Source organism: Diabrotica virgifera, chromosome 5 (genome assembly GCF_917563875.1).
Source record: "Diabrotica virgifera virgifera chromosome 5, PGI_DIABVI_V3a".
NCBI lineage: Eukaryota > Metazoa > Arthropoda > Insecta > Coleoptera > Chrysomelidae > Diabrotica > Diabrotica virgifera.
Window position 1 is genome coordinate 46518108 of NC_065447.1, and position 122867 is coordinate 46640974.

Here is a 122867-nt window from a genome sequence, read left to right on the forward strand (position 1 = left end):
TATTAACTTTAGCAAAAAATGAAGGAAACTAAAATTGTGTAGAATTCAATTCTCTCTATTTTTTTATAGGAACATTTTTGTCGTAAAATTAACAATAAACGAGATAATTCAATAATTATGCTCTATTTATATAGAACTGTCATTATTTTCCGCTATAACTCGGAAAATATCCATGGCACGAAAAACTTGTAAAAATAGAAATGATAGAAAATTCCGTTTCCAACAATTTTGGTTGTTATACTTTTTGTCGAAAAGTTGAAAATGGCGGAGATATTGAGCAAAAACGGTTCTCATTTAAAATCAAGATGGCGGCTAACGCAATGGCGGAATTCAGTCGAGATTTTAAATTTACACTACTATTGACCCCTGCTAAAGATTCAAAAAATAAAATTTGGGGCAGCTCCTAATGTAACGTTAGTCCTGTTAGTTGAACGGGTTTGATCGGTTACTGAATTCCTTTGAATCGTGTCATTTTACCGACAATTCACGGAAAATAACACGCCGCTCAACAGGGACCATAAATATAGGGTCCTATATTAGCTTAAGGATCATAAATCACAAATTTTGAGAAAAAATTCGCTATTTCACATTGCGTTAATTCCCGGCTTCAGTTTTTATCTTTTTATGGTACATTTTACTATTTCGCAGAACACGTCTCAACATGCTTCGTTGGAGTCCTTTTATATATATTTTTTGTGCTTTTATACGCAACTCAACTTGCGTGAAATTTTCATGAGTTTAATTTGCAGAATTGATGTTTTGTTTCAGAAAAACGTTGCAAGACACTATAGAAATTTTTCCTGAAGATACAGATCTACAAAAACAATTGGAGACTGTTCATAGTTATACTGTAGCTAACACGGGAACATCACCAGTTAGATCTGATATATACATATTAATTCCAACAATAACAATTAAAGATAAGAAATTATTTGAAGTTGTGGAATCTACGGTAAGTCGTTATTTAATCGTATAATATTCAATGAGCATGTAATGATGGCTATTTCTCACGATGATGCAGTTAGCCTTTGCAAGTATTGATGAGTCTTTGTCGCATCCACCATAGCCATCGATTGTCTAAGAGCTTGTGTTTTTATTTCCCATTGTTATACCCCAATCCTAGCTAAATCAGCTTCAATATTATCCCTCCCAATTTTCCTTTGACGGACGGTCTACTGATTCTACCGTCTGATTTCTCAAAAAACACTGTTTTTAACATTAACCCTCTGATCTTTCCACATGACGGGCCCATCTTATCCGGTTAGTTCTTATATGTTTGACGATGTTTTTAGCATCAAACAGAGTCACCAGTTTAGCGTTGCGGCTCCTTCTCAACTCTCCTGTCAATTCATCCTTTGAGAGGCAAATATCATTCTAAGAATATTCCTTTCATATATCAGCAGCTATTTATATCCCGCTTATGTAGAGTCCATGTTTCACCTGCATATATGTAACAACTGTGTACAGTAAGGAAAATACCCTTACTCTATAATATAATATGCTTTTAAAAAAATGTATATAATTTAACCATAATTAGGTCGTTGCAGAAGATGTTGTTTCTACAATCACAAACAAAGCGAAGGTTGATTGACGGAGCTTGTTTGGGTAATTTCGCGTACCGCTTGGATACTCACGTACCGTTTACTTTCAAAGTCCAAATTATAGGAAGATATAAAAAGCCCGCAGAGAGGTAAAATAGAGGCATTAATATTTATATTAAGATTAAGATCGTTACTATGCTAGTTAGCAGCAGTGGCGGCTCGTACCACTTTAAGAAGGTAGTGCCACAACTCGGACAGCCGCCAAAATTTTTAGTGACGGATTCACGATATTGTCAAAAAAAGGTATACTGACAACAAAAACTAAAAAAAATATGCGCGGATACTTTTATCTTATGTACATATCTTAAGTTTATTGATCTGAGGTGCCAAGCAATTGTCCAACATTGATCAAAACAGTTCCGTAAATTAATTAATAATAAAAACCTCTTAACCTACCACCAGCATTTACTGCTGATAGTGCTTGAAAATTGTTATTACGATTTAGTCTCTATTTACCAATTTATAAAAATAATACTATTTCATTATTCACACACATGCACAAATTTTTGTAATGTCACTTTTAAAGTTTACGATATATGAAGTTCATTCTTCTATTTTTTGGTTGCAAAGTTTTCAATGACTTTATAATTAAAATTATCAATACAATTTACAAAATGCTTTTCTGCAGATAGCATACCTAAAGCACTAGGTTTCGATGTAAACATCGAAAAACAGCGTTCTGCTTCAGATGTTGATATAGGAATGGTTTTCTTCAAATGTGCTTTTTGAACCTTCCCTCTACAATAAAACCGATAGCGAAACAGCCCCAGAGGTAGTACTTAATTCGTCTCGCTAATACAGTACCTACTTCTAATTCAGTTTTAAACAGAGTTTTGCTTAAAAATTAAAATTGTCTCCAGTCTCCATGGTTCATTAAGAAATGATTCGGAGAACTGATGCTTATAAGCAGAAAACTTCTCCGACATAAATAAATTAGAAGCAACTAAATGTCCGGAGAAGGTAGACCTTTGAAAGATCTGGTACTTTGAATAATATGAACCTTTAAGTCGTTGTCTAATTCGGCGCTAAAATTGACCAGCTCCTTAAATATGCCTCTATTTTCTGAATTTTCTTTTTCGTCGTGACCTCTTAAAGCTAACTCGAAAGCTCCACAACACCTTATAACATTTGTAGTTTTTTTTTCTAGCGAAAAACGACCAAAAAAATTTTTAAAATACTAATCTTTATTGTCAATTAATAAATTAAACTTAAGAAATAATCAAAATATTATCAAAATACCCACGATCATGATGCACCAAAAGTTTAATTATAAATACAAAAACTTTTTCACAGAAAATATACACAATAAAAGCGACAAACCAGCACGTAAAGAAACTCAAAATAAATAGACCTGGCTTCATACCCTCGTGCCTGGCACAGAGATTCTAATGTTAAGGTATACTAATAGTCCAATATAGCCCTTTCTCTGTCACTTACATATAATGCTCGTAAAATCTTTCTCTCTTTACTCGTGCCAGTACTGACTTCGGCGCGAAGGAGATTCTCCTGTCGAATACTCTCCGCTGTCGGCAGGGATGGTATTGCGCCCATAGTTGCCATATTTTATATAATTTATGAAGATCAAAAGAAATACACACAAAAAAATTAATAGGAATTAAAAAGTTTTGAAGATAAAAAATATGTTTATGGATAGTTAGCAAGGTAGTGCCATAGCTCTATGGCACTACCTCACGGGCCGCCAATGGTTAGCAGTCGTGCGAGATGGATGTCTGAAAGACTACCCCGCGAAACAACATCTTCGTAACTTTACGAATATGGAGGTTGTAAACTTTAAATAAAGTTATAAGTTAGAACTCTTTGCAGATGATAGACAACAATCTGAAATAAGTAGCATACAAGGAGACGAAGGTCCAGAAATAACGGAAGAGGAAGTAATGTACGCACTAAAAAGAATGAAAAACGGTAAAGCCCCAGGTCCAGATGAAATACCAACGGAAATCCTTAAACTGATAGAAGAAGACTCGATCCACATTTTAGTTGAACTTTTCAATAGCATTTATACATCAGGAAAAATATCACAAGAATGGCTTTTATCCACCTTTGTTATTATACTAAAAAAGATGAATGCCAAACAATGTAGTGATTACCGTACAATCAGATTGATGAGCCATGTACTGAAAATATTCCTGAAAATTATACACACTAGAGTACACAAAAAACTGGAAATGGATATCAATGATACCCAGTTTGGATTCCGAAATGGACTCGGAACAAGAGAGGCGTTGTTTGCACTGAACGTTATGTCTCAAAGATGTCCTGACATAAATTAAGATGTATTCATGTGTTTCATAGATTATAACAAGGCCTTTGATAAAGTGCGGCATGATCATCTAATCAGACTCCTGGCAGAAAAGAATTTAGATAAACGAGACATCCGACTAATAGCAAATATGTACTACAATCAGAAAGCAGTAGTGAGAGTAGAGAATAATACTACTGAAGAAATTGAAATAAAGCGAGGTGTGAGACAAGAATGTATACTGTCACCAACCCTGTTTAATCTCTATTCCGAAGACGTAATGAATAGAACACTCTCTGAGCAATCCATAGGTATTAAAATAAATGGTGTTACATTAAACAATCTGAGATTTGCCGACGACACCGTTCTGATCGCAGAAACACTTGAAGAGCTACAGACATTGGTGAATAAGATAGCAGACTGCAGAAAAGAATATGGACTATCTTTGAACATAAAGAAAACTAAATTTATGGTAATATCGAAATCAACACGAAATGTCCAAAATCTATATTTACACAATGAAATTATAGATCGAGTTAGCAAATACAAATATTTAGACACTTTTGTAAATGACGACAACGATAGCTCAGCATAAATCAAAATAAGAATAGAAAAAGCCAGATCCATATTCACTAAAATGAAGCGAGTGTTCTGTGGAAGAGATTTGAGCCTTCAAATGAAACTTCGCCTGATGAGATCTTACGTACTTTCTGTGCTGTTCTACTGAATGGAGTCACGGACGCTGAAAAAGATTGATATCAAAAAATTGGAGGCATTTGAACTGTGGATGTATCGCAGAATCTTGAGAATATCATGGACGGAGAGAGTCACAAACGTCGAGGTCTTGAGAAGAATGAATAAAGAAAAGGAAGTCATATTTACGATCAAAAAACGAAAACTGAAATATTTGGGAAACATTACAAGAGGCGAAAGATATGAACTGCTTCGAATAATTATGCAGGGGAAGATAGCAGAAAAAAGGTCCATAGGAAGAAGACGAGACTCCTGGCTAAAGAATCTACTGGAATGGTATAGCTGTAGCAACAACGAATTGTTTCGGTCAGCAGTTTCGAAAATACGTATAGCCCTGATGATCGCCAACCTTCGGAACGAAGATGGCACTTGAAGAAGAAGATAAGTTAGAGTCAGTGTTTTCCTAAGTTCCGATAGTTGGCTACCCTTCCGTTCCATTGAGGATCCAACACGACAACTCGACATGACAACCCTGCAACGCGACATGGGGATCCTGCCAAGATACCCAGGTACCAATAATTGGTACGGTCCCAATTTCGATTGTCTTAGCAGCTTAGGTCTTAATAATGATCATAGGGACTATAACGCTCTATAACCGCAGCTATACTTGTTAAGACCTATTTTTCTATGTGGTTCTATGTGGCTTATGGAAAATTTTTCGGCATTTGAAGATACATTGTTTAGCGTTCTTTTTCGGGGGGATTCTAATGTCAGTAGAACTCAGCCACTCATTCGGTATTTCCCCTGTTTTATGGACTGTATTAAAAGTTTATTAAGTACATAAATATTGTCTTCATTTAATAATTTTCATGGTTCAAGAGGAATCCCGTGCGGACTCTTTCCACATTTCATATTCTTGAGCGCTTATAGTACCTCTTTATTTATTATCATTGGTAGGCTGTCTGGACCCCGATTTTTGACCCTTCGCTTCGTTATCGATCATTCGCTATCTGTACACTGTACAAATACGAAGCGAATACGTTCGATAACGAAGCAAATGGTCAAAAATCGAGATCCTGGTTCTTCTGATATTATTAGACCGATTATTTCATCCTGAAAGAGGGGCATCTACATGTCCATTTTTGTTTTTTTCGTTGTCTGCTGCTATCTATGCGTTGCCGTCAATTAGTTTATTTCCATGCTTGCGTCTGATGCTTCTGGTGATGTCTGTAATCTAGTTTCAATAATAGACCGACCCAGGAACTTTTCCGGTACGCTCTATCTTGGTAGTGGTGTTGCTGTTGCCTGACATCAGAGTGGGATATGGGAAGGGACACTTTTGTAATTAGGTAGGAGAATGGGTCTAGAGCATAATTTTTCCCAGGTCCCAGGAATTTCGGAGGTAATTATGTATCACGTGGACATGGTCGCATTTCTGAGGTAGATCTATTTTCTACCGGAAACGTAAAAGATGCCGCTATCTTCTTCCGGCTACCACGATTTGTATATCAGATTCTACAGTACGTTCTTTAAAGGTAACATTTTGCAACACCTCTAAATTTTAAAGAACCGCTTTGATTGACATAAAATTTGGCATACACATAGCTAAGAAGTCAAAGAAAAAAAGTGATATTGTGCCGATGTGTGCTTTTGACCTAGTGGTGAGTTTCACCCCCTATTGGGGGTGAAAAATATATGTTCGAAATAAGTCCGGAAATGGATAAAATGATTAATCCTAATCAACTTTTGTCCCATAAAGTTTTTTCACCAAGTTAATACTTTTCGAGTTATTTGCGAGTGAATATGTTAATTTTTCTACAAAATAACCACGTTTTCAGACGGTTTTTCGCAAATAACTCAAAAATTAAGTATTTGGTCAAAAAAAATTCTTATCAAAAACATACAGCACGTAAAAAAGTGGAAAACATAGTTTATACATTAGTTCATTATACCTAGTAGAAGCAGAGTTATAGATATAGCTAATGAAAAGTAGCTTCATATTAGTCAAATTCCAAATCGAATATTTTAACGTGCCATAACCAAAAAACGAAGCACTTTTTGGGGAAAACTCATTTTAACTTTTTCAAAGTCTTAAAAAAATCCTTATTTTTGTTTTAAAAAAAAATTTTGGCACCAAAAGTAAACAAGTTACGCTCAAAATAAAGTTGGTCCTTTTTCTTGGTAAGAAATCGGGAAGATCATCCCCTAATTAGCATTTTAAATGAACTTAATTGTTACTACATACTTCACAAGTTTTTTAATCGCGTATGTATTGATCATATGATCTGTAAGTTTCATCGGTTCAAAGTCCTTATTTTTGAAAGAGCTGTAGTTAAAAGGGCTTGAACGAGTCACTTATCACGAGTGTATGCAAATTTAGAGACACCGAATCTTAACCAATTTTTGTCTTACAGCAAAACAAAAAAATACAAAATATTCAGAAAAGTGAAGTCGACTTTTTTTATTGTTTAAGATTTTTGGTATCTCTAACAATATTTAAAACTTTACTTTAAAACAAATTTTTTTCGAAAATAAGCACTTTGAATCGATGAAACTTACAGATCATATAAACACAACATAAGTAAAATAACTTGTGAAGCGGTAACGATTAATTTCATTTAAGTTGCTAATTGGGGGGTGATCTTCCTGATTTTTTTTTGCCAAAACAAAAGGGATTAACTTTATTTTGAGCGAAACTTGCTTACATTTGATGCTAGAAATTTTTTTTATAAAAACGGAAAAAGAGATTTTTTTAAACATTTTAAAAAAGTTATATTGTGTTTTCCCCAAGAATGCTTCATTATTTGAATAGTTCACATTGAATTAATCTATTTGAAATTTTCCGAATATGAACCTATTTTTCATTAGCTATAACTCTGCTTTTGCTAGGTATAGAGATCTAATAGGCACCTAATAGGATCTCCTAATAGGATCTCCCTATATGCATCCTTCTTTCACTTTTTTATAGGCTGTAGTTTTGCCAGGAATATTTTTTTCGACAAAATGGTTACGTTTTGAGTCATTTATGAAAAACCGTCTAAAAACTCGGTAATTTTGTTGAAAAATGAACAAATTCACTTGCAAGTAACTTGAAAGAGTATTGATTTGGTGAAAAAACTCTAGTTAGCAAAAGTTGCTTAAAATTAGTCAGTTTATCTATTTCGGGACTTACCTTGGATACATATTTTTTCACCCCCGAGATGGGGTGTAACTCACCCCCAGGACAAAAGCATACATCGGCACCATATCAGTTTTTTTCTTCGACATGTTAGCTATGCGTATGCCGAATTTCATCGGTTGTTTCAAATTTACAGCAAAAGCCGTGAAAGAATGTACTACTAAGAAATGTTTAATTCTCCGTGTTTGTAGGTAAAATTAGTAGTTGTATGTATTTTTGTAAGTATTACAATGTATCCATTAGGTGGCTAAAATTTTATAACTAAATACGAAAAAGAGAAAAAATTCTTCATATGTTATAATGAAGAACTTTACTAAATTTGTTATATAATTCTTGTATTACTATTTATATTTTAGAAAGACAGGGATGTCAACAAAATGCACTGTTCCCCAACAAATAATCCAGAAATATCCAACGTTAAATATAATGTATCATCCCTCATAAAAACACCTGAGAATGAAACGGAGATCGTCGATTGTTTCAACAAATGGAAATGTGAAATATTGTTTTGCCAAGGATCAATTTTGAGAGACGACACCGAGACAACGGTTTTCAATGTAAAACTTAAAACTAATAGTGGACTTCTAGGTAAATAACAGAACGAATATAAAGGCACGTATCCATTACGTTGGTGCTCCGTGTATGCTCCACATTGTGGATACGTTGGCCGTTGGTGCTCCCGGAGCGGCGCTCACCCTCGTCGCTCCAATCGGTGGCGGTTTATATGTAGAGGAACACATGCCATATTTATACTCTGGGCTAATTAGCAAAACACAAGGAAAAGTTATTTACCAGCAATTTTATTGCTGGAATCGAATCCTATGATTGTATATATTAATAATATAGGTATGCAAAGTCCGCAGATAGTGTGCTACTTTTTTTATAAACAAAATGGCTCCAGAAAATCGTGTATTTTTTAGTTTTTGGTCTATAACTTTAAAGATTTTAAATTTACACCAAAAATACTCAAATAAAAATTCACCGTAATTAAATTCTGCATAGAAACGTGTTTTTCCCGATTTGTTTTGATGAAAATTTTTCCCGCAAAATGCGGGTTTTTTCAACAAAATATTTAATTTTCAACTAAAATTTTAGATAAGTAATTGTTTAACAATAAATAAATAACTTGGTAATATAAAAGCCACTTTAGCATAGATTATAATTCCAGAAGCCGATAGAAATTGAATGAACAATTTAGCAACAATTGAATTGTTAATTAAAAATTTACGGTCGCTATAACCACCAAAATAATTATGATACATAAGAATAAATATGATTTTTTTATAAAAAGCTACCGCACCTATCTAATGTAATTTACAGTATTGAAATTGGACTATTTAAACGGCCTCAGGAATATTTTAAAATTATAAATAATTTTATGGCTTATAACAAATGGAATATCTCGGGAAATGTTAAATTAAATTAAATTATCAAAACGGTATTAGAAATAAAGGGACAGGACTCTTCTTTTAAAAGAAGAAACGTTTAATTGTCATGAGTGATTCCTGAGCTACAACCGGTCAAAGTTGACCGGTATTTACGGCAAAGATATAAAAAATACGATCATAATTTTTGAACCATCACCTTTTTATTTTTGTCCTCTTTCCCCACACAATTTTTCATATCTTTAAAGTACTCATAACATATATTATTATAATAAAAACTATCGATATTACTTGTGAAAATTGCCAAAAATAGCAAAATTTCAATCAAAAATTAGGTTGGAGAAAATGTAATCTCAAAGTTTAAAATCGGCATGGAGCAATTTTCTTCATTCTTTTTTGTTTCCAAATAACTCGAGTAGAGCCATCTAACTCACGCATTATTAAATGTCAATCTTGCTTTTGTTTTGTTATAATAGATTTATTTATTTATAAGAAAAGAAAACTACATATTTTTTCCAGTTGTAGACTTTTTTTAGATAAATTTACTACAAATGTACCTTTTTCGTTAAAAATACAAATATTCTCATTTGAAAGTTGTATAATTATTTAAACAATATTTATTTAAACAAATTAAAATTTTTTGTTATAATAAATAAATTAATTTATTCTAACAAAACAAAAGCAACTTTGACATTTAATAATGCGTTAATTAGATGGCTCTACTCGAGTTACTTGGGAACAAAAAAGGAATGAAGCAAATTGCTCCGAAGCCGAGAATGTGAAGCCGAGAAAATTCATTTTTTTAACGTATACCGATTTAGAACTTTGAGATTACATTTTCTCCAACCTAATTATTATTGGAGTCTTGCTATTTTTGGCAATTTTCCCTCGTAATATCGATAGTTTTTATTATAATAATATATGTTATAAGTATTTTAAAGATATGAAAATTGGTGTGGAGAAAGAGGACAAAAATAAAAAGGTGATGGTCCGAAAATTATGTTCCTATTGTTTATATCTTTGCCATAAATTCCGGTCAAATTTGGCCGGTTGTATCTCAGGAACCACTCATCATTATTAAACGTTTTTTTCCTTTAAAAGAAGGGTTCTGCCACGTTCTTTCCAGTACCGTTTTCATAATTTATTTTAATGCAATAGGTGCCGAGATATTCTATTTGTTTATAAGCCAAAAATTTGTTTATAATTTTAAAATATTTCTGAGGCCGCTTAAATAGTCCAATTTCAATTTCTGTAAAGAATATTACAGTGTATTTTTATACAAAAAACATAGTTATTCCTATGTATCATAATTATTGTGGTTATTATAGCGACCGTAAATTTTTAATTAACAATTCCATTTTTGCGAAACTTTTCATTCAATTACCATCGGCTTCTGTAATTATAATCTATACGAAAAGGGTTTTTGTATTACCAAGGTTTTTAATTATTGATAAAAAATTACCTAATTATCTAAAATTTTAGTTAAAAATTAAAGATTTTGTTGGAAAAACAGGCAATTTCCAAGGGAAATTTTTGTCAAGAAGTAAATTGGGAAAACACGTGCTTTTGGTGTAAACTTAAAATCTTTGGAGTTATAGAGCAAACATTGAAAAAAAACACGATCTTCGGGCGCCATTTTGTTTATAAAAAGAGTAGCACACTATCTGTGGACTTTGCATACCTATATTATTAATATATACAATAATAAGATTCGATTCCAGCAATAAAATTGCTGGTAAATAACTTTTCCCAAAAATGACCTATTTTCCGATAATCTGCAGACTAATAGCCATTGGAGCAGTTACACAAAGCACTTAGCACCAACGTAATGGATACGTGCCTGCAGTGGCGGCTCGTACCACTTTAAGAAGGTAGTGCCACAACTCGGGCAACCGCCAAAATTTTTAGTTACGGATTCACGATATTGTCAAAAAAAGGTATACTGACAACAAAAACTAAAAAAAATATGCGCGGATACTTTTATCTTATGTACATATCTTAAGTTTATTGATCTGAGGTGCCAAGCAATTGTCCAACATTGATCAAAACAGTTCCGTAAATTAATTAATAATAAGAACCTCTTAACCTACCACCAGCATTTACTGCTGATAGTGCTTGAAAATTGTTATTACGATTTAGTCTCTATTTACCAATTTATAAAAATAATACTATTTCATTATTCACACACATGCACAAATTTTTGTAATGTCACTTTTAAAGTTTACGATATATGAAGTTCATTCTTCTATTTTTTGGTTGCAAAGTTTTCAATGACTTTATAATTCAAATTATCAATACAATTTACAAAATGCTTTTCTGCAGATAGCATACCTAAAGCACTAGGTTTCGATGTAAACATCGAAAAACAGCGTTCTGCTTCAGATGTTGATATAGGAATGGTAACTAAAATACTTAAAAGTTTAATAGTTTCTTCAAATGTGCTTTTTGAACCTTCCCTCTACAATAAAACCGATAGCGAAACAGCCCCAGAGGTAGTACTTAATTCGTCTCGCTAATACAGTACCTACTTCTAATTCAGTTTTAAACCGAGTTTTGCTTAAAAATTAAAATTGTCTCCAGTCTCCATGGTTCATTAAGAAATGATTCGGAGAACTGATGCTTATAAGCAGAAAACTTCTCCGACATAAATAAATTAGAAGCAACTAAATGTCCGGAGAAGGTAGACCTTTGAAAGATCTGGTACTTTGAATAATATGAACCTTTAAGTCGTTGTCTAATTCGGCGCTAAAATTGACCAGCTCCTTAAATATGCCTCTATTTTCTGAATTTTCTTTTTCGTCGTGACCTCTTAAAGCTAACTCGAAAGCTCCACAACACCTTATAACATTTGTAGTTTTTTTTTCTAGCGAAAAACCACCAAAAAAAATTTTAAAATACTAATCTTTATTGTCAATTAATAAATTAAACTTAAGAAATAATCAAAATATTATCAAAATACCCACGATCATGATGCACCAAAAGTTTAATTATAAATACAAAAACTTTTTAACAGAAAATATACATAATAAAAGCGACAAACCAGCACGTAAAGAAACGCAAAATAAATAGACCTGGCTTCATACCCTCGTGCCTGGCACAGAGATTCTAATGTTAAGGTATACTAATAGTCCAATATAGCTCTTTCTCTGTCACTTACATATAATGCTCGTAAAATCTTTCTCTCTTTACTCGTGCCAGTACTGACTTCGGCGCGAAGGAGATTCTCCTGTCGAATACTCTCCGCTGTCGGCAGGGATTGTATTGCGCCCATAGTTGCCATATTTTATATAATTTATGAAGATCAAAAGAAATACACACAAAAAAATTAATAGGAATTAAAAAGTTTTGAATATAAAAAATATGTTTATGGATAGTTAGCAAGGTAGTGCCATGGCTCTATGGCACTACCTCACGGGCCGCCACTGCGTGCCTGTAGATATTTAGAATTTAAAAATTATGAATAACAAAATAAAGGCTGTTTTTATTTTTTATTTTGTAGGTCAGTTTTTTAAGAAACAAACTCGTGGAAAATTTATTGCAGCTTTCGTCACTTCAGCAATACATACGTCTAACACCACGTAAGTTTTACTTGAGTCTCTATCTGAATAAATCGATTCTTAAATGCAGCACCTATCGAATTACAGAACCATATCGAATTTTAATAAAACGTATTAAAAACAGTACATCAAGGGCCATATTTTGTTACTCGACGGAATAACACTGCTTAGCAGTACTCTCAAAGCATTCACAAAAACTGTACTGGAAGAAATCGCCAAAACTATAACAACGCTATAACCATACGGGAAGAACAACAAGGTTTCCGGAAAAATAGATCTATCATTGATGCAATATTTTTTATAAGAGAGCTAGCGGAAAATTTCGTAAAATTTAATAAACCGGCATATACGTATTTCGTCGATATGACTAAGGCTTTTGACAAGGTGCGATTATAAGACATGTTAGAAATATTGGGAGAAAAAGGACTAAACCACAGGCTAATTAACCTAGCACACGACATTAACAAACAATGTAAAACAAAAATAGCAGTAGGATATTTGACAACAGAATACATAGTTATAAACACAGGAATCCGTCTAGGCGATTCACTGAGCCCTTTAATATTTAATTTAATAATGGACAAAATAATAGAAAACCATCCCAGCTGGATTGCAGATGGGTAATACATTATTTAGAGTCGTTTGCTGTTCTGACGATGCTGTACTTATCGCCTATTCTGAAGACAATTTCTAAAAGCTACTGCATGCATTAAATAGTAAGGCTAAAGGACTCAATGTGCTCATAAACACCGAGGAGACCAAGTGCCTAGTAATTTAAAAAAAAAACGATAAGATGCAAATTGGAAATTGAAAGCGAAACTGTGGAACAGGTGAATCACTTCATATATCTTGGTGCGGAAATAATCTTGGTGCTATGGAAATCATTCAAAAGAGGTCAGAGAACAAACAATGAAAGCAGCTAGAATCTCGGGATGACTGAAAGAAATCATACGAAAGAACAAAAATATCTAAATGCTGAAATCAAAGTCAAAATATATAAAACAACAATAAGACCTATTATAACATATGCGGCAGAAAAAAGATATTTATAACAGCAAATCCAATCAGATGCAAATTGGAGGTGGAGGGTCAGATAATAGAAAAAGTGATGGAGTTATGTCTAGGCATCGCACTATCTAGCTACGGAAAGCTCGAAACAGAAGTGGAAGATTAAGTTAATAGAGCAAACAGAGCCTAAGTTTGACTGACTTACACAATATGGAGAAATAAAAATATCGGGAAAGAAATGAAAGGCAGAATTTACAACACAGTTATCAAACCAATGATGAAATACGTGGCAGAAACACGACCTGACACAGAGATGAAATATTGCTCGAAACAGCGGAGATGAAAACCTTTTGAAAAATCGATGGTAAGACACTATGGTACAGAGCTAGAAGTACAGATATACCGACGACGGAGATGCAAGGTGGAGAACGTTAATAACTTGATAAGGAACAGAAGAGTAGAATGGAATGACCACATAAGCTGAATGACAACAGATAGAGTAGTAAGGACGATGAGAAACATTTCCTCAATAGAAAGACGATTAGTGGGAAGACCACGAAAACGATGAAACGACAACCTAGTGGAGGCACATTGAAAAAACAGAGAGACACGTCTATACAAAAAGAAGAAAAAGAAGAAGAAAATATTTTCATTATGTAATTTTTATATCAGACTTAAATAAAACATTTTTTTAGGGTTACTGGACATGCTTCCACTACATTGCTGCTTTCCAATGTTGTCAAAGCCGTTCCGAATTGGGTTTACGTGGTGGCAACAATTGTGGGTTGCCTATTACTTGTAGTATTAATTTTGGTTCTATTTAAAGTAAGTACTTATTTAAGTCATATTAATCATTCCTTTATTCTAAACTCTAAATATTTTTGTATTAATATATTTTTTCATGTTTAAAATTGCCTCTCTCGTGCCAAGTTCATTTTAAAACCAAATTTACCAAGTGTAGGGACTATTTAACGCTCTCAATGCAAATAATATTTTCATTGAAAAACTGTTAGTCCAGAAAGCCACTGCGCATCCGCTAGGAAAAATATTCCGATTCGGATTTTTTGCACAATCTTACTCAAAAAGGACCCCTTTTATGGGCCATTCCACGAACATACGCCTGTTTTGGATTACTTCGACAACGAATATTTTACTGTGCAACATGAGAAGTACGAAAGTAAATGGCGCTAATAATTATTCCAATAAACAACAATGTAATTTGCAATTTACTTTCGTTCTTCTTATTTTGCACAGTAAAATATTCGTTGTCGAAATAATCCAAAACAGGCGTATGTTCGTGGAATAGAGTATAACAAATTTGCATGTTGCCAGGACCAAAAGTGGGTCAAACATTTTTTAAAGTTTTTTTTTTGTTTTTCCTAAAATTATTATTTTTTGCATGGAACAAAGTTTTTTTAAGTTTTTTGGATCATTCCAAACAGAAAAGGTCTTTGGTGACTTTTCTCTAAAGTTGATAGTTTTTGACATATAAGCGATTAAAAATTGAAAAATTGCGAAATCGGCCATTTTTAACCTTCAAAAACTATGTGAAACACTTAAAATTTGAATGTTGCCAAGGTAGGTAGATATTCTTTAAACATCGATTGATGAAATCCCGAAAAGTTTTTTTTGCAATACAATATTCAAAACAAATTGAAAAATTGAAAAATCGGCCATTTTTAACCTTCAAAAACTATGTGGAGCACTTAAAATTTGAATGTTGCCAAGGTAGGTAGATATTCTTTAAACATCGGTTGATTAAAACTCTGAAAAGTTTTTTGCAATACAGTATTCAAAACTCCTTTGTTTTTTAATTTCTAATCACGCGTGCGCGACACTATTTTCCACCGTTGCATATGTTTACAGTATGGTGCAAATGAAAGCAATAAATTCGTTATTTCGTAAACCGGCGACTTTAAGGAAAAAACCCGAAACTGGTCGATTTCTATTTTTAAGTTATGATATTGTGGTATATATGGTATACTAGTGACGTCATCCGTCTGGGCGGTGATGCCGTAATCGATGATTTTTTTACATAAGAATAGGGGGTCGTGTGGTAGCTCATTTGAAAGGTACTTCAATTCTCTATTTACTAATCTAAACATTTAGATAATTATTTATACAGGGTGTCCAAAATTTTTTTATTAAATTAAATTATTTGACAAAAAAAGAAGTAGAAGGACACCCTGTATAAATAATTATATAAATGTTTATATTACTGAATAGAGAATTGAAGAACCTTTCAAATGAGCTAGCACACGACCCCTATTCTTATTTAAAAAATCATCGATTACGTCATCACGCCCAGATGGATGACGTCAATAGTATACCATATATGATACAATATCATAACTTAAAAATAAAAATCGAACTGTTTCGGGATTTTTCCTTAAGGCCGGCCGTTGTATGAAAGAGAGGTCCCCAAATGCCGGCGCAACAGAGAGAAAAGATTCTTTCCCGAGAGATGCTGCCTCTATCGGAGAAATAACGCAATAGATATCTAAGCGAGGCCGCAAACGGCAGAATTTTTAGTGAGTCGATAGTTTAGTTAAGTACAGAGAGTATGCAGGTGCGGCCTCGCTAAGATGACTCGAAATCGTTTTATATATCAGGTGCGAACTTTTAATTTTTTAGTAGGCGGTTTAAGGACGGGGTCTCGCTGAAAATTTTACTTGGATAAATACTGCGCTCGTATCTCGTGGTAAAATCTAAACCAAAAGTATTGGAGAAATCTATTTTAGTCCATGTGGTGAGACCGCTCCCGTCTGGGAAAATTTCTGATTCGGTTTCTTTGTGGATTCCTATTCAAACATGTCCCCTCTAAACAAATCTGAAGGGTGCCGGGCGGAATTTTTGGGCAGAAACTGTTTAAACAATTTTTATAAACAAATAGAAAAGATCACGTTTTTTTGCCCCGGAACATATATTTTTAAGTTTAGTGGGTCATTCTAAACAAGAAAGGTATCTTGTAATTTTTTTCAAAAATTGATAGTTTTCGAGTTATAGGCGATTTAAAATCTGAAAAGTGCGAAAATGCTCATTTACGAGGCCTAAAAACTCATATTTAAATTAGAACTTTTGAGGTTGCCAGATTCTTAAATTGAAGTTTAAACATTCAGCTTGAAGATTCTAAAGAGTGATTGTGTCTAACCCTAATTTAAACCGTCGTGTTTTAATTGTTAAATATACATGTCCATCCGATTTTTTTGTCGGTGCGGCGCGCTCTATTTCAAAAATCTCCAGTTTTCCTCCAAAAAATATTTTTTCTAGATTTTTTGGGACATTTTAAATAAAATAAGTTTCTTGACATTTTTCTCAAAAGTTAACAGTTTTAAAGTTATAAGCGATTTAAAATCCAAAAATGCGTTTTGGCATTTTTCGGATTTAAATCGCTTATAACTTTAAAACCATTAACTTTGGAGAAAAATGTCAAGAAACTTATTTTATTTAGAATATCACAAAAAATCTAGAAAAAATATTATTTGGAGGAAACTAGAAGATTTTTGAAATAGAGCTCGCCGTACCGGCAAAAAAATCGGATAAACATGCATATAACAACTAAAAAAAAAACGGTATAAATTAAGGTTAGACGCGATCACTCATATGTGGACCATATAGAACAATTTGGTGTTGCAGGAAAACTTTTACTTCGGATGTCTGGGTTAGGCCTTTTTTGGACCAATTATAACATACTACCTCCGTAACTTTGGAACCGTTCATTTTAGAAGGGTTATGCATAGGACCTTTTTTGTTTCAAATTTAATGTAGAACAATTTTGTATAGAAGGTTGTTCATGCTAAATCGCATAGTTTTAGAAATATTGACGAAAAACGTAAAAAACTACGAATTTACCGATTTCTCCCCCCTCTCCCCCCCAAACCCGACGCTCAAAATGGTGTGACTTTTTTCTGAACATTATGTGGACCATATAGAACAATTTGGTGTTGGAGGATAACTTTCACTTTGGATGTCTGGGTATGGGTCTAACTATACCATACTATATTCCCTAAAATAAAATGTTTCATCATAACGGCTGACCTGAGTAAAAATCACTTATTTATAAGTTAAATTTGAATTATAGGCTTGGATCTCGCGTACAAAAAAGAAGTTGATTAATAACAAGCTGAAAATTTTTAACTTAACTGTGTCTAGTCGGACAAACTTTGATGTACGGGAACACTGAAACAGGCGAAGCTTTAATTGTGGAACAGGTTAAAAATTTGGAACATCAGACTACGAAAACGTTCCATGTATTTTGTCTGACAGAACTTCCAACTGATTTGTTACGATTTCATTAAACTCTTATGAAAAAATCAGACTGGTATTATCACCAACTGGGCATTTTAATAAGTTTAACACGAAGAACATGTCAAATGGCAGGAATTATATTTTTGATAAATAGCAATATGATTTTTGCATGAGAGTTTAATGAAACAGTAACAAATCAATTGGAAGTTCTGTTCGAAAAAATACATGGAGCGTTTTCGTAATCTGACGTTCCAAATTTTTAAACTGTTCTACAATTAAAACTTCTCCTATTCTTCTCCTGAAAAAACTTCTCCTGAAAACTTAGTGAAAACAGAGAAAATTTAGTGAATTGCAAATATTTAATTCAAAAGAAACTTTTTATTTATTCTAAGGGACTGTCGGCCCTCGGCAATAACGTTTTCTTTCATTCTGCGTTTAATGTTTTTAAAAATACTTATTAGTTTTCTCAGTATTCGAAAAAAATGAACACATTTAAAACACAGGAAAATTTTGAGAGGCGACATTTTGCGTCTTTCCCCTTAAATTTTTTTGCAACATGAATGAAGCACCCTGTGTATTAAATTAAAAATATACATTCAAGTAAATAAACAATAATATTTTGTTATATCAAAGTTTTCAAACAAATTTTATATAGGGTGTCTGCATAACTAGCAACCATATGGTTTCATATTAATTTTATTAATTATTAATTTTAATTATTATTAATACATTATTAATTTTACGGGAAAAGGTAATACCCAAGTTAAATACATAATCATAATTCATAGAGTATGTGTTTACTTAAGGGTAATTATCATTAGAGTAAAAGATTCACTTTATAGGAGTAAAACTGCTAAGTTGCGTTATGGGTACTAATTTATGTTTCTAGTCGTCAAGGAGTGTGATTTGATGTTTGATTTTCATATGGCAAGCGTAATTCAATCTATCTACATACTTCAAAGAAAAAAATTAGGAAGGGACAATAAAATGTAATATATTTTAGACGGAGTACGTTCAACATTTCAGGACGGGAATAATAATCATTTTTTCAGTAATAACACAATATTTGATTTTTGAGATTTCTCTAGCTGTTCATGAAATAAATAAAATTGTATATAAAAAATGATTATCTCATTTAAAATAAATATTTCTTATTTACCAATCCTTCGGTTTGGCGCCCCATTGGGGTTACGCACGCGTGCACCGCACGCGTTGCACGCCCGGTTACGGGGCCCTGATATTATTCCAAGTACGCAATAATGAACCACCCGCATCCCTCAAAACGGTATTACTCTCTATACAGTACCGAAATTTCCAAAGGAAAGTTTCAAACGGGCCATACCGCTCCTGAATTTTGCACATGTATATAATATTTTTCGTAGCGCCATCTTATACATAATGGCTACATTAACAGAGCTTAGATTCTTACAGATTCCTATACTGTATTCGTATTATATGTCGAATATTTACGTTTCACATGCCAATTTCTATTAATTTCAGAAATTTATTTTAAAAGTACACCACGCAAAAAGTACTTTATTAATTCACATTTTTTTAACGTTATATCCTTCCATTACTTCTACTGTAGTGCTAAACGGAATTTTATCATGAAATTCATTTAAATACTTAAGTAATTTAGATATAAACGCTCTTATATTTATTGAGAAAAAAGCAAAACTTTCACATTTTTTTATAAACAATACACAACAGGTAGGATAACAAAAATATGGCTGGAACTAGCGACATATATTGTTAGTAGGTTAAGCATTTTTCGGTATACATATATGCTCTAGATTATGAGTGGTGTACTTTATAAAGGTGATGGGATCGGCTATACTTATAACATTACCAATGGCCGGCCTTAAAGTCGCCGGTTTACGAAATAACGAATTTATTTCTTTCATTTGCACCATACTGTCGGTGGAAAATAGTGTCGCGCACGCTTGATTAGCAATTAAAAAACAAAGGAGTTTTGAATAATGCATTGCAAAAAACTCTTCGGTATTTAATCAATCGATGTTGAAAGAATATCTACCTACCTTGGCATCATTAAAATTTTCAGTTTTTAACATAGTTTTTGAGGGGAAAATGGCCGATTTCGCAATTTTTCAATTTTTAATCGCTTATATGTCAAAAACTATCAACTTTAGAGAAATCTCACTAAAGACCTTTTCTGTTTGGAATGATCCAAAAAACCTAAAAAAACTTTGTTCCAAGCCACAAAAATAATTTAAGGAAAAAAACAAAAAAAAAGTTTAACAAATTTTTGACCCTTTTTTAGTCCCGGCAACATCCAAATTTGTTAAAAAGGGTCCTTTTTGAGTAAGATTGTGCAAAAAATCCGAATCGGAATATTTTTCCTAGCGGATGCGCAGTGGCTTTCTGGACTATGTGTAATTATTTAAATCTTTGTTTAAAATTAAATAGTCTTTAATGGATTTAATTATTTCGTCAAGTTATTACCTAAATATTTCTATCAAATTCCGAATGCTGCGTCTCACATTCATCTCAAAACAGATCCCACATAACAATTTCATGTTCTTAGTAGATTCATAGAACATACTTTTCAGAAAAAGTATATACTTAGAATATGCGTAATTACCATTGCGAATGTGCAGAGCATATACTGAGTATATACTACATTACAGTACTTAAACGTTCTATGTATATACTTAGAATGTACTACCGCACTTCTTTTCAGTATATACCAAGAACATACTTTTTAGAAGATTCTAAGGATGTGCTATAAACCTTCTATTTATATACTTAGAATGTACTATGCACATATTTTTAGTATATGGGAAGAATATTCCAAGGAAGTGCTATATACCTTCTAGTTATATACTTAGAATGTACTATCGCACATATTTTTAGTATATGGGAAGAATATTCCAAGGAAGTGCTATATACCTTCTATGTATATACTTAGAATGTACTATCGCACATATTTTTAGTATATGGGAAGAATATTCCAAGGATGTGCTGTATTTCTCAGAAGTATGTTTTCAACATCACCCAATCTCATCCTATAGGTTCTACCAAAGAATACTAACACACCCACTGGGTGTGTTAGTATTCTTTGGTTCTACTAATATATTATATTTACATATTCTAATTGCATATGAGAATGTAGTTATTACATTCTACAATATTACGTAAAAAGTAAGTATAAAATATATAAACTTTAGTTAGTTATATAGGTACCTATGTATAATAAATATTATATGGGTAAGTAGCCTATATATAAAATATAAGTAATATATTTAGTTATTATGTGCACATCAAAATAAAAATGCTGCTTATATAATTATATAATAGCCAAATATATATAATATGTATGTAAATTACTAAAATTTATAGGTATCTATATACATTATACATACTTTTACTTACTAGGTATTTAGGAAATATTGAAGTACCAATATGAATTTATTATTTTCAAACTGCTTTTTATGTTCTTAAAAATGTTTTAGTCCTTGTAGCTAGAAATACTTGGTCCTACCTAACAGCGTAGACATAAATGCATAACTGTACTGGAAACTATTTTCATATTTTGCACTTTTGTTACCTACCCCCTTCCCTTGTGCAGGTATAACCCGTGTTCGTGCTGCATGCCCCGAGTATGCCCAGAGGGAGAACGCCTGCGCATTACGTTTTCGGAGGGCAATATTCGACCTTATTGAACGTCCAATTTTGTAATGCGCAGGCGTTCTCCCTCTGGGCATACTCGGAGCATGCAGCGCGAACACGGCTATATAAAATGCAATGCAAGGGTCAGAATGACAATGAATGGCCGTTTCCGGATTCCCGAAAATTATAGGTAAAAATACTTATGGTATAAACTCAAATCAAAATGGTATATTCATTTCAACTGAAAACGAAACGAGAATTTCTCATTTTTCTTCAATAGAATTAAGTTTTAAACTTTTTACCATACAATTAAAACGGTTTAAAAAAATGAATTAGATAGTTCACTAGTACCTACCAAAATACATAAATTTGATTAATTATTCTTAACGCGAAGTTGATAATCTATAGGCTAACATTATTCTTCTTCCTATAGGTACATACAGTATATTCTTTTTAAGATATTTTAAAAGTATATACAAGTATGTGTGAAGCATATACTTTTGCATATACTTACGCATATACTAAGAATATTCGATTAAGGTATATTCTAAGAATAAACTTTTACGAACATTCCGAGATACTACGTACCCGAATGTGCTCAGTATATTCGGTGCAAGAATATTCTTTGAGGCACATGCAAAGAACATGAAATTTAGAATGTTTTTTATGGTACATGCTATGCTTGTACTACGCATATACTAAAAAGGATATACTTCGACGAATGTTGGTAGGATATGCTTAGAACATGATGCGAACATCATTGTTATGTGGGATTCGCCCTGGTCTTCATTGTTGCTTTTACCACTTCTTACTAATTATATTGTAGTTGATATTTTTTATAGATCACGGCATTTAGCACAAAATAAATCGATTTTTAAATACAGCACCTAGAGACTTGCAGTTTTTTTGCATTATGTCCAGGATCACGTCAGGAAAAAAGTCTACTGTGCAGAAATGGGTGTAAAGTTATAGTTGCATTATGCAGCGCATAAAATACATCAACAATTGCATAAACATGACAAATAAGTGTATTAAGAGAAAAATTTTATTGCTCGGGAGTTTTTAGGCGCTGAAGACAAATACGCCATCAAAACCGACCATCGGAGCACCTGGTGCCTAAGTTCACTGCTAAGGTACGTCATCTGAAGTTCCGAGTATTTTCGGCACTAAATTGATGCAAACAGATTACTCAGTGGTTTTTAGGGCCACTGAACAAGAATACTCCATCAGAATTGAGCACCGATGCAGCTGGTGTCCAAAAATCTTTCAAACTCTAACAGATAACGTGCCTTAATAGTGGCTATGTGCATCAGGTGGTCTAGGGATCGGTACTGATCGCGTATTCGTATTCAGCGACCCCAAAAACAGCCTAGTAATTTAATTGCATACATTTATGGCCGAAAAACTTCGAAACTCCAGAAGATGACGTGCCTTAGCAGTGACCGTGGGTGCCAGGTGGTCCTGGGATCGGCTCTAATCGCATATTCGTATTAAGCGACCCCAAAATGCCTAGTAATCCATTTGAATGTATTTAAGGCCGAAAACCTTCGAAACTCCTGAAGATGACGCTCCCACATAATCTGTTTGCATTAATTTAGTGACATTCTTGCTCGCAACTCCAGAAAATGACGTGACTCTAGACACCAAGTACTCCGAGTGTCGGTTCTGATGGCGTATTCGTATTCAGCGACTTCAAAAATCTCCAAGTATTCTGTTTGTATCAATTTAGTGCCGATTACCCTCGAACCTCCAGATGACGTCCCACAGCAGTGGTCTTGAGTACCAGTTCCTCCGAGGGGTCGGTTCTGATGGTGTAATCGTTTTCAGCGACCCCAAAAGTCCCCCGAGTAAGAAAGTCTGCCCTTATTTTAATTATTTTGACATAATTATGTACCTTTGGATGCATTTTATGCAGTTTCAAAGGCAATTATGCACTTCCAGCTTGACGTCATCCTGAGCATAATGCAAAAAGTTGCAAGTGTCTAGGTGCTCTATCTAAAAATCGATTTATTGCGATGTCTTTAGTGCTAAATGGCCTGATCTATTATATCTTTTCTGCTGCCAATATTTTATATCTTTAAAAAGTTTTCGTTGTTTAATTTGTAGTGTAACTTCTTTGAACGAGAATACAGAGATAAACTGATAGAAGAAAGGGAGTTGGTGAGTAATTTTATAATTTTATATAATTTTTTAGTAGTAGTAATTGTTTCACCATGCGGTAATTCATGTTCTTATGAAGGTTTTTACGATTTTTGTCTGCAAAATTGGGGAAACAATTTTTCAAATAAGACTTACTAAAATTTTACCCTTAATTTGCACATTTGCAATGAAAAACACATTTGCAAAAAAATATTACTTGCTTTATAAATAAGCACTATAAAACATAATAGCCAGGGAGGTAGTGTCAAATTTGACCGGAGCATTTTAGCATGGCTGGTTTCTTATTATTTAGGTAGGTGCTCCAAAGCTTATTAACAAATGATGTGTCAGCTGGCCCAAAACCGGGGATTTTAGTCAAGAAAAGGTAAAACATGAAAGTTGATGGACCAACGCTATAGCTTAAATGTCAAATATTTATATACGTTACTCAGAACATTTAATGGACTTGCTTACTTGGCGCCTATCTTTCACTCAGGAGATCGGGGTTCAAATCCTGGCGCGGAAAATTCTTTTTGTTTTTTAAATTGACATTTTATTTTGAAAAATATTTATTTTTATAATACCACGTTTTTATTATTTATACGAGACAATATAAAAAAATCTGTATGTATTTTATAGAATTATGCATAGATCTTATGAAATAGCATAATATATACATTTGATCATAAATATTATGATTCACCTTAATAAGCAAAATTACTGTACATGAACTCCTGAAGCTTCCTGAGTTAGTACGACCAATCTAAGTGAAAAAGGGAGTTGGCGTCCCCACCCCACCCCCCTCCTGAAATTTTTTTATTTTTTTAGACAAACTGTTTTTTGCATAATTTTATGTGATGTAAAACCAAAAAATACATACAACCCTAATTTTTCACTTTTCTATCACCAACCCCCATTTTTAATAGCAATCTAATTATTTCCCTGTTCTCTATAATATATAAAAATGAATTTTTGTCTGTATGTCCCTTATAGAATCGTAAACTATGCATTTAATCATATAATATAAATAACAGAACAGAATGGCGGAAAATCTTAGAACAAGCCAGGAGCCAAAAAGGGTTGTCGAGCTACTGGATGATGAAGAAGAAAAAATCGTCAGCTGCATTATGTAGGTACATGGCAAAAAATGTTAGCTGGCCAAGTGAACGTGACAGAAAAATACGGAAATCCCGTATCATTTTTTCTTCATCATCATCATCAGTAGCTCGACAACCCTTTTTGGCTCCTGGCTTGTTCTAAGATTTTCCGCCATTCTGTTCTGTTCCTTGCTTTGTTCCTCCAATTGGTAATCTCAAGTGTTTTCAGACCTTCTTCCACTTGTTCCATGTGGACGCTTTTTTCTTACAGTCTAAAATTCATAAATTAATGATTTATACTTTTTAGTCTTTGCCAAACTAGTCCAAGAATATTTTTTTTAGTATTACCTAGCTGACCAGGCAAACTTCGTACCGCCTTAGAACCAAATAATGTTTAAAAGTTAAATACCTAAAAATTACCAGAAAGCCGCCATTCTGTTCTGTTATTTATATTATATGATTAAATGCATAGTTTATAATTCTATAAGGGACATACAAACAAAAATTCATTTTTATATATTATAGAGAACAGGGAAATAATTAGATTGCTATTAAAAATGGGGGTTGGTGATAGAAAAGTAAAAAATTAGGGTTGTATGTATTTTTTGGTTTTACATCACATAAAATTATGCAAAAAACAGTTTGTCTAAAAAGATAAAAAAAATGTCAGGAGGGGGGTGGGGTGGGGAGGCCAACCCCCTTTTTCATTTAGATTGGTCGTACTAACTCAGGAAGCTTCAGGGGTTTATGTACAGTAATTTTGCTTATTAAGGTGAATCATAATATTTATGATCAAATGTATATATTATGCTATTTCATAAGTTCTATGCATAATTCTATAAAAGACATACAGATTTTTTTATATTGTCTCGTATAAATAATAAAACGTGGTATTATAAAAATAAATATTTTTCAAAATAAAATGTCAATTTAAAAAACAAAAAGAATTTTCCGCGTCAGGATTTGAACCCCGATCTCCTGAGTGAAAGGTAGGCGCCAAGAAAGCAAGTCCATTAAATGTTCTGAGTAACGTATATAAATATTTGACATTTAAGCTGCAGCGTTAGTCCATCAACTTTCATGTTTTACCTTTTCTTGACTAAAATCCCCGGTTTTGGGCCAGCTGACACATCATTTGTTAATAAGCTTTGGAGCACCTACCTAAATAATAAGAAACCAGCCATGCTAAAATGCTCCGGTCAAATTTGACACTACCTCCCTGGCTATAATATTTTTACAGGAGAAGTTGCGCTATGTCATCAGTAAAAGCAAGAAATTTGGTTCAAAAATATTCAATAGCTTATGAGATATTTAATTAGTTTACCAATATTACCATTTTTTCAATAATTGCAAAAACTCGAGTTTTAGGCGATAGAGTATTAGGCACTTTTGTAAGGTCTCATTTTTCGATTCTATGTATATTTTCAATGGATGCATTGAGAAATCAAATTTTCAATTAAACTTAATAAAGGACATGAAGAACGTTTCCATCACGACATCTTAACACTAGAAGCACCAATATTTTTGCATACCTAGAAGCACCGGAGCGGTCAAGATGACGGGTATTAGAATTTCTTATCGCCAGTTTTTTTCGTATCGTTTTTTAATTGAAAAAACCTATATTGAGTTAATACCAACTAACAAAAGACATTTAGTTAATTTACATAAATTATTTAATTATTTAAGCACAATTTACATAGCAACAAAATTTTTTAATTTTGCTTGTACAAGACCTACACACAAATTTTTTACATAGGTATATGACTTTCATATGTTTTATTTTAGTTTTAGTTCCCAGTTTTCCACTTCTTCTTTTTCAGGTGCTAACTCTGCTACGGAGGTTGGCAATCATCATAGCTATTTTAATTTTTGAGTCAGTAGATCTAAATAGTTGTTTTGAGCTGCATCCAAACCTCAGCCATGAAATTCGTCTTCTTCCGATGCTTCATCTGCTATCTACCCCTCCTTGCATTTTGAGACATAGGATGTCATACTTCTCGCTCCGCATCATATGTCCGAGATATTGTAGCTTTTGTCACTGCCTACTTTTATTATTTGATTGAGGTGTTGTATCTCTGATTTGTTTCCGTTGATATTGTCCTGCCCTTAAACAGATGATATGGTCGCAATTCTTCTGCTAACTGAACTAGGAAAGTTTGCCCAATTATTTGACAACCAGTAACTTCCTTATACAGAATCCAAGCATTTATTCCTACCATATCTAAGATAATAAAAAAAAAAATAAAATCAATGGAAAAATCCCAATAGTTGGCTGTATACCATAGTTTAAAAAACCTATACAGAAGTAAAAACTTCAAATTGTATTTTGGTATAAAATAGTTTATTTAAAACTTCTAAAAGTCATCCACATGGATTGCAAAACGTTTTCGTTCTGAACAGAACATCTTCAGTGCCTGGAATGAAGTATTTCCACGTTAGATTAAGGATCTTAATCTAACTTATTCCAGGCACTGAACATCTTATAACATTCCAGGCACTGAAGATGTTCTGTTCAGAACGAAAACGTTTTGCAATCCATGTGGAAGACTTTTAGAAGTTTTAAATAAACTATTTTATACCAAAATACAATTTGAAGTTTTTACTTCTGTATAGGTTTTTTATAATAAAAAAAGCCTGCAACGGCCATCTTCTTGAAGCTGATTGGGTTGAGCACTGTGTGACCATCTGATCTATAACGTCTACTCCGTATTTTGTATGGTTGTAGTAGGTAATGGTTTTAGGTTTCTCCTTTTTGTCCATGCTATTTCAATATTGTTTGAGTATAGAGAATTCAGCGCTAGAACATTTTTGATCATTTTTCTCTGGTACACCTGGTTTCCCTGGTTAGCTCAAGTCTTCGTGTATGAAAATTTTTGATTTGTATAATTACTTTTTTTCGTTTTTTATCGACGGAGGAATATATCCTTTCTTGCTCGGTTTATTGTTCCAGTACTGCTGGTAGCCTTCTTTCGTAATACTTTTTATGTATCGTGACATTTCTTCCCTTATTCATAAATGGGCCCATTAGACGGCTAATTACATGTTCCCCTAGAAGTTGATTGCCTGGTCGTTGTTCATCTTTCCGTAGGTGACGAAATCCGTGCAATAAATATTTGGACTAGACATTAGCTGTAAGCCAGAATTTGATTCCAAACTTATCGGGTTTATACGCCATGTACTGGGTGAAGTGACATCTTGCCTTTGTGGGAAAAAGCTGTTCGTCGATAGATATATTTTAGCCAGTTGTAGGTGTAGCAAAATATACAATTCTCTAATAAGTTCCATATTGCCGACGCAAGTACAAATTTTTCTGTTGATCATCGCTCAGATCTGGTACTTCTCCTCCATAATAAGGACACTATTTTTTCTAGGTAGACATCAACATATTCAACAAGTAATTACACTAAGAACCTACCTGCACAAGAGAACTTGTAATCCTTAAATAGGTGTAGCAAAGTCCTAAATTTTTAAGTTTCTAGAATAACTACGATTAAGTAGTTATACAGAGGGTCAAAAATAGAAAGCAGTCAAAATGACCGCTCTGGTGCTTCTAGTGTTAAATATGAAAAAAAAAAATAGATCAAGGAAAATGTACACTTAAAAGAGATGTGCTAGAAGAAAAATACTAAGGACAATCGATTTTAAGATTATGCAGAACAAAGAAAAAAATTTGTTTTTTATTATTATTTCATCATTATTTATCATTATTATTCAATAACCTCGTGTCATGGCAACAAAGCAACTACTGATTGTTTTACCGGTAAAATTCCGGTGAATCTGCATAGATCTGCTACTAGTAAAATATCGTCCGATTTATATCGTGTGCCAATAGCATAATATAGCGTAATGTCTTTAGAGGTCATTTGGGCCTCTCATCGTTTAACTAAATTACACATACAGCCCCTTATTTATGTAGCATATATTCGTTAACTATTTTTATACAACACTATTTTTTTACAGATTGAGGATAATAATGAGCGACTACCTGAACCTATACAACTTGACCTTATGGAAATCCAGGAAGGGAATGAAGGTGATGCAAATGATGACGAGATAACCGAATCTAAATAATAATTATTTATATTAATTGATTGTACATTTTATAGTAAATTATGTGTCATTTTCATTATAAATAGTTATAGTAAAGTTATTAACAATATACTAACCTTTTTGTTCAGTTTCAACAACATTATGGTCATACAACAAAATAAAAACATAATATTAAATTCAAGAAATTCCAAAAATACAAAAATTGTGGAGTTGTAACGTTGCCATCATATTGTAAGAATTCATCCCGTTATTTAAAAATTCCTGGCTTATAACACTTCCGCGAACTCCCTTAATTGTGGAAATTTTATTTCGTTAATTTCTTATAATACAAAGCAATACGTAATATTTTCAGTTATTTCATCATAGCTAAGACTCGGTGCACATGAGCGTATGGATGGAACGGCCGCCACACGGAGGCCGTTCCGCCCAACAACTACTACGGACGTACTGCGGAACGGAAGAAAGGACAGCAGTGAATTAGTGAGGTTGATTATAGTTACTTTCGAGTATTCGTTACAAATGGTTACTTTTGTATAAAGTAATAATTTACAGTATTCGTTACTTTGACTACTATGATTACTTCTGTTACTTTTGTATTTGAGCAGCGGTAATCAAATCGAAAATCGTATTTCTCAGTAGGTAGGTATTTTGTATAAAGTAATCATTTACAGTATTCGTTACTTTGATTACTATGGTTACTTTTGTATAGTACCGGTAATCATATCGAAAATCGTATTTCTCAGTAGGTAGGTATTTTGTATAGGTATTCCGGTAGAACAACGACCTTCACCAATCTGTTTCAGGGATAAAAATGATTTGATTACTATGATGACTTTTGCTACTTTTTTATTTGAGTACCGGTAATCATATCGAAAATCGTATTTCTTAGTAAGTAGGTATTGTGTATTGGCATTCCGATATAACAACGACCTTCACCGATCTGTTTAAGGGATAAAAATGATGTGATTACTATGACTACTTTGTTACTTTTGTATTTGAGTACCGGTAATCATATCGAGAATCGTATTTCTCAGTAGGTAGATATTTCGTATAGGTATTCCGTAGGTATACCTTTGATATATATATATATATTTTTGTATAGGTATTTTGTATAGGAATAACAACGAAATCCACCGATCTGTTTCAATGATAAAAATGATTTGATTACTATGATGACTTTTGTTACTTTTTTATTTGAGTACCGGTAATCATATCGAGAATCGTATTTCTCAGTAAGTAGGTATTTTGTATTGGCATTCCGATATAACAACGACCTTCACCGATCTGTTTAAGGCATAAAAATGATTTGATTACTATGATCAAGTTTGTTACTTTTGTAGTTGAGTACCGGTAATCATATCGAGAATCGTATTTCTCAGTAGGTAGATCTGTATAGGTATTCCGATATAACAACGACCTTCACCAATATGTTTAAGAGATAAAAATGATTTGATTACTATGATTACTTTTGTATTTGAGTACCGGTAATCATATCGAGAATCGTATTTCTCAGTAGGTAGGTATTTTGTATAGGTATTCCGATATAATAACGACCTTCACGAAGTACGAAGTAATCAGAGTAATCAAAGTAATAAAAGTAGATAGTAGATACAATAGTCGTTACTCGCTCTTATACGATTGGTACGAAGTAATCAGAGTAATCAAAGTAATCAAAGTAGATACAATAGTCGTTACTCGCTCTTATACGATTGGTACGAAGTAATCAGAGTAATCAAAGTAATCAAAGTAGATACAATAGTCGTTACTCGCTCTGATACGGTTGGTACGAATTATCGAAGTAATCAGAGTAATCAAAGTAATCAAAGTAATCAAAATAGATACTATAGTCGTTACTCGCTCTAATACGATTGGTATGAAGTAACGAAGTCATCAGAGTAATCAAAGTAATCAAAGTAGATACAATAGTCGTTACTCGCTCTGATACAATTGGTACGAAGTAACGAAGTAATCAGAGTAATCAAAGTAACGATTTGCCTCTCTGTACAGTAATCGTTACTTTCGGTATTCGTAAGTAACGAGTACTTGGTAACAAATAGTTACTTTTTCAACATCACTACGGTGAATTATAATGGACGCTCGATACTGTGCAGTGGTCGCGTACTAGTAATGTCGAATACCATTTTTTGCGAATAACGCCATAACGACATTCGCGAATGCGGATGCGAATGCAAATATTCAGTTGTTTTAAATATTCTTCTATTTTTGTAATGTTTTTTCTTTGTTTCTTTCTCCCCTTCCTTTTACCCTATTCAGGTGGCGGATTTGGGCTGACTACTTATTTTTTATTTTCTTTCATTATTTTCAATTCCTCGAGTGATTTGTCTTTAACTTTTCCCGCCTCTACTACGTGCTCTATCCATTTTTTGTTGGTCTACCCCTTTTTCTTTTTACGATATTCTTGGCTTCGTTGACTTTTCTTGTAACTCTGTTGGGTTGAGTCCTCATTAAATGCCCATACCAGTTCATTTGTCTCTTTGCTAGTTTATTCATTGTTGGTTATTTTTTGTTGGCCATTCACCAAATAGTCTCGTTCATTTATCCTTCTTAATGTTTTTGTAATGTTTTCTAAATTTGTAAAGTTAGTTAATATTTAGTGTAAATCAATCTGAATCTTAAGCTTTATTACATAATACCAAATAATAAAATAAAGTGAAGGCTGATAGTGTGATTATACGAGGTTAAGTTACCTTTCCATAATAAAAAATAAAAAGGGAATATATTATGATTTCACTAATCTAATATTATCTAATAATAATCTAATATTATCTAATAATAATCTAAAATACTCTAATAATTATCTAATAATCTAATATTATCTTAAAATAATTTTTTTTCTGATATTAATATTCGCAAAACATTCGCACAAATTTCGCAATGCGAATATGCAAAAATATTCGAATATTCGCGAATGCGAATACAAATATTCGTTACATCACTATCGCTTACTTCAGTCTTCAACTATTTAAATATTTAAAAAGAAAACGATCGTAAATAAATGATAAATTAAAATGAAGAAAACGTTAATAATGGGTATATCCTACAGTTAGTAGCCGTTTATAAATTAAGAGCCGGTATAAATGAGATTTGCTAATCATCTTAGGCACAAATAACTTAAATAGTAGAACCTAAAAGAAAACGTATGAACACTGTGTCGTCACTTTTAGTGGCACATGTGGATCGGTCATTTAGTTTTTGTGTTACAACCCAGGCAACCAAACGACGTTTTTATAACGTAGATAATACGTCATAAAAATGACCAATTGACGTGTTTATATGACGTAGTACTGACGTTGAAAATCACGTGTATTTGTCTCATCGATTTGACGTCATAATTGTGACGATTTTAAAACGTAATCGTATCTACGTTTTTTTCACGTAGGTAAAATCACGTTTTTAATACTTTCAAAAAGTGACCTCTTTTAGATGTTTCCAAATAGTATAAAAAAATAGGTACATAACCCTACGCCCCATGTGTCGAAGATATAAGTGTGACCACTTGTGACTTGCTCATAATTATGACGATTTTAAAACGTAATCGTATCTACGTTTTTTTCACGTAGGTAAAATCACGTTTTTAATACTTTCAAAAAGTGACCTCTTTTAGATGTTTCCAAATAGTATAAAAAAAATAGGTACATAACCCTACGCCCCATGTGTCGAAGATATAAGTGCTACCACTTGTTTAAGATCGCTTGTGCGCTAGGCTAGAAGCAACATTGAGTCTGCATGATTGTACCTCACATTATAGAATTTTCACTAGTCATATATACCTACCCAAGTAGCAATTTTACGACCTGCAACCAATTTTGTCTTAATGGGACGTTAAATTTAAGGACAAAATTGGTTCACAATAAGCCTTAACCAAGGACAACGTCTGTTTTTCCTATGGACCAACGTTGCTGCTAATAAGTCATATAATCTGATGACCAACCGACATCGGGAATAACGACGTCAATTATTAGGATGAGGTTTGACGTTAAGCTGACGTCGCTCTTAACCTATCTGTACTATAAGTGCAATTAAGTGGCATACATCAACGACTATTCAACGTCGGGAATTACAACGTATTTTTTAGGATAGATGCCAACGTTCACAGGACGTTGGTGTTTTATCGAGTATGGTAGACGTATTTTTCGGGAAGACGACAACGACAATCCAACGTTGAGAATACCAACGTTAATTATTAGGTTAAGGTTTAACGTTAAGCTGACGTCGGGTATAACCTCTATACTACAATGTAATTTACTGGAAGACATTTAACGACTGCTCAACGTCGGGGATTACAGAGTATTTATTAGTATCGAACCCAACGTTCAGAAGACGTCGGGTGTTTTCTCAGTAGGTATATGGTAGATTGCTGCGTGTACTTGCGGGAAGGTGAGAACGACAGTACAACGTAGGTAATAACAACGTAATATTTAAGTAAAGTTGTATACGTTAACCTGACGTCAAAGTTTTTTTTATAAGATACCTGTAGTTTGCTAAAAAACGTCGACGACTATCCAACGTCGTAAAGTAAATTTTCGACAATTGGTTGTTTAGTTTCCAACTACAAAACAACGTAAAAATTTGCTGATTAGGGCCTATCTGACTTGACTTGTATGACTATAATATGACAGATATTACATTGCAAACATAACCTTACTTGTTTACACTTGGTTTTTCTAGATTTTCTATAAACAGTATATTAACAATAACAATTTATTGAATGAAAAATCTATATACATAGTTAAAAAATATATAGTTGTTATTTGAGAAAAAGAATGTCTCAAAATGAAGGGTAAATGCATGGAAAAAAAATCAAAAGCTTTTAGACATTCAACATCCTTTTACAGACAAAAAGCTAAACTTTTGAAAATGGCACATACAGAACCTGAACAGCTAATTACTCAAAATGGAACTAAACATTTTCATGAGGTAAACATATGCAACAAATAAAAATAACCAACTATAAGTAGATTAATAAATGCATTCATAAAACCCTTTGGTTTAAGCTGCCTGATGTACATACACAAGCATCTACCACCAGATTAAGGCGTGTTCACGACGACGACCGGTCGTCGGGAGTCTGTCGTCAAGACCAGGTTGTTTGCACTTACTTTAGGACGTATTAGGTATACCAATAGGTAAATTCGAGGTGTGCAACGTAAAAATAGGTTATACTAAAGGTCGGCAGGGGGTGTCCTTGTCCAAATCAGTTAAAATGTAGTTCAATTTAGGTCGCGAGTCAAATCCGCCATTAATGAAAGATCGCCATGGTTCAGCCATTTTTTGAAACATAATGTTTGGCAATTTTTTTGCTAGATTTTAATGAATATTTGATTTTAATTAACAAATTTTGTTTATATATAAATCAAGGATAATTTTGTATGGGTCTAGACATAATAATATGTTTTTTTAATTACGATGGTTATTTCTATTTTTACCGTTTTGTTCGAGTTAACCTGTAAATTTCTGAGGCGCTTTCAGTTTTTAGCAATTTTTATACCTAGTTTAACAGTACACTTCCTTGCGTTTGTAAATTTTCGACTGCATTATGCAATGAGGCAGATGATTAATAAAATAATTATACAAGTCACTTAGGTTATATTCTGAATAGAGTAGGAACCTACTTAAATAAGTATCAACAGGCCGTCATGAATCTTAGTTTCTGATGATTTAATATCCTCCAAGATTATTAACCTATTTGTTAGAAATTAAGTGTGTCGGCCGTACTTCTGTGGTAGAGAATATTATACTATTACTTTACAAGACCAAAGTCCTAAAAAACCAACGTAATTTGACGATAAAATATCTCGAGCTGAGAAGTCGAGAGGGGGACGTCGAGGCAACCCGTATTTCTATTCCCCACTTAGGTGCAAATAGCGGTTTTCTGACCGTCGTCGCAACGTCGCGTATTAACGTTGGGGCATTTAATCCAACGTTAAGACGTCGTAATATTACGTCCAATTGCTTCTTGGGTACTTATTGTGTCAAAACTGAAACAACTAAAATATGAAGCAAAAATGTAGAAAAAAAAACAAAAAAATATGAAACTAATAATAAATAATTTATTAACAAATTATCCAGCATACTTAATATCTTAATTTAACTCTGTCTTAATATCTTCATTTAATTTATTTTATCACACAAGACACAAACCGCGTAAACAATAAATGAGAAATGTCTTATGAACATTTAGCGTTACCTATACCTAAACGAAATTGTTTGGAGTCAATACAAACAAGCAAGCTCCTCCCAATTTTGTGACGTCAGACTTAGGCTGTCTGAAATTAAAACGTTTTTTAAACGTAATTTTAACGTCATTAATCTTACGTATTTAACATCACTTACAAAAGACGTCTATATGACGTAATGTTCAAACACGTGTTATATTCAACCAAAAACTGACGTTTCCTGAACGTTATATGACGTCACTTGGTTGCCTGGGAATGTCCACTGCCTTTGAAAAAAGTAGTTTTGAGAAAAACGCGTTTAAAGTTTTGTCAACTTTTCTTTTTAATTTCTTTTTTGACTGTTTAAATCATAAAGATCTGCAAACCGGAATATGTTTTTGAATCGCAGAGTTACAAACAACGTTAACTAAACAAAGTTAATCAACATTTTTTTTTTAATTAAACAAAGTTAATCAACATTTTTTTTTAATTAACCCGGGAACAGTCGCGCTCTATTCTGTCACGTAATCGGTCGCGCGTTAGATATTGTCTAACAATACGAGTTTAGACGCGAATTTACAACAAATCTTGATGTTATAGTATTTTTATTTACTTGTAATGTTAGAAATATTATTTCTAACAATTATTAAAGCTGATATTTTTCACCAAAGCCATAAATTCCAGAAAAAAAAGAAGAAGATGAAAAAAAAAAAAGAAAAAAATAAACCTACGCATTACTACACTCTTCCTCGAGGCACTTACGAGTGGAAAGTTATGTTGCAAAATTTTTCATCAAGTTATCAGGAAAAAGGATAAAATGTTAGATCTTTTCTAACGGCGCGAATGCTCGCGGGTAAAAGGGGGGGTTGAATTTGAAAATTTAAAAATTTTCTATGTTTTTCATTATTTCAAATGAAAGTACATGACTTGTAGAATACGGAATATAGATTGGAGCAAAATTACCGAAAATGCAGCATATTGAATATCTCCGACTCGCTTTGCAGCAGTTTCTCTTCAGCGCGCTTGAGCGTAGTGAGAAACGTTCAATATATGTTCCCCTTTTTTTTGTAAATTACTCCGAAATTCGACAACACATTCTGGTGTGTATCACTTTACGATTTGACGAACAAAAAATAACTTGAAACTAAAAGTTAACAAAACTTTAAACGGGTTTTCCTCAAAATTGATTTTTTCAAAGGCGGTGGACATTGTAACTCAGAAATTACTTGACCAATCTTTGTTTGGTTTTATGCTTATTCTTTGTTTAACAATAATAAATATGTTGGTGTTCACCTTTTTTTTGCCAAAATGTCGATATTTTGACTTTAGCCCAGTAAATGAACGGGAAATTCGGCGATACCTTGTAATTTTCAGGGCAAATCCGAATTGCATGAAAATTTGGATTTAGGTTCTACTTACCTTCAACTCCAAAGTTAAAATTGTGCCGTTGGTTGCTTTTACTTGGGGGGTGACAGTCACCCCTTCTTGGGGGTGACAAAACATAGGTTCAAGATAAGACCGGAAATGGATAAATTGACTGATTTTAAGCAACTTTTTTTCTATAGAGTTTTTTACGTAAGTCAATACTTTTCGAGTTATTTGCCATTGAAAATGTTGATTTTTCGACAAAAAAAACTACGTTTTCAGACAGTTTTTCGCAAATAACTCAAAAAGTAAATATTTTATCGAAAAAAATATCCTTAGCAATAGTGTAGCTTAAAAAACCCCAAAAAACCCCAAAAATGGTGTATCAGTAAAGTCTATCAATCAAATAAAAACAAAGTTGTAGCTCATAAAAATTACGTTCTTATTCGTCTAAGAAAAATTAAGCACTTTTCGGGAAAAAACCCATTTAAACTGTTTTGAAATGTTTATAAAAAGCTTTGTTTTAATTATTAACAAAAGTTTTAGCATTAAAAATAAGCGAGTTACGCTCAAAATAAAGTTGGCCCACTTTTTTTTGTAAAAAGTCATTTTATTCTTTAGGATTTTTATTATCACTAATACTTTTTAGATTATTTTGAAAAAATGAAATTTTTCAAAAATTTTTTGAATTTTTTTTTTACTATAAATCCAAATGTTTTTAAAAATAAGCACTTCAATCCAATCAAACTTACAGATAATATAAACAATACACATACAGTTAAAATAGATGGTAAAGCCAAACGATTAATTTCATTTAGGGTGCTAAATAGAGGGAGGTTTTCATGATTCTTTTTACCAAAAAAAAAGGTGCCAACTTTTTTTCCAGTGTAACTCGTTTATTTTTGATGCTGTAAACTTTTGCAAAAAAAAAACAAATAATAAGCTTTTTTTCGATACTTTAAAAATGTTAATAAGGTTTTCCCGAAAAACGCTTCTTTATTCGGTGATTTCGCGTTGAATTATTCGATTTGGAATTAGACGAATAAGAACGTATTTTTAATGAGCTACAACTTTGCTTCTACTCAATTTGTAGACTTTACTGGTACACCATTTTTTTCGTTTTTTATAGGCTACACTTTTGCTAAAAATATTTTTTTTCGATGAAATATTTACTTTTTGAGTTATTTGGGAAAAACGGTCTGAAACGTAGTTTTTTTATCGAGAAATCAACATTTTAAATCGCGAATAACTCGAAAAGTATTGCCTTACGTAAAAAAAATTTATAGAACAAAAGTTGCTTAAAATAAGTCACTTTGTCCATTTCTGGCCTTATTTTAAACACGCGTTTTTCACCCCCCGAGAAGGGGTAAATGTCTCCCCCCCAAGTAAAAGCAACCAACGGCACAAATTCAACTTTGAAGTGGAGGGTAAGTAGAACCTAAATCCAAATTTTCATGCAATTCGGAGTTGCTCCTGGAAATTACACTTCAAAACAGTCATTTATTGGCCTACTTCTGAATGATACCAAAAAGTTAAAATCGCCAAAACAAAAAAAGTAGACTTTGGAAATGTGTGTAGTTTAATAAAAAAATGTTGCATCCGGTAAATAGATGTGTGAAGATCGATCTAGATTCGGATTTTAGACTATTATGTACTAATAAAACAAATAAATATTTTCAAGCAATTTATTTGCAAAGTACAGGTAAATTTAAGCAATCATTTTATCACGATGTAAATTAATTTATAAATTATATCTATAAATCATATCTCTAGCAACTTATGGAGACTCATCAGGGGTACTTAAGATAATATCTATAAAACTAAGGACTGCTACTCTTTGTACAGATGCTAAAGCAATTACTATTTTATCCAAGAGATCCACCAGTGGTTCGTTGTGATGAACAAAGAGACGTATAACTTTCTTTAGAACCTCAACTTCGACCTGTAATAAAATATAAATATAACAACTTAAATACACTCATTTTATACAGTCTATCTAAAGTAACTATCTACGTCAGTAGTATATATGAATTACAACAGGCAACGTGAAGGGTTCATTTAGTTAATGAGGAATACGACCGGAGCATAAAAGTCAAGAAGAAAAAATGGATGCTGATAAACCAAAAGCAACAACCTGCTCGATAGTTACGGATAAACAAGAAATTACAGGCTACAGAAATTGAGACGAGAATAGAACGAGCCAGAGCAGCATTTAACAATATGAAAATGCTCCTCATAAGCAAAGATTGGTCACTTTCCCTAAAAGTATGTCTAGTTCGATCTTACTATATTATGTGGAGGCCTGTATGGCAGAGACGCTCTTGAAAAAACTACAAGCATTCGAAATGTGGGTTTACCGAAGCATTTTTTTGTATATCCTCGATCAAACATGTCACCAACATAGAGGTAATCCAAAGAATCGAAAAAAAAAAAAGAAATCGTGAGCACAATTGAGAAGCACAAGAAACCAGGCAACCAAATAACGTTTACAAAACGTTGAAAAGATGTCATGATTATCACCAAAACACGTCAGTTTATCACATTTTTTCGACGTCGAAAGTCACGTGAATTTGTCCCACCATAACTGACGTCATTTTTATAACGTTTTAAATACGTGGTATCAAAAACGTAGTTTTTAGGTCTTTTTTAGATCTATTTTTCATTTTATAGTTTTAAAAATGCACAATATTTATTCGTATGGGCATTGTTGATATTGCAATTTTGCCATTTAACTGTTTTAAATTTAGCCCATAGGCTAAAAGTAAAATCAAATGGAAGATTCTCTAAAATCCATAGAATTACAATACCCTCAATGCAATATTTCACTTTTTATATATATACTAACTGTATCAAAGCTGAAACAGCATATTAAGTAATAAATAATTTATTAACAAATTATCCAGCATAATAGTTAGCTTAATTTAACGCTGTACATCAAATCAAAAAGAATCATGAACAACTCATTATGTTGGGAATATCTGTATACAATAGTACACGAGCATCATTTTTCTTCACCAACTCATAGCTAAATATTGTAGACTACTAAAAAAATCTTAGAAGGCTAAAAATTAATTTAATTAGACTTGATAACACATACTTAGTTCATTAACAGAAAATAAACACCAAAAAATTACCTAAAAAGGTTTGCAAGAAGAATTACGGCATTAAACTAACTCACCTGAGCAAAACGAATGAAAATCTCTTTATTAACACGTTTCTTCAACCAAATATTCTACTTCAACTAAATTTCATATGATCATTTAACGTTATAAACATGAAGATAGGTACATATAAACGAAATCGTTTGGAGTCAAAGTCAATAAGCTCCTCCCACTTTTGTGACGTCAGACTAAGGCTGTCTGAAATAAAAACGTTTTTAAACGTATTTTAACGTCATTAATCTTACGTATTTAAAATCACCTACTAAAGACGTCTATATGTCGTAATGTTCAAACACGTGTATATATTCAACCAAAAACTGACGTTTCCTCGACGTTATTGACGTCACTTGGTTGCCTGGAAAGACTTAAATATCTAAGCCACATATAGAGACACGATAAGTACCGTCTACTGCAATTGATTGTCCAGGGGAAAATTAACAGTAGGCGAGGGCCAGGCAGGAGAAGACACTCGTGTCTCCAAAATCTGCGGAAGTGGTTCGGGCTTACATCGGTCGAACTATTCAGAAGTGCCGTAAGCAACATTAAAATTAATATGTTATTAGCCTCTTTACCCTACCTATTTAGAATTTTAAACTAGGAAAAATATGATATTCTACTAACTCTGGGTTTTAATATCCACGTATGAAACAAATACTAAGATACAGTGGAGCGATTCGGAGAAGACGAAGTTAGAAACGACAATGGAAGTGGGCTAATTGAGATATACATGGAAGGAACCCAGTAGGAACCAAAGATCAATAATTATTATTGATTTAATAATAGTAAGGAAAGCCAGCAAAACAATAATACAGTAAGAGTATACAGACAAGCAGAATGTGCAAGTAACCACCGACTAGTACCAGGAAAATTCATATACACAGGAAAACGATACAAAGACAATATCCAAAGAGGCAAGGAAATGCAAAAAAAATCGTAAATATCAGGTATAAAGTAGAACTTCTACAGCAATTTAGGATTCGAACACTATATTATCAGAATAGGCTACAGAATATAACAGAGATCAATGAAGAATGGACCCGAAAAAAATGTACCATAACTTAAAAGGAAAAATAAATACGTATGAATCGGTTTTAGAACGTCTTTCAAAGTTGTCCGATGCCTAATTTCCACGTCCTTCTATCATCCCATTGGCCAGCTCTAAGATCCCTTGTACTCATTGCTTTGGTTACCCCTTCTTTACATGTCTTTTTGGGTCTTTCTCGTTTTTTGCGGTTTGGTGGTATCCAATGCCTAATCTTTTTGGGTAATCTTCATTCTTTAAGCATGACCATACCAAATCAACTGTTTCCTCATAGATTTTTTTCATAGATGCTGCATTTTCGCTGTATTCCTATTTTGGAGCTCCAAAGTATTCCATTTAGGCAGCCAATTTTTCTTCTAGCTTGTGTTACCCTTTTCTTTATTTCCTCATCGTCTTTTCTCGTTCTATCGAAGATTACTCCCAGGTACGTGTATTTACTACAGGATGTGACTTCTTCATTATCCTCTAGTTCGATATTGGATAACTCAGCTCCTATGGATAGGTATTTAGTTTTTTCCACATTAATTTCCAAGCCCCACTGTTCATATTCCTCCTTTAGTTTTCTTGCCATATACTGTAGATAGTCTTTATCATTAGCTATGATGACTTGGTCTTCAGCAAATTGTAAGGTATATAAACAAACCTCTCCGAGGTCTATATCCATATCGTGGCATTTACGTTTTCACTGGTCTAGTGCTTTTGCAACATATATCTTGAACAAAGTTGGTGAAATACACCAGCCCTGGAACTTTTCCAGGTGAACTTTTTAGATAGTGTGTTGCCAATTTTTACTTGTGATGTAGACTTTTCATATAGATTTTTTAAGGCTTTGATTAGAGTGTAGCTGATGTTAGTTTCTTGTAGTGATTTCCACAATTTAGTCACAGGAACGCTGTCGTATGCTTTACGGAGGTCAACAAACATGAGATGGGTCTCTTAATTGTTTGCTGATTTTTTTCAATTAATTATTTTAGACAGGAGACAGTATCTGTGCAAGTCCTTTCAGCGCGGAAACCAGCCTGTTCTTCTTCTTCTTGTTCCCTATACTCCTATACTGAAAAATTCCTGTTTACCTATACTAAAAAATAAATAAAGAGGCAAATAATGTGCTATGTTTTCAGCAACACAAGAATAACACCAAACACCAAAAATAGTTGGAGAATAAATATAGTGAAGAACTAGAAGAGATGATTAAAAGGAAAGAAGTTTCATAAATAGCTAACCGACCTAACCCCAGGAACACGAGAAGAATATATTTACCCTCAAATAACAAGTCGAGCAAAGAATAAGGCTCGAGAAGAACGAATACTGGGAGAGAGAATGTGCATGAACATAGACAACACAATAGTGTCTACAGATCAACGGAAGCATGAGACAAAGATAAAAAATAACAGAAATAATAAACAAAGTAAAAATATCATACAGATTATTTCATTCGTAGGAGATTCTGACCAATAGAAAGCTACAGAAATAAAAACTACAGCGATTATTTCATTCATAGCAGATCCTGACCAATAGAAAGCTACAGAAATAGAAATTAAACTGATTATTTTTTAATGATTTTAACATATCGTATAGTAAGATATTTGATCACGTGTTTAATTCTGTCCAATCAGATTAAAATTATACTGAGAATTATCTACTGTAGAAAATTACCGATAGAATTTTTTTAAGTAGATTGTTTCTGTTTAATGGCAACCAGTTTCCTAGTTTTGACAACTGTTAGATTTAAGAAAATATCGATAATATACGTATTAAAAAAATAATCTTACGAATATCACACGACAGTAAGAATAAATAAGGAAATAATGCTTAATTTTTACTCAAATTTGTTGTCATTGGGCAATAGCCAATCGAGCCCTGCGGGCTCTCGTGTCTATTGCCAGACAACAAATTTTCGAAAAATTATTTCCAATTTATTCTCACTCTCTTGTGATAATAGGAGATTCTGACCAACAGAAATGAAAATGAAGGTGATAATTTTTGATAATATCCCGTCGTCAAGTATATAACGTCAGATGCCCTTCGTTGCTACGAAAAAATACATTCAGTGACATTAATGACAATTGTTGTTTTAAAAGTTATAAAAGTGATGACTTTCAACCGTCAAATATTTATACCAACTGTGTGTTTAATTGTACTAATTTGTACTTCTTCTTCTTCTTCTTAGCCTTCTATCGTCCACCTTTGGACATAGGCCTCTCCCAACTCCTTCCATCGGTCTCTATCCTGAGCAACATATTTCCAATTCATTCCGGCTACTCTTTTAATATCATCAACCCATCTCATCTGTGGTCTTCCTCTCGGTCGTTTACTTTGGTAAGGTCTCCAATGTTGTATCGTGGCATTCCAACGTTGGTCTTTTTGTCTAACAGTGTGGCCTGCAAAGCTCCATTTAAGTTTGGCAACTTTTGTTGTTATGTCCTCGACTTTTGTTTTTGATCTTACCCAGTCGCTCCTCTTTTTATCTGACAGTCGTATACCTAACATTGCTCTTTCCATAGCTCTTTCTGTTGTAGCTAGTTTATTCATATTTGCCTTGGTTAGGGTCCAGGTTTGACACCCATATGTCATGATAGGAAGGATGCACTGGTTGAACACTTTGGTCCTCAAATATTGAGGTATTTTGCGGTTCTTAAGTATCCAACCAAGTTTTCCAAATCCTGCCCATGCTAGTCTTGCTCTCCTATTAATTTCCGCACTTTGGTTTTCTTTGTCAAGTTTCAGGATTTGGCCTAGGTAGATATATTCCTGGACTTTTTCTATCTCACTGCCATTTATAGTTATGCGTCTGGGGTCATCTGTGTTTGTCATTATTTTTGTTTTCTTCATGTTCATTTTTAGACCGACGTATTGGGAGCTGCCTGCGAGTTCCTCTATCATAATTTGCAGTTCCTCGAATGAGCTCGCTATAGTCACAATGTCGTCAGCGAATCTGAGGTGATTTAGCTTCTTGCCATTAACGTTAATGCCATAGGTTGACCAATTTGTCGTTTTGAAGACGTCTTCTAGTGCTAGGTTGAAAAGCTTTGGCGATATTACGTCTCCTTGTCTCACGCCTCTCTTAATAGGGATGGGATTTGTATTTTCGTCTAGTTGTACTATCATAGTTGCATTTTCATATATATTATGTATTAGTTGTCTATATCTCGAATCTATTCTACAATTAATAGCTTGTTCTATGGCCCACATCTCGATACTATCAAACGCCTTTTCATAGTCTACGAAGGCAAGAAATACGGGTAGTTGGTATTCATTTGCCTTCTCTATCAATGTTCTCATTGTCAGCAGATGGTCTGATGTACTATATCCTTTGCGGAAGCCAGCCTGTTCCACTGGTTGGTAATTGTCCATTTTGTAGGTCAACCGGTTGTTAATAATTCTCATGAATAGTTTGTATACTTGACTGAGCAACGATATCGGTCTATAATTCTGTAGGTCACATTTGTCCCCTTTCTTGTGTAAAAGTATTACTAGACTTTCGTTCCAGTCTTTAGGGATTTTGCTATTATGGAGACATTTATTAAATAGCTCTGTTAGTATAGGGATTGTTACTGTCTTGCTTGTTTTCAAGAGCTCGGCAATTATACCGTCCTGTCCTGGAGCTTTATTATTTTTTAGTTCTTTTAAAGCTCTTTCTATTTCGAATCCCTTTATATTTGGTAGTACTTCTGATCCCACGTTTTTTATTTTTCTTTTGACGTTCTCCTTTGTTGATTCATTAGGCTGGTTTTGCGAGCTGTACAAGCTTTTGTAGAAGTCTTCGACTATTTTTGTTATTTTATATTTGTCCTTCTCTTCCTTACTATTGGCGTCTTTAATTTTAATGATTTTTTGAACACCCAATGCGGGTCTTAGACATTTTAAGCCTCTGTTTTTTTCAATGACTCGCTCTATTAAGTTCTCGTTCCATTTTTGTAAGTCGCGTTTTAGTTCTTTTCTAATTGTTTTATTAAGTTCTATGTATTCTTGAGTATGGCGTTTGTTTTGCGTTAGTAGTTGTCGTCTTTCCGTCATTAGTTGTTTAGTTTCGTTGCTTATTTTGTCTTCTTTAGTACTTGTTTTCTTTGCGACCTGTAGTCCGGCTTCGAGAAGGTTCTTATTGATGTTTTTGTTAATTTCGTCAATTTCATCTTGATTATGTGAAGGATCATATTTGAACTTATCCGCTAAGACTTCTCGGAATTGCTCTTCATTTGTTTTTACTTTAAAGGCATCTATTCGCGTTGTTTTTTTAAATAATCTTTTCCTCTCTTCTTTCATGTTAATATTTATTTTTGCTCTAACTATACGATGGTCACTACCCGTTGTTACGTTGTTTATTGTTGTTACGTCTTCGAATATTCTTTTGTTGTTTGAGAGAAAATAGTATATTTCATTTTTGGTGGTTCCGTTAGGTGCAACCCATGTCCACTTTCTGTTAGGTTTCTTTTTGTAGAAGGTATTCATAATATACATGTTTTCTTGTTCCAGAAATTCCATAAGTTTTTCTCCCCTTGTTTTTCTTGTGCCGAATCCAAAATTTCCAATCTTGCTTTCAGAGTCTTCAATCTTACTTCCAATTTTGGCGTTAAAATCTCCCATTATTATTATTTTGGATTCTCTGTTGGTGTCTATAGCTTTTTTAAGATCTTCGTAAAAAGTATTTATTTCTTCATCAGTTGCCTTTTCAGTTGGAGCATAAACTTGCACAATCTTTAATTTGGTTTTTGGATTTAGTTTTAAAATCATGTATGTAACCCTGTCTGAGATGCTGTCAATTATTTGAATGTGTGATTTTCTCTTCTTGTTGATTAAGAAACCTACTCCACCGTATGTATAGTCTTCATTGCCTTTATAATAGAGCCTGTTGCCTGAATGTAAGTCCACATACCCTTCACCTCTTCTTTTAACTTCTGATAGTCCCATTATATCCCAATTCATATTCCCTAATTCCTCTTCTAGTTCGTAGAGTTTTTCGTCTTTTGCCATGGAACGGATGTTGTAAGTTGCTATATGGAGTTGTTTGTTGTTCTTCTTTTTCAATGTCGACTTGCCTCCCCCAGAATCCTCGAGGCAGACCGTTATTTCGGTGTGGGACTGTGGAATAAACTTCCTACCCACCTGGGGTGTCTTTCGTATATCTGTTGAAACCGACATTTTTGATTTGTGGAGGTTTTGGCCATAACCCACCACGCTGGCCAGACGGGTTGGTGGGTGGGAGGGGATATTAGGGAAGGAATTTGGGGTTTGGATAGGATAATACGGAGGTTGGGGCCTGGTTACCTCTAAATAGGAAATGGAGGAAAAAACCAGGAGCTCGCGTGGGCAGGGGCGCTAAATCCCTGAAGTAAGTCTGCTCTCTATCGGGATCATAGAGGGGTACCTACCCGCTACCACAAATTTGTACTTACATAAATAAATTGCAATAAAATTTTTATTTTGTACAGTTTTATTCATGAAATAATCGCAATAAGTTGCACTCGATCTCTAAAATTATTATCGAATTTTTGCCCTCGTGACATTTTGACATAATTTCACTCCCCTTCGGGTCGTGAAATTAAAACTGTCAAAGTGTCACTCGGGAAAAATTCGATAATTTTAGAGCTCTTGTGCAATTACTACTGATAATTTTTGATAATATTCCGTCGTCAAGTATATTACGTCAGATGCTCTTCGTTGCTACGAAAAAATACATTCGGTGACATTAATGACAATTAATGTTTTAAAAATTATAAAACTGATGACTTTCAACCGTTAAATATTTATAACAACTGTCAAAGTGTCACTCGGGAAAAATTCGATAATTTTAGAGCTCTTGTGCAATTACTACTGATAGTGCAGTCACTGAAGGTTTTCACCTCCGATTTTGTTGAACCTCCATCGATTTTCATGAAAATTGGTGAGTAAGTAGAGGATACGTCAAGGAACAAAGGTGACATAATGCCAACTTGTGCTTTTACCCTGGGGGTGGATGCCACCCCTTCTCGGGGGTGAATATTATTTTATTAATTATAATAGCATAAGTCGGTAGAGGGACAAATTATAAGCAAAATTTGTTATATAAAATTAATAAAATAAATCAACACTTTTTGAGTTATTAAAGACCAAAGATTTTATTTTTTCGGTAAAGAATGCATGTTTTAAATCGGTTTTTCACGTATAAATAAAAAACTATAAGCTTTTACAAAAAAGTTTTGCTGAAATTGAAGATAATATAAAATTCAATATATTCCTCACATAAAGAACTAAACTTATGTTAGTTCAAAGTGAGTTATTGACAATTGAATGTGTATTTTTTTCGACGAGTACTTAAATCTAAGTATTCAAGCTTAAATAACGGATAAACGATGCAATGTATAAAATATTCCTGCTAAACATTTGCCAAAGTACTTCGGAATACCTATCAAATGAGCTTCAGAACAAGGTAATTGCGTCAAAATTAAGCAAGTTATAATGAAAATAAAAGAACCGTTTCGAATTTTTTAGGAAAAATTGAAAAATAAAACATACGCCATTTCCACAAAAATTAAAACTTATTGTAACCCTTACAAGAACTTCTTTATATTAGCATAAGTAATGTTTTCGATAATTTTGACCGGTTAAAAATGCATATTTTTGAAAAGAAGATATAATTTAAGAAAAATCATAATTTTTAAAATTATTGTAATTCTCATATTCTTTTGATAATAACTCCAAAAATACTCAATATACTTAAAAAATAATATATAACCAAATTTTATTTTTTTCTGTGCCAAATATTTTACCTGTTTTGCTGTTTCTATAGGGTAAAAAATAACCGAGATAAGTCTTAAATTTTGCTGTGGCATTTAACCTTTTATTTTTAAAAAAATATGGTGTTTAAAAGATTAGGTTCAAAGTGCTGAAATAGGACTTTTAATTAACTTTCAAACAGTTTTTAGATGAACCTGATATCGTAAACACGAACGGAGTTATTAAAAAAACTAACATTTTTGGAAATATTTTGGAGCATAAATTTTAATGCTATCAACATGTTCGGGGGCTTATTTAATAGATATTTTTAAGTACTTTGACAACTAAATAATAAGTTTATGTTACAAAATGCATCAATTTCCCGTTATTTCACTTTGAATATTTGGAGTTTTTTACTCGCCGAGAAAAATATACATTCAATTACCTTTAACTCACTTTTATTTAACATTAAAAGGCTTTTGTAGAAGGGGGTTTATTTAAATTATTATTAGCTTCAATTTTGATAATAATAACTTATTTGTAAAAACTTACACTTTTTGAGTTATTGATGAAAAATTGGTTAAAAACATGCATTTTTCTCAAGAAAAATTAAAATCTTTGATCTTTAATAACTCAAAAAGTTTGGATTTATTTAAATATCTTTATATAACAAATTTTGCTTGAAATTTGTTCCTCTGTAGAAATATGGGGTTATTTTTAATAAAATAATTTTCACCCACGAGAAGGGGTGGCATCCACCCCCAGGGTAAAAGCTCAGGTTGGCACCATGTCACCTTTGTTTCTTGAGGTATCCTCTAATTACTCACCAATTTTCATGAAAATCGATGGAGGTTCAACGAAATCGGAGGTAATAGCTCATATCCACTTTCAGTGACTCCGTCAGATGTCCTTTGTTACTACGCAAAAATGAACATTCAGTGACATTAATGACAATAATAATTAATGTTCTGCAACTTGTCACAGAGGACACCAAAAAACAAGTTAAAATTATTTACGATTTGTTGCCCTCGTGCCACTTTGACATAATTTCCCTCCCCTTCGTGTCATGAAATTAAAACTGTCGAAGTGTCACTCGGGAAACAAATCGATAATTTCAGAGCTCCTGTGCAATTACTACAGATTATTTCATTCATAGGGGATTCTGACCAATAGAAAGCTACATAAATCTAAATTTGATAATTTTTGATAATTTCCCGTCGTCAAGTATATTACGTCAGATGCCCTTCGTTGCTATGAAAAAATACATTCAGTGACATTAATGACAATTAATGTTTTAAAAATTATAAAAGTGATGACTTCCAACCGTAAAATATTTATAGCAACTGTGTGTTTAATTGTACTAATTTGTACTTACATAATAGACCAGTAAGGATCTGCGAAAAAACGTCTATTTTTGGATGTGAGAAGTGGCATTCGGATTTTTTCAGATAAAGTTAGGTGACACCTTCAATAATAATAATTGATTTATGCTCCTTCTCAAATATGCCCGGAACATTAATAAAAAAATTAAAATATTTAAAAATTTCGAAAAACATCGATTTTTTTCTGCTTTCTTTGCTTATAACTTTAAAACGATTCGTTTTGAAACAAAATCGTACAGAAATAAAATAAAGATAACTGAATTTTGTATCATATACGACTGGTAAAAAATGTCTTAAGGTATTACCTTTTCTGCAATATAGCAATAAATACAAAATAAGGGGGCAAAATAAGTCTGTTGTTATTCAATATTTTTTAACTACTTTGGTGGCACTTAGAACCTTAGTAATTCGCTTAGGAAATTCTTTGTAACATACTTAAATCGTGTACCAAATTTCATTAAAATCGACTAAATAAATTTTGCATAATAAATTTGCAATCTAAATGTTTTTAAAAAAGTTCAAATTTTTAAAAATCTTTCTGAACAAAAAGTAGACCATTTATAAGTTGGCTAATTTTTTTACATATAAAGAGGTGCTCTACCTATCTAATACACTTTACAGAATTAAAATCGGATTATTTAAGGGGCTTCAGCAATGTTTTAAATTTATAAACAATTTTTTGGCTTATAAACAAATAGTTTTGTTTAATAATAGAAAAATAATTTTTAGCAATGCAAATAATTAAAACCGGCATACTTTTACTTAAACTTTCAAATTCTGTCAGCAGAATTGCTATTTTATTTTTTAATCAAACGTTATTCGCGTTCAAAAATTGCAATTTCTCGATTTTTTGAAAGTTCCACCGCGTTTATCTCGAAAACTATGCATCCTACGAAAAAACTTGTAGGAACATTTTTTTCTTAGAATTACCTAAGAAATACAAAAAAATGTTTTATTTTGCGAAAAATCGATATTATGTAATTCCTCAAGTTCTTTGATTATAAAAATCTTATCGACATCCGGATCAACTGTTACCCAAAAAATCGTGTTCTACGGGTCAAAATACATAAGAAAACTTGGATAAGTCCATCTAAATAAAGGAGCCCGTAGCACCCCCTCCTGGCCACAGCACTAATTTGTTTATAAGCCAAAAAATTATTTATAACTTTAAAACATTGCTGAGGCTGCTTAAATAATCCGATTTCAATTATGTAAAGTGAATTAGATAGGTAGAGTACTTTTTTATATGTAAAAAAATTGAAAAATCTTTGTTGTATGTTCTAGTTTTTGTTGTGCAAGATTTTAAAAAATTTTAATTTTTTAAAAAAAAGTTTAGATTGCAAAATTATTATGCAAAATCTATTAACTCAATTTTAATGAAATTTGGTGTACGGTTTTAGCACATTACAAAAATTTTCTAAGCGAATTAGGAAGGTTCCAAGTTTAACCCAAGTGATGGAAAATCATTGATTAAGGACAGGCTTCTTTTGCCCCCTTGTTTTATATTCATTGCTACTTTGAAGCAAGGGTGATAAATTATGACATTTTTAACCAATCGCATCTGATAGAAAATTTAATTGTCTTTGTGTTATTCCTATACGACTTTGTTCTAAAATGAAGAGTTTTTAAGTTATAAGCAAAAAAATAGAAAAAAAATGAAATTTTTTGAAATTTTTAAATATTTTATTTTTTTATTAATGTTCCGGGCATATTTGAGAAGGAGAATAAATAAATTATTATTAACGAAGTTATCACCTAACTTTATCCGTAAAAATCTGAATGCCACCTCTCACATCCACCTAAAAACAGATCCTTACTGGTCTATAAATAAATTACAATAAAATTTTGGTTATGAACAGTTTTATTCATGAAATAATCGCAACAAATTGCACTCGATCTCTAAAATTAATATAGAATTTTTGCCCTCGTGACACTTTGACATAATTTCCCTCGCCTTCGGCTCGTGAAATTAAAACTGTCAAAGTGTCACTCGGGAAAAATTCAATAATTTTAGAGCTCTTGTGCAATTACTACTGATAATTACATCAAAAGGGTGGACAAATTATAACACACCATTATTGCAAAAGAATAGATTGGAGTAACTCTCACAAGACCCTGTGACAATAATGAAGGAAGAAGCCGAAATTACACAGGAATATATAATAGGTCTGGATCCCGCGTACAAAAAAAGTTGATTAATTGCAAGCTGAAAATTTGTTAATAGCTTAAGGGTGTCTAGTCGGACAAACTTTGATATATGGGAACACTGGAACAGAGTAAGTTTTATTTGTGGAACAGGTTAAAAATTTGGAACGTCAGACTACGAAAACGTCATATTTATTTTGTCGGACAGAATTTCTAATTGGCTGCTATTAAATAGCATAAAACATCAGACTGCTATTAAATAGCATAAATTTAGCATAAATAGGATAAATAAAATTTGTATCCCCAACTGGGCATTCTAATAAGTCCGACACGTAGAATATGTTAAATAACAGGTATTATATTGGTGGTAAATATTAGTCTGATGTTTGCATGAGAGATTAATGAAAGGGCAACACATCAATTGAAAGTTCTGCCCGACAAAATACATGGGACGTTTTCGTAATCTGACGATCCAAATTTCTTCCTGTTCCACAATTAAAATTTACCTGTTCCAGTCTTCCCATACATCAAAGTTTTTCCGACTAGACACCATGAATCGATTAACAAATTTTCACCTTGCCGTTAATCAACTTTTTTTGGTACGCGGGATCCAGACCTATAATTAAAGCACTAAAGAAAGCTAAAAAATAAAAAAGCACCAGGACCACAGAATACACAAATAATATAACTGCTCAAATATGGAGGCGCAAGCATCGTATTCTTTATACAAGTATTGTTCAATAACATTTTAGCGCGGAAGGAGGCTCCAGAAGACTGGAATCTATCATATTATAATGTCCTCCATTTTTTAAAAAGGTGACAAATGGCCAACCAATAACTAGAGAGGGATCAGTGTAATGGGTACCTGTATTTTCTAATTCTGTGGTAAATAACTCTTTGTATGCATTAATACAATTAGAATGGGAGAGACACATCAGTGACCTTTTTGACGATGCTTCTCGAGAAAATGCTCCAAATACTACCTGTGACAACCAATTAGACAGAGGTCCCAGTATACTGAAGTCAGAAGTCATAAAAGCAATACAACAAGCCAAAAACAATAAAGCACCTGGACCAGATCAAATCCCTGTTGAGCTACTTAAACTTTTGGACGAGGAAAACATTACCTACTTGACTACTTTCTTTAACAAAATTTACAACGAAGGAAAAGTACCAGATGATTGGTTGGAGTCACTATTTATAACATTACCAAAGAAAAGCAGGCCCACCAAATGCAGCGATTTTAGACTAATCAGTTTGATGAGTCACACACTTAAGATACTTTTACCTATTATACAAAACCGAGTATTCCTTCTGTGCGAAACTAGAATGGGTAATAAGCAATTTGGATTTAGAAATGGTCTAGGAACTAGAGAAGCACTATTTTGTATGCGCGTTCTATTACAAAAAAGTTGTGAATTCCGAAAGAACGTTTATGTTTGTTTCATCGACTTCGAGAAGGCATTCGACCGAGTACAACATGATACACTTTTCGATTGCCTGCAGGCAGCAGGACTTGACCACTACGATATAAGACTGCTGAAATACTTATATTACAATCAAGTAGCCTCTATCCAAATTGGAGACAGTCGTACTGAAAAACTGCCGATAAAACGTGGAGTACGACAAGGTTGTGTTTTATCACCCACCCTTTGTAATCTGTACTCTGAAGAAATCTTTAGGGATGCTTTGGATGACAGACAAGAGGGAGTAAGGCTAGGCGGAGAAGTAATCAACAATATTAGATACGCTGACGATACAGCCATTCTTGCTGAAAATTTACAAGATCTCAGACACTACTAAATCTAGTCAGTTAAGCAAGCTATCGGAGAGGCCTTAAAATCAACATTTCAAAAACAAAGTGGATGGCAGTTGGAAAGATTAATATAGATCAAGGTCAGCTTTCTCTTGTTGGAGAGGAGTTAGAACGGGTAAATCATTTCAAGTACCTTGGCAGCTGGTTAAATGTAAATTGTGACTCTGATGAAGAGATAATAACTAGGATCGAAATATCACGGAAGGCTTTTATGACCTGGAAACCAGTTTTATGTAATAGAAACCTGTCGATGAATATTCGAAAGAAGGTGCTGAAATGTTATGTGTGGTCTGTCCTATTGTATGGTTGTGAGACATGGACGTTAAAAACCACAATGCTAAACAAAATAGAAGCATTCGAATTGTGGTGCTATCGACGAATCCTAAAGATATCGTGGGTTTTGCACACTTTCAATGAAGGTGTTCTTCAAATGATGAATTCGGAACGTCTGCTCATAAGCATCATAAAGAGGAGAAAAACAGAATACTTCGGCCATATAATTAGAGGACCTAAATACCATCTGCTTCGCCTTATAATACAAGGAAAAGTGGAGGGAAAGAGATGGATTATTCGAAAGAAACTTTCATGGCTGCGTAATATTAGACAATGGTGTGGCTGCACAGTAGAAGAATTATTTCGCGCAGCAGCCGATAGAGAGAGATTTCAGGAAATTGTAAACATGATGACGGCCAACGTCTGAGTACAGACACGGCACGTAAAGAAGAAGAAGATGCATTAATTTCGTCTTCTTCATGTGCCTTATCTGTTGCGGACGTTGGCTATCATCATAGCAATTTTAACCCTGGAAGATCACACCTATTTTTTTTTACATAAACCTCACACATATGTGTCAGATACCCAATGATTTTTTGTGAAGAAATAAAAAAAAAGTAAATATTTTATGATTTCCAGAGACTCTCTAATCACTATTGAATACATAGGAATAATTAAATCAATAATTTTATTTTCTCTCTCTTAATTGCAGTAACACAAAGAACAAAATATTAAAAATACCTAAAAATAATTAAAAAACATTTTCTAAAAAACCGGAAACATAATTCAATATATTTTAATTTAATTTAACAACAAAATGGTCTTTCTAACTAAAATATAACACCTGATTATAGAACTCATATTCATTCTTAGCCAGGTATTTCAGTTTCACTCATTTTAGTATGTAACTACAATCATAAGACAGTGTGGCTCTATGCTCCATGCATTATGCTTTTATAGCAAGCCGAGCATGCACGCTTAACCAGGGCCGTCTCAACCATACACGGCGCCGGGGTGCAAGACTCATCTTTGCGCCCCCTTTTGTCAGAAGATTGTATTATAGGTTATAGGTACGCTAAAATTAAAACTAATATTATGTTTTCTTTCTTTGTTTATACAGGGTGGGCCAAAGAAAACAGTCCACCTCGATATTTGACAGTAGTTATTAGATTTTAAGGAAATGCCGAAATTTATATTTTTAAATTACAATTTTTTGATATACATTTCATACTAGTGACGTCATCCATCTCGGCGTGATGACGTACCTAATCGATGATTTTTTTAAATCGGAATAGGGGTCATGTGTGGTAGCTCATTTGAAAGGATGTTCAATTCTCTATTCAGCAATATAAACATTAATATCTTTATTTATACAGGGTTGGACAAAAAAATAATTTTTGAATTAAATTAATTGGCAGAAAAAGAAGAATGTATGTAATTTATTTAACTTAAAATACATTCTATTGCTGTCAGAAAATAGAAAATCATGTTTATTTGGCAAAATAAACATTGCTTTTTGCATAAATTAAATGTTTAAACTGCCAAAAGGTATGTGGGAAGCTGTTTGTGATTTCATTTAAGCGAAAAGTAATGTTTCTTTGTGAAATAAACATTTTTTTCTATTTTCTGACAGCAGTACAATGTATTTTGAGTTAAACAAATTCCATATATTCTTCTTTTTGCGTTAATTAATTTAATTCAAAAATTATTTTTTTGGCCACCCTGTATAAATAATGATATTAATGTTTATATTACTGAATAGGGAATTGAACACTCTTTCAAATGAGCTACGCACAACCTCTATTCCCATTTAAAAAAATGATCGATTACTCATCACGCTCAGATGGATGAAGTCACCAGTATGAAGTAAATGCCAAAAAATTGTAATATAAAAATAAAAATCGAAATGTTTCCGCATTTCCTTAAAATTTAATAACTACTGCCAAATATCGAGGTGGACTGTTTTCTTTGCCCCACCTTGTATATTAAAAAACATGGTTTCAGCGTTTCAGTATTCAAAAAAGATCAATCTTATATTATACCATATTTTTTCAAAGTATACCAAAGTCAACTTTTCTAGCTTTTAAGTTGGCAAAAGTTTTTATTGCTTTGGTGATATCTATTTTTACTTGCTTTTTTATAGGGACTTATTAAAGCCAATTATTTTTGATCAATTTAAGTTTAGAAAAAGATCTTTCTCCTTCAGCTATTTATCTGGAATTGTTAAATATATTCTTAGAATGTAGAAATATTTGGGAAAACGGAAAGTAAATAATGAGTTAAAATATTGGTAACAATTATAACTCACGGAATAGATTTTCACCATCTATATCAGATCTACTTCCAAGCTCTAGTTTTTTTTTTGTAAATTTAAACATTGTGTTGTTTTTTAGGTTTTCTTCGGAGTTTCTCCAAAACAATATACTTTCCATGAAAGAAAAATTATAATTATGTTCCCTCAACATTTCAAATCTTACAAGACGGTGATTCATTGTCACTCTACATTCAATATTGGTCAAAATAGTGTACGCGTCACCTTTTTGAAATTATTGTCGGAATAATCTAAATGGGTTTCATATTTCATTCCCATATCGTAGGTGTAGTAACCATTAATAGCCTTTGTAAAAAATATCGAAGGTGCACTTGTATGTTTTTGTTATTTGTAGTTTTTTTAAGGACAAAAAGCGCAAGTTTGAGCCTAGCAAGTTTTCAGCTTGCGCCCCTTGGACTTGGCGCCCGGGTGCCTCGCACCCCTTGCACCCACGGGTTAAGACGGCCCTGCGCTTAGCTTTTCCATCTTTGCCTTTGCAGAAATAACACCTAGTTTTCTTTATTAAATTTGTGGGATGTTGTGTTGTTAGGTCATTAACTTGAACGCACACTTGATCGCAAACTTTACACATGGGTGCTACATACCCTAGCCTGTATTCAATAAATTCTCGTGATTGGAAATATTGCTCAAATGAGACCGCAACTACACACCCGTCCTTGGCAGACTAGAGACTGAATTTACATAAAGCAGCATTACCATTGAAATGCAGCTGCGCAAGCTACATGCAGTTAAGTGTGGCGATGGGTATCTCACACCCAAGTGTGAGCTTCCAGGGTTAATTTTGTTTGAGGCGTTCCCGAATAACTCGATCGATGTTAGTCCAAACCATTGGCGTAAGTTTTAAAGCCATGAATGTCTTCTTCTTCCGGGTACGCGTTTGCACTTTATTTTACCCTGTATATTTATCATGTTTTATAATAAATATGACCGAGGTATTCAAGTTTCCGTTTCTTAATTGTCAGACAGATTTCTTTTTGTTTTGCCTTTCGGCGAAATACCTTTACGTTGGTAATGTGGGTCGTCTAGGATATTTTGAGGATCTGTCGGTGCACCCACATTTCGAATGCCTCTATAAGGCGTCTCGAAATTATAAGTTTAACAGTTATTTTGACCAGGACCTATATTAGTATATATATATATATATATATATATATATATATATATATATATATATATATATATATATATATATATAAAGAACTCTCCAATAAAACGATATTCATCAGACATTGAAATCAATAGTAAATTATAAAAAAAATACTTACATCGAAGAGATCTGTATAAAGAGGCAATACCAGATCAATTACGCCCTTTAATCCAAAGTAGATAGTTTTAAACAATTTCTTAAAGTCTCCAATGAGGCTACGTGTTTCGGTAGTTACTGTAAATTTATCTGTCACAGAATGAATACTAAAAAAATGGATGAATATATTGAATATGCTTCATATTTGTTGGAGTTATGTATACAGGGTGTCACTAAAAGGCAGGTAATGGATTAAATCATATATTCTGGGAACAAAAATTGTTAGATTAAACCTAACTTACCTTAGTACAAATGTGCACATAAAAGAAGTTAAAGCCCTTTAAATCTACAAAAGAAAATCGATTTTTTCCAATAGAAAACTGTTAAAAATTTTATATTAAAAATGGATATTTGGCTTTTATTGACAGCAATATAAAAAAAATAACAATTAAATTTCTGCACAAATTTTGTGTACGTTTCAATTATACATTTGTTAAATCCACCACATATTTATAAATGATTATCGAGAACAGGTAATAATATGAAAATTTATTTAAAATTGATAATTTTTGACGTTTTTTAGGAATCTTTTGGAACATATTAAAAAAGGAGCCACCTCTCTATAAAAAATGACTTTTTTGTGATTTTGATTCTGACCACCCTATTAGTCGTAAGGACTTCTCAATCATTGGTCATGCAAGTTCTCCAACGGAACTAAGCATCAAGGAGGCATTATCCATATTTATTTTGAAGCCACCCTTAAACACGCAACAAGACATGGCGTGTTTGAAATTATTGACTTAACCCAATTATTGTCAATGTCATTTTTACGTTTTCATTAATTATTGTTTGTTCCTTTAAAATTATTTTAAAGCATCCGCTCAAGAAATTTATTATTGTGACGATGATTAAAATAATAATTGAAACGTCACCATGAATGTTAATTTAGTTATGGGTTTTATCTTTAAGTTTATTATTTTTATCAAGTTTAATGGTGTGTCCTTATCTACATAAAAAAATGACTTGTCGAAAAAATACTAATGGGCAACAAATTTTAAAAGTTTTGTATTTAACTAATGGTACCACAATTAAGTATATTTTAATTGGAACGTACGCAAACATTTAAGGGGTTTAAGGGAACAAAAACCCCATAAAATCTTTATGCAACCCCCCCTCCAAATTTGTATCGGATGGAGAAACTTTACTGTTATTTGTTTTAGATGTTCTTGCCATAAGAATGCCACTTGTCAATTTTCAATAACAAATCTCTAATAGTTGTCGATATATTAGAAGATATATTAGAAAAAATCGATATTCATTTCGTAAATTCAATGGGCTGTAACTTTTTTTATCTACTCTATCTTATTATGTATAAGTTTTTATAACATATAAGTGAAGGGTTTAAAGTGTGCGTGAAGGAACAATGTATTTTAAATGGGATTTACTTTTTTGCACTGTTTTTTGGTACACTTTTATATTGTTCGTCCACTCTAACTTTTCCCATGAGTCACGATTCATTTTCAAACAAATTAACACAAAACATAAAGTGAAACGAACGTCGATCTGTATATACATTTTGTATACTGTATTCTATATACTACAGACATCGGCGTACGTTTCACTATATGTTTTGATTTAATTTATTTGAAAATGAATCGTGCCCCATTAGCAAAGATAAAATGGAACTACTATATAATCAAATATCCTTAACCTTCGCGTTGTCATGGCGATGATATGTGAGCAATAAATTACAACCGTTTTGACAGTTTTGTGGTTTGAAAGATGTTTGAATTTTTAAAGGTCTTTTTTTTTGAAAAATGGCTTTGGCAGAGCCAATTAGCCAGACTTGTTTGTGATTGATTGCAGATTCATAGTCATAAATTTCTTATAAACATAAGTACATTCTACAATATTATTTTTATAGATACAATGGTACATTGTGTAGCTTTTGTTTTATTTTGTTTTTTTTTTAATTATTTTACTGTTTTTTTAATATATATTTTAAAGGTCAAAGTTCTAAAAATTGTAGAGTAGAAATCTATTTTAGTGACGAAGAATTGCAGTTTTTTTTATTTGTTTATCGTATATCAAATATTGTATGAAAATGTGTGTGAAGTACTTTTTGCGCACTTACGCGATGTATAGCACTCGCACCTCTCGTGCTCTAAATATTGCGTGCGTGCGCAAAAAAGCATACTTCACGAACTGTTCCATAAACAAGTATTATGTGCTCATTTGTACTTAAGTAAGTTAGGTTGAATCGAACCATTTTTGGTCCCAGGCTATGTGATTTAATTTATGACGTCCCTTTATTGTTACACCCTGTATTTGGATTATAGTTCGAATTAGTTAAGTAATGTTTTTATTTCCAAGCAAAACTGTCAATTTTAGGTAAGTTCACGAATCTTGAACACTTTTCTGTAATTGGCATAATAACATACACAAAATGTGTTCAAGAGTGTTCAAAGGGGGATACAAATTTTTCTATAAGGCAGGTGGCTTTTAAAATGTTATTTTGTATATATCGCACCTTCAGTAATATAGAGGCACAATTCAAAAAAGTAGATTTTTGTGAACTTGCGTTTAAGGATTCTGGTTTCCAACATTACAGATATTTTTTCAAATAACGTGCTTATTATTTAAGGTGATACAGTAGCGATCAACAGGTAGCAAAAACGCGTTCCAAGATTGCGGCTGTAATTTTGAATATTTTTTCGAGATATTTGGCACACGTGTTCGTAATATAATAAAGAATGGCGGTACAGAGCCCAATTTGAAAAATATATTAATATGTGGAAATTACTCTGTAATTAAACACAATATTAAAAAAACGAGCCTATACCTCCATTAAGAAGAACAAAAAAATAAACTTTCTTCAAATAAACTTTTTTATCCGATGTCTAGATTTTGTGTCATTTTGGAACTACTAAAATTTTTTATTTCATTAGTAGTTCCAAAATGACACAAAATCTAGGCATCGGATAAAAAAGTTTATTTGAAGTGTATTTTTTTTAGATAATTGATGGATTCGACCGTTACTTGATGGAAGTTCATTTTATCTCACAATAAAATACTGAAAAATTTGTTTTCTATACTTCCACAAAATTTGTATTTGTATTTGTATTTTTTTTTGTTCTTCTTAACGGCGGTACAGGGTCGTTTTTTTTAATATTATTATATTTTTCAAATTGGGCTCTGTACCGCCATTTTTTCTTATATTACGAATACGTGTGCCAAATATCTCGAAAAAATATTCAAAATTACAGCCGCAATCTTGGAACGCGTTTTCGCTACCTGTTGATCGCTACTGTTTCCTTTTAAGTTATAAATGTGAAATTTGGCAGATTTGTTACTTGATAATTGCACTATAAATAGCAATTTGAAAAAATGTTAATATGTATTAATAAATTCCGTTAATTACATGTAATTTAAAAAAATACTTTCAAGATAGTCCCATATAGTATAAGAAAACATAACAGAAATAAGTAACTGTTTAAATGTGATCCCTTACATTACCAATGCCGTGTCACTGTTTAAGCAAAATAGCGATCTATTATGAATTAGACCCATTTATTTATTATATTTTGCATAATATAACGGCTCAACTAAAAACTGTTCTATATAATTCAAAATGTTAAAACACAAACTCACCAAGATTTTCGTCATAGAAAGACATGTTATTGATTGCTCCCTTGTAGTAGTAAAAACCAGAGGTGACCGGGGAGAGTAAGAGAGAGGCACAAATATATTTACCGAACCATACATGTTCTTTTTCTCTTTCTGTCAACGCTAACCGGTAGAGAATTTCATTTTGTGCCCATCTCATTTAAAGTCACAGTTAACAGAAATTTTGAGTTGAGCCCTTATATTACTGAGGGTGCGATATACAGGGTGTAACAAAAATACAGTTCATAAATTAAATCACATATTCTGGAACCAAAAACAGTTCGAATGAATCTAATTTACTTTAGTACTAATATGCACATAAAAAAAAGTTACAGCCCTTTGAAGTTACAAAATGAAAATCGATTTTTTCCAATATATCGAAAACTATTAGAGATGTTTTATTGAAAATGGAAATGTGGTATTCTTATGGCAGGAACATCTTAAAGAAAAATTATAGTGAAATTTGTGCACCCCATAAAAATTTTATGGGGGTTTTGTTTCCTTAAACCCCCCCAAACTTTTGTGTACGTTCCAATAAAATTTTTATTGTGGTACCATTAGTTAAACTCAATGTTTTTAAAACTTTTTTGGCTCTTATTATTTTTTCTATAAGGCAGTTTTTATCGAGTTGCGGCTTCTTTTTTAATATGTTTACATAAACATTTTATGGGGGTTTTGTTCCTTTAAACCCCCCAAATGTTTGTGTATGTTCCAATTAAACTATTACTGCGATACCATTAGTTAAACACAGTCTTTTTAAAACTTCTTTGCCTCTTTGTATTTTTACGATAAGGCACCTTTTATCGAGATGTGGCTTCTTTTTTAATATGTTTCAAAATATACCTAAAAATGTGAATCATCATTAAATTTTCATATTATTGCTAGGTTTCCATAATCGTACTTAACCATATACAAATATGTGATGGATTTGACAAATATTCAAAATATCTCGATAAAAACTCGACTTGTCGAAAAAGTACTAGGAGGCAAAAAAGTTTTTAAAACATAGTGTTTAACTAATGGTACTACAATAATAATTAAATTGGAACGTACACAAAAGTTTGGGGGTTTAAAGGAACAAAACCCCCATAAAACTTTTATGGGGTGTCTAAAATTCACTTTAATTTTTTCTTAAGATACTACTGCCATAATAATGCCACACGTCTATTTTCAATAAAATATTTCAAATAGTTTTCGATATCTTGGAAAAAATCAATTTTTATTTTGTAACTTCAAAATGCTGTAACTTTTTTTATGTGCACATTTGTACTAAGATAAGTTAGGTTTAATCGAACTATTTTTGGTCTCAGAATATGTGATTAAATTTATGACCTGTATTTTTGTTACACCCTGTATACGTATAACCTTTAAATAAACTGCATTTTTTTTTAAAATTACTTACTTTTCAACAACCACTTTCTGGAAATGTTCTGGTCTATTATGAGTCTCCACTAAATCCTTCAGAGCCTTAACAAAAGTTGCAACATTTGCACTAAAAGCATAAATAAATAAATAAATAAAATATATTCTGTGTCATGTTTAAAATTATGTTTAAATTAATAATAAACTTTTTGTGTATTCCTTGTATTGTACACCGTACAAGTACAATAGAAAAAACAAAGGGCCATAGCATGAGATGCGTTTGTAAAAATGAAAACAATTATCTGCAATAAGGACCATACGTGAGAACTGAGAGAAATATATAGGGTGCGCCAAATTATATATTATACGTGTATACAGTGTATATTATACAGGGTGCGGTAGAAAGATTACTACGGTTGATTTAAAATTTGGTTGTTTTTTTAATTTAGTAACTAATTTATGCATTCATTAATATGGTAAAATATTTTTTGTAAAATAATTTAAAGTTATTAAATTCAATTGAATTGTACTAGCATACGATTTATTTTAATCTTTAATTACGTTTTTATTTTCATATTTTATATTTTAGTGTATGTTTCTAAAACCAGATTATAATTATTTTTTTTTGCAAAAAATTTTTAAATAAAAAATCCGCAAAACGTAAAATCTATAGTTTTTTTAAAATATCTGCAAAACAAAACATGCTAGGTACATACAACCTTATACCAAAAGAAAGGTTGTAATATTTACTACAAAATTCAAAACTAATATACAGGGTATCCCATTAAAAAAAAATGAGAAAATTTTGTATTTGCAAATAGTGATCACAGTGTATATTTTATGGCTAAAAGTAAAAAATATTAAATTATTAAAAAATAACACTATGTTTTAAAAACTATGACCTATCAATTAAATTTTTATTTCCTTGGAAACATAATCCACAACCCTATAAATTATACCATTTTTTTCAATAAAAATGTAAATATTTCGAAAACTATTAACTTTAGGCCTATAAGACTTTATACAAATTTTTCATATATTTAAATAATATATTCAAAAATGATTTAATATACAGGGTGTTCCATTTAAAAAAATAAAACTTTAGTTCATACCGTCGTTCTGACTCACCCTGTATAATCAAAAATAATTTTAGAATATAGACCTCTTTGATACACATTAGGTTTTCTATAAACATTTTTTTGTATATCTCATAGTTTAGCCGTAATCAAAGAATACCAGAGGTTTGGCGCACCCTGTATAATATATAAGAGCTTTGAGATGCTACGCGTTTTCGATACTGCAATATGAATTCGAAAGCTGGACATTGAAACAAGGACACATAAATAAGCTACAGACATTTGAAATGTGATGTTACAGAAGGATTCTTAGAATAGCTTGGAAACAGAAGAAAACGAACACGGAAGTATTGAAAGAAATGAGCAAAGAATACGAAATAATAAACAGAATAAAAAAAAGAAAATTACAGTATCTGGGACACTTAATAAGGTAAAATATTTGGAAAGCGAAGTCCGGGAACAAGAATACCATCCTGGTTAAAAACCTCAAAACCTGGTTCAACACAACATCTGTGCAGCTTTTCCGCGTTGCTGCAGATAAGGTGAATATTTCCGTGATGATTGCCAACATTCGTCACGGATGGGCACAACAAGAAGAAGAAGAAGGACAGCTATATGAAATGCTAAGACTAACAATACAGGGAAAGATAAGAGGAGGAAGGAGTATATGAAAGATGAGAGTGACATGGTTGAAAAATTTATGGGACTGGTTTAAATGCAGTTCTATAGAACTCTTCCGGGAAGCGGTAGATATAGTAAAGATAGTGATGATGATATCCAACCTCCGATTGGGAGGCGGCACTTAAAGAAGAAGATAATTTCCTTCATAGGTAGATTTTGAAATACAACTTTATAAAAAACAGGGTGATAAAAAATAATAAGTTCATTGCACTTACTCAGTAATGACAATCTGTGTCTTTGGTGGAGGGCAGCATTTTCTTTTTGCTTCGCTGAATTGGATACCGCTAACGCAGATTGCTACAAAGATAACTAAAAGTTTCATCTTGTTGGTATTTAGATCTCAAGTGCTTCAGTTTAGATTTTGGTCCTTTTTATATCCAAATATTTTAACTTTATTGCTCAATAATTAATTACAAAACAATAGACAATACTCCGCTTTAATTGGAGAAATAATTAATATTGAAATCAAATATATGATATAGATGAATCATTGTGCATGCAATTACTTTTCCAAAATAATGAGTAGGTGATGTCTTCACCTGCTAATTTAAATTGTTTCTTTTTAATTATAAATAATACATTGGACTGTTGATTTTCAATTTACATTCTTGGGGAAAGACCCAAAGTATGATACCTGGGAAAATCGGAGAGAAAAGGATGTGGATATGGGACTACTGATGAGGAGGAAAAAACCTCCGAAACCGGTATAGACTCTTCCTGCACTCTCCGATCTAACCAGAGTACTATGCAGCTTCTGTATTTTCGTGTTGCAAAGAAATTGAAAATGTTTATACATTTTAATTCATTTACCCTTTTGTTGAGTACTAATAGGGGAGTGCAATTAGAACGAAAACATGCATTGTTTCGGAAAAATTCAAACAAGCTTATATTTTTCTAAAACGTTTTTTGTTAGTTGATATAATTGATAAAGTAAAAAGTTCTACTCGCAGATTTGGCCGCTAATTGTTTATTAATTGTTTAAATATGTTTATTAATTGTTTTGTATAAATAATTTTAAAAGTATCGTTAAATTCATCATTTTACTTTGATCAAATATGTTTCTATTTTGTTTCTGTTTATGCTGAATCCGAATATGGCATTGCAATTTGAAAATTCTTATACAGAAGCTCTTATACAGTATGTCTGCGTAGCTAGGAACCACATGGAAAACTTTTTTATTATCAATTTTACGAAAAAAAGTTATTCTTCATAAAATGCTCTGGATAGTCAAAAATCTAAAACTCAACCATCATGTATCAAATTTTATCAATTTTATACGAGTTATGTCAAAAACATTAATTTCGTTAAAGAGTAAAGTACCTTTATATTCCAGAATATCAAAAATTGATATTATGAAAAGTTGTTTGAAATTAAAAACTATGTTTAAATATAAAATTACATCATTCTAATCGAAAAATTTTTTTTTTCAATTTTTTCTCAAATTACGGATACTCGTCATCATTTTATTACAATTATGATAACTATTTTATTATCACTTTTACGAAAAAAAGCTATTCTTCATAAATAAATGCTCTACCTGGTCTAAAATCTAAGATACAATCATCAGATATCAAACTTTTTTAATTTTATACGAGGTATGTAAAAAATATGAATTTTTCTTAAGAGTTAAGAACTTTAGCCCTTTGCAACTTTTTGTGCGGCCCGCCAAAGCACTAATACAATTTTAGAAAAAATCAACAAATTAAAGACAGAAACACAACAGACGATTAAGGACAGAAGTTGCGTGGACCGAAATTCACCAGAATATAAGAAACTTAATAAGGCAAAAAAAAAAGTTTGAGAGTGTTAAAAACTCTAAATAAGTAGTAAAGACCGACAACAAATACACCAGATAAAAGATAAAAATGGAATCACTAAAACGGCAAAAATAAGATAATAAAAAATATTGTTGAAGATTACTATGTATACAGAATTATTTATACTCATTCAGCGTAGCAAAACCATAAAACCACTGCATGGAAATATTAAATGTAGAATCTGAAATACTACCAAAATTACTATCGAGAAAGTTATAAATGTTTTAAAACAGATGAAAAATTAATATACAGTGTGAGTTTTATATATGGAACGCCTCAATTATCTTAGAACCGGCTTGCACGATTTTTATAAATTTTGGTGTGTAAAGGTCTTGTGATACGGCCGATATTATGGTGGTATTTTCAGATCTTTCGTTTTTCTGAAAATCTAATGAAATTTCTTATGTCAAATGGGACACCCTGCATATTTTTTGCGTTTTGAAGTCCTTAAAAAAGACTGATTATTTTTTATGTAATATTTCCTATACCTAAATGCGGCAATTTCGGAGTTATTGCTACATTTATTTAACAAAAAAATGTTCTTTAAAATACCTCTCTAAAGTTATAAACAATTGAATTCTGAAAGCAACGAACGTTTTTGTACATTTGAACGTTTTTGGGTTATAAACAATTTAATACTGAAAACAAAGAAAAATGACCATACTTCTTCTATCAGCTCCCCATGAGAATTTTTGGCATGTTTTATTCTAAAATATTATTTTTCAAGAAGAGTGTAAATGAATTGCTTATGAGAGAACGGACGATCATGCTGCATTAACAATAATTAAAAAACAATCTTTTAAAATGAAATAAGCCCAAACCCGCGCATAATAAGGTTTGAACTTGAATTTAGGATGTAATTACAAAAGTAATATTTTTTACTTGGGATTTTGAGCCTTGATTACAGTCATCATTTGTTTTTTCAGTATAAAATTGTTTATAACTATTCAAAAACGATCGACTTTAGAGAAAAATTATAAGGGACCTAAAATAATATCTGATCGGGTCGAGTAAATTGATTTTTATAATTTGTTTTAAATTTTTTGTTATATAAATATAGCAATAACGAAGAAATTATGGCATTTAGGTATAGGTAATATTACATAAAAAATTATCAGCATTTCTTAAGGACTTCAAAGCGCAAAGAATATACAGGATGTCCCATTTCAAATAAGAAAGTTCATTAGATTTTCAGAAAAACGGAAGATCCTAAAACAATGTAAATACCACCATAATATCGGCCGTATTACAAAACCCTTACATAACACAATTTATAAAAATCGTGCAAGCCGTTTCCGAGATAATTGAGGCGTTACATACATAAAACTCACTCTGTATAGATTAATAAAAATACAGGTCCATCGAATGAGCTATGTTACGAGTATCTCTGAAAAAACAACATATTATGCGAAAATAAGGGCATATGAAGCAGGACGAAGGTGGAGGATGTAATTGGAAGAATTGCGCAAATGAAGTGAAACTAAGTAGGATACGTGACATGACAAAACAACGAAATTTGGACGAGAAACATTATACATCGGAGACCAGACGAGCACACAGCCTTAGTAGTGGAAGACCACAAAAACGATAGCTAGACGGTATCAAAGCACAAATGGGGAGTAACTGGCACTAAATAACACAAAACCGAGAGAAGTGAAGAACTCATTGGAGGCCTTTGTCAAGGAGTGGATGCAAATAGACTGAAGAAGAAAAAGACTATTTAAGTTACATTTTAATATGCGGCCCGCATCAAAGGTTTTATTTTGAACATGGCCCGCCATCCGAAAAAGGTTGCCGACCCCTGTTTTAGATCATCAGTCCAACGTGTTGGTGGACGACCTCTGCTACGGTGGGCATCATCTCTTGGTCTCCATTCCAGTATCCACTTTGTCCATCTATTATCGGTCATTCGAGCTACGTGACCGAACCGGTTCCATTTCAGTGTTGCTATTCTCTCTACTGCATCAGTCACTCCTGATCTTTGTCGTAGCTGGCGGTTTGGGATCTTGTCTCGCAGTGAAAGGCCCAACATAGTACGCCATCGCCCTTTGAGAAACACGGATCTTTTGCCCTGTTCTCCTGTCATGGTCAACGTGACAATAACGTTTATTGTACACAATAAACCAGGAAACCCACCAACTTTTCAGAACAGAGCTGGTGCGGCTAGCAATATAGATATAACAATATCAAATGTTGCAGTAGCACACCTAGTTAAGGATTGGAAAGTGATGGAGCATGCAACAATAAGTGATCACAACCTTATAACTTTCAATCTTAATAACCTGAATCCACGTAATACGGAAATATCTTCGGTGAGATACAATAAAGGTAAAGCAAATTATGAACTATTAAAGTCTGAGTTTCGACCACCTTGTCTGGTACAAAGGGGATCTAATATAAATATTGCAACAAAAGAATTAACCAAACAAATTAAAAAAGCAATGGATATAGCAATACCAAAAATAAAAGAAAATAGTAAAGTAAAAAACTCAGCCTGGAAGGAAAACCTCACAAGAATGAGAAGCAGAGTTAGATATGCGCGAAAGCGATATCAACGATGTGGTATCTATCATGAGAGGCAAATCCTTCTAGGTGAGTATAGAAGACTAAAACAAGAATATAAACAAGAAATAAAAATAACAAAAGCTAAAAGTTGGGAAACCTTCGTATCAAGACACTTAGAATTAGATATGTGGGGAATACCATATAAAATAGTTTCTAAAAAAATTAGATGTCCGACAATGCTTTCTACTTTAAAAAAAGAAGATGGAATATTTACAGAAAGTTGGGAAGAATCGGCCGAAACATTACTTAATGTATTATTACCTCCAGATAAATTAGAAGGAGAAACATTAGAACAAAGAAATATAAGAGAAGAAATGATACAAGAATACCAAATAGAAGAAGAAAGAGAAATAGAGGAATTCACAGAAGAAGAAGTATATGAAAGTATGAGAGAAATGAAAAGGAAGAAGGCACCTGGACCGGATAATATTCATGTTGAAATACTTCAAGCATTGTCGGAACAAATAATTCCAGTACTAACATTATATAATGAATGTCTTAGACAAAGAAGGTTTCCCAATAATTTTAAACAAGCAGAAGTTATAATAATACATAAAGGGGAAGATAAAGATCCTGCCTTACCGAAATCATATAGACCGGTATGTTTATTGAATACAATGGGAAAATTACAAGAAAAATTACTATGTAAAAAATTAAATCAAATAAGAACAGAAATTGGATTACATCCTGGTCAGTATGGTTTTAGGAAAGGTAGATCAACAGAAGATGCAATAAATAAAGTATTTGAAATAGTAAACGAAAGCATAAAAAAGTATGTTTTAATGATCTTTATAGACGTGTCTGGGGCTTTTGACAATCTTTGGTGGCCGTCATTCTTTGAAAGACTTCGAAGAATGAGATGTCCAAAGAATCTGTGCGGAAGTCTCAGAAACTACTGTCAAGACCGATATGCAAGTCTAAGCTGTCCAACAGGAAAAAAGACAAAACATATCACAAAAGGATGTCCACAAGGATCAGTTTGTGGACCTATGTTCTGGGATGTAATGCTAGAGGAACCGTTGGAACAATTGACTATAGATCCTGAAGTACTTGGAAGCATAGCATATGCAGATGATTTGTTGTTGATCATAGATGCAAACTCAAGAAGAGAATTAGAAAATAAATCAAATGAAGTATTAATAAGAGTAAATGATTGGATGAATAAAGTAAAATTAACAATATCAGATTCAAAAACAACATATAGTTTAATAAAAGGAAATTTAGAAAGAGATCCAATTATAAAAATTAGAGGGAAAGCAATAAAAAGAAAAATGGAAACAAGATATTTAGGTATTATAATAGACGAACAAAAATTATTTACAAAACACATGAATTGTGTCTGTGAAAAGGCAACAAACATCATGCATAGCATTGCTAGTCTAGCACAGAAGGAATATAGAATTTCGTTCCGACAGATGAGAATATACCTAAGTACAATACTTGCATCAATTGTAGGGTACGGTTCAAGTGTCTGGGCACATAGATTAATAAATAAAAAAAATGCAGAAAAATTAAATAGAGCTCAGAGAGGATTTCTTGTAAGAGTGACGGGAGCATTTGGAACAACTGCAACACAGGCACTCACAGTTTTAACTGGAGTAATGCCAATGCATTTAGAAACACAAAAAAGAGCATGTAATTATTGGCTAAAAAAAGAAAAATATGAAAAAATAATACAAATAATAGGATTAGATATAAGAAATAAAAGAGAATTAAAAGAAATAATAAATAGAAAAAGACAAAATGAATGGGAAAATTCAACAAAATCTAGACGTTTATACAATTTTATACCAATATTAGAAAACATTCCAAATTATTTTAATCCAAAACAAGGTTTAATACACTTTTTAACAGGACATGGACCGTACCCAACATATTTGGAAAGATTTAACTTAAAAGATGATGCATATTGTGAATGTGGAGAACTAGGTACACCAGAACATATAGTGTTACATTGTGAAAATACTATAGAAAATGAAGAACATAGAGAAATGAGAAGAAGATTAGAAAAAATTGAAATAAGAGATATATTACAAAGTGAAGAATATTTTGAAATATTAAACAATCTCACACAAATAATATCTAAAAAACAACAAGAAATCTATAATAATAGAAGAAGACAAACAATAATCCAACCCTGATGAAGTTGAGTAAGATAAAGTTAAAATAAATAAAATAAAATATAAATTCAAATATAGATATTTACAATTATAATAATAATAATTCAATATAAAATAAATAAATAAAAATAATAATTCAATACATAATTCATGAAATTAAAAAAAAAACTACCAACTCTCTTCTGAAAATAGAGGGACTGTCTTTATAACTTAGAAGGGAGTTGATAGTACCAAAAATATTTTAAATTGTTTATTTAAATTTGTTTGTTAAACGTAATTAATAGATTATGGCAAATTGTTAATTGTAAAAATAGATTTAATAGTTGAGTAAAAAATGTAAAAATATAAAAAAAAATATCTGTAATCCCATCAGGAAAAAACGACCTGGATTAGTCACTAGAGGCCAGGTCCTATGTATAAATAATAAATAAAAAAAATAAATAAAAAATAAAAAAAATGTCATGGTCAACGTTTCCACTTCATAAGTCAACACTGGCAAAACACACTGATTAAAGGTGTTTCTTTCAAAACATACTGGTATGTCAGACGATTTGAAAATATGGTTCAGCTTACCGAAGGCTGTCCAAGTCAGTCTTATATGATGGCGAAGCTTAACTGTTTGGTTAACTTTTTGTTAATAACTGTTTGCTTAACTTTTCTATGGGAATCTCATGACCTACTTATTTATAAACCACTACCTGGTCTATAGATCTTATTCCTACGCATATATCTTCGCTGGCGACAATATTTGTCATCATTAGGGATTTAGACATATTTATCTTCAATCCATCTTCTAGCGAGGAAAGGTAGAGCCGATTTAAAAGTTCTTTGGCCTCATCTTTTCTATCAGCTATTAGCACAATAATATAATCTGCAAACCTCAGACGGTTAAGCTTTTTTCCGTTTATGTTTATGCACTTGTCGGTCAGTTTTGTCCTTTTCCATATACAGTGTCAGTATTTTCTTATCGATGGTATGGGCTTTTAATAAGAGCAACAAAGGGACATGCATTTATTATACATTTAAAACGGGTTAGAAGATATTGGGCGGCCGAAGTAGGAAGAGCCACCAAAAAATTTCGCGTTGTAGGTATGGCTTTGTCAGACAGCGTTGCCGAATTTGTAAATTATTAAAAGAAAATATTAAAGTAGAAAAAATAATATAGTTAACTTTTTGTAAACAGATATAATAAACAAATTATTTAAAAATAACAAAATATTGTTTTCATCCATTTAAAAAAAAAATGTGAAAACGTTGAATTATAATTCAACGTTTATTTTTTTACTTATATTTTTCTTTTAAATAATTTGTTTAGTAGATGTACTTATTTATTCACAAAAAATAATATAGGTACAGTAATGAGTGCGCTATTAAGAACCAGTACCGGCGCTAGGGTATAAGACACCTGCCTGCAACTCTAGCATAGGCGCCCATCGGTTTTGTTAATTAGTATTTTGTATAGCACCAGCAAAAAAAAGCTCAGTCTGGCGCCTCCCAAACAGGGGCCAAACAGGGGCGCCCGCCTGCAGTGCATCCCTTGCAGGCCCGTTATCGCCGGCCCTGTTAAGAAACGGCAAAATAACGCAAAAGATGGAAAGCATAATACGTTGTGAAATAAAAAGAGATGAAACTAATAGAGATGTAATATTATCGATAGGAACCTATAAATTTACATAACATTACATAGTTTCGCACCTTTAGACATATCTGAGGAGTATAACAAATCTAACCGTGACAGGAGAATTTTATAAAATTCTAAATGTTTTCTGTCACAGACGTCTAAAGGAGGGAAACTATGTAGGTACCTGATGTAATGTAAACTTATAGGTTCCTATCGATAATTTTACACATCTACTAGTTTCATCTCTTTTTATTTCAGAACGTATTAAGTTTTCCATCTTTTGCGTTATTTTGCCGGTTATTAGCGCGCTCATCACTGTATTATTTTTTTTTCTACTTTGATGGATAATTACGCATGTCTGTCTCTCTCAGAGACTTTGTAAACAAAACTTTTCCGTCATTAGATAAGACAGGACAAATGAGCTGTCGAATGAAAGTTCATTACCCAACGATCTTATTAAGGTGAGAAATTTGACCTTGCACTTCCAGTTTTAGAGTTGAAACTTGAAGTACTATTTTAAAGTCGCCCAATAAATATTATAAACGACTTATTATTGGACGCGCTTTAGCAAGACGAAAACCATTATATTTTTCCGGCTTTGTGCAAGTCTGTCCGTCCGTCTGTCTATCGAATGTAACTCCTACGTTATTAAAACCCTCAACTCCGGTAGCAAGATAATATAGCAGGAGACCTGAAAGCTACGGGCGTGGAGAACTGGACAGAGATTGTCTAAGACAGAGAAGAGTGAAGGCATGCTGTCGAGTGGGCTAAAACCCACGAAGGATTGTAACGCCACGTAGTACGTAGTAAGTATGAGGTGTCGAATTGAGGACGGTATTAAAGCTGAGAAATTGGACTTCACACTTCCGGTTGCAGAGTTGAAACTGGAAGTAGTGTTTTAAAGCCGCCGAAATAGTACAAGCGACATATTATTCGATGAGCTTTAGCAATACGAAGACAAGGTATCAAATTAGATCTTATAACCCAAAGATGGTATCAGTTGCAACCGGAAGTACTGTTTTAAAATCACCGAAATAGTACAATACATTTGTTTTCGTCTTGCTAAAGCGTGTTAAATAATCCATTGCTTGTATTAATTCGGCGTCATTAAAACCGTACTCCCGGTTGTAACTCTATAAACGGAAGTCCGAGGTCAAATGTCTTACTTCTAATGCCATCTTTGGGTTATAAGCTCTCATTCGACACATCATTTGTCATTCTATTTTTTTGTCGGACTTGACTAATACCGGAAGCATCTTGCTACGGCGCGTCGAATAATATGTCGCTTGTACTATTTCGGCGACTTTAAAATAGTACTTGTTCGATCAAGTTTCTCACTTTAATAACATCCTTGGGTTAAGAGCTTTCACTCTTACACCTCATTTGTCCTTCTGTCTGATCTTATGACGGAAAAGTTGTGTTTACAAAGTGTCTGGGACAGAAAAACTTGCATAATTAAAGTAGAAAACATATTATATTAATTTTTGTTAACAAATAGTGTAGGTACTAACCAAATTATTTAAAAGAAAAAATTAATAAAAAAATAAACGTTGAAATATAATTCAACGTTTTCACATTTTTTAAAATTGGCGAAAACAATATTTTTTTACTTAAGTTTTTTTCTTTTAAATAATATGTTTATTATATCTGTTTACAAAAAGTTAAATATATTATTTTTTCTATTTTAACATTTTCTTTTGATAATTTCCAACTTTGGCAACACTGTCTGACAAAGCCATTACCTACGACCCGAAATTTTTTGGTGACTCTTCCCAGTTCCACAGATCACCTACCTCCTCTAGATGTTTCACGATAACGCTTTGGTTAAATATGAAAAACAGCGATCCATGCCGCTTGTATCGGAACTAATTTCAAGCGGGAATTTCAAAATGTAATTTTGGTGGGAAGAAAATGTTAAGTTAAAATATTTGTATAGTTGAAAAAAAAATAATTTGGTTTTAAAATATGCAAATTATTTTTAATTTCAAATATACAAAATACAAAATACCATTTGGGAAAAAATAAGACATGACAACGTATTTTTATTTATTTATTTAATACTAGCAAAACCACTTTGTATATACTTTTTTACAAATCGTATCTTTACAAATGAAATTATTAATAGTTATCTTCCAAATACTTCTACAAAAGGGTATCTCAAATGATTGAAACATGTGTGCATCTCTACTTGTTGAGGACTTTCAACTAAAACAAAAAATTAATATAATTGATTTGATAATAACCATATTCATTTCACGTAAAATAATTTGTATTAATTATATATTTTCTGTAGGGGTTACTTACTTGGTGTTACATTCGTTTGCTTCCCTACACCACTAACTGTGTTACTTGTTCTCTAATAACAAATACTTGTTGAACTCACCATGCAAATGTAAGCTAGGAATTTGATCTTCCTATGGATTTTCAAATCACATTCGTTTTGTTTCAAAAACTGTATTTGAATCCATTTTATCTAAATCAGGATTTTTTATTATTGCTAACAATCAGATAAACATTTTTACTGACAACAAGATAAAAGATAAAGGCATACTGAGATACTGACTACTGACAATGATGACAATTGACAAATTATAATGACACTCAGATTCAGTGATATAGAAGAAATCTTCACTCCAGGTGCATGGCGACATCTCAAAAAACGTATCATTACTAAAAATGACATTTAGTTTAGTATGACCTTGAGATACCTGCGTGAAACATCTAAAGAGAGTTAAGTGATCTGTGCCCAGTTCCGCCACGTTCGACCGTCCCACATCTTCTAACCCGTTTTAAATGTATAATAAATACATGTCTCTTTGTTGCTCTTATTAAATTCGCATACCATCGATAACAAAATACCGACTCTGTATATTACAAAAGCGTAGTGAACAGTTTCGGTGATATGGTGTCCTCCTGACGTACTCTACCTTATGTAGGGGATTTCTGGTGTTGACAATCACCTATTCTAGGTCTGGATCCGAAAAAAAAGTTGATTAATAGCAAGCTGAAAATTTGTTAATATCTTAAGGGTGTCTAGTCGGACAAACTTTGATATATGGGTACACTGAAACAGGGAGGTTTTAATTGTGAAACAGATTAAAAATTTGGAACGGTCAGACCACGAAAACGTCACATGTATTTTGTCCGACAGAACTTCCAATTGATTTTTTACCCTTTCATTAAATTCTCATACAAAAATCAGACTGCTATTTATCACCTGTCATAATCCCTATCATTTGGCATGTTCTACGTGTTCCACTCATTAAAATGCCAATTTGGTGATAAATAGCAGTCTGATTTTTGCATTAGGGTAATTAATAGGGCATTTAATGAAAGGATAACAAATCAATTGGAAGTTCTGTCGGACAAAATACATGTGACGTTTTCGTGGTATGACCGCTCCAAAACCCATTCCACAATTAAAACTTCCCCTGTTCCAGTGTTCCCATATATCAAAGTTTGTCTGACTAGACACCCTTAAGATATTAACAAATTTTCAGCTTGCTATTAATCAACTTTTTTTATATGCGGGATCCAGGCCTATTCTGACTCTGACGATTAGAATCTTGTATGTGACAGCAAATTGGTTAAAAAGCATTACGGACCTCGTGAAGCTATTTCTGACTTCATCACATCCATTTTCTTTAGATCTTTTCTAATTCCATCTTACCACCATTCTAGACAATCGTACAGATTTTTTTCTATCTATCCTTTTTTTACACCATTGTTTATATTTCGGTTGCCTCTAATTCGTATGACATGTCCTGTACATCGTATTCTTTGGCCCGTGTCTATCTCACTAGTATATATTTTGTTTTCCGAGACTAGTATTTAATTCGTTGTTGTAGCTGTGCCTTCATCACACTCTTCTTCTTCTTCATGTACCATGTCCTTTCAGAACGTTGGTTATCATCAAAGCTATCTTAATTTTATTCACTGCCGCCCTAAATAGCATGTTTGAATCAACACCATACCCATCTCGCAAGTTCTTCAACCATGAGGTTCTTCTTCGTCCTGGCCTGCGTTTGCCTGCTATTTTTCCTTGCATGATATTTTGTAGCAACCTATATTTGGGACCTCTCATTACATGTCCGAAATACTCCAGCTTTCTCTGCTTGATGCTTTTTATAATCTCAGTAGTCTTGCTGAGAGGTTATATTGTGGAGTTTCGAATCTTCTCCACCCAGGAAACTTTTAAAATTCTTTTATAGCACCACATTTCGAAAGCCTCAAGGAGATTTAGATCGATTTTATTCACAGTTCAGGACTCGACACCATAAAGTAAGACCGAGAACACGTAGCAGCGAAATAGGCGGATCCTCAATGCCAATTTTAGGTCTCTGTTACATAACACCTTGGACATCCTTCTAAAAGCGGCTCTATCCTGCTCTATCCTAGATCTAATTTCGCCGTGACTTTCTGCGTTACAATTTAATTGCTGTCCAAGGTAAACGATTGTATCAACTTGCTTAAGTTTGGTATTATTTACATAATATATAGACGGTATTATATGCTGTTGTTTACTAATTACGAGTATTTTGGTTTTCCGTATGTTCAGATCCAGACTTGCCTCCCTACAGCTCTCAACGACACTATCAAGTAGTGTTTGCATATCTTCTTGACTAGAAGCTAGGAGTACTGTATCGTCCGCATATCGCAAATTATTGATGACTTCACCGTTCAGAAGTATTCCTTCTTGTTTTTCAGAAAGTGCTTTTCTGAAAATTCTTTCGGAGTAACCGTTGAAAAGCAGGGGTGACAAGAGGCATCCCTGTCGTACTCCTTTTTTATTATTAAGAGCTTGTGATTTCACACCATCTACTAAAACTGATGTTGTTTGATTCCAATATAAATTTGCAATTATTCGAACATCTCTGCCGTCCAAGCCAATGTCTTTTAGAGCTTCGGTCAATATAGAGTGCTTAACACGATCAAATGACTTTTGGAAGTCAATAAAACAACAGTATTTGTCTACAGGTATATCTCGACATCTTTGAGCAAGTACGTTCATTCCAAACAGTGCCCCTCTCGTTCCAAACCCGTTACGAAAACCAAACTGTGTGTCATCCAGGTATTCCTCGCATTTATTGTAGATACGACCATATATTACCTTCAGAAAAATTTTCAATAAGTGGTTTAACAAACTGATTGTTCTATAATCAGCACAGGTTTTTGCTGTTGTCTTCTTAGATAGTCTTTTTCATCACACTCGTAATTTATTAAATTCTTTATTTGTTAATCTCCATGCTTATCTTTCATACGTAACTATTTGTCCTATTATAGTAATGAAGATTTTAATTTTGGTTCGTGTCAAAGAAGTTTTGACCCTATTAGACGTTAAATTGTAGAGAACACAGATTTAATACAAGAACAAACTTGAAGTCGATTAAGATAGCATTGAACAGGTAATGGAAACCTATGGATTATACTGTCAAACTAGAAGAGACGTTGAAAAAGAATTAATTATTTATATGGGAAATAAGCCACAATTAAAATGAAAAAAATAATTTTATTAACGTTTCGACGCCCAAATCGGGTGCCGTTGTCAAAATACAAAATATTACTAAAATAAACTAAAGTGTTGTTGCTAAGCAAAAAAAATTCTTCTAATAATTTATTTAATCTCACTCATTTATATTGGCAATTCAGACATATATTATACATTTTAAAGTAGATGACTTTAAAATGATATTGCCAATATTTATGAGTTGCGTTCCTGTCAATAGAAAGTTAATATACTTTTTTAATATAATTTCAGTTACCCATACTGAAAGAGGAAGTCAATAGAAAGAAAATACCAAGATTAGTAAGTCAATAATATCGAGCTAGTACATATTTTATATTTTAGTATTACTTATATATCTAGTATTATTAATAATATTTATAATTTAAACATGTTACAAGTCAGAATTTGGTATTATTTTTTGAGAGTAAATTAATGTAAGACCAAATACTTACGATGTCGGGATAGTATCACAGGGTTTTTCCTGGTTTTCCCTTGTGATTTACTATGAGGTCTCTAACGCGAGAATTTTACTGTCGTTGCATTTGGTTGTCTTTTTAAAGACATATCACATGCTATAATTTTTTATGACGGATATTCTTGAGTTGGGGTTTATTTCATGTAATCGAATGAACTATCTTTCAGTAAGTCGTCCCAGGAACGCAACTCATAAATATTGGCAATATCATTTTAAAGTCTTCTACTTTAAAATGTATAATATATGTCTGAATTGCCAATATAAATGAGTGAGATTAAATAAATTATTAGAAGAATTTTTTTTTGCTTAGCAACAACACTTTAGTTTATTTTAGTAATATTTTGTATTTTGACAACGGCACCCGATTTGGGCGTCGAAACGTTAATAAAATTATTTTTTTCATTTTAATTGTGGCTTATTTCCCATATAAATAATTAATCATAAAAATGCCACAAGGAAATAGCTTCAGAACAACGTTGAAAAAGAAGTAAGACATCAAGTACAAAGAGCAAATAGATTAGCGAGATGTCAAAATAACACTATATGGAGTAAGCCACACATCAACTGAGATGAAATCAAGAATTTATATGGATAGTACATAATATAAGACAAACAATAACGTACGCAGATGGAGGAGACAATAACCAAGGCAGAGACAGAATCGGTCAGAACATCACTATCGGCCATCGATGACTTTAACTTTGAGCGCGTTTGAGAATTCAAGTATCTTGGAACAACAATAACGGATCACAAGAAATAAACAACAGGATACAGGCCGGCAACAGATGTCTTTTTGCCCTCCAAAACCTTATAAAATCACAACAACTAACAATACGTACGAAGATACAAGTCTATAAAACAATCATACGACCCATTGTGATGTATGGAAGCGAAACGTGGACGATACAAAGGCAAACGAAGAGAGACTACGTGACTCATCATCAGCATTCTCCTTGCCTTATCCCTATGCGGGGTCGGCTTCCCTAATTGCATTTCTCCACACAATTCTATCTTGGGTCATATCAATGTTAATCCCCTTTACCAACATGTCCTTTATCGTCTTTCTCCAGGTCTTCTTTGTTCTTCCTCTCCTACTCCTTCCAGGAATCTGCACTTTAGCTATTCTTCGTATTGGGTGATTAAAGTCTCGACGTTGAACATGACCAAACCATCTTAACGTATGCTCTCTCATTTTGGCATCAATTGGTTCGACACCTAGACTTCCCTGATATTCTCATTTCTAATTTTATCCTTCTTTGTCACTCCACTCATCAATCTAAGCATTCTCATCTCCGCCACATACATTCGTTGTTCCTCTTTCTTTTTCAATGCCCAACATTCAGTTCCGTACATCATAGCCGATCTTATGGCTGTTTTATAGAATTTTCCCTTCAGGTTCATTGGAATTATTCTGTCACACAACACACCACTCGCTTCTTTCCACTTCATCCATCCAGCCCTAATTCTAATGCATGCATCTCCATCTATTTCTCCATTACTCTGTAATACCGATCCCAGGGACTTAAAACTATTGCTTTTTACAATTATTTCACTATCCAAAGATACCATTTTATTTGTAGTAACTCCATCTTTAAATGAACATTCCAAATATGTACTCTGTTTTTGCCCTACTAAGTTTTAAACCTTTTTCCTCCAGAGCTTGCCTCCACTGCTCCAGTTTTTGTTCTAAGTCTCTTTCACTATGTTCTATTAACACGACATTATCAGCATACATTAAACACCATGGAATGTTACCCTGTAGTTTCGCTGTTATCTGGTCCAAAATTTATGAGAATAAATACGGACTAAGCACAGAGCCTTGGTGCAATCCTACTTTCACATGAAATTTATCAGTTTATCCCACACCTGTCCTAACACTAGTCGTTACTCCCTCATACATATCCCTCACAATTTTTACATATTAACCAGGGACTCCTTTCTTATTGAGTGCCCACCACAGAATCTGTAAAGGAACTCTATCATATGCTTTCTCAAGATCAATGAATACCATATGAGCGTTTGTTTCTTTACTCCTGTATTTTTCCATCAACTGCCTTATAATGAAAATTGCATCTGTTGTTGAGCTGCCCTGCATAAAGCCGAATTGATTCTCGGATATTTCGGTCTCTTCACGTATCCGTCTATCAATTACTCTTTCCCATATTTTCAGGGTGTGACTAAGCAGTTTTATAGCTCTATAGTCTATACATTGTTGTATATCTCCCTTGCTTTTGTAAAAAGGTATTAGTATACTGCTTCTGCATTCGTCTGGCATTTGTCCATTGTGTGACCATTGCTGGTACTGTCTCCATTGACTCTACAGACTGTCTGTCAAATTCTTCATTTAATAAGCTGTCAAAGTACTTTCTCTATCTCTTTTTGACATCCCGTTCGTTAACTAGTATTTTATTATTATAGTATTTTATTATAAGAGAGACTACGTGACTGCGAAAGAAAAATTCTAAGGAAGATCTTTCTTCCTGTGCTGGATGAAGCATCAGGACAATATAGGATAAGAAGTAACAAAGAGCTCGAAGAACTTTACCCAGACGCCAACATCAGAAAAGAAATAAAGTCCAGAAGACTCCAATGGGCAGGACACCTCAGAAGACATTCTGACCAAAGAACAGTAAGGCTGGTATGGGAGGAAGTCCCAACTGGAAGAAGACCACGCGGACGCCCTCGACTCCGGTGGAGAGATAATATAGCAGAAGACCTGAAAGTTATGGGCGTATGGAAATGGATGGAGGTTGCTTAAGACAGAGAAAAGTAGAGGCATGTTTTTTAGTCTGCCAAAACCCACGAAGGGTTGTAATGCCACGGAGTAAGTAGGTAAGTAAATAAATACGGTATGTTTCTAATATGAATTTTTATTCAAAATCAATTAATATTAAATTTTTTATTTAGCTTAATGCCTCGACAAATAATGACAATTGTCATGGTACAGTGGATTTTTTTAATCAGGTGCCTACTGTGCTGTGTAGTGTGTGTGTTGAGTAAATGTGTTGTTACTTGGCTCTTTTTGCAAGTAGACGCTAATTATATACAAATTGTAACATTACAAACGTCACATCTTTGCTATTTTATTTTTAAATAAATATTTTACTTTATTTTCTTTAACAGTTCAATAATTATTATCTTCTATATTTGTTTTAACTTGTTTCCCGATAAAAACTATAGACAACTCTCTTTTCGTCTAACATCTAAGTCACCATACTGAACGTACTTCATATATCCTTACTCTGATATCTTTCTTAATACAGAACATGCCTGCCACCTCCTACGTTGCACTGTCATGACAGTGACACTTCGTTTCTCAATTCTCAAAATGGTGGTGGAAAATTAATTTCGGTATACAAGCCAAAGAGGCTTTAAAAATAGCTATTTACTTCCAGACTTTGATATTCTCTTGGGGTGAGTTTTTATTCTAGGCCTGTACTAATTTTTTTATAGTCATTTTTTCCTATACATAACCTTCCATGTCGAAAAGCACATATTTCATAGATCATTTTTTCAACTATTGATGTGCTTTTAGTAATCAGATAGTTTAGCTATTAATAATTAATAATTCTATTTAATTTATTGTTGTCATCTGATACCCTATCGATTATTTCTTAAAATAATGGGAGACTTGGCACACTTTGGTTTCCCTACTTCTTGATGTTTGATATGTGTCTTATATTCTAGTTTTTGGAAAGGAATCAAATCTTTCTCCCTTCGGGAGCCTCTACATAAAGCCCATCGCCGGCGATGTACCACTATAAGGCTGAGACAATGAAGACCATGTCATCTAGACTGCAACGACTACCATCTCCAGCTGCAGGGGCCTAGGGTAAAAACATCTGTCCTGGCATACAACAAGTCGACAGCTGTACCCTTCGACATCAAGAAGTTACCATCGAACCAACATCACAAGCCATGCATAACAGGCCAGGGTAATAAGACAAAAATATACCCTGTTCGTGACACTTCAGCAGCTAGGGTACTGAAGCGTTTTTTCGACAAGTATTACCTATAGGAACAAATTTTAACTATTTCCTGCGTAGGATCTGGCGGCCATTTTTATTTATAAACAATTAACTGTCAAAAAAATGGCATTTTTCCCTTTTTTCTCAAATCAATGGAAAACAGTGAAACTTATGATTTTTTTAGTACAAATATCTTTGAGATTATGGAAAAAGCTTTAAAATGACATATTACAAAGTTTGATATACTTATTTATTGTTAATATAATTGCGAAAAATATCGGAATTGCAAAAAAAAATATTTTCGCAATAACTATTGTAAAAATTAGTGTACAGGTTTAAAATTTTTGTCAATTGAGGGTTCTTTGGTGCTTAATATGTGATAAAAATTTCAAAGCGATTCATTCAATTGTTTAAATTGTATTCGAATTGTTTATCTCAGAGAGCGCTTTTTTTGCAATAACATAAGTCAGAAAAAAAAAAGACGTTAGAAACATTCCACAGGTGTCAAATGGAAGATCATGAGTTATATTTTCAACTTGGTTTAAAAAAGCGAATAAAACATGTATTTCTTAATAATAAATAATTATGCAAAATATCGTAAATCTTTCCTTATAAACTTTTTGAATAATTTTTTCCAAAAAAATTAACTTTTTTACCCTGTTTTAAGTGCACAACTACCAAGTAATGTTATTTATATCATAATTGATAAAAAATTGTAATAAATATATATAATTTCTTATATAACAAAATAAAAAGTTTATAAGGAAAGATTTACAATACTTTTGCATAATTATTTATTACTAATAAATGCATTTTTTATTCGTTTTTTTTTAAACCAAATTGAAAATATAGCTCATGCTCTTTCATTTGTCAACTGTAGAATGGTTCTAACGTCATTTTTTTCTGACTTATGTTATTGCAAACAAAAAGCTCTCTGAGATAAACAATTTGAATAAAATTTAAACAATTGAATGAATCGCTTTGAAATTTTTATCACATATTAAGCACCAAAGAACCCTTATATGACAGAAATTTCAAAGCTGTACACTAATTTTTACAATAGATATTGCGAAATTATTTTTTTTGCAATTCTGACCTTTCTTTGTAATTCTATTAACAATAAATGAGTATATCAAACTTTGTAATACGTCATTTTAAAGCTTTTTCCTAATCTCAAAAATATTTGTACTAAAAAAAACATGTTTCACTGTTTTCCTTTTAATTTGAAAAAAAGGGAAAAATGCCATTTTTTGACACTTATTTGTTTATAAATAAAAATGGCCGCCAGATCCTACGCAGGAAATAGTTACAATTTGCTCTTATATGTATTACCTGTCGAAAAAACGCTTCAGTACCCTGGTTGCTCGAGTGTCATGGAAAAAACCTTATTATCCTAGACTATAAGTATTTTGTATTTTGACAACGAAACCCGATTTGGGCTTCGAAACGTTAATTAAATTATTTTTTCAATTTAATTGTGGCTTATTTCCCATCTAAATAGTTAATACAAGAATTGTTAGTTTTTGGCAAGAATTTGAATATATTTGTTAATGCATTTCATAAGTCATATTTTTATTATATCTTTATTGAACAATAAAAATGATTGGTTAAAATACTATTTTGTTTGCTTTCATTCTAAATTTTCAGAGTTCATATCTAAGATTAGGACAAGACGAATACACACTTTGGGACAGACTGAGCTAGACCAAGGTGAACGATAACTATCTTAGTTGGTTGAAGTATAAACGTTATATAAGCGTCGTTTAAACACAACGACAAGTCACAGCAACTAGTTGTGATGACAAGTTGAAACGCTGTTTAGACGCTGCGATTCAATGCGATACCACCTTCAACCCAACTCCAACTTTGATAAGTTGTGCGATGCACCGTTTACACACAATGATAAGTTGCAACAACTCGATCAAACAACTCGACCAAACAACTTATCAAGGTCAATCGAGTTGTTGCAACTTATCATTGTGTGTAAACGGTGCATCGCACAACTTATCAAAGTTGGAGTTGGGTTGAAGGTGGTATCGCATTGAATCGCAGCGTCTAAACAGCGTTTCAACTTGTCATCACAACTAGTTGCTGTGACTTGTCGTTGTGTTTAAACGACGCTTTATTTTCGAATGGTAGTTCAATTAGCTGGGGTAGTCTATCGCTCTTTTTCTTTCCAGGAGTTCTGCGCTCTCTCAGTTAAGTAGCGATTCTATACCGGGTGTCCACTTATATTTTTCCCCATTTTAACTGCCTATAGCTTCTAAAAGGTTTAAGATAGAAATATCCGGTTTTCGCTGAAATGTTTTATTTTAGTATAAGTAAATGAACGGGAAATTCGGCGATACCGTGTAATTTTCAGGGGCAACTCCGAATTGCATGAAAATTTGGATTTAGGTTCTACTTACCCTCCACTTCAAAGTTGAAATTGTGTCGTTGGTTACTTTTACTTGGGGGGTGACAGTCACCCCTTCTCGGGGGGTGAAAAACATACGTACAAGATAAGACTGGAAATGGATAAATTTACTGATTTTAAGCAACTTTTGTTCTATACAGTTTTTTACTTAAGTCAATACTTTTCGAGTCATTTGCCATCGAAAATGTTGATTTTTCGACAAAAAATCTACGTTTTCGGACAGTTTTTCGCAAATAACTCAAAAAGTAAATATTTTATCGAAAAAAATATTCTTAGGAAAAGTGTAGCTTATAAAAAACACAAAAAAATGGTGTATCAGTAAAGTCTATCAATCAAATAAAAACAAAGTTGTAGCTCATGAAAATACGTTCTTGTTCGTCTAATTCCAAATCGAATATTTCAAGGTGAAATCACCGAAGAAATAAGAACTTTTCGGGAAAAACCCGTTTAAACTTTTTTAAAGTATTTATAAAAAGATTTGTTTTAATTGTTAACAAAAGTGTTAGCATTAAAAATAAGCGAGCTATGCTCAAAATAATGTTGGCCCTCTTTTTTTGTAAAAAATCATGAAAATCTCGCCGTGTTTAGCTCCCCAAATGAAATTAATCGCTACCGCTTTACAAACAATTTACTTACCTATCTAGATTTTGTATGATTTGTCAGTCTCACCGGTTTAAAGTGTTTATTTTTGAAAGGGTCATAATTGAGAAAGCTTGAATTGGTCACTAATCACGAGTGTACGCAAATTTTGAACAGCCATATCTTAACCAATTTTTGTCTTACGGAGAAACAAAATGAAACTAGCATATTTATAATAGAAAAACTTACATTATTTTACTCTTTAAGATTTTTCTTATCACTAATACTTTTTAAGGGTTTTTGAAAAAATGAAATTTTTCAAAAATTTTTAGACAATTTTTTTTTACTATAAAACCAAATGTTTTAAAAAATAAGCACTTCAAACCAATCAAACTTACAGATCATATAAACAATACACATACAGTTAAAATAGATGGTAAAGCCAAACGATTCATTTCATTTAGGGTGCTAAATAGAGGGAGGTTTTCACATTTTTTTTTACCAAAAAAAGGGTCCAACATTTTTTTCAGTGTAACTCGTTTATTTTTGATGCTGTAAACTTTTTTAAAAAACAAAGAATAAGCTTTTTCTCGATACTTTAAAAAATGTTAATAAGGTTTTCCCGAAAAACGCTTCTTTCTTCGGTGATTTCGCGTTGAATTATTCGATTTGGAATTAGACGAATAAGAACGTATTTTTCATGAGCTACAACTTTGCTTCTACTCAATTTGTAGACTTTACTGGTACACCATTTTTTTCGTTTTTTTGTAGGCTACACTTTTGCTAAAAATATTTTTTTCGATAAAATATTTACTTTTTGAGTTATTTGGGAAAAACAGTCTGAAAACGTAGTTTTTTTTTGTCGAAAAATCAACATTTTAAATCGCGAATAACTCGAAAAGTATTGACTTACTTAAAAAACTTTATAGAACAAAAGGTGCTTAAAATAAGTCGATTTATCCATTTCCGGCCTTATTTTAAACACACGTTTTTCACCCCCCGAGAAGGGGTAAATGTCACCCCACAAGTAAAAGCAACCAACGGCACAAATTCAACTTTGAAGTGGAGGGTAAGTAGAACCCAAATCCAAATTTTCGTGCAATTCTGAGTTGCCCCTGGAAATTACACTCCAAACTGGTCATTTATTGGGCTAGTAATAGTTTTGGATGAATTGATTGAATTTTTTATATCGCTTTCAAATACGAAAAAAAATGGCGGATTTTTGATAAAAACGTTGTTGACTTTTTTTTAATGGAACACCCAGTATATCTTTTCGTAAATTGAAGGAAAGGTCATTCGCCTATCCAGCGATGTAAAGTTTTTCAAAATCGTTTGTCAAATCACTGAGTAATTAATTCTTAAAATGAGAGGTCCAACGTGGATATCACATACCTAAATAATAGGTCTGGATCCCGCGTATGAAAAAAAGTTGATTAATAGCAAGCTGAAAATTTGTTAATAGCTTAAGGGTGTCTAGTCGGATAAACTTTGAGATATGGGAACATTGGAACAGGGGCAGTTTTAATTGTGGAACAGGTTAAAAATTTGGAACGGTCAGACCACGAAAACGGCACATTTATTTTATCCGACAGAATAGACTTAAACTCTCTGAACGGAGATTAAACTCTCATGCAAAAATCAGACGGCTATTTATCACCAAATGGACGTTTTAATGAGTGGAACATGTAGAATATGTCAAATGACAGGAATTATGACAGGTGATAAATAGCAGTCTGAATTTTGCATGAGAGTTTAATCTCTGTTCGGAGAGTTTAAGTCTATTCTGTCGGACAAAATAAATATGCCGTGTTCATGGTCTGACCGTTCCAAATTTTTAAACTTTTCCACAATTAAAACTGCCCCTGTTCCAATGTTCCCATATATCAAAGTTTATCCGACTAGACACCCTTAAGCTATTAACAAATTTTCAGCTTGCTATTAATCAACTTTTTTTTCATACGCGGGATCCAGACCTATAACATTATAAGCAAATTGATATTATGTTATGTGATTTCCACATTGCATCTCTCATTTTAAAAATTAATTGCTCGACTATTTGATAACCGATTTTGAAAAATATATCGCTGGATAAGTAAATAGTCATTTTTTTAAGTTATGAAAAAATATACTGGCTGTTTTAATAAAAAAAAGTCAACAACGTTTTTTTTCAAAATTCCGCCATTTTGTATTTAAAAGCGATATAAAAAATGGTCATTTACCTAAAAACTTGAAAAAACGTTCATTTACTTATCCAGCGATATAAAAATTTTTAAAATCGGTTGTCAAATGACTGAGTAATTCATTTTTAAAATTAGAGATGCAATGTGGAAATCACATAACAATATCAATTTGCTTAGTTATGTTATTTAGGTATGTGATGTCCATGTTGCACCTCTCATTTTAAAAATTAATTACGCAGTGAGTTGACAACCGATTTTGAAAAACTTTATATCGCTGGATACGTGAATGATCTTTCTTTCAATTTGCAGTAAAATATACTGGGTGTTCCATTAAAAAAAGTCAACAACCTTTTTTTCAAAAATCCGCCATTTTTTTTCGTATTTGAAAGCGATATAAAAAATTCAATCAATTCAGACAAAACTTTTACTAAAATAAAACATTTCAGCGAAAACCGCATATTTGTATCTTGAGTAGTTTAGAAGTTATAGGCAGTTAAAATGGGGGAAAATATAAGTGGACACCCGGTATAATAAGGATAGAAACTATTTTTATTTATTAATTTTTAATAAATGAAAAATTCTCTACCCAGTTGAGATTCGAACTCACGATCTTTGTGTCCAAAAGTATTCGCTCTTACCACAGAGCACAGAGGTTTTTTTAAATTTTAAATACAATGATATATCACACAGTTTTTTGGTATCTAGAATTAACCCATCAAATAAGTATTTAATTATAAATTAAATTTTTATTATTTAACCAGATAACAAAAAGAATATCAATTAATGACATAATAACCCATTGTAATGTTAACTGACAATACAGCAGTAAATATTACTATATCTTTACAATAACTAATCGATCATATAAAAAACCCAATTGCCTATTAATGCGGCAATAATTTTTTTATTGCCAAATTTCTTTCCCAATTATTTTACATTTTGAACAATTGTTTCTGTTGAATAATTCTGACTCATTGATAATATTAATATACGAAATTAAATTTAAGACTAAAATTTCTGTTTAGACCGGCACCACTTCCAATTTAATAATCCTAATATACCAGGTGAGTGGGGAGGAACGCACCAAACTTTAAGACACTATAATATACGTGATATTAATTAAAAATATCACTAACTATTTATATGGGAAATAAGCCATGAAGCTTATGATGGCTTATTTCCCATATAAATAGTTAATCATATAAAATGCCACAAGGAAATAGCTTCAGAACAACATTAAAAATATCACATAATACACTAAGGGCCGGTTGTTCGAACGCTAATCATCATTGATCACTATCAAATACTTAATTACTGTCACAACTGTCAATGTCAACTTTGGTTGGGTTGCCGAAAACATAATTATTGATGACAATTATGAAATTAGTTAATCAATTATGTTAATAATTGTTATGTTAATTGACTAACTAATCTCATAATTATAATTAACTATGTTTTCAGCAACGCAACCAAAGTTGACATTGACAGTTGTGAGTAATTAAATATTTGGTAGTGATCAATGTTGATTAGCGTTCGAACAACCGGCCCTAAGTATCAAAATTAACGTACCATCTTAAAAATGAGACATTTTTGATGTCTCGTATTTCCTAAACCTGTTGTCCAATTTTAGTGACTTTTACTTTATCGTACTATATACGTAGTATAGTATAATAGATAAAGTTATAGGATCGTGCAAAAAAAAATTTTTCAGATTTCACTTTTTTTCGACGTTTTGAGTCCCCCTGAGTCTAAAAAGCAAATAAAAAAAACATGTCGGAAGTATGTACGTACGTACGTATGTCGCCACCGCCCAGCAAAAACTACTGGACCGATTTTGATGAAATTCGGTATGAGTAAGTTTAAGAGAATTTTGTCGAGAAACTAAGCTTTTAAAAAAAACCTCTCAAAGGGGGGCCGAAATAGGGGGGTTATTTAGGGCCCATTTTTGCAAATTTTGACCGAAATGAATGAAATTCAACTCAAAGTAAGCTCATCGATAGGTAAATAAAAATACGGAATTTGACATTTCCAAATTCAAAATGGCGGCCAACATGGCCGACCGCCCACTCGACATATTTCCCTACCAATCTAAAAACATATTTAAGATAAGTTTAATTTGAAAAAGTCGTTATATAGCCTAAAGATGGGGCTATAATAGGAATGTTATCGTTTTTCAGAAAAAGTTACGGGTTGCCTATATTTAAGGGGTCAAAATTTGACATAAATTTGAACTAGATTTTCTCAAAATGGCTCCAAGGAATTTTTTTTATTTTTTGATATGTTTTGATATCCTATCAGTAAATTGAATGACATTAGTCAGATTTCTTAACTCCCCATAGGAGGGGAGTTATGAATTTTTTATAAAAAAATATTCGACTGCCCGTAACTTCCTTCTTAATAAAATCTTAAATTTTAAATTTTGCCGACATATATGGTACTTTATTATCTATTATTATAATAGATTTCATCAAAAATATGGCTTCTGGTAGAACCAAAAATGAATAAAAAATCTTAATTTCTTTAGATACGCCCTATATATTTTTACATATTTTGAAAGAATGCAAAATTACCTTTCCAATGACATAAAATTCATTGCTGTAGCTCAAAAACTCGAAAAGTTACGGTAAATAGAAATTTTGCTATAATCTTATGTGTGTCCTCTCTCACGCGATCATAGCAGAGCATTATTGTAGGGCAGTCAATGACGGTATTTGGCTCCGAATTTCATCCTACTACATTGATGTACTTGATATTTTCACAGTAAGTAGGGAATAGCTCAAGAAACAAAGTCTACCCTATATACTATGGCGCTTTTATCTTGGGGCGGTTCCCACTTCTTCAAGGGGGTGGAAAATTTGTTGGTCAAAATAAGCACGGAAGTGGCTAAAGAACCTATTTCTAAGCAAAAACTGGTCTATACTTTTTTTTGAGAACTCAATACTTTTTGAGTTATGCGTAATTGAAAATTGGCCATTTTCATTGAAAAATGACACCTGTTCGGACGGATTTTTTGTGAATACCTTAAAAACTATGATAAATAAATAATAAAGAGATTCGTCCCTTCGTAAATATTCTATTTATTATACAAAAAGAGATACGGTAAGTAAAAATAGTTTGTTTTTTGGTGCATGCTCAAATTGATGTATTTAACTTGAAATCACAGAGGAACGGCAGGTTTGGGAGTATAATGCTACCAACACCTTTTGTAGTGTTTGAAAAGGCCTTTAAAACGAACACCGTTAAATGTCGGTTACATACAAACTAAGCGAGATATGGTGCAAAAAAAATATATGACTAATGTACTTTAAGGAACAATGAAAAGTATATACATTTAACCCCCCATCCACCATAATTTAAATGCATTGTTTTTCTTTTGCAATACCTTTTAATATAGTGTTATTTCTACTTTCGAAAAGTTGAACGGGTTTAAAATGAATGGTTTTTGTAAAAAATGTGATCAAATTATAGAATGAATTTTTTAAATTTTAAACCTCCCCCATGATAAAAGCGCCATAGTATATATAGGATAGACTTTGAATTAGGAGATTGGGCTACTCCCAAAATTTCATTAAAATCCATGCAGTAGGATAGAATTCGGAGATAATATCTTGTTCTTAATCTCGCGCATTGACTGGCGTAATCGAAATAGAATGAAATACAAATATTGTAAACTATTAATTTCTCAGAAAAATGAACTAATTTGAAATGAAAGTATGACTATAATATTCTATTGATTTATGCAATAATCTATACATCTATAGTGTGTCCCCGAAATATGGCATCGAACATTTTCTCAAATGCAGGAATTAATGATGCGTAGAACCATAAAATACTTTCAAGTAGAGAAGGTGTTTTTAAAATATCAAAATAACGAGTAACTTTGTTATTTTTATAGAATGCCAGTATCTAGTACCATAACGATAATAGATCGGTACGATAAAGTTCTCGGGCGGCCCTTCCGTCCAGCGTTTTTAGTATGTTATAGCTTTATACTTTAAGAATACCATTGTAATAACATTGTTGCTAAACAGGTAGGTGTCATTGTATACCGGGTGTAACAATTATAGTGTATTTTTTCCTCAAAGTTCGGAACACCCTGTGGAATATTCTGGCGCATATAAAATATTGAAATTAAAACTCAACTGCAGCCGTAGGCTTTCTTAACATTTTGCTTTTTGATTCGCTTATGTTGGATATTAAAAAAGTTAGGTACTTTAACAACTAGCAACGTTCTTCATCAATACAGGGTGTTTTTAAATAAGTGCGACAAACTTTAAGGGGTAATTCTGCATGAAAAATAATGACCATTTGAATTATAAACATATGTCCGCAAATGCTTCGTTTCCGAGATATGGGATGTTGAATTTTTCTTACAAACTGACGATTTATTTATTGCTCTAAAACCGGTTGAGATATGCAAATGAAATTTGGTAGGTTTCAAGAGGTAGTTATTGCGCGTTTTTGGCATACAATTAAAAAATTTATATTCACCGTTGGCGTGCATACTGGTAATATGACCAAGTAATATGACTCTAGCCGTGGCTATTTTAACCAAAACATTTTTCACCCCCGACAAAACTTTATTGTAATTTATTTATGTAGTACAATTAAACACACAGTTGTTATAAATATTAATTTGACGGTTGAAAGTCATCACTTTTTATTTTCACATAATTATATCACATAATTTTTAAGACATTAATTGTCACTAATGTCACTGAATGTATTTTTTCGTAGCAACGAAGGGCATCTGACCTAATATAATTGACGACGGGAAATTATCAAGAATTATGGGGTATAATATCACAAGAGAGTGAGAATAAATTGAAAATAATGCGAGAGTTTTTTGAAAATTTGTTGTCTGGCAATAGACACGAGAGCCCGCAGGGCTCGAGTGGCTATTGCCCAATGACAACAAATTTGAGTAAAAATTAAGCATTATTTTCTCATTTATTCTTACTGTCGTGTGATATTCGTAAGATTATTTTTTAATACGTATATTATGGATATTTTCTTAAATGTGACAGTTGCCAAAACTAGGAAACTGGTTGCCATTAAACAGAAACAATCTACTTAAAAAAATTCTATCGGTAATTTTCTACAGTTGATAATTCTCAGTATAATTTTAATCTAATTGGACAGAATTAAACACGTGACCAAATATCTTACTAAACGATTGGAAATTAAAATCATTAAAAAATAATTGATTTAATTTAGATTTATGTAGCTTTCTATTGGTCAGAACCTCCTATGAATGAAATAATCACTGTAACTCGAAAATAAATAAAAATCGAATAACATATGAGTTATTTTTAATTATTTTTCCTATATTATACAGTTTTATAGTTTGGTGCGTTCCTCCACACTCACATTATATAATGATATGAACCTCTTAGTAACGGGTAACTTATTGGGACCTCTATTGGTAGAAATATGATTTATAGACTATACTTAACGCAATATTTTAATGCAACTCAAAAAAATTTCTTTACACTATTGTCTCTTTCATATTTTCTGACCGATTTTGATATTGAAAACTACTTCTTCTTCTTAAGGTGTCGAACATTTCTGCTTATTTAACTTAGAACATTTAGGAAGAAATAATTTTTTAAATACCGAACCTAGAAACTTTTTGCGTAGTATTTAATGTGATGTCAGGAAAAAAGACGAAAATAGAAAAATGGGTGAAAATGCATAGTTGCATTTTAAAGTGCACAAAATACATCCAAAAGTGCGTAAACGTATCAAAATAAGGTACTAAGGGCCAGATTTTCTTACTCGGGGGGTCGCTGAAGATGAATACGCCATCAGAACCGACCATCGGAGCACCTGATGCCTAGGTTTACTGCTATAGCACGTCATCTGGTGTTTCGAGGATTTTCGGCAATAAATTGATGCAAACAGATGACTATACTAAATTTACAATCAAGATGCAGAAGAAATAAACAAACCAAGACACGTTAAATGCTTCTAGGAGCACTCCCGAAACATAATTTACAATGTATTACATCATAATGTAATACATTGTAAATTATGTTTCGGGAGTGCTAACGTGTCTTGGTTTGTTTATTTCTACTGCATCTTGATTGTAAATTTAGTATAGGCGAACTTTGGGGTTGCTGAATAAGAAGCGTCTCAATACATTAATCAAAATAACTGTGCCGTTTCATGTTTAACTTCAAATATCTCGAAAGCTAATGACTTTAGCGTTACTAATGAAGAATATACTATTTACATAGAAAGTATTAGAGAAGCGAAAAATTGTGCTAAAATAATAATTCTCCCAGTGGTGTAGAATTTGGGAATTCACTATTCCCTGTCGTAGGCCTCTGATAGTAGCTAGAAACGTTTATTTATCACAATTTAATAGGGTGTATAGTAGCCACACTTTCTGCTAAGTATGATAAGGATACGTCAAATAGTTTTAAAGTACTGGGTAAAAATAGTTTTTAAATTGTTAATTACACCCTGTAACGCAGTAAAGAGCCATATTTTATTTAAGTGATTTGGGGTAAATCTTAATATTTTAAAGTCTAGAATCTACAACTCAGAGATCGGACATTCTTAATGATACACCCTATACAATAAAACAAACAACATTGTTTCAGCAATTTATTAGCAAGATATATAATTATTTTTATCAACAAACATATATAGCATGTCTTAAGCTCCTCATAGAGGCCCTATGATAATCTCTAAAATACTCTCAATTGTTACTCTTGCTACAGATGAAAAAGCAAGTACGATCTTATCCAAGAGATCCACCAGTGGTGCGTTGTTGTGGACAAACCACCGTACAACTTTTTGTGCAGCTTCAGCGGCTACCTGAAAATAAGATGTATTTGAGAATAGATTATATATCCCTAATTGTTTTTTTATCGAAACGTTAAAAGAAACTTACTTATAATTAAAAATTGTGGTTAATTTACATTAAATAAAATAAACAAAACACTTGTCGCATTCAGGAGAGGAAAAAGTGACGGAGCGGTTCCGCAGAACGTGTTACGGAACGGTTTTCATGACAGTGAGCTCATTTTAATTCCGCTACATCAGTCCAACGTATGCCACTTTTGCGAATTTACCAATAGACTTGTTGAAAGATAGTACAGTAAAACCAATTTATCCGCAACCGTGAGGAGAAGACACGACAGACGTTTGTTTATGCGATGCAAGTGACCTTAAGTTTGCGGTTAAATCTGTTTGCCTGTACTAATTCATCATCATCATCCAACCAATTCACGTCCACTGCTGGACATAGGTCTCCCCCAATTGTTTCCACACTTCACGGTTTTGTGTTGATTTTTGCCAGTTTTTACTAATCCGCCTGATATCATCTGTCCATCGTGTAGGCGGCCTTCCTCTACTTCGTTTATCTTCTCTTGGTCTCCACTCCATCAGCTTTCGTGCCCATCTTGAATCTTTCAAATCTAAACGGGAACTGGTGTATGTTTTCAAAAGACTGATAGTGTGTAAATAAATTTATTTATTTACACACTATCAGTCTTTTGAAAACATACACCAGTTCCCGTTTAGATTTATATAGAAGTGTGTACAAGTCAAACAGTCTTTTTCTATTTATTGAATCTTTCAGCCTGGCGACGTGTCCTGCCCAGTTCCATTTGAGCCTGGTGATACGTTCTACAACATCTGCGATACCGGTTGTTTGTCTGAGATCTTCATTTCTTATTTTATCCCGTAGAGTTACGCCCAGCATGGATCTTTCCATGCGCCTTTGAGCAACCCGCATTTTCGACGCTGTTGCCTTGGTTAGAGTCAGTGTCTCTGCTCCATATGTCATTACCGGTAGCACACATTGGTCAAACACTTGTCTTTTTAAACCGATCGGTATACTGCTCCTAAATATGTCTCTCAGAGCTCCGTAGGCTGCCCAAGCAAGAGTTAATCTTCTTTTTATTTCGCATGTTTGGTTATCTCTGCCAATTCTAATTTCATGACCCAAGTAAATGTACTTTTCCACTAGTTCTACTTCTTGTTCGCGTATAATCAGCTGCCCGCTAGGAATCAGATTAGTCATAAATTTAGTTTTAGAAAAGTTCATTTTCAGGCCTATTTTCCAGCAGATAGCGTCTAACTCATTTAGCATTTTCTTTACTTCTCCTAGGTCATCAGTTATAAGGACTATGTCATCTGCAAAACGAAGATGATTTAACTTTTCTCCATCTATTTTGATCCCTTTATTGTCCCAGTTGAGCATCTTAAAGGCATATTCCAGAACAGTTATGAATAGTTTTGGCGAGAGTGTGTCGCCTTGTCTTACGCCGCGTTGTATGCTTATTTGTTTGGTTTTATCATGTAACTTAACACTCATTGTTGCCTCTTTATAAATATTATAGATGAGTGTACTGTAACGGTAGTCAATGCGGCATTCATTTAGAGCTTCTAAAATGCTATCCAGCTCTATCGTGTCAAAGGCTTTATGAAAATCCACGAATGCTAGGACAAGGGGTTTATTATATTCTATTGACTTCTCAATTAGTAACTTGACTGCCTGCAGATGGTCGTTTGTCCCAAAGTTTGATCGAAATCCAGCTTGTTCTTTTGGCTGGTAAAAATCTAGCTTCTTTTCTACTCTTGATGTCACTACTTTTGTAAAGAGTTTGTATAAGTGGTTAGCAGGCTAATGGGTCTATAATGTTCTAAGTCTGTCTTATCTCCCTTCTTATGCAAAAGTATTGTTACTGCGTTTTTCCATTTTTCAGGTATCGACTTTTGATGAAGGCATAAGTTGAAGAGATTTTTTATTTTACCTATAAGAATGTGGCCTCCGTTTTTAATGGCCTCTATTACGACTCCATCTTCACCTGGTGCTTTTCCATTTTTCATTTTTCTCAGTGCTTGATGGATTTCGCTAGTGGTTATCTCTGGTAGTATTTCGGAGCCTTGGTTTATTATTTTCTTTGAAACCGCTTCCCTCAGATTATTTTGATTCAGCCTTTGGCTCCTATATAGTTCCAAATAAAATTCTTCTACGATATTTAGTAAATCTTCTCTGTTTGATGTTATTTCGCTGTTTTTATTTTTTAATTTATGTATTTCGCATTTTCCGTTGGTCAATTTCCTTCGTAAAACTTTCAAACTTTTATTTTCTTCTATGGTTTTCTGGATGCTTTGAGTTTTATACTTCCTTAGATCTTTTCTGATTTCCTTTGACACTTTCTTGTTGATGTCTCTTAGCGCACTTTTTTCAGTATTTTCGCTTCCTCTCATTTTACTTCGCGTTTTGATTAGTTCTCTAGTTTCTGGGCTTATTTTTTCATCTCTCTTCTTTTTTGGGCAGTTTTTTCGTTGACTTTCTTCAATGGCTCTAATTATGTTTTCATTTAAGTTATTTATACTTTCATCTGAAGTTGTATTTCTTTCCAAAGCAGCGTTTATATGGTGTTGGTATTTATCAATATTTAATGGGGGAGTCCAGGCTTGCAAGGTTTTCTTTTTTATCAAACGATTTCGTTCTTTTTTGAGGTCTATTTTTATTGTGGCTCTTACCATTCGATGGTCACTTCCTGTAGTAAATTTATTTAGGACGCTCACGTCTGTGATAATCTGTTTTTTGTCGCTGATAATGTAATCTATTTCATTTCTTGTTTTACCATCAGGACTTTCCCACGTCCACCTTCTATGTAGTTTTTTAATGAAAAAACTGTTCATTTGGAACAAGTTATTCTGTAGCAAAAAGCCTAAAAGTGTTTCTCCCCGCTCATTTCTACCTAGAGTTCCAAAATTTCCTAGTGATGTCTCTGCTTCGTCTTCTTTAAGGCCTAATTTTGCATTAAAATCCCCACACAGGATTGTAAAGTGGGTGGGTGTGTCTTTTAGAGCTACAGATATATCATCATAAAAGTCTTCAACTTCTTCGTCTGGATGTTGTGTTGTTGGAGCGTATACCTGGATAATTTTCAGTTTATACCTGTTGTTGAGCTTTAGGGTTACATAGGCAACTCTTGTAGACACACTTTTTATATCAACTACGTTTTTCTTATGTTTTTATGGATGAAGAAACCGACCCCTCCAACTGATTCGGTTTCGGAGCCAATGCTATAGAAGAGGTGTCCTGATTTCAGCGTCTTTAAGTTTTCACCACCACCACGGTGTACTAATTATCCATTGAAAAATCACGCAGACGGTAAACAATCCATGGTTTTTGACCCTGACTATGAAGTAAAAAAAACAATTTGTTGTGCAGAGGCAAGTATATAACCTCACATATAACAAAAAGTGATAGACTCTAACGAATTTAGGGAGCGGAGCGTTCACAAGTCGAAAAACACCCATCACCGAACTTCGTTGGGAATTGCTCCCTCACTTTTTCGTCTGCTGAATGCGACCATTGTTTACACAGTTCACCTAAGGTAACTTCATCATCATCATCATCATGGCTTATTCACTCCTGGCGGAGTGTTTGCCGTCCTTTTGGGCTCTCTGATTCATTTGTTGCGGAGAATCAGTCCGCTGTTGTCTTTTATTATTATAGTAGCGTGTGTGACTTGGCCCTGTCTACAATTTTCCTCCATTCTTTCCGGTCCTTACAACGCTCCTTCCAATTGTAGATTCTCAGCTTCTTTATGTCTCCTAAGACTTGATCTCTCCATCTTGTTTTGGGTCTTCCCTTTGGTCTGTTTTTTGTTGGTCTCCAGCCAGTTATTCGCTTTAAAGTAGAGTCTGGGTTAGCTCTTTCTGTGTGTCCCAGCCACCTGAGCCTTTTCACCTTCACGAACTTGATTATGTCTTTACCCTGGATGACTTTTTTAATTTCTTCATTGTTTAATCTACTAAATTCGCCTACACTTATCCTCACCGGTCCCATTATTCGTCGAATTATCTTTCTCTCTAAGATTTCTAACCTCATTTCATTTTTTTTTGTGTTAGGCACATCGTCTCTGCACCGTAGGTGATCACTGGCCTGATTGCAGTCTTGTAAGAATTTTTGGAAGTTCCAGTAGATTTTATTACCCAGTAGGATGCGTTCATTTATTTCATCCGTTCTATCGTTTCTGCCATTCATCATCACTACCAAGTATTTGAAACGGTGTACTATTTCAAATGTATATGCAGCAAGTTTAATTTCTTTCTCGATGTTCGTATTCTCTCTGGAGCGCTTGAGGTATTTTGTTTTGCTTTGGTTTATTACTAGCACTGTTTTCTTTGCTTCTTTATCTAGTATTAAAAGTCCGTCTAAGGGTAAGAACAGAACAAGTGGGTCGCGGTGGAAGTGGAGGTGGAGGTCGCGGTCGATGTCGATATCAATGTAAAACAAACACATTGTAGTGAATGGAAGCGAACAGATCAGGTAAGTCGCGGTGGAGGTTTAGCGCGATGCCATCCAGGAGGTTTACATCGATGCTTTTGAAAATCAAATCAGATTGTTTTACATGGATGTCTACTGCGCGGCCTACAAGTTCGAAACCAAGTTGTCATTCTGCGCTATCTGAGTTGATACTTTTTATATAATCCCTTTTTTGTATTCAGTTTATTTTTGAATTTCTAAAGTAATTAAATTCAGTAAATTTTTCAAATATGAAGGAGGATCTGATTATTTACAGCTGACATTTCATCACTATCATCACTTGACTGATAGAACATCGCAAAAGCAGTCTTTTTGTTATTCAAATTTCATTAAACTACTTCATTTGATAGTGGTTCTAGGTCGACTGATAGCGCAGGTGACCTCATTGCTATGTGCTATCGACATCGACCGCGACTTATTTAGTAGCATCCACCGCGACCTACACCTCCACCGAGACCCACTTGTTCTGTTCTTACCCTAACGTGCGTCCCACCTTGACTTTACAGTACAGGTTCTTATGACCAACAGTGATGCCAAATTTTATCAGAAACAGGTTTTAAGCAAACATACTTTTTTCGATAAGATAACGATTAATAAATTTTAATATTATTGACATTTTGTGGTTGTCAGGGGTTCTAAAACATTTTTTTTTCGAAAAATACCTTTATGTGAACAAAATAAAAATAAATTTGTATAAAACATTTATTAATAATGTATTCAAGCGCATAAATATGTTAAACCCTAATAAATACGTAGGTACCTACAGAAATAATTAAAATACATTTAAACTATTATATATTTTAGCTTCTTTCTATAATCCCGTCTTCCTCACTTTCACTGCCACTCTCGTAGGGTGTAAACACATTAAAATGACATTAATTTCAATTTCATAAATCAGTAATTAAGAATAACAATAAACTGCAATTAGGATCCAAATTTTCCAAATAAGCAATGAGTTACTCAATACAATGTTATCAGTAATAATTTTAATCTTATTTAATATTATTTGTTCTAATTAAATTTGGGTGAACTGACCATCAACAATTATACTTTATTTATTCTCAACTGTAGGACCTGGTAGGACAATATAAAACTTTACTTAAACTTGACTGGCAATCTATTTTATATTTTTCTTGACATTACTTCAGAACTGTGTATACTGTCAATACATAAATTAGCAACCATAGAACAACATCCACTTTTAATCTTGAATATTCTAACATTCTTAAAAAAAAAAGTTATTACGCATATCGATTATAAAACTGCTGATTACTTTTCGAAAATAACTATCACTCACAAAAAAAAACAATGAAAAATATTGTTTCACTTGACTGTAACGGGTTAGTTTTAATTTAATATTCTAGGGACCTACATTTTTAGGACCTTGGTAATGTCCGATTGAAAATTCTTTTGAAGAAAATCGGCATCGCCGCGCTAAAAACTCGCATAAGGATTGTATTGACGTATGTTCGTGTACTGTAAAGTCAAGGTGGGACAGACATTAGGTAACAAGTACATAATATATTGAAAAACGTTTTCTTGAGTGTATTGTGAAGCTCTGCGTAGTTATTGGTTTTATAATTTTATTTTTCGTTTTATGCATTCTTTTGTTTCGTTGCATTTCGTGTTTGAAATATTTTTTGACCGACCAGAAAATGTACACTTTCGGGATAATTTTTGTACAGAAAATACCGCTTTGCCGGTCAAGACCGGAAAGTGAACGTTAGGGACCGGCAAAAGTTTCTTCCGGTCCCTATATACAGAGTGTTTCATTGGGAAAGTTACATACGTTAACTGTAGAAAGAGGACACTTAGGCGGTCCCAAAAATACCTTATTTAATGGGTCTTACTCCATTAATAACAAAGATACTGGTTGTTTTATCTATTTTGATATTTATTAATTGTTTCATAACTTTTTAACCACACTATATATTTATTTTATATTTGGCACGCAAATATCATTTAAGGTGTACAATAAACTAATTTATTTACAATTTTAAAAAATCCAGGTCCGGATTAAAAAATATTGGAAAAATATTCCGACCCAAAAACCACACCCTGTACATTAAATTTTTTAAAATAGATTTTTCAGTTGAAAAGAGGATGAAAAACTAAATTTAGTGGTTTACTTTGAATTTTCGGCAAAATGATTTTTCTGGTCAAAGGACATCGCACACATCTTATGGAAAATATAATGTCACTCAAATTCAATAAAATTTATACGAATAGATTCGTTTTAAATCAACGGTCAAATCTTATCATTGCGCCAACTCTATATTTTCAATAATAAGAGGAGAAATTGATATAAATAAATCTGAAATCAAATGGATACGTATATAAGTTAGAGAGAAAAAATATTTTAAAACACCCAAATTGTCGGTACTCCATAAATCAGAGGATTAGTTTCACTAATTCGCTTAGGCCCAGCGGGGGTTTAAGCTCTTTTGAATAGAACCCAGAGCAATAATGATGGTAACTGACACTTTTACTGACTCAAAAAATGTGATTTCGATAAATAATTGCAATTTGCGCCGTAATTAATCATAATTAAGAGTTGGCGCAATGATAAGATTTGACCGTTAATTTAAAACTAATCTATTCGTATAAATTTTATTGAATATGAGTGACATTATATTTTCCATAAGATGTGTGCGATGTCCTTTTGAATTTTAATTCTAAAATTATGTGAATTGCGAGAGCTCTAAGTAGAAAAAAACTGAAATACAGCTTACAACTTGTCAACCGCACTGCATATTGATTTTATATTTAACACGCGAATATTCTGTTAGGTGTCCAATCAATTAATTTATTTACAATTATAAAAAATCCAGGTCCGGATTAAAAAATATTGTATAAATGTTCCGACCCAAAAAATACCCTGTATATTAAATTTTTTTTAATGGATTTTCCATTTGAAAAGAATATGAAAAACTAAATTTAGTGGTATACTTTGAATTTTCGGCAAAATGATTTTTCTGGTAAAATTTTAATTTGAATTCTGAAATTATGTGCATTGCGAAGCTCCAAGTAAAATAAATTAAAATATGACTTAATTTTAATTAATACCGTTATTTAATCTAAATTGGTAAAATATTAACAATTGCACACTTACCAAAAATTGTTTATGGTGGTGATTTTGAATAAGTGCTTTAGTTTTGAATAGTTATGCAAATTTTCGCTGTTTGTTATAATTTTTAGATACTTTGTTGATTAAATTGATGTATTCTTTATTGACCCTTTATTATTTATTCATTATTTAAAGATGAATATTCGCCATAAACTATTTGTCACACATAATTAAAAAACACTGAAATGTTAACATTTTACCAATTTAGATTAAATAATTAAGTCGCATTTTAATTTTTTCTGCTTAGAGCTCTCGCAATTGACATAATTTCAGAATTCAAATTCAAAATTTTATCAGAAAAATCATTTTGCCGAAAAATTCAAAGTGTACCACTAAATTTAGTTTTTCTTCCTATTTTCAAATGCAAAATCCATTTAAAAAAATTTAATATACAGGTTATTTTTTTGGGTCGGAACATTTATACGATATTTTTTAATACGGACCTGGATTTTTAATAATTGTAAGTAAATTAATTGATTGGGTACCTAAAAGAATATTCGCGTGTTAAATATAAAATCAATATACAGTGCGGTTGACAAGTTGTAAGCTGTATTTCAATTTTTTTTACTTAGAGCTCTCACAATTCACATAATTTCAGAATTCAAACTCAAAATTTGACCAGAAAAATCATTTTGCCTAAAACTCAAAGTATACCACTAAATTTGGTTTTTCATTCTCTTTTCAACTGGAAAATCGATTTTAAAAAAATTTAATGTACAGGGTGTTTTTTTGGGTCGGAATATTTTTCAAATATTTTTTATTCCGGACCTGCATTTTCTACAATTGTAAATAAATTAGTTTATTGTACACCTTAAATGATATTTGCGTGCCAAATATAAAATAAATATACAGTGTGGTTAAAAAGTTATGAACCAATTATAAAAATGGCAAAATAGGTAAAACACCCAGTATCTTTGTTATTAATGGAGTAAGACCCATTAAGTATGGTATTTTTGAGACCGCCTAAGTGCCATCTTTCTACAGTTGACGTATGTTACTTTCCCAATGAAACACCCTGTATTATTTTGCATCACTATTTCATAACGCATACTGCCTTGATTCCGTTACTAGACAACAACGTTGCAATTTATTATGAAGTGACAAGTACCAGTTGATTTTTAATTTGTTGGTTGTCAATCTTGTTTTGTGAGTTCGCAAATTTAAAAAAAATATGGATTCATATTTTGAATTGTCCGACAAAGAAAATGAAAATTCAGACGAAATTTTTGAAGCAGCAACGAAAGCGACTTGCGCAGAGGCGTAGCTACCGCCGTATCAGCCGTATCAATTATACGGGGCCCCCGACATTCAGGGGCCCCAGCCCGGCATGTCGACACAAAATTCCATTAAAAAATTGAACAAAATATTCTACAATAATTATTTCACTATTAAAACGCTTTGAACAGTGTATATTGTTTGAAATGGATACTTTATCTATATAAACTATATTTTAGTACAGGTACCTATCTATTTTCTGCCTCTCGCCCTTGTCTTTCTATAACTACAGAGCTTTTTGTTTTCAAGCTTCTTTTTATTGTCTATTCACCGTTGGTTGTGTGTGAGACATTGTATAATGATGTATAATGCCAAATTACAATATATGTAATCGCTTTACCTTTGAATATTTGAAACACTGTGTATTGTTTGCGTATATTTTCGTGTGATTTGTTCTTTATTTATAAATTGTATTTAGGTATATCTAAGAATTTGCTGGTCGCTCGCCGTTAAAGTACAGAGCTTTTTGTTTAAGTTCATTTTCTATGTCCATTTACCCTTGGCTTGAAAAAACTGAATCTGTTTTAAAACGAGTCTCAACAATTCAAATTTATTTTTCAACTTTGGTTTATTAGAGTTTATCAGGATTATTATTATTGTCTATATTTGGGTTTTATACTCAGAACTTATTAGTTTCTAAGGTTGTATTATGCAATTTGCAATTTATTTAAATTTTGTAATATACAGAGCGTTTCACTAAGAATTGGAAATAATTTGACTGTAGATTCCTGGGCTCAAAATATTAAGATTTAACCCAAAAACAAAAAACGAAAACTGGTACGTTTATTTCAGAGATGAATCGATTTCATCAATTGCGAATTTTTAGTGTACCGGTCATATGCGTCCATTTTGGGTAGGTCAACTGATATCTTATCGCATTATTTTTTGTGTATTTAATTTTGAAGCATTTTGACACTAGATTATTAAATTAGGAGGTATTCTAGTACTAAAAGTTACTCTTGCTTTAGGTCGGTAAAATACACCGTTTTTTTTTAAACTTTTTCAAATTTTGTTCAAATTCAAAAAACGAAACATTTTCAAATCGATTTTTCTAGAAGACGGTGTATCCTACCGACTAAAAGTAAGACTAACTTTTAGTACTAGAATACCTCACGATTTAATAATCCAGCGTCAAAAATGCTTAAAAGTCAAAGACAAAACAAGTTATGCGATAAAATAACCGTTGACCTACCCAAAAAGGACGCATATGACCGGTACTAGAAATTCACAATTTATGAAATCGATTTATCTCTGGAAGATAAATAGACGTACCAGTTTTCGTTTTCCTAAAGAGAAGTGTTCTAGAGGTACCTATTTAAAAAAACTGATTGAAAGTCACCATCTTTAAAGAACTCCAGCTCCCTTAGAAGTCAGACATTTACATTTTTGGAGTAGGTGATTTGGGTTAATCCTTAATATTTTGAGCCCAGTGATCTACAGTTAAAATATTTCTAATTATTAATGAAACACCCTGTATTGCTTTGTTTTATTTCATTATCTTTTATTTCGTAATCATATTGACGATTTTTGAAATTTCAGTAACTGTATTATTTATTGTTTTTTCCTAATCTTTCTAGCTTTGTCCATAAAATTGAAAAACTTTCAGTGACAGTAAAGCATATTTCTATTCTATTCTATACAAGCGTTTTTGCTTCTTTTGTTGAAAATTTTTTTAGCACTATGCCATATCAGTGGTGGAAAAGGGCCCCGCGACAAACTTTGATCTGGGGCCCCTGTGGATCTAGCTACGCCACTGGACTTGCGGTTATGCTGCTAGGATAATTAATACTCCGTTACGAGAAGTCACACGGCGTATTTAAAAATTTCTTCTTTTTCTTTCTCGAAACTCCTTATGCCTCTCAGGAGCGTCGGTGTTTTATTCATCCTCTATCCATATCTTCCATTTCTTGTGGTCCTTTGCTAACTCTTTAATTTGTTGATGTTTTTTTTCCTTTTTCCTCTCTAATTTCTATAATCTGATTGATCCATCTTTTCCTTGGCCTCCCTTTCCTTTTTTACCATATTTTTTTGATTCCATAAAAATATAAAATTTTTGATGTTTAATAAATAAAATAAAGAAATAAATTTACATCAAGTGCCAACAATCCTCAAAAGTTTATGAAAAAAAAAAAAAATTAGAAACGCTTTTCTTTAGTTATAGTCTAGGCGCCAAATAGAGGTCACCGTGTCATTTTCAATTCTGATGGACAAACTCAACGGTTTCTTATGGATTTTTGGCTGCTGATTACGAATTTCGAGGGGGGATTTCGATGCGAGTGGTCAAAAAATTGTTATAAACAATTAATTGTTTATAAATTGTTTATAATGCTCTGGCTCATAAACTAAAAGAAATAAAAAAAAATGTTTCAAATAAAATTTATTCCTTAATAAAAAACGAAGAAATAACCGTTTACTAAACTTAAATCCGACAATCAGAACTCAAGATATTGTAAAATTAGTGCACAATGCAAATTACAAATTGCAAAATAAGTATTTTTCGAAGCTTTATCGATCGTAACTCGGCTTCTACGCATGCAAATGAGCCTTATAAGATGTTCTTTTAAAGCTTTATTAAGAGGCTTCCAAACAAAGTTTGTTAAATTATTTTATCTTCATTTGTTTTAAAGTTATACCCGTTTTAAATTATAATTTTCTCAAGTTTCAAGCAAACTTGAGCTATAAACATTTATACTTTAATTAACAATAATGATAAAACAACTCAAAAGGAACAATTTGAGCTTACGAAAATGTTCGTAAGTTTATTTTTGGCTAAGATGTCGATATTTTAATGGCGCGCTATGAGGCGCAAGATTGGCTCACAGTCAAGTAAGTATGTATTCTTCGACGCTTTATCGATCGTAACTCGGCTTCTACGCAAGCAAATGAGCCAATATGTGATATCAATATAAAAATGGATCGAGTTCTTTTGCAGCATCATCATTGCATATAAAACGAGCATTTATGATGTGGCGGCATACACACAATTGACGGGCCTTGATGATGCTGCAAAAGAACTAGATCCACTTTATATGGATATCATATAGATAATTAGACTCTGAAGCCTCAAAAAGTTTTAGTTTTACTGCCTACAAGAACAGACTTGTACCACCATGTAACTGTTAAAATTTCGCTAAGAACATGCAGATGTAAAAAAGCTGATATTCCCTGTATATGCAGATTTGCAGATGCATGAAAAAAAAAATGTTTATAAAAATAGTATTAATTAATAGTATCAACTTACTTTTAAGTTATACTTCTAAAATATTAGTTTTTAATGTTTTTTTCTCATTTGGTGCAAAAAATAGAAGACAAAATAAATAGAATGAAAGGTGATACGAGGTACAGTATGATGATTTAATTACATATAACAATTATATGATAAAATTGTATTAGGATCTTCAAAAATGAAAAATGAAGATAACGTATGTATACATAGAAATTATAATTTGCATCTAGAAGTTAGCGCGTGAATCTTTACGCGGTGAGCCGATCTTGCGCCTCATAGCGCGCGCCATTAAAATATCGACATCTTGGCCAAAAATAAACTTATGAACATTTTCATAACATCAAATTGTTCCTTTTGAGTTTTTCTATCATTATTGTTCATTAAAGTATAAATGTTTATAGCTCAAATTTGCTTGAAACCCTTATAAACAAATGAATGTACAATATTTTTAAGAAAATTGTAACTTCAAACGGGTATAACTTTAAAACAAATGAAGATCAAGTAATTTAACAAACTTTGTTTGGAAGCCTGTTAATTAAGCGTTAAAACGACACCTTCTAAGACTCATTTGCATGCGTAGAAGCCGAGTTACGATCGATAAAGCTTCGAAAAATACTTATTTTGCAATTTGCAATTTGCATTGTGCACTAATTTTACAACATCTTGAGTTCTGATTGTTAGATTTAAGTTTAGTAAACGGTTTTTTCTTCGTTTTTTGTTAAGGAACAAATTTTATTCAAAACATTTTTCTTTATCTCTTTTAGTTTATGAGCCAGAGCCTTATAAACAATTTATAAACAATTAAATTGTTTATAACAATTTTTTGTCCATAAGAAACCGTTGAGTTTGTCCATCAGAATTGAATATGACACGGTGACCCCTCTGGCGCCTAGACTATTACGAGTGACTAAAATTTAAAATATTATAAAAAAAATCAAATAAAAAGTAAAAAATAAAAAAAATTTGAAAAAATCTAACACATTCGTTAAAGAAAAGCGTGGCGCGTCTTCATCGAATAAACGGTTTTTGCCCCACGCTTTTCTTTAACGAATGTGTTAGATTTTTTAATTTTTTTTTATTTTTTGCTTTCTATTTGATTTTTTTATAATATTTTTAATTTCAGTCACTCGTAACTAAAGAAAAGCGTTTCTTAAATTTTTTTTTCATATTTTTTTATTTTTTACTTTTTAGTCTTACACATTTTAAACATTAAAATATATCGTCATGTTTAATAAAACATGTATAAAACATAATAAGATGTACTAAATGGAAAGCAGTCGGAATCGGCAAAAAATTTATTTGGAACTTTATTGTTTATTTCGAAGCATAACCTAAAAAATTAACGTAAAAAGTGAAATTATGTATAGTTCATATAATTGGCTACAGTCTGTAAAAGTGTCAAGTTTCTTTATTGGAAAAAACAAGGGAATTTAAGCATTTTCCGTTAAAATCGTTTTTATTTAAACAATTATTAATAAACATACATTTTTTCTTATTGACTCTTCGTGTATTTTTCCCGCGAATGCATATTTCTGCAAAAGTCATTTGTATTGAAGAAAAGGCAATCAAATTAACGTCTAAAGATTTGACCCAAACGATTGAGCTAAAGAAAAGCGTTTAATTAATACGCCAAAATGAATTCTAATGTTAATTGTAGCACAAAACGTCTCTACCGGTGGTTTTTTTAAGACTACGATAAAAACACGATTTTTTTTGAATTTGAGTTTTGGTTGAAGTTTTATTTCGTATCGTATTTAAATTTGACACGAATAAGCGCCGATTTTTATATAAACAAATATATGAGCAAAAATGAATAACCATTTTCAATTTCGTTGCAAAACGAAAATACAGCCGAACCATATTCCAGTCCAATCAGAGAGTGCTGCAAGCACCTCTACCGGTTTCGAAACTTATTAGTCTCTCATCAGGAGGCACATATGCTGCTCTCCCTGATCCAACCAAAACAAACCCCAGCGTGCAGTCCCGAATTGCAACGAACGAAATGGCATAGATGCCCTAGCGGCAACTGCTAGCAAAATACTAAGTTTTCACTCTAATGGCATATAACATATCCCACCAGAATGAAAACAATGGGAACCTTCTCTGGTTACACCTCCGAGGCTTCTACAATTTGCAAGCCATACGGATGCTGAGACTAAGGAAGATGAGGGAATTCTACAATTTACAATTCACGTCACATCTGCTCAGCGCGGTAAAGTTCCAACGAGACTGGTTCCCTTCATACTCCACACAGAGTAAATGTAAATCAAAAATGAATAACCATTTTCAATTTCGTTGCAAAACGAAAATACAGCCGAACCATATTCCAGTCCAATCAGAGAGTGCTGCAAGCACCTCTACCGGTTTCGAAACTTATTAGTCTCTCATCAGGAGGCACATATGCTGCTCTCCCTGATCCAACCAAAACAAACCCCAGCGTGCAGTCCCGAATTGCAACGAACGAAATGGCATAGATGCCCTAGCGGCAACTGCTAGCAAAATACTAAGTTTTCACTCTAATGGCATATAACATATCCCACCAGAATGAAAACAATGGGAACCTTCTCTGGTTACACCTCCGAGGCTTCTACAATTTGCAAGCCATACGGATGCTGAGACTAAGGAAGATGAGGGAATTCTACAATTTACAATTCACGTCACATCTGCTCAGCGCGGTAAAGTTCCAACGAGACTGGTTCCCTTCATACTCCACACAGAGTAAATGTAAATCAAAAATGAATAACCATTTTCAATTTCGTTGCAAAACGAAAATACAGCCGAACCATATTCCAGTCCAATCAGAGAGTGCTGCAAGCACCTCTACCGGTTTCGAAACTTATTAGTCTCTCATCAGGAGGCACATATGCTGCTCTCCCTGATCCAACCAAAACAAACCCCAGCGTGCAGTCCCGAATTGCAACGAACGAAATGGCATAGATGCCCTAGCGGCAACTGCTAGCAAAATACTAAGTTTTCACTCTAATGGCATATAACATATCCCACTAGAATGAAAACAATGGGAACCTTCTCTGGTTACACCTCCGAGGCTTCTACAATTTGCAAGCCATACGGATGCTGAGACTAAGGAAGATGAGGGAATTCTACTAATTGTTTTCATTCTGGTGGGATATGTTATATGCCATTAGAGTGAAAACTTAGTATTTTTTAAATATATGAGCGTTCAAAATTTGAAACTTTATTGTTTATTTATGAAGCATAACTTAAACAATTAACGTAAAATGTGAAATTATATATAGTTGATATCATTAGCTACAATCCGTAAAAGTTTCAAGTATTTACATTGTAAAAAACAAGAGAAATTAAGCATTTTCCATTAAAATCGTTTTTTTTTATTTAAACAATTATTAATAAACATAAAAATTTTTTTTTATTGACTATACGTGTTTTGTTCCTGCGAATGCATACGTCTGCAAATTTTCATTCATTTACATTGGAGAAAAGGCAGCCAAATTAACCTCTAAATATTTGGCGCAAACTAATGAACTGAAAAAAAGCGTTTAAAAAAGTTATGCGATAAAAGAACCGTTGCCCTACCCAAATCGGGGGTCTATGACCAGTACTAGAAATTCGTAATTAACGAAATCGGTTTATCTCTGGAAAGTAAATAGGCGTACCAGTTTTTGTTTTCCTAAATATAAGTGTTCTGGAGGGATTTAAAAAAAAACTATTTGCAAGACACTACCTTCAAAGAGCTCTTCTAGCTGTCTTAGAAAGCATTTTCGGACTGGGTGATTTGGGTTAAACCTTAATATTTTGAGTCTATGAATCTGCAGTTAAAATAGTGAAAATTATTAATGACACACCCTGTATTTATGAGATAGAGACAGAATACTTACATCGAAGAGGTCCTTACCACGAGGCAATACCAGTGCAATGAGAGGTGCCAATGAATTGTAGATAGTTCTCAAAAACTTCTTCAAATCATTGATTAAGCTACGTGTTCCAGTTGCTTTTACAGTTACTGTTAGCTTATTTGCTACAGTATGAGCTCTAAAAAGTAGATATAGTTTTAGTGCAGTCAATGAGGGTATTTGGGTCCCAACTCCGTCCCAATTCGACAAATTACTTGATAAAAAACATACTGAGAATTAAGAACTTCGTTTGTAAAACGGTATAACGTTTATCAGAACTGTAGTACATTCTTTAAAGGTAAAATATTGCAAAACCTCTACATTTTAAAGTACCGCTTGGATTGACATGAACTTTGGCATACACATAGCTAACAAGTCAAAGAAAAAAAGTGATATTGTGCCGATGTGTGCTTTTGCCCTAGGAGTGGGTTTCTCCCCCTTTTGCGGGTGAAAAATATATGTTCCAAATAAGTCCTAAGAAACTTTTGTTCTATAAAGTTTTTTCACTAAGTTAATACTTTTCGAGTTATTTGCGAGTGAATATGTTAATTTTTTACAAAATAACTACGTTTTCAGACGGTGTTTCGCAAATAACTCAAAAAGTAAATATTTGGTCGAAAAAAAATTCCTATCAAAAATATAGCACGTAAAAAAGTGAAAAATATGGTGTATTATATTAGGTCACTATACCTAGTAGAAGCAGAGTTATAGCTAATGAAAAATAGGTTCATATTCGTCAAGTTCCAAATGGAATATTTTAACGTGCCATAACCAAAAAACGAAGCACTTTTTTGGGCAAAGCTTTTTTGTTTTTTAAAAAAAATTTTTAGCATCAGAAGTAAACAAGTTACGCTCAAAATAAAGTTGGTCCCTTTTTTTTGTAAGATATCGGGAAAATCACCCCCTGATTAGCATTTAAAATGAACTTAATTGTTACCACTTCACAAGTTTTTTACTCGTGTATGTATTGATCATATGATCTGTAAGTTTCATCGGTTCAAAGTCCTTATTTTTGAAAGAGCTGTAGTTAAAAAGGCTTGTATGAGTCACTTATCACGAGTGTATGCAAATTTAGAAACACCGAATCTTAACCAATTTTTGTGTTACAGAAAAACAAAAAAATAAAAATATTCAGAAAAGTAAAGCCGACTTTTTTTTCCTTAATATTTTTGGTATCTCTAACAATTTTTAAGTTATTCTGAAAAAAAAAGCATTTTTTCAAAATTAAAATTTTTAAAAATTTTCCTTTAACCCTTAAACGCCCAAGGGTGGGTAAAAAATGTCCACCTAATGCGTATTCCCTTGTAACATATTTATTACGTGTTTAAAAATTTTTCAAAAATTATTTATTGTTAAAAAGACAGCCCTTTATCGAATTTTAATTTGGATCTACCGATATTTTTGAAAATAATAGTACATTATATACCGCGGGACTGAAGTAGTACATTTAATCCTGAAGGTAAAGTTTATGGCCCGACCGCAGGGAGGGCCATAATTTACCTGAAGGATTAAATGTACTTCAGTCGCAAGGTATATACGATACTTTTCGTACTTCCGGTATGATTTTATTAATTATTTCAATAATTTCAATCAGTTTTTTCTCTCTTCAACTCATTTAATAAACTGTCTTTAAAATAAGTTACCATAGTAACATTGCGTTGTGACAGTTATAATTTAGAAACATTGTCATTACTAGTGTCATTGTAAAGAAACATTGTTATTGATAATTATTGGTATCATGAGTGAAGAAGGTGTATCTGATATTGATAAAAGAGCAGCCGAAGTAGGTGAAGAATTGTTACCACCGAAATCTAGAAAACTATACGAGCAGCAGTACGATGCTTTTAAAAATTGGTGCCGCTTAAAAAATGTGAGACAACCTACTGAAAATGCGCTGTTAGTCTACTTCGATGATAAATCAAAAGCGGTTTGTGCCTCAACTCTCTGGGCACATTACTCAATGCTGAAATCGGTTATTAACATTAGAGAAGATATTGATATAAGTAAATTTCCAAAATTATTAGCTTTTTTGAAGAGAAGAAATGAGGGATTTAAGCCAAAGAAGTCAAGAATTCTCACGTCTGAGCAGGTAGATCAGTTCTTACGGGAGGCTCCGGATGATAAATATTTAATGCTTAAGGTAAATTTGGAAATTTGTTTATATTCAGAAATTTTAAGAAATCAATTTTTTTGTAGGTTGCACTTATTTTGGGCGTTGCGGGAGCTTGTCGTGGAAAAGAGTTGGTTGATTTAGAAATCGACGATGTGAGAGATTTGGGCGATTCCTTCCTAATTGCGATTAGAAACACCAAAAATAAAATTGACCGAAATTTTGTGATCAAAAATTCAGAAAACAGTGCCATCAGTTTTGTGGCGATATTTCGGAAATATGTGGCATTGCGAAAGACAGGGACAACTCATTCAAAATTTTTTGTTCAATACATCAACAAAGAATGTACTACGCGAGTAGTAGGAAAAAACATGTTTGGTACAATTCCACGGCAAATAGCAGCTTTCTTGAAATTAGAAAATGCGACGTCTTATACGGGACATTGTTTTAGACGCACATCTGCGTCTTTGTTAGCTGATTCGGGAGCAACAATAGACGTGCTGAAGAGACATGGAGGATGGAAATCCTCCAACGTGGCCGAGGGATATATTGAATCGTCTATTAAAAATAAACAAAAAATTTCAGATAAAATATTTGGTCAAGTCGCCGATTCGTCTACTATAGTTATGCCACAGTCCTCATTCTCGCTTCCTGTTTCCGCAGGATCTTCGAAACAAACACCAGTTCAATATGAAAAGGACCTATCTGTTACTCGTCAGTTACCTGCTGCATTAACCCAGGAAAGACTGGTCAATATGACGAACTGTCACAATATTAATTTGAATATTAACGTTAATTACCATTCTAATTAATTATATTTTTCAATAAAATATCCCTTAAATTCGTTTGTTTGTGATTTAATCGTTCCGGGAGTTTCGTCAATATTTAATCCCGGAGGGATTAAATGTGACACTTTAGTACCTGTCACAAGGGAGTGAAGTTGTCACTTTAGGCCCGGAAGTACGAAAAAGTAATATCTTGAGTTAAATATGGGTGGGCACAAAAAGTACACCCTTGGTAAAACTTGTTACTAAAGGTTTCTATATTATTTTTCGTTGGTAGGAACATAATCCATATAATTATCGACGTATAATTACATATTCGACATAATTATCCTCCAGTGAGGAGGCTGAAAGGAAGAATGTGGAGAAAATCGACAAATCTGAATTACTGGCTTTTACTGGTATGTATATTAATTTTGATGTACATTGTAATTTTGTTTTAAGGTTTGTAAATTGTATATATTAATATTTTAGAAGATGCCGTGCTTATTAAGCATAAGATTCTTAAGTTTAATCCATTTTCAACAACTCTCAATAAATATATTAGCTATTTTCGAGGTGGACATTTTTTACCCACCCTTGGGCATACATGGAACCTAAAAAAGGTTGGGCGTTTAAGGGTTAAAACTAAATTTTTTCAAAAATAAGCACTTTGAATCGATGAAACAGATCCTAAAAACACAACATAAGTAAAGTAACCTGTGAAGCGGTAAAGATTAATTTCATTTAAGTTGCTAATTATATATACAAGCTGTACGCTCCCGAGGAAGCTGAAGCTGTTTTCACTTGAAGATCCTTTTTGTGGGGGATCATCCCATTCTGACTTTGGTTTTACAATTGCTGGTGTGACTTCGCTGTTTCCACTACCTTTCTCCATTCTTCTCTCTCTCTGATTTTGCTTCCTATATTTCTAATTTCCATACTTCTTAAGTCTTCTTCCACTTGTTGTCTCCATCTGAGTTTAGGCCTGCCTCTGGTTCTTGTACCTGGTGGTATCCATTCGGTTATAACTCTTAACGGATTGTTCTTCTCTCTTCTCATTATGTGTCCATACCATCTAATTCTCTGTGCTTTTGTTGCTCTTACTATGTTCTCTTGACCCATCCATTCTTGTATTTCGTGGTTCATCCATTGCCTTGCATCCTCTTCGTTTTCCCTCTTTGGTCCCAGAATTTTTCTCATAATTTTTCTCTCAAAAACTTTCAGCTGCTCTTCTTCTCTTGCTGTTAATGTGAATGTCTCCAAAGCATATAGCACTATTGGTCTTATGGTCGTTTTGTAGATTTTCATTTTTGTATTTCGGCTTATCTTCTTATCTTTGAAAATTTTTTTATTTCTGTAGAATGCTTTGTTTCCTGCTTGAATTCTTCTTTTCATATCTACACTTTCATTTCTTCTGTTGACTAATACTCCCAAATATTTGAATGTTTCAACCTCTTCGAAGCTGTGTGCGTCTATTGTCATTTCTGTCAGTTGCGTCTTCTTTTTTTTACTTACATTCATGTATTTTGTTTTATTTTCATTTATTTCCAGTCCTCTTAGTTTGGATTCGTTTTCTATTTCTTGAAAGGTTTTCTTTAATGCCTTTTTATCTGTTGCTACTATGGTTATATCGTCCGCATATCCAATTATTTGTACTGTATTTTTATTTATAGTTCCTGCGTTTGACAACTTTTTTATTATCTTATCTAATGATAGAATAAATAGTACAGTTGAGAGCGCATCTCCTTGTTTTACTCCATTTTTAATTTTTATTATTTCTGTTCTCTCTCTTCCGGTGTCTATTGTTGCTTGGGAATCTCGCATTGTCATTTCTATCATTCTTATAATTTTATTTGGTATTTTGCTCTCTTGTAAGTCTTGGATCATTTTTCTTCTACTTAGTTTGTCAAAAGCCTGTTTAAAGTCTAGAAAAAGTATATTTGCTTCTCCGTCGTACTCGTATGTTTTCTCTATCGCTTGTTTTAGTGTATGGATAGCATCTATCGTGGATCTTCCTTTTCTGAAACCGTACTGGTAGTCTCCTATGCTTTGTTCTGTGTATATTGTTAGTCTGTCTCTAATTATACCAGTCAGTACTTTATATGTTACATTCAGTAAATTAATTGCTCGGTAGTTTTTACATATCCTGTGGTCTCCTTGTTTTGGGATTGTCACAATAATTCCTTTCTTCCATTCTTCGGGCATTGTTTCCTTATTAAGTTGCTAATTGGGGGCTGATATTCCTGATTTTTTTTGCCAAAACAAAATGGACCAACTTTATTTTGAGCGTAGCTAGGTTATATTTGATGATAGAAATTTTTTTTATAAAAACCGAAATAAAGCTGTTTTAATCACTTTAAAAAAGTTGTAATGTGTTTTCCCCAAGAATGCTTCATTATTTGGATATTTCACGTTGAATTATTCTATATCGAATTTATCGAATATGAACCTATTTTTCATTAGCTATAACTCTGCTTTTGCTAGGTATTGAGACCTAATATATACACCGTTTTTTTCACTTTTTTAAAGGCTATAGTTTTGGTAAAAATATTTTTTTCGACAAAACGCCTACGTTTTGAGTTATCTGCAAAAAACCGTCTAAAAACGTAGTTATTTTGTTGAAAAATGAACATATTCACTTGCAAATAACTCAAAAAGTATTGATTTGGTGAAAAAACTCTATAGAACAAAAGTTGCTTAATATAATCAGTTTATCCATTTCGGGACTTATCTTGGACATATATTTTTTCACCCCCGAGATGGGGTGAAACTCACCCCTAGGGCAAAAGCACACATCGGCACCACATCACTTTTATTCTTTGACATGTTAGCTATGCGTGTGCCAAATTTCATGTCAATCCAAGCGGTTCTTTAAAATTTACAGCAAAAACCGTGAAAGAATGTACTACTGTAAAAAAATCATTCAAATGGATTATAAAATAGCGTCAGAATGTTTTCGATCTTATTAGATCATTCTGATATTTCGATCACTGATCATTTCGATCTTATCATCACTTGAAACTTGCCCACTAGTTGAAAATAAGACTCCAATATTACATGGTTTTAAATTAAATTTAAATTTGTGAAATGACATTAAGTCGATGTTAGCAGATTTTTTTTACTTATGGAGCAACATGGCTTTCCTGCCCTTAAAAATCATGATTGAACTGATTGAAGGATCCTGATTGAAGTCTTATTCCAGATTAAAAAAATATGAACCAGGATCTTTATGTCTGCTTTATAGATTATTAAAAAGCTTTTGATAGACTACGGAATCAGAAACCCGTAGAACTTTTAAAAGAAAAGGATGAGGACAGTCGAAATATACGGGTTATTGTCAATCTGTATTGGAACCAAAAAGCAAAGGTTAAAATCGAAAATGTCGAAACTCAAACCATAGAAATTAAAAGAGGTGTTAGACAGGGTTGCGTGTTGTCTCCATTGTTATTCAATATGTACAGCGAGGCTACTTTTAAGAAAGTAATATCAGAGGAAGAACAGGGTATATCAATACACGGAAAAATTTTGAACAAAACCAGAATCGCAGATGACATCGCTATTTTTGCAGACAGTCTAGAAGCACTGCAACGATTAGTATATAGATTACATCTAGTCAATATAAAATATGGACTACAAATCAACGTTAAGAAAACCAAGTTCATGATTATTTCTAAGTAGAAAGAGTCAATACCTGCAAATATCTGGGATCCTGGGTAACAAAAAACAACGCTCACGGTAGAGAAATCAGGACACGCATTGAAATTGCAAGAAAGGCATTCATAAACATTTAAAAAATGTTTGTTAATCGAGATCTTCCTCTGGAGCTGAGAATAAGAGCATTAAGGTGCTACGTGTTCTCGACTTTGTTGTATGGAATCGAAAGCTGGACACTGAAAGTAGACAACGCAAATAAGTTAGAAGCATTTGAGATGTGGTGCTATAGAAGGATTTTAAAAATACCATGGATCCAACAAATTACCAATGCAGAGGTGCTAAAAAGGCTACAAAAAATTACGAGTTGATAAAGAACGTCAAAACAAGAAAGCTGGAATATTTGGGCCACATTACTAGAGGTGCCAAATATGAAATGTTACGGCTCATAATGCAGGGTAAAATTAAGGGGAAAAGATCCATAAGTAGAAGAAGAATTTCCTGGCTGAGGAACTTAAGAGAGTGGTATAGTTGCAGCTCAGTAGATCTTTTCAGAGCCGCCGCAAATAAGGTACGGATAGCTGTGATGATAGCCAACCTCCGATAGGAGAGGGAACTGAAAGAAGAAGAAGATCTCCACTCCATTAAAAATTTTGGGGGTTGTACCCTGTTGAAAACTGATCTATCCCCCTCAAAAACAAACTATTTGACGTGTTTTTGCATTATTTTGGATTTTCTATAGGGACCAAATTTTAGAGGGTGATACCTTTTGAAAAAATTGACACACTATAGACCAGCGGTTCTCAATCTTTTTGAGTCATGTACCACCAAATAGTTTTTATTATTTTTGGTACCACCTAACTGAAATACTTATCAAGCTAGGTGATTTAGCTAACTGTAATAGTTGTGCTGATTTTGGCTATTTTTCCGTTTTGTTTACCACCGCAAATAATGATATGTACCACCAGTGGTACATGTACTACAGATTGGGAACCGCAGGGATAGACCAATGACAAAAGTGTTTCAAATGTTTTAAATGTTTCAACCCTATTTCAAATTACTTACTGTTCGACGATCTGTTGATGGAACTTTTTGGGTTTATTATGAGCCTCCACTAAATTTTTAAGGCACCCTATAAAAGCTGCAACATTTGCGCTAGAAACATAAAATAAATAAATATAAATAAAACATTATTTTTCTCATATTATTAATAATGTTTTAAATTATTAATAATTTAAAATTTACAAATTTTTGGTATGCTCGTGATCAAAATAGTCTGGTTACAGTGGCTAGGCCATTTAGAGAGAATTAATGAGGTTCGAGCCCCGGCTGGGGAATAGAAAAATAAATAGCTTTTACTTTAGCGGTATTTATAAAGGAATATAAAATAGAGATAGAGAGTAGTCCAAAAACTATAAAACAAAAACCAGTATAAATAGAAAAACTATTTTAAATACTGAGTACATAGTGTATATTAAACATAAGAACATTGGCTGTACAAGTACTAGGGGAAAACATAATGGTTTTAGATCTAAGAGACAGACAATTAGTTTCATATACTCCATCTAATTTACTTACCGTTGCACGTCATCCGCGTTATAGCCCGTGACGTCACATGATACCAACACGAAATATTTAGGCGGTAGGTGTGTTCTTTTTAGAATCACTTTGCCGAGTACACTAGCATTACAGCCACTAGACATATTTTATTATAAACGCGTAGAAATAATATTTAAAGATTTCTATTAATGTCAACTTAAAGAAATTCACAATAATATGTTTAATTTAATTTGTATAAATGGATTATAAAGCGTTTTTATGAAGCAGATTTGTTCGGAATACACTGTAACTATAATCGAACGCAGGTGATGTTTTGGCATAAATTGGTAACATTTATTTGACAGTTGCGGTGATGACACTTCATATTTGTTTATATTCTTTACTATAAGTATTTGTTTCATTATATTTACTGTTTTTATTAAGTACTTTAACGTAAAATTATAACTTAATTCTTGTTTTCTATTTCTAAAGTTTATATTGATTTACATTTATTATTCATTTGTTTTGCTGTATAATCCACTTCCACAAAAATTGTGTGATATATTTGATTTAAAATGAATTCAAGAATTTTTTGTAATTGGGCAACAATGTCAACTTAGATCTCTAACGTAGATAATGACGTGCAACGGTAAGTAAATTAGATGGACTGTACATATAGTAGAAGCAAAAACAGTAAAACCTCCGTTAACCGAAATAATTGGAGGGATGAAATTTCGGATAACAAGTATTTCGGTTAAAATGACATTATTTTTTGTATTCTTCTTGTATTAAATTACATAGTATTCTTGGTCAAAGTTGGTATTATAAAATACCATGAGGTGATTTCGTAATGTGTTTTATTAGTACGTTCTTTAAAGGTAAAATATTGGAAAACTTATAAATTTTAAAAAACCGTTTGGATTGACATGAAATTTGGCATACACATAGCTAACAAGTCAAAGAAAAAAAGTGATATTGTGCCGATGTGTGCTTTTGCCCTAGCGGTGAGTCTCACCCTCTTTTGGGGGTGAAAAATATATGTTCGAAATAATCCGGGAATTGATAAAATAACCAATTCTAAGCAACTTTTGTTCCATAAAGTTTTTTTACCAAGTTAATACTTTTCGAGTTATTTGCGAGTGAATATGTTGATTTTTCTACAAAATTACCACGTTTTGGGACGGCTTTTGACAAATAACTCAAAAATCAAGTATTTGATCGAAAAAAAATTCTTATCAAAAATATAGTACGTAAGAAAGTGAAAAACATGGTGTATATATTAGGTGACTATACCTAGTAGAAGCAGAGTTATAGCTAATGAAATATAGGTTCATATTCATCAAATTCCATATCGAATATTTTAACGTGCCATAACCAAAAAACAACGCACTTTTTTGGGGAAAAAGCATTTTAACTTTTTTAAAGTGTAAAAAAATGCCTATTTTTGTTTCCTAAAAAAAATTTTTTAGCATCAAAAGTAAACAAGTTACGCTCAAAATAAAGTTGGTCCCTTTTTTTGGTAAGAAATCGGGAAAATCACCCCCTAATTAGCATTTGATTTAATTGTTACTACTGAACTTAATTGTTACTACTTCACAAGTTTTTTACTCGCGTATGTATTGATCATATGATCTGTAAGTTTCATCGGTTCAAAGTCCTTATTTTTGAAAGAGATGTAGTTAAAAGGCTTGAACGATTTACTTATCACGAGTGTATGTAAATTTAGAAACACCGAATCTTAACCAATTTTTGTCTTACAGAAAAACAAAAAAATAAAAAATATTCAAAAAAGTAAAGCCGACTTTTTTTATTGTATAAGATTTTTGGTATCTCTAACAATTTTTACGTTATTTTGAAAAAAAGCATTTTTTCAAAATTAAATTTTTAAAAATTTTATTTTAAAACCAAATTTTTTCAAAAATAAGCACTTTGAATCGATGAAACTTATATATCATATAAACACAACATAAGTAAAGTAACTTGTGAAACGGTAACGATTAATTTCATTTAAGTTGCTAATTGGGGGGGTCATCTTCCTGATTTTTGCTAGTTATAGAGACCTAATAGATACTCCGTTTTTTTTTTCACTTTTTTTATAGGCTATAATTTTGGTAAGAATATTTTTTTTTGACAAAATGCTAAGGTTTTGACTTATTTGCGAAAAACTCTCTAAAAACGTGGTTATTTTGTTGAAAAATGAACAAATTCACTTGCAAATAACTCGAAAAGTATTGATTTGGTGAAAAAACTCTATAGAACAAAAGTTGCTTAAAATTAGTCAGTTTATCCATTTCGGGACTTATCTTGGACATATATTTTTTCACCCCCGAGATGTGGTGAAACTCACCTCCAGGACAAAAGCACACAACGGCACCGTATCACTTTTTTTTCTTTGACATGTTAGATAAGCGTATGCCAAATTTCATGTCAATCCAAGCGGTTCTTTCAAATTTACAGCAAAAACCGTGAAATAATGTACTATATAATTTAATTGCGTTCTTTAGTTGTATGAAAGCAATGTTGTCGATGTTGACAAATTAACATCGAATTTCAGTTTTTCGATAAAAATTTACTTTTTACTCACAAAATTATTGAAACTGTCAGCCGTTTCGGTTAAACGATGTTTCGGTTAAAAAGGCTTCGGTTAACGGAGATTTTACAGTATATGAGATAAGAGACCTAGAGCTTACTATGGCCGAGAGAAGACAGGAAAGGGAAAGGTGAATTGAAAGATGGTAAGAAGAATGGAACAACACGGACGATGTGGCACAGTAGACAAAGATGCTGCCCCTGACCTAAAATATTGGGTGTATTGTGGCCACAGGCGACTTGAATTATTTTCTAACACAGGTGCTGACAGGACAGAGGTGTTTTAGAGCCTACCTACCTCTCCAGGTTCGGAAAGGGTGACACTGATGAATGCCTGTACTGCAGACACCCGGACACTATTACACATAGGATGCTAGAGTGTAACAGATGGATAGTATGTAGAAAGAAACAGAATGGAGGGAGAGAGAGACAGTTGTGAATTTTGTGACAATGAGAGAAATGATTGAGATAATGATTGAAAATAAATCTGGATGGACTAGTATACACTACTATGTCCGTGCACTGATCAAGAAGAAAGAAGAGGAGGAAAATCAGCTGTACGCTGAAATCAATGACAAAGCTAAGAGGGAAATATATTGTAGAGAGAATAAAATTTGATAAGGGGCGAGTTAGACTGTGTGACAGACTGTGGGAAAGGAGCTCCAAAAATAATCGTACGAACAAAAAACACAAATACATATTGGGACTAAAAAAGGGGAAACGGGGCAAAAGAAAGAGGTTCCTTTCTGATAGTCTGTGGATGAATGAAGGGCTTCGGAAGCGATGTCGGCCTTATAGCGGCCATTCCGATTTCGGAGCGCTGAATGACAGAAAAAAAATGCATAATGGGATTACTGTTAAATCATGATGGATAATAACAAAATAATAATTAATCCAAACAAATTTTAGAAAGTGAGATGACCTTAATGTGACCTAAAATAGAAACAGGGACAATATAGTTAAAGAAGCACCAGCAAGAAGATAAAGGCAAAGAGGATGATGAAGTATTTTTGTAAAAAAAATTGTTAACACATATAACAACAAAATAATTTAGAGAATAAACTTACTCAGTTATGATAATCTCTGTTTTTGGTTTAGGGCAGCAAAGTTTTGCTTCACCGAGTTGAATACCGCCAATGCAGATAGCTACAAATATAATTAAAAGTTTCATCTTATTGGTTTTTGAAACACAGATGCTGCAATTTAGATCTTGGTCCTTTTTATATCCAAACATAAATATCAATTTTATTGTTCTTTAATTAATTAAAGAACAATAGACAATACTTTGTGTTTTTAATTGAATAATTGATATAGAAATCGAATATTATATAGATGAATAATTATGAGCAGATACTGTTACAAAACCTCCATAATTATTGGGGGTAATTTTTTTACCAGATAATTTGATGTGTTTTTGTTGTTACACAAAAAATTGGTAAACAATTCATATTTTATTTTTTTCTTTATTTTAATTATTTTTTTTATTTAATATCACCATCATCATCGTCATCATTAACAGCTATACAATGCATTGCCAGATGTAAGCCTCCCTTAGGCGTGCCCATCCATTTCTGTTCATTGTTATTTGCATCCAATCGTGACAAGCAATTCGCTTGATGTCATCAATGCATCTGGTTTCAGGTGTGCATCTACCTCTCTTATTTATTCTTGGTCTCCATTCAACAATTCGCTCCGTCTAACGGTTGTCTTTTATTCTTTCTATATGTCCTGCCCAGTTCTATTTTAACATGGTAATCTTTTGAATTACATCTGTTACTTTTGATCAGTATTTCTTCATTGGATCTGCGACCCCTAAGCTTAATGTTGTGTATTGTCCGTTACATAGCTCTCCGTTATTTAGTTCATTTAGGATATTCCTAGTAAAATCGTGATAGAATTATATCCGTGACGAAAAACTGGTTAACGACTATGCTATATAAAACATAAGTAAGGGCTCAGATTTTTCGTGTCTTTAAATTCTGCCAAATAGGTACTGATGGCTAGAACGGCGAAAAAGAGTAACTGGTCCAACCTGATTTATCTATTTCACATTATAAGCTACCTTTTCCATCCTTTATAATATTGCTAATATGGTATATTATATTTTTTGTCTTATGTTCCATCAGATAACATTGGTTTCCCAGCTTTTTCATTGTAATTATTTTTTTTATAAATATCCTACATTAATCATTATCATTCAGTCACCCTTATCCAATGAAGCAAGGCCTTCCTCAGTTTCCTCCAATATTCCCTATACTGGACCGCTTATAACAAGTTTTCCTCTACTCTATTCACGTCGTCGCGTGGGTCTATCTAGTCCAGGGATGGGGAAACTTCTTCTTTCGCGTGCCAATATTTACTAAAGAAACATATGGCAGGCAAAGCTGTTGCATTTTTAGTTATGTTTGATGAAATAAAAATACTGATTTTTAGAAAACTCTTGTATTGTGCAATATTAAAAATAAACGATTGAAACACAAAAGCAATGGTAGGTAACTAAATTAAAATCTGATGTTAGCTGTAAAGTAGTAAGTAGAGCAGGACTATGGTTTTTGGTTATATGTGACATGTGAAACTGTTTTTGTTTTTGCATGATTTCGTCATAGTTCGGCTCAATTTGTGAGGCTAAATTTTTTAGTAATGAAAAATGTTGGTCATCCAACAGCTTATTACGTATCCAATTTTTTCTTAGTTTTATTATTGAAAATGTTTGTTCGCACAAATAACTTGTACCAAACATAGCCGTTATTTTTTAAGAGTGAGAAACTCTATTTTGGTATTGTTTCCTAGATATTGTAACGGTTCGCATGTTACGAAAGTATTTTTGAAATTTTTATTATTTTTATAATTATTTTCTTTTGATCTCTTAATTAAATGTCTCTAATTTTCTCGTAATTCCCCAT

General features: G+C 32.6%; 3 protein-coding genes across 3 annotated transcripts in view; 1 reads left to right on the forward strand and 2 right to left on the reverse strand.

The window, feature by feature from the left end:
- Positions 1-28955, forward strand: part of LOC114331180 (integrin alpha-PS5-like) — a 189499-nt gene extending 160544 nt beyond the window's left edge. Inside the window, exons 16-21 of the mRNA XM_028280676.2 lie at positions 769-952; positions 8089-8320; positions 12617-12695; positions 14378-14507; positions 23667-23720; positions 28757-28955. Coding sequence (XP_028136477.2) covers positions 769-952; positions 8089-8320; positions 12617-12695; positions 14378-14507; positions 23667-23720; positions 28757-28867 — 790 coding nt within the window. The 3' untranslated portion in view covers positions 28868-28955. The remainder of the gene's footprint in view (positions 1-768; positions 953-8088; positions 8321-12616; positions 12696-14377; positions 14508-23666; positions 23721-28756) is intronic.
- A 9103-nt stretch (positions 28956-38058) lies between these two features.
- LOC114331173 (uncharacterized) lies at positions 38059-63643 on the reverse strand. Its single transcript, XM_050652471.1, has 4 exons — positions 63475-63643; positions 61543-61632; positions 56497-56641; positions 38059-38329 (listed from the first exon to the last, which is right to left on the reverse strand). Exons 1-4 carry the CDS (start codon positions 63579-63581, stop codon positions 38165-38167), a joined length of 507 nt encoding a protein of 168 aa, XP_050508428.1. The 5' UTR covers positions 63582-63643; the 3' UTR covers positions 38059-38164.
- A 29461-nt stretch (positions 63644-93104) lies between these two features.
- LOC114331183 (uncharacterized) lies at positions 93105-121167 on the reverse strand. Its single transcript, XM_028280678.2, has 4 exons — positions 121032-121167; positions 116902-116991; positions 109297-109450; positions 93105-93331 (listed from the first exon to the last, which is right to left on the reverse strand). The coding sequence occupies exons 1-4, from the start codon at positions 121133-121135 to the stop codon at positions 93179-93181; spliced, it is 501 nt and encodes a 166-aa protein (XP_028136479.2). The 5' UTR covers positions 121136-121167; the 3' UTR covers positions 93105-93178.
- Positions 121168-122867: the final 1700 nt, after the last annotated feature.

What these genes read in the sequence shown, in the direction of transcription:
- LOC114331173 (XM_050652471.1), bottom strand. Translation starts at nt 63,581, where the DNA reads ATGAAACTTTTAGTTATCTTTGTAGCAATCTGCGTTAGCGGTATCCAA. An exon ending in ACACAGATTGTCATTACTGA is followed by an intron (nt 61,633 to 63,474) that starts GTAAGTGCAATG and finishes TTATGCTTTTAG; the next exon opens with TGCAAATGTTGCAACTTTTG. An exon ending in CAGAAAGTGGTTGTTGAAAA is followed by an intron (nt 56,642 to 61,542) that starts GTAAGTAATTTT and finishes CCATTTTTTTAG; the next exon opens with TATTCATTCTGTGACAGATA.
- LOC114331183 (XM_028280678.2), bottom strand. Translation starts at nt 121,135, where the DNA reads ATGAAACTTTTAATTATATTTGTAGCTATCTGCATTGGCGGTATTCAA. An exon ending in ACAGAGATTATCATAACTGA is followed by an intron (nt 116,992 to 121,031) that starts GTAAGTTTATTC and finishes TTATGTTTCTAG; the next exon opens with CGCAAATGTTGCAGCTTTTA. An exon ending in GTGGTAAGGACCTCTTCGAT is followed by an intron (nt 93,332 to 109,296) that starts GTAAGTATTCTG and finishes TCTTATTTTCAG; the next exon opens with GTAGCCGCTGAAGCTGCACA.